Source organism: Thunnus maccoyii, chromosome 20, assembly GCF_910596095.1.
Source record: "Thunnus maccoyii chromosome 20, fThuMac1.1, whole genome shotgun sequence".
Classification (NCBI taxonomy): domain Eukaryota; kingdom Metazoa; phylum Chordata; class Actinopteri; order Scombriformes; family Scombridae; genus Thunnus; species Thunnus maccoyii.
The window spans coordinates 3,507,596-3,631,698 of record NC_056552.1 but is presented as its reverse complement, the minus strand read 5'-3'; the positions used below and the strand labels follow the sequence as shown (position 1 = coordinate 3,631,698).

Below are 124,103 nucleotides of genomic sequence, written 5' to 3'. Positions count from 1 at the left end.
ATGACTTCTTAATTCAGTTTTAGCTTTACAGACAGTAAGTAACTTCCATATCTAGCATGCAGGCATACTTACACACATGCACAAACATAAATAACATTTAAATCGATTGTTTTATTTGACACACTTTCTCTCACTTATATTTTTTTCGTTCTTCTTCTTTGGGTCTCTTTTATGTTCACACGTTACTCTTTAAATAGCTTTATGGAACACTACATTGTAAATACTTAAGTTATTTACAACGTATAATGTAGTGTAAAGTCAAGAGGTTGATATGTAGCACAACAAGCAAGTAAGTAACCAAGTAAACAGACGTGCATTCTTGCACATGCTCAGTAGCGTTGGCCTTGCACAGAACTACTCACCGGAGACTGTAAATATGATCGCTGTTATTAGTCTTTGGAGCCATTTCTAAACAAACTAACATGACCAAAACTTTCCCATCTTGCTCCTCACAAGGGGCCTCATGTATAAATCGCCTATACGGACAGTTTTGTGCTTTAACTGCGTGTACACTCATTTCTATACACTGAATCTGATTGATCAATTTTGGTACACTAATTGTAGGTGAACCAATTCCTAAATTACAGACACACAAACCCACTCTACTGTCAATCATGTGATCATGAACAGCTTTTAAACTATTGTTCTTGAAGATGTACATTTGTGTTATTAAGAAAACAAGGTAATCCTGTCATTCAGAGTGAAATTATACCATTAATTCCTCTATTCATCTTGTTTCTTTGCATCACTAATCACTTGAGGCTTCATAGAAGAGATCCAGACGATCTGTTATTGTCATTCAGTTGTATTCAATCTGCATTAATAATAGACTGTTAAGTTTTGCCAATAATTTTAATTGATTTAAGTAACCATGTGTATATTCTGAAACTGTAAAAAGTGCAACAATTAAAAAGCAAGCTGCATTGAAGTGGTTCTCTGCCCAATATGTATTTTGTTTATTACAATACTTTATTGAGCATCACGTAAAGTCAATCAATAAGCTTTATTTATACTTTCTACCAATGTTACAAAGTGTTTTACAAAAGAAAATCAGACCAAACAAGGCAGATAAAATAAGGCAAATAAGAATATCATTTAATAGGTGTCAGGGCTCTAACAGCAACACCCTTTGTCACAAGCTGTGGCCTCGGAGTGACCAACAGGGCTCTATCTGCGGGTCTTAAGGGTCGAGGTGGCACCTACCAGGTCAATAAAGCAGATATGTAACCAGGAGCAGGGCTGTTTAATGCCTTAAAGGTAAGTAATAAGATTTTACATCAATGTGTAAGCTGACTGGGAGCCAGTGTAGGGAGGTGAGCAGAGGTTTAATGTGCTCATACCTTTTTATCTCAGTAATGAGACGAGCAGCAGCATTTTGGACCAACTGGAATAAAGTGCATTGCAGTAGTCAAGCTGAGAATATATAAAAACGTGTATAATTTTTTGAAGATCAACAACAGATGAAAATGACCTGATTTTATGGATGATCTTCAAGTGGAGGAAAAACAACTTGACAACATTTTTGACCTGGTTATCAGAACAGAGGAGGTCAATGAACTCAGTGAATGAACTCAGACCACGACATTCTGTGTTTTACACCCTAAAAGTTCAGGCTTTGAGGTCACTTATTGGGAAATGGATAAAAGTGCAACATGTTTGACAGTTTAAGCTCACAAGGAGCGATTTAGCAGTGATTCTGTGCATTGTGATTCATCGTTAAACCACTGAAGAAAAAATAAATAATGAAGGAAACTGCAAAAATCCTCCTATTAACTTAGTACAAGCTGCAAAAACTAAACACAATGTAGAAACTGAACACAATCTGGTGTGCAACAGCTCAGATAAATGTCTTAATCACACCCGGCCTGGACAATGTTCATCTTGCACAACTCCTCGAGGTGTGGGATGTGACTGCTGCGGGACTTCCCATCCGCAGCCGTCGTCCAGAAATCACGATGACCTACAACCGCCTCAGAAGAGTTTATTTGGAGAGCCTCCACCCGATGAGACAATGGCCTGAAGAATGGGGGGCTTCCAACAACTGTAAATCAGGATAAAACTGCCTGAAATGAGGGAAATATGTGAAGGGTGGAACATTTGGAAACAGGAACACCTAGTGGACATTCACAGACCTCCTCCTCACTGAAGGAACTGAATCCACTAGATGGCAGCATTCTCACCTATTTATTAAGTAGTGATTAGGAACATAGAAATTAATAGTGATCCTTGTTTTTTGAACAACAAATAGTGATGGAATTGGTGTCTTTTTCTTTTCTTCAGCAGGTTTGATCAAGTTTGCATTTCCTCTGCTGCCAAAAGGAGCGGTAGAGGCTGGACATTTCTATGGCAGAGGGAAAGTGCCAAAATTAAGACTACAGTTTATCTATCGCATATTTATTCATCAATTGCAGCTGTTTGTAAGGTGTTACAACTGTCTCAGATGTCAGGTGTGTCATGTGCAGTCCTGTATTTGTATTTATATGCTTTTTTACAGTACTGTGCAAAGGTTTTAGGCACTAAAGTAATAAATAATGCCGTGAATAGTTTTTATTTATCCGTTAACTTGATACAAAGTTGATTCAACAGAAGAAACATAAATGAAATTTACAGCTTCGCCTTTAAAACAGCAGCAGTTCTCTTCAGTACACCTGCACAGCTGCTTCTGTCTCTTCATGTTATCTCTCTTCCCTCTTGTGTTTCTCTCTCCTCTCCTTCCTCCTTCTTTCTTTCTCTCAACCCAACCAGTCGAGGCAGATGGCCACCCACCTAGCAGACGGTTCCGCTCGAGGTTTCTTCCCGTTAAAGGGGAGTTTTTCCTCGCTGCTGTCGCCAAGTGCTTGCTCATGAGGGGAAATGTTGGGTCTCTGTAAAATAAAGGTCTTGACCTGCTTTATGTGAAAAGTGCCCTGAGATAACTTGTTATCATATAAATAAAATTGAATTGAACTGAATGTAATCCCAGACTGACTCCATGATGGTGAGATCAGGGTTCTGTGTGGGGCCAAACCATCTGTTGCAGGACTCCTTGTTCTTCTTGTTGTTGAAGATAGTTCTTTATGACTCTGGCTGGATGTTTTGGGCTCGTTATCATGCTGCGGAATAAAGTTTGGGACTGATCAAACGCTTCCCTGATGGTATTGCATAATGGATAAGTATCTAAACATCTAGAGTGCCTAAAACTTTTGCACAATACTACATTTTTTCCTACCAAATCATCGCTACGATAGAGCACCAAATGTGCAATAATCTGCTGCAAATGTTCAATTTACTCCTGTTTGTGAAATATTTTCTAAAAACTACGATAGTCAGCTCTTGTAGAAAATTACTGAGCCTTTTTTGAAAATAATAAATTAGATCTTCAATACATCTCCAGTAGGATCCAGTGGGCTTGAGACTTTAGTAACAGTATTAACACATCGTTGGTTTTGGTCTTTTTAAGAGATTTGTTGACAATAACAACATTATTTCTGCAGAGAAAGACACAGAATCCAGTTACAATTATGTTCAAATTTCTTTTAATAAATAGAGCACATGGTCTTAGATCAAGTACACACTAAAAAGGGTCAAAACAGCTCATCATTTTTTTTTTATCAACTCTTTAGAAAGAACAATGCAGGCACTTTACCCAGCTTATGTTCAACAGGGAACAATACAGGGGTTTGGGGGGAGGGAGGGGGTGGGGGAAGGGGGGTTGTGTGCATGCAGCCATGTACACGTGTTTATAAAAGTCAGTAAACAACATATATATGTAGACTTTTTTTTTTCTCTCTCAAAAGCATCTCATCACTGTGAGTAATAAAATCAAACTAAAAAGCACATCAGAACAGAAAAAATAAAAAAACACCCTCAACCAACCGGTCTCTCCAACACAAAAACCGGGAAAAAAAGTGGCTGCTAAACTCTGCTCGCAGCTCCCAAAAGTCCAAAAAGCAACATTTACAGATCAACAAATCCAACAACATGAGTTTGGTTTCATGTCTCCCCATTCATATCTTTTCATTAAAAACATTAAAAACAATTACATCAACATCCGACGGGGTTTGAAAGGAACAGTAACGTGAAAGTTCAGTGCGAGAGAGCCATCGGCTCCTCGACACTTCAGTCCGCAGCAGCGACTCCTTTTTTATTTCTGCTGCTTTAACTCGTTTTTTTTTGTTTGTACTACAACCAGAAACATGTAAAAACCTTAAAATGTTTGACTTTAAGCACTTCAAGCACAGATTCTCTGAAGGTTTGCGCAGTGAAGAGAGCACATCATGTCACATCATTTATCAAAGTCAAGTTTGTTCTTCTAAAAACATTTTCATTTTCATGTTTTTGTACTTGGTCTCTGATAAATAAATGTAATAAAACAACTCACAGATTGCTGCTGGAGATATTTTTTGTACAAAGATATTAAGATTTTGTGTAAGTCTGTCCAATCAGAGTGGCTGCTGTCGTCATTGTATCAACAACTAGTAAATAAACACAGCGGGAGGTTTTCAGTCCTGAATTCATATCAAAAAATCATCCAACTGTTTAAAAAGCTTTAAGGTAAAAGTTTTAGCCTTTATGAGTTAAGTTTCAATGCAAGGTCGCTCCCAACTGGTCACGTTGGCAGCAGAATAATCAATTCTTCTAGTTTCTAATAGCAGAAACTATCGATTGAGGAAGGTTAAAGGTTTGTTTTGCGACAAAACGGCTAGATTTGCACGATGCTGCTGTTGGATGAAACCCTCCAAACTTAAATGCTTATGTTTAGTTTACAGACAATATGCTAGAAAGAGCACTTGTTCTCGCAAAATAAATGGTGCTGGAAGCTTGGTGATGTAGACATTACTTTAGCAGCCAAAATTGTTCTCTAAGCTGCCAGCTAGCAGGCTTGTTACCAGCAAGCTAACTTCTACTTAGCCGGCTAGCTAGCACAATCACTGTAGTTTACCTCTAGTAGATTATCCAGAACTGAGATTTATATTCTCTCGCTTTTTTAAACTGATGTTTTTCTGTTCTGTCCTTTTTGTTGATATTATTTCTGTATTGTAAAAATTTTATTTTCCACTCTGTAAACATAAATCTTTTACTTTGCTTGATGCTTTTAATGTGAAGCACTTTGTAACTTTTGTAAGAGTCACTCTGACCACGCTGCGTCACTTTTGCAGAGCAGTTTATACTCATCACGTTATATAAAAATGAATGATGTGACAGAGCAAACATGATTTCTCTATTTTGAACTCTCCAGCTTTCCGTTCCCTCAAAGGTCAGCGACGTCTCCACCAGTGAATCCACTGATCTCAGCAATTACAGTGAAATTAACCTATTTAGGTATGAAAATATGTTTGCACAAAAGCTGCTGTGAGCTGGTGATCTTGAGCAACAAGTTTGTTTCTCATTACTGTTTGAATATTTGAAATTTTATAGATTCAAAGACCTTATCTGAGAACAGCTGTGAATTTCTTGGTCAATAAGCTGAAAACTGGAGGATGTGCAGACTTTACTATCAAATTCAACCTCAGTGAATCTGGACCTGAGTGCTCTAAAGCAATAAAAACAGCATCTGTTTGACAGGATGACGTTTTCTACAAGAGATGACAGACAAGAGGAAATATAACGGTTCTCCAGAGGAAATTCGGGAATCAAAAGTTCATAATATCAAGTGAGATTTCCTAAAAAAATAAACAGTCTTTCAGCTTTTCTTTGACAGCCTTTAACGTCTGAGCTGCTGCTTTAGAAAAACCACACGACCGCAAACTTTGGTTTGTCTGTTTCTTACTTGAACCATGAAACCCGCTCATGGCGGCGACGGGAGGGTTTCGTGGTTCTTGCAATGGTTTCAACAAGCTCGAGATAGTTTTTTTCTCTTTGCATGACAACAGGGTTTTTGTTTGCCAGCAGCCCTTTCTTGTAAATAATAACCGGGAAGACAAAAGTGGAGGAAAAAAAAAACACAGCAGAGGAAGAAGTCTTATCCAACATGTACACACATACAAAAAACTGGTCCCAGGAAGTTTTGTGGAGGGATAATTTGGGCAGTCAGGATGTTTTCTGTCACAGCACATAAAGAACTTTGTGTAGAAGTGTGTATTAAGAGATTGTCAGTCACCATCATCATCACCATCATCGCCACGTCTGTCAAATCAGGGACATCTGCAGGTCTGAATTCTCAGTGGTGCGACTGCTCATCTCGCCTCCGCTGCTGTCGGATCCCAACCGGGCGATTTCGCTGCGGCGTTTCCACGGCGACTCCTCCTCCCTCGTTACTTTGACGACCGCACCGTCTCCTGCAGCGACAGGCGGGAGCGAGCCGTGGGGAGGGGCATCATCACTGACTGGACACCGCTCAGCCTCCACGGAAGCAGACCCAGGAAGTTGTCCTGGTGGTGCGAGTCCAGTGTGAGGCTGAGCGCCCGCGGTGGCGGCACTGGGGGAGGATTGTGGGTAGTGTAGTTCCTGGTCGAGGGAGTAGTAGAAGGTGGAGGAGGATGTTGGGGAGGGAGAGGAGTGGTCACTGCGCTCCTGGAAAGAGAGAAGGAAGGAGGAGAGGAAGTGAGAGGCAGAAAGATAAGCGATGGAGGGATGGATGGATGCACGGACAGAACACAGTGGTGACTCGATGGATGGATGACGGATGGATAAGTGAATGGTCATGGAGGACAGGAGAAAATAAAAGATAAAAAGGAAAAACTGTGAAAGATTCCTCCTCTTTGTTCAAACAAGAGCATCAAACTGCAGGTTAAAATCTTGAAGTTTTCACCTTGTTCACCAGTAAATTCAATAAGACTTTTTGTCATGAGAAGCTTGATGCCAAAAATCACCTGTTTCTACGGAAGAAAAAACATGCCAGAATTTTAAAAGTAAAGGTCAGTTGATTTTTGATTGTTTTTATTGATTTAAAATGTATGTCTGAGAGGTTGCCTACTGGTACATGATGGTCTTTTCTCTATTCCACTGAAATCTGCTGGGAATATTTGCTAAACTGTTGTATTTATTAATTTACGTATTTCTTCATTTTTTTTTTGACCTTAACTTTTAAACCTGCAGTACGGAAGTTCTGTCTCTACCTTCTGGCAGTGAGAGTAAATACAAGTTACCTGAATGTGACACCAGTTCTATGAATACATGTGTGAGCTGGTCCCAGTCACTACTGGATAAAAATCAGAATTTGATTGATTTGGTTCTAAACATTTGGAAAGTTTAGAAGAGCCACACGATTTAATTATTTTATCCCTCAAGTTAGCGGATGGCTAAACAGGAAGTTAGCCAGAAGTCTTGAAAGGTGGAAGTCTCTGGTGGGCATGCTCTATGGATGCCCTTCAGCTCTGGCAAACCAGTCATTGCTGGTAAAATGCATTACTACCAGTGCGTCAGTGTGGGAGTGTCACCACAGACACCAGATTAAAAACTCTGATATGCTGTGAAATACAGAGAGCAGCGATGGGCTTTATCAGTATTGTGTGAACTCGTTTGGCAAGAGCTTGAATGTAATGGATGTTAATTTATATGTAAACTTTAAAACTTTTACTAGCTCCATGACACCTCTGTCATGTATTGTCATTTGAAGAAAGAAAAAACAATTAGCAGTACAAGAATCTGTGGCATTTCTAGTTAAAGAGAGGATCCCGATGGCTAACACATAAATGAAAGTTTAGCTGAGATTTAAGTGCTTAAATCCACTTTTTAAGCACCTAAGCTAAATTGCCGATGTCCTGAACTGAGAAGGCTCTTTATTGTAAAGAGGAAAGTTGTGTGACACCTTATCCTTTGTTGCCTCAGTTCAACGGTATAAACATAAAGACATTTTTGTGTAAAGGAAGGCCTGTAGGGTTGCAAGGTGTGAGGAGCTGCAGGTTCTGGAGGTATTCGTCTTTCCACTTCAGTGTTTTCTTTTAATAACATTCTAAATGTTCCTCAACATACAGTAGAAATACAAGAGTCTCCTGAACAATTTACCAATACGTTTATGTTATAATTTGTATTATATCAGCTTTGTTTCTGATTAATCATATTTTTATCTGGTCAGTTTGGTTAGCCAATCAGAAGAATAAAAAGAAACCAGTTAGAGGTGTGTTTGTTATTGCAATAATAAACAAAACACCACATCATGGCTATTGAATTCATCTAAAACTGAGCCAGAATCTGAACTGCTGAATGTTTCATTGAGTTTCTACAAAGTCAAATTTTAACTTCGGATCAACATTGTCCAACAGAATTTGAAGTTCTGTGATTGGCTGATTTTCTTACGTTGAAATTTCAAAAAAGTTCCTGCTGTGACAGGTGCGTAGGATGAAAAACAAAGAATCCTGCACACTGTTCTTCATCTGAACTCACTTTAATAATAATACAAGAATGTTTTGGTCCTCAGACCTTCATCAGGCAAGACTGAAACGTCTTGTTATTACAGCGAGTTCAAGTGATGGACAGGTTTCTTTTGGATGTTCTGTTGGATGTTTTTCTCCTTAAATTTGCCCACAGGGTTTGACTTTTTATCAAAGAATCAGATATTTTCTAACAGCTGTTAACCTTTTCTACTAATGTTTCAACCAGGAGCTCCAATTGTCAGTCACGTAACACTGTTTATACAGAAAATGAACTGAACTTCTTCCAGAACCCCGGAAACCCAAATCACTGCTCCCACTTTGCAACTTTATTGCACAGTAACAGTAAAGATCATAATACATTTTGTAATAAAAGGCAATAACTGTGTAACGCAGCCTTTGGTTAAGATTAAAGGATAGGTTCACAATTATTCAAGTCTGTCTTAAAATAACAACAAGGCACATGTGGACCAGATCAATATGGACTTTTCCACCTGGGTCTTATTTTCATAGTTTTGGCCATTATTTTGGTTAAGATAACTTCCTGCTAGCTTAATGCTGAGATACGGGGTCACACAGTGTCTGTTCAAAAGGAAAAGTGAATGGTGACGGTAACACATGGGTCCATGCAGTTACAAGCAACACATACGAACGAAGTGATGCTGCAGTTGCCGAGGAGCAGGACAGGATCGAGCGGCAGTTGCTAAGGAAGCGGAGAGGCAGCGGGGCTTGGTGATTGGACGATGAGCAGCGGTGGGAGGGACAGGAAGTACAGGGCAGCAGGGCTCATTTGGGGAGGGTTAGTACTTCACTGTCACACCTCACTCTCTGAAAAGCAGACACACACACATGTGCACGCACACGCATACATAAACACGCAGAGGGGAAACAGAGAGACAACATGACAGAGGGTTAGCGGGGAGGAAAAAAGAAGAAGCTCGTGATGAATTTGGTTTTGCGAAGTCCTGCCGGGAGTCAGGAACGCTGTAAATGTTATTAAGACGTCAACATGGAAAACAACACAGCTGACAAAAGGGAAGAAAAGAGTGGCGACAGATAGAAAATGTTCAGAGGTGATTGGTCAACATGTGAGAATGATTTGGTGTTCGAGACAGAAAAAGAGATTTGATCTAACAGAAAAGATGTAGAAGGATTTATGAGCTTTCATTTTGCTGCACGCATGTCAACATATCATGTACAAAAAATACCAAAAATGAAAATTGAATGATGAGAAGCTGGGATGTCAATGAACCGATATGTTTTGATGGCAGATTGATAAGAAGACGATGAAGCCTGGGTGGGAGGAGTTATGGTGGAGGACGAACAGCATTCAGGCATGAAATGGTCATCAGTGTTGAGGCAGCACATCACAAGTCTACAAGCTTGGGTCAAACACCTGGACTCAAAGGGTCAAAGGTCAGCTACCGGGTCTGTTTCATGCAACACTCCTACACACACGTTTAGATGCGTGTTTGGATGTTCTTGAACCACTTTCCACCTACACGAACCTGCGTCATGTGTGATCAGATTGTGATCGGATAACATCACGATGCATCAAATCCAGCTGCACACGCACGTTATGAACACGTAACAAACACTGAATTATCAGAAGTTTTCTGCGGTTGGTCTGATACTTGAGTTACAGGAATAAAATGGGACTTTAATGGGAGGCCAATCATAATCACAGTTATCAGAAATCTTAAAAAACTTTACTGGAAAATGGGCAACATTACTGGAAAGAAAGAAAATAATAACACGCAAGCCTGCTTAAATATATCTTATTTTAACAAGAAACAGATTCAGTGAAATGTCGACTTCTGAATTAAATCAAACTGAATTGTGTTTTAACTTAGAAACGAAACGTAAATTAAACAAAATATGAGGATTTAATAGTTGATTTGTTCTTTAAGTCGACTGACAACAACCTGTAGAGCTGCATTAATCTCATCCATGTTTGTCTCGATGTTCAGAGACATTTTTCTGTCATCATTTTTCTGGCTCCTAATGTCAACTACAAAACTCTGATTAGCTCAGTTTAATCCAACCAGGGAAACAGTCAAACAGTCATTAAGAGCTGCAACTAACTCATCATCGATTAATCTGCAGATTATTTTTTCGATTAATCATCTATATTATGTTGATTTCTTCCATTGGCTTGTATTGTTCGACTAAAAGTTGAAAACCAAAATATTTTTAATTTACTGTCTAGTAAAACAGAAAGTCATCATCACATTGGAGGAGCTGAAACCAGAAAATATTTGGCCTTTTTATTTGAAAAATGACAGATAAATAATTTTATGTCGACTGACTAATCGATTAATCAACTGATCTTTGCAGCGCTACACCTATTTGAATGATGTGGGCGACAACTCAAAGGTCTTAAAATTAGGTTAATCATATATACAGTATATATAACTGAAGAAATGTACTGTCATATTTATGTACTAAGACGATCCTCTTTTGCAATGCAATTTTCTAAATTAACTGTAAAGATTCATGTTAACTATTAATAAATCCAAACAGGAAGTGCAACAGCTTTCAGAGGATTATAATTATTTTCATAAGTGACTGATGGAGACGCAAACGTTACTGTCAGTTTTAAAGGAAGGAGCCAATGTGATGTTTGTGAGAATTAACATTTTCTTGAGGTGAAGAGAAAAGCGTTTTCAGAATGTATTCTGGGAAATAAATGCAGAAATTTGCACATGAGACGCTTGTTAATGCAGGTGGGAAGCAAACTAAAGACTCCTAAACATTCAGGTTTTGCCTGTTTGGTATTTGAGGAAGCAAACTCTGAACTGTATTTGAAAAGAATCGCAAATACAATTCAGAGAAAAATCTCAGATAAAGTTCACTCACGTCTACAAACTGTCTACCTGCTGTTATCTCTCAGACTCCAGCTGTGATTTTCAAGGTTTATTCCGCTGTTTTATCAGCAGGTGGAGAGACTATTCAAACTATGCAGCTATTAGTAGCTTTAGGATGGAAGCACACTACAGGGTTCACTTTGTGCTGCTAGATTAAAAAAAAAAACACAAAGAGCTCAGCTGGATACTCTGTAGTGTGCAGAGTAAATGGCGGGTGAGGGGAGGCTGGTGGCTGGTGGGTGAATAAGGGGGGAGGGGGGGGTTTGGGGAAAGGGCACAGGATCACATACGTGCTGCATTCACCACTGCAGAATGGCGTATACCTCTGTATACAAGGGCTGGACAGCCTTCTGGCCTGACGGATCTGAAAACAACAGTTTACAGCACAGCTCAGTTACAGTAATGTGAAGAGCTTCTTTCCAAAATACCACATGTTCAATGGTCATCCACCTCAGAGAGACCTTACTGCCATGGCGACAACACAAAGGTCAAACGTTTTACCAAATAACATTCATGTGCAACTATTCTAGCTACATCATAGTCTGTTTAAAGGTGTTGGGGAGTGGTAGTATGAAGAATTTGTGCTTCCAGAGTCTAATAAATTGCCTCAAGTGATGACAGCATCTGTTGGGGTCTGTGGGTGTGGAGTTAGACAGAAGTGAGGTTACCAGGCTACATTAGCTGCTATCAACATAACACACTTGAATCACTGACTTCACTGTTGGCGGTCAAGTTGCTTTGTGGGTAATGTAGTCAACAGGTTTTGAAAACAAAGATTTTGATGCTTTCTTTTAAAAAATAGTAAAAAACTAGTCCAAAATGTTACATAAGTGTAATTCTAAGTAGGTGGAGCTAGGTTAGCTTGTGTTTTCTGGGGGAAATGTAATGCCAATAAGATCATTATTTTTTTAATATAACAGAGAGAACATTTATATTATACATGTCGGCAAAAAGTTGCCTGGAAATACTATTGTACCATATCACTATCCCAAATTAATACTGAAAGATAGAACCAGCACACAGTTTCCTTATTAAGTTATAGTAATTGCTAAAAAATGTAGAAAATTTGTAATCCACAGTCAAACCTGAAACCAGTTTCATTTAAAACTGCCCATAAGAGAGAGATGGAATGATTTCCCCCCAAAATTCAAGTCTCACTGCTGTTAAAATAAAATAAAAAAAAGCCTCAAATGTTTACAACTAAAACTAAGATTAAAGCATATTCACTGAAATCTGTGAACGCCTTCTTAAGAGATCCTGCAAACTAACAGACAAGCAAACAAGAAACCAAACTGCCTTATAAACTTCACTAAAACTGTCAAAGCAGGCTTGTTGTCTATGAATGTCATTCGTTTTGATTCATATTATATTATAGCTTATTTAAGTTAATTTTATTTTTCTTACAATTTCCATCTGGTGGATAATTACGTGGTTTTGGAAACAAACTCTTCAAACAGTCAGAAGAAATCGAGAGGGAGTGAGAACAGAGCAGGACAGGAAGTATTGGGAGCTGTGTGTGTTTGTTTGTGTGTGTGTGAGTGGTGCAGTTGAGAGTTTGTGCAAAAGAAATTTAACACTTTTCAAGGCGTGAAAACAGACTTCAACCATCATAACTGTCATCATCATCATCATCATCAGGTTATGAAACTCCTGAAAATGTAAAAGAATGTATAAAACAAGCGCTGAACCTGTACGATATGAACACTGTACTAAAACAATTAAGAGACACATTACCTGCTCATCATCTGTCTCCTAATGACTGATTTACAATGATCTTATTCCTGCACATCAGCTACAAATGAGGTGAAATTTGTAGCAGTTTTACTGTTTTATTTTCTCTCAATAAATGACGGAAATGTAATTTAAATTTTCCATGTTTTAATCTTGTGTGAGCTGAATGTTTGTCTCCTGTGGTGAAATCTTTCTGCCACAAGATGGAGCCAATTCATCTCATTAGATATAAACATGATCAAAAACAACAGAGTTCAGTGAGACATCTATCTATCTATCTATCTATCTATCTATCTATCTATCTATCTATCTATCTATCTATCTATCTATCTCATATATGTTTACATATGCTGTTCTTGTGAATGTGTTTTGTTGTTAAATTAAAGAGAATAAAACAAAAGTGCAGCCACTCATATTTTAACCAAGACAAATAAACATGGTCAGTTTCAGAATTGAGTGCAAGGTTTCACTCCTGGTTTATAAAAAGATCAAGGTCAAATGTTTTTCAGCATCAATGACACTTTGATACTCTGCACAAATACCAAAATCAAATTTATTTCATGCCTTATTTTGCTAAGAATAAATTTGTTTTTCCACCAAAATTTTACCAAATATACTTTAAATCCTTGACAAACTTTGGGTATTTTGGGGTGGATTTCTTCTTTAGCAGCATTAGCGCAACACGACAGGATACCTACAGTGTTAGCTGAACGTCCGGGGCCGCGCTGAGCCACGATCGCCCCTGAGATGGCCTTTATCCAGCTGTGCATGTCCTCTGGACTGTCAGCCTGACACAGAGAGAAAGACAATTTGTTTTATAGTTTTTAAATGCTGCATCTCAACAAGACAAGTACATTCATTGAAAATATACAAAGATCTTTATATAGTAGAAGTTAGATAATATAGTGACATTGTTAATATGGATAAAACATATTAGATAAAACATATATGAGATATAAGATATAAAAGACAATTTTCTTGATGTTGTCTTTTTGTCTCAATGCAAAGGCTTCTCTTAAATTTTTAGCCATTTTAGCAAAAATTAGGACATTTAAGAAAAGATATTGAGATTACTGATGCTACACCCTAGTTGGATAATAGTGTATTCTTATTTTTTTTCTTTTCTGGTTATAATACTGATGTTTTTACCGCACCGTCTGTTTTAAGTGTTTTAATTCAACACAGCTGACTGTTGTCTTTTATTTCAGCAACTTGTGCATCACTGGTGGCCTCTGCCATGGGACAACAGATGGAAATGAGCTTTTATCTATATCTGATACAACAAATGTATTGTGCATTGTCTCTGTTAAATGAACAGTAAATAAATAAATATGTTTTTGACGATCTGTAGGAGTCATGCGTGAAGCTGCTGCGGGAAGCTTTGAGTTACAGTGACTGACAGCAGCTCATCATAGTTTAGTTTGAATCCACCACAACTAAATACAACTAACGAAGTTGGTCTAAATCTATATTTGAGCATTTATTTTTGTTGGTGAATCATTCTTTCCACAAGGGAACTAATCAGGCAAAGAGCTAAAGGCTTTAAGGTTCTAGTGAACCTCAAACGACACAACCTTAACCCGCATGTTGACCTGCGAAAACCCTCTGGATTGTGAATTAGCTTGCCTGAATTTGTTGCTATTCCCATCCTGTTCATGTGTGTTACCTGCATGTAGAAGGTTCTGGAGCTGGTGACCATCTCAAACAGGTTGTCTCTCATCATCAGCTCACTACAGAGACAGAGAAACAGCAGCAGCGTTTTTTTTTTTTTTTAAATGATCTGTCATGTGGGATCCTGAATTGACTTTTACCTGCTGAAAAGGAAGCTAACTGACCTCTGTTTGCACTCCTGAACTTTGTGAATCTCCTTCAGTGGAATGACTCTCAGTGCTTCCCTCTCCTGTAAGGAGGAAGAGAGTAAAACAATTACACTTCTGCAACAGCTAAAACATGTATAACTACAGGTACAGTATGTTTCTACTATGTTATTCTGCTTCATCTCGACTTTGTTCTTTTCTGGCTCAACAGGAAACCTTCAGTTAATTTATTTTTGCCTGCATCAGACTTCATTTTGTTGAGAATAACAGGAAACAAAAATCTGCACGAGATGAGGCGAGGTTAGTTGTGTTCACATCGAATCTTATATTAAAGGTAAATACAGGAATTTATAAACATTCACAAGTAAATTTCACGTTTCAGAGACTCGAGCCGGTCTGGCAGAAACAGACCTAAAGATAGTTGAGTTGGGGGAAGAGCCAGATGGCAAAAGTCAGACAAAGGATCCGCACACTGCAACTGAGAGCTCCCAGCAAATCTAATTTAACAGAGCGGCTAGCTGAAATTGACTCTGCACACTGATCTGTGCTCTCGGTTTGTGCTTGTTCACGAGGTTTCATCTCTGGTTATGAGAGTTGAAGCGCCGGGAGTGACCTGAACAATTTCCCTGATCCTCCTTTGTTCAGTTTGTCTCTACCTGTCATGATATCTAATGATAGCTAGCAGCAGTCTGCAGACATCAGGCTGATGCCTTATGAAGAACAGCAGATCCATTAGTGAGGACTTTCTGTATCATTACATATAATATTATTACACTGCACCTGCTCTAGTTGAAGCATCTGGTAGCTGTGTGGGAAAACCTGTATTTTATGCATAAAGGTGACAGCCTGCAGGTGGTGCGGGTCTTTTATTATTCTTGCACAACTCTCCAAAAGAATTTTCCATCTTGCATTTTGCAGGCAAACAAAAATGGATTCAAATTGTGAAACAACCCGGAGCTTGAAAAATGAGATTTTATTTTTTGGTGGATCTGATGAACACATGCAGGCTACAATAGCAGTGGACATGAAACTCATCAAAACAAATCTTCAACAAATTCTTTGATAATATGTCAAAGCTATGAGCCTTGTGGACATAAAAATGAGTCCAGCCAATCAGAGAGCTTAAACTTGTGATACATGTGCCACTAACAGCAAGCAGAAGTTAAAGATAACACTTAAAAGAACACATGAAAACTGAAACTAAACAGCAGTTTAGATCAGTTCATTTTCAGATTCTGGATTCGTTTTTGGATGAATTCAGCAGAAATGGTTTGTTCTTTTGTTCCAACAAAACAAACAAGAAAACCCTCTGACAGCAACAACAGCCAATGAGGCTCCTGGGTATCGTAGTATTTAGATCCATCCATCATATCAGTCTGATCAATATTTATCAGGAATTAAGTTGAAATAATTAAAACTGAAACCTATAGTTCTTTTAAAAAGTGATACTAAACATATGGTTTTGTCTCTGGCGTTGACTTGTAATGTTTCAAGTGTTCCTTTTACTGCAGTTGCACTCATTACATCACTCTACAGTTGTGGTTAAAACCAACAATGGAAAATATAAAGGTATGCACACACACACACACACACACACACACACACACACACACACACGCACACACACACACACACACAGACATTGGGTGTGTCCATATATGAGCACAGAGACGATGTGGTATAGGACTCGCTAATCTGGCCACACGTGGATCATACGAGGAGGTATTTAGGGCGCATGCCGCTGCGTGCAGAAACACACAACCTCCCCCGAGGGCAGAACAAGCCTCACTGCACACACACACACACACACACACACACACACACACGTGCACACACAAGACACTTTTCCACAGCTTCCTGTCTTTCACTTTTACAACCTATGCTTGTTCTGCTTCATTGTTAAGGGAGGTTAAACATTTCTAACATTTTAACTATTGTATAAAGTTATAATAAGCTGTGTTTGTGTGTTCATGGTTGAGTCTAATGTAAACTAGCAGTCAGTCAGTCAGTGTGTGCACATGTACTTTAGTAACCCGGTCACACACATCTCTCTGCTGCAACATGAATTTTTAAAAAGGATTTGTTCGCTCATATCACTAAATGTTTTGCTCCACTCCGATGGAACAGACTGTAACGGGATTCAAAACTCATTTCTTTGGCTGATTTTGAAGATCTGAGTGAAGTGTCGCTCTTACAGCTCGTTTTTTTTAAATCTCTTATTATTGTATTCAACTGTATTTACTGCTTATTTACAGCTTTTACCACTGTATCCCTCAATCTAATCTCTTTTAATGGATGTCTTACTGTCTGTTTTTGCTTCATGACATTTTTGTTTCTATTGTCCAGTATGAACAGGGTGCCCAAGCAAAAGAGAGTGTTTCTGCTCTCATTGCAACACTCTATATAAAAATACATATCTATAAATATCTATACAAAAGGGCTGAATGAAAAAAAAACAAACATGTTTTCTCACCAAGTCAGATTTGAAGTAGCTGACAGCGTTTTCATCCAGCATGAAGTATCTTCTCTTCCAGTTCTTCATCTGAGGAAGAGGAGTGGAGCAGCATCAGTGTATTAGTTAGTTAACCCTCCAAGCTAAAAAAAAAAAAAAAGCAGCTGTTCATGGAGCGGAGGACCTTTAATATGGCGACCACTCAATTCCTTTTGTTTTATTTTCTTTACTGTGGGTCATAAAAACAGCATTTGACAATATTATTGACATTTTAAAGACTAAATGATGAATTAAGTGGATAAAAAAAGTCCTGGTTGTTTCCCCAAAGGCTGCAAATGTCAATTATATTGGACAAACAATCGACATACTGAATATTTCGCTATTTTATAGTCTTCCAGTGGCAGATATTAAAATGTAAAGTTTGTCTTGAGGGTTGGCTGCTAGAGAAAAGGTCAAAGTGTCATTAAAATCAAAAGGGTTCACCCTCTAAGCAGCAGGAATGTGCTCAGTACATTTTATACAACTCGTGTTATTACTGACAGAATGTGAAGCAATTTTTAGATGTGGCAAGATTACATATAAAGTCAGAGCAAAGATGTGAATTGACACATTGAAACGTGTCTGCACAAGTTGAAAATGTTTCAACTTGAGTGAAGAATTTTCATGTATCCCAGGGCTTTATGAACCTGCTTCATAAAGTTAAAGAGATGAGAAGGGAAAAAAGGAAGCTGGAGGGAAATAACAGAAAGAACCGGAGTTTCTGGTGAGTTCTGAGTTCAGTCAGAGGCCGAACACAAACACACAGTATGTTGCTAGCCAGCTTACTGCTAACATACAGTTGTTGGTACTTTGGGTGTTTGGGGTGAATAAACACAGACTTTCATATTACTTGTGTACAAGTTGATCATTTATCTCGATGATTTAGCTGGAGAAAAAAGGGTCAGGGGGTCACCGATAACATCAGGAGTTGAGAACATTAATATCCACAGCAAGAGTCGGGAGAATTTGGCTGGTAAATGTCATGAAACTATCTTTCTCTGGACCTCAGTGTTGGTGTGTGTGTGTTCTCTCACCACAGCTCCCTGTTTAACACAGTATCCGGCCTTGATGACGGCCTGGTCCTGCGCTCCCCTGGACAGGAAGTACGGCAGTTGGTTCTGACCCCGCCTCAAACCTCCACGCTCCGCCCCATTCTGCCCCTCCCCCTGCTCCTAAAACACAAATATATGGAAACATCGTCTCAAAATATTCATGAAACAAACGGAAAAAACGAAAAAAAAAACAGTTTATTTCCACATCCAGCAGTTACGGAGCAACATTATCGTTCATTTGGAGTCGTGTTTCTGTCCACCTGGTGAATGTGAGTCCAATATTTATCTCTGTTTATGCTCTCTACCAACTCCTTTAGCTGCTAAATGCTCCACTATGTTCACCAGCTAGTCTACAGCTAACTGTGTCTGTTTGCTGTTTGGTGCTGAGCAGGTAGTGTACAGTGGCTTTTTGAGCTTTTTCTCTAAAAACAGCTGCCTGCTGCGGCCAAAAACGACACTATGAGAGCTCTGAGAGTGAACCAAAACAGTAAAATTGCAAAAAAATGAGCTGAAAGATGCTTAAACGCTCTGTAGTCTGATCCAGTCATGTGATTGTTCATCTAAATAATATTGATTATTGCATTTTTATTAAACATTCCATCATTTCACTTCTTTGTACTTTATTTCACTGGACATTTTGAAAAGTGGAGGTCTCTCAGTCACTCGTCTGTGTTGATGCATGTTGAGTCACGTGCTTGTAGTTGCATACCAACACAGACAGGACCGGACCTGCTGAGCCGCTGCCCCCAACCGCTGCTAATACAACACACATGACACTGTGTGTGTGTGTGTGTGTGTGTTACCTGTGTAGTGGTGATGATAGGGACTCCTCCTACGATCTCAGTCTTGTAGGAGACCTGTTTCATGGCTCCCAGTATGTCCTGGGGAGTCTCTGCGTTAGCAGCATGGCCTTCACCTGGCTTTGGCACCTAAAAACATAACGAGAGATTAACAACAATCCTGTCTGTCAAGCACACGGTTAACACCCAAATATTTAGGTCAGGTCTGTATTTATATTCTGGGGCTCTACTGGAATTTCTTTGATTGGTTTACAGTTGAAAACTCCTTTATTTATCTTATACTGCCTCTTTATGCAGCCCCTCAGTTCAGCCTCTGTCTGAAACAGGCTGTTTTAGCTCCTGTCTCTTTAAGGTCCCCCTCTGTTCTGATTGGTCAGCTTCAGGAAGCTTCCTCCAGCTCAAGAGGCTACATAAACAAACTAAAGTAGCAGGATTTCACTTCTTTTTCTCCTTCTTTACATGTCGGAGCCTGAATCTGATCAGAAATGTGTGAGCGGAGGCCATGCACAACCTCGGCAGCAGAGATTACAGAACGGACGGTTGTTTATGGATGCAAACCACACACTGACGTCATCTTGCCAGGCAGGTATAAAAAAACATTGTAAACCAGGCGTTGAGAGCAGGTTGAAACTTGGGCTCTGACGTTCAGGGAGCATTTTTATATAAATTCACCTCAAGTTTTGGAACTCTGACCATGTTTAACATCCGACATTATAACAGTATATAAATGACAAAAATAGAATAGGTCCCCTTTAAGGTTTTTTATTTTTCTGCAGTGATAGCACTCCCTAATTTCTGTTTTTGGTAGTTTTTTTGGTTATATTTTCTTATTCTTATTCTATTCATTTGTGTCCTGGCTTTGTGTCTTGAACAGTGCAAATCACCTCTTAAACTAAATGGTTCATTTAAGCTGTTATATCTATAAGGTCCCTGAAGGGCTGGGGGATGTGTGTGTGTGCTTATTGAAAAAAGGAAAAAATATGTCCTCAAATGTCAGTTAACAGTTGCCATGGGAAACAGGGGTTTTAATCTTAGAAGCTGTTTACAAAAATATGTCCAAAAAAATGTTTTTTATTACAGCTACAGTATTACAATGGCGTGTATTTCCTAACACAAAAAGTGAGGATTCAAAATTTCGTTTTAGACTTTAAAAGAAATAAAAAACACTTCCAGGACCAGAGCTTCCTGACACGACCACTGAACATAAAGCGCTGCAGCTGCAGGTGGATATAAACGCCCGGCTTTCCTGTCCTCCTCCCCTTTTACACTCTGTTTAAACTGAATCTCTCTGGCCTGATGGGTAATTTTCCATCTGCTGTAGCCTGAGGCAGAAGACAGAGCGGCCTACAACAACAGGAGAAACAAGGTCACCTATCGATCCATCTGTGTGTGTGTGTGCATGTGCATGTGCATGTGCATGTGTGTGTGTGTGAGGCTCACAGTTATCTTGGTGGCGTTGTTGAGAACAGTGATCCATTCCACCAAATCCTGCTGATCGTTAGCCTGCAGATAAAACTTCCTCATTCCTGCATTTATAACTACAGGGAGAAAGAGAGAGAGAGATGTAACATAAATGTGTCTCCATACTTTGGATCATTAGATGAGAAAACATAAGAGGAAGAAGAGAAATTCACTGAGCTTCATGCAAATCACAATCTAAAAATATCAGTTTGTTTCTGGTTTCTCAGAGGATGTGTGTGTGTGTGTGTGTGTGCGTATGTTAACATCCCATCCAGATGCAAATACACACACACACACACACACACACACAGAGAGAGGTCAGGTCGGAGTCATTGTACAGTTTCCTCCTATTGAGCGACAAAGAGCTACTGTTGGCCGCCAGAGGAACAACAACAAGCTGCAAGGGACAAAAGAGAGGAAATAAACCTAACGAGAGAGGAAAAGAGGGAGGGGGGGGGGGTGAGAAATAAAAGGACGAAAAGGGAAGAAGGGGAGAGACGAGGAAGGAAGGAAACAAGGAAGGAGTGGGGATGGAGGAGATGCGGAAGGAAGAGGGGAGAGAGGGTAAAAGTTGGTGGGAAAGAAAAGCTGCAAGTACACTGCATGGCCAAAAGTATGTGGACACCTAAATGGTGTTGGAGGATGAGGTCTTCCACACCAAACTGGGAAAACCATCTCTTGATGGATTTGGCTTTGTATAAACAGGGGCATCGTAAAGGTTCCCTTTACTGGAGTTATACTGGGGCCTGGACCAGACCATTAAAAACAGCCCCAGACCAAAACAGGGTTTCTGCAGGTTTCACCGAGTAAAAATTTAAGACTTTTAAAGACATTTTTAATACCACCTTGAATGCAATTTGATGCTTGTTTCACAATAACACCAGTTTAAAGATGCATTCAGACTGAAATCAGCCCTGCGTTAAAACAACGCGAGGGGCTGCGTTGGTGGTTGTTTAAGTTACCAATGAAATACAATCCAGGAAGTCCAGTTGCAGCTACAGATTAATGCATTTAAAGGCTTATTAGACACCAAAAGACTCTGCAGCGGTTTGTAACACTCACAGATTTTACAACTCTGGAGATTTATCACAGCGGTTATGTTTTGTCGTGACAATCGAGAGATAAACAGTTGAATATGGTGTTCATGGTTCACGTTACAAAGGAATCCACCAGGAATGTGCGCATGCATGTATGTCATCGGCCAACGCAGCGCCTTGCTGGATGATGTCGGGTTGCAGCAAAAGTTGAACCAGGTTCAACTTTTTTGCTGCATCAACTCAAATGAACGAGACGGCTGCGTTTTCTCACGCAGAGATGATGTCGGTCTGAAGTATGATGGAAAACCAGCAGAGATGATATAGCCTTGATTTACTGATTATTATGACATTTTTGTACTCTTATATATTTTAACTCATTCATTGAACGTGACCTGGACCAGGATCAACGGCAGGAAATGGATTAACTGATTAATCAGTTAGTGGATCGACAGAAAATTAATTGGTAACTATTTTAATTGGTAACTATTGTTGTTCCAGCTTCTTAAATATGAATATTTTCTGGTTTCTGAATATTTTTGGGTTGTGGACTGTTGGTCGAGACAAAACAAGACATCTGAGGTTACATCTACGACTTTAGGAAACAATGATCAATGGATCTAACAACTAATCGATTAATCGTGAAAATAATCAACAGACATATAATTTATAATGTCTCCCAACAGCCAACAGACATTTTATTATCTAACATTAGTGACTAAAGTAGGAACGAGGAAACATTAAGCACTCAATTCGATGCTTTTTAAGACTTTTCAAGACCTGCAGATACCCTGAAAAACTACACGTGGACTAGTGTAGGCTGCTGTAGGTAAAGAGGGAGGGAGTAGAGAGACAAGGGATAAAAGGGATTAAGGGAAGAAGAGAAGAAACATTAGAGGGAGGAGAGGTGAGGAAGGAAAGAAAGATAGAAGAAGAAAATGAGGGTGAACTTACCAAAGCAGAACTCTGCCTTTGGTCTGAGTTTGGTGGCATCACTGACCTGCAAGAGAAAGATGCAGTGAAGCACCTGAACTCACACAGACGTGTGTGTGTGTGTGTGTGAGTGTGTGTGTGTGTGTGTGTGTGTGTAACTAACCTTGGAGATGTAGGTCAGATTGAGAGATCCCACCTGCTCTGCTCCTTCAGGCAGATTCTGAGCAAAAGAAAACACAAAAAATATGAATAATCATCATCATGTCATTAATATTATTGGTAGTAATAGTAGTAATAATAGTACAATCAATCATGAAGATATGATATGTAAAATCACATTGTAACTGTGTTCCACTGTTATTAAATAAAACTGAGGATTAATTTCATTGTCAATTAATCTGTCAATTATTTTCTCAATTAATTTATTATTTGTTTGGTTTATAAAACATCAGAAAACAGTGAAAAATGTTCATCACAACATCCTAGAACACAAGGTGGCTTCATTAAATGTTTTGTTTTGTCCAATAAACAGTTCAAAACTCAAAAATATTCCATTTACTACCAAGAAAAGCAGCAGATTTCCCACATTTAAGAACCTGGAATCAAATTTTTGGCATTTTTGCTTAAAAAAAAAAGACCTAAACCATCAATCTATTATCAAAATAGTTGCAGATTAATTTTCTTTCAGTCAACTAATCAATTAATTGACTAATCTTTGCAGCTCTGATAGAAATTAAGAACTTATATAACTCATTTGGTTCATGATTGCTCAGATTTTGTTCAGAAATATATATATATATATATATTTATAGAAAAATGACAACACAAAATGTTCATTTCATCTTCACTATATGACTTCATTAAAATTTTTCTGACAATTTAAACCCCCGAATCCAAATCATGTCTTAAACCAGATCAGCTGATCAACCGACAGCGACTGTAGGAGGCAAATACTGGAAACTCTGACTGAAAGAATAATCCTACAATAAAACAATCAATCGACTGAACAACCGATTGATTTTATGAATAGAATAACATAAAAGCAGTCAAAACATAACTTCTTTTTGTTATTGTTGTGTTTTTAAATTGTTTTACGGGGTCTGAAGCAGCAGTGGATTCTCACATCATATTGATCTGATCAACAGGAGACAAAAGCAGAAAAAAAACATATTTCTGCTACATTTTTTCCACTAGATTTGCCTCTTGTGCATTAAAGGAATCAATCTTATGTCTTCATGCCTCTAAAAATGATTCAAACAAAACAAGAAAAATGAAAACTGACACCTTAAAACAAAGTAGTTCACAAGCTAAGAAGGTTGGGGAAACTTTTCCACTGTCACGAGAAGACAAAGCTAGAAAAAGAAACGATTATTTAAAGAAGCTTTTAGGCATGAAAATGATCTATCTGAAGAGAAAATATTAATACCAGCAGCAGATATCAGTTATCAGCAGCCTCAGACAGGTTTCTGGCAGCAGCTGCTGCTGTGTGAGGCTGAAGCTGCGACGTTTGAGGAAATCCCCTCTGTGGGAAATATAAATAATACAACTACTAACCTTTTCGATTTCTGTTCCTGTTTGTCAACTTGGTTTGACGAGAAAGGATCAATCACGTGTGTTTGATAAGGGATGATCCAGCTTTTATTCAGAGTAGTTCTGTCTTCTAAACCCACAAAACTCCTCTTAACATCTTATTTCTCCAAACTGTTTGAGGCTCTTCAACCTGTCATTTTGTTAACGAATCACTTTCCTCTGATGGGATAACCTTCTGCCTTGTATTTGAGTTTATTCTTTTTACTGTGACAGTCGATGATACAAAAAGACATAAAAGTAAAATCTAACAGACTCATATCTTGGATTTAAGACAATAAATTAGCTTTGATCAACACATCACTGTTATCCATAAGTGATTACAGTAGAATCTCCACGTCATCCGCAACCTCAGAGCACTTTCTGTCACCCCTCCGCCCCCGCCTCCTCCTCCCTCCGCTTCCTGTTGCTTTACAAAAGCATCAATCCAACCCATCCTGTTGTACTGTTCCCCCTGTTTCTTAACCATGTCGGCCATCTCCAACAAAAACAAACTTATCAGTATTACACACACCGCTTCCAAAATCATCTGCCTCCCATCTGACCCCTCCATCATGAACAGACACGGAGCGAGAGCCGTCGCTCACAATAGCCAATGACACGCCGATCACCCCGTCGATCCACACGTCACATTGGCGGCGTCAGGACGTTGGTGTATCGTGTGTTGGGATGCAGGCGGAGGAACGAATGTTATGTGTTTTATGTTTATCAGCATGTTTGTGGTTCAGTTATCTTTAGTTTTTTGTTAAGGCTGTTGTGTTGACGTGTTCCTTCATCTCCATCGACACATACTGTTGTTTATTTTGGCTCGATCCCACACGCACCGTCCTGCTGCCAGAAAGACACGCCAGAGCGCCAAACGTGGATTCATCCGCGAATGAAAATAGTCCCCAACAGACGCAGTTTTTCCTCTTGTTTGAGTGACGTTCGCTGAGAGCTACAGCGCCCAGCTGTCTGTGCAAATTACTGAGTTGTTCTTCAAAATAAAACTATATATTTGTGAGATGTTTTTAAAGATTTACGCTTTCAGTACGAACCAATCGTCTTGAGGCTGAGCGCAACAGCCAGTAAGGAAATCAGAAAGTTGTTTGGTGTTTTCATTGGATTTGTTGAAAGATAAAAATAAAGAATATTATGACACTTCGGACACTTCACAGCTGTTATTGTGTGTAGTTGCAAGTAGGGGCTTTTTAACAGCTGGTGCCTTCAGGGACACTCCCAGCATCAGAGATTTGATAGTCGCCAGCTAGAGCAAATTTAGAAAAAAGCTATAAAATCAATAACAGTCTGCTTATTTGGTAATTATTTGACTGATATTATAGCTCATAAATTAAACCCCTTGTCAGCAGCCAACTGTCAGATATCGGGAGTGTCTTCGAAAGCAGCAACAACACCATAACTTTACCAAAAAAGGTGAGTAAAACGTGGTGGATTATCTCCCTGACGCACATTTCAAGTCTCTGCAAGTTGATTTTTCGATGGAACTGAGATGAACTGGAAATAAGAGTTACATGGAAGGAAGGAAATCAATCTGTTAACTGATGTGCAGTAAGCGTATCTTCTAAACTTTAAAAATACAGGCTTAAAATTCATTTTCCTCATTAAAAAAAAAAAAAAAAATGGCAGCAGATCTGCTACTAAAACTCTACATCAACACAAAGATATTAGAGCAGCAGATGTTTTAAGCGCTGACTAATCAGAGAGGAATTTATACAAATGTCATCAATATGAGAGAAGCGCTCAATCATGCACACAAATGTACCTATTTATCTGCATGCATTCACACACGCAGCCTCACCTGAGGGTTATCCATGTACCACAGCAGCTTGCCCAGCTGAGTGTTCAGGATGAAGTATCGGCGCAGGAACCTGCCGCTGCTCTCGTTCTCCTCGATGTCCAGGAAGCCGCAGATGCGATTATGTCGGTCCACGTAAGGCATCGCGACCCCGGCCAGCTCAGCCCGCCCTGGGGCATCACAGGAACGCTGCCAGGAGGCCGAGACAGGTTGACATTTAGTCGATGAGCTCACTCAGAGCAATTTACAGTAAGTGCTAACTCAGGTTAAAAGCGCTATAGGAGAGGATTTTAAAGCTGCATTGAAGGTTTATCTTTGTAATAAAATGGTTTTAATATACAGCACTGTGAGAAAAATATGACTATGGAAACATATTTTGTTGTGTAGTCATTGGATCTGAAACAAAACAATGACTATATGGTTAAAGGTCTGAGTTTACATCCACATCTGATGAACAGTGTTGACAGGCAGTGGTGGAAAAAAGTTCTCAGATCCTTCAGTAAAAGTACCAATACAGCGATGTAAAAATACTCCATTACAAGTAAAAGTCCTGCATGAAACTACTACAGTAAAAGTTCATAAGTATTATGAGCTGGATGTAGTTAAAGTATTGCAGTAAAAGTACATAAGTATTATGAGCTTGATGTAGTTAAAGTATTGCAGTAAAAGTAGTGGTTTGGTCCCTCTGACTGATATATTATTATATATGACATCATTAGATTATTAATAGTGAAGCATCAGTGTTAGAGCAGCATGTTACTGTTGTAGCTGCTGGAGGTGGAGCTAGTTTACACTACTTTATATACAGTTAGCTAGTTTAGTCCAGTGGTTCCCAACCTAGGGGTCAGGCCCCTCCAAAGGGTCAGCAGATAAATCTGAGGGGTGGTGAGATGATTAATGGGAGAGGAAAGAAGAAAAAACAAAGTTCTGATACACAAATCTGTTTTCAGTTTCAAAAGGTTGGAAACCACTGGTTTCATCTTTAACAATGTGTTGTATTTTAAAAGCTTGTTATATTATCCATTGTGTCAAATCTTCATCTGAAAAGTAACTAAAGCTGCAAAATGAATGTAGTGGAGTAGAAAGTCTCCAGAGACTTAGATTGATGTCTTTCTCAATGCAACAACTGTACGTGAAGTACAGAGCTGCAAGATGTGATTAGCTAAGCTTAGAATAAAGACCGAGGCAGGGAGGGAAAACACTAGCCTGGCTCTGTCCAAAGGTTAAAAATACACAACACCTCTTACGCTCGCCAGTTTACAAGTTGTATCCTGTTAGCTTAATACTCAAACAAACAGAAATGTAAAAAACAAAAGTGTGGTTTAAGGCGTAGTTAACTGTTAGAACTCTTTCTTGGCAAACATGCAACTTCCTGGAGTTTTGTCATCACAGTGAGGCTGCCAGGTGTGGTACCTTTATGCATGTACAGAGATCAAAACCAAAACCTGCGCTCACCGATTTTATCTGGCAATCTTTTGGCAAATCCTTCGCCCGAAAAGGCTGTCGACCCTCGATACTCTTCACTCAGGTATCGACGTTAGTATAAAAAAAAAAACAATACCCAACAAATATTTCTGTATCAGGTTTGTGTATATCTGGTTGATCAGTCACAGTTTCTATCAAAGCAGCCAGTGTTGCAGCCAGCGATACTATGAGCCAATCAGTAGCTGATGAGTAATGATATTTGTTAACAGTCCAGTCAGACACGGAGGCATTCAGTAGTACTCACCGGCCTTGACACGCGTACACTCGTTACACATGGAAATAAAAAGACAACAATGGAGAAAGAGGAGATCTGGATAGAGCGGCCATGTTTGAAAATTCCATTGTTGTGACTTCTGCATCTGTTTCCCTCGTTGGCTCGGCTCTGATTGGCCGTTTACTCCCACACACTACAGGACACTCTGTGGTTTTATCAAACACGGAGGACCGCTGATCGATCGTATCTCCCTACATGAATGTTGTTTCTTTACACCGCGAGCTGTGTCATTCTGATGGAGGATTCTGTTTTGTTATGAAGATGGAGATATATATATATATATATATGTATATCCATCAAAACTTCAGCCTGTGTATCATACTCATCATTGTTCTCTGTATCACAAGGTTGGATGGATTTCCTTACAGTCAAGAAAAAATACACATCTTGAGTCTTACTTCCCTCTTGGAGATTTTAAAGCTTTATTATCTAACGTTTTCATGATTCTTGTAACTGTTTTTAATAAAATTTCATATTTATTGTGTAGTTGTGTTGTTCTTGTCTTGTTCTAAGGTTTCTCTTGACTGCCTGATTAAATAACAATTAAATAAAAAAGAATATTCAGTCTTTTTATCTGTAAATTATATGTTTGTTTATTTCTTTCTCTTTTTTTTTTTTATTATCACAAAACAGACTTAAAGTGATGTGAAACTGTCCCGGACCTGTTACTGAGGACGTCTAGAGCCGCAATGATTAGTCGATTTATTGATTAGCTGATTGACAGAAAACTAATCATCAACTGTTTTAGTAATTGCATCATCATTTTAGTCCTTTTTTTTAACATAATGTCAAACATTTGCTAGTTCCAGCTTCTCAAATGAAAGGATTTGATGCTTTGCACTGCCATACATGATGGTGAACTGAACATCTATTGGTTTTGGACTCTGGGTCAGACAAAACAAGACATTTTAAGATGTAACCTTGGACTGGGAGAGATTATAATGGGCATTTTCACTATTTTCACTATTTTCTAACATTAAATAGACAAAACAATTACTAGAATAATCGATAAAATAAACAGCAGATGAATCCATAATGAAAATAATCCTTAGTAGCAACCTTAGACATGTCCTCAGTGTCCTTACTCGCAGTTATGGCGCTGTGACCTCACACTGCATGTCAATGAGAACAGATGAACTTTTTTTGAAATTGGGGAAATTGGGCCTCTGAGTGTCAGCAGAAAGGAACAGTTCCCCTCCACTGTGTGGTCACTTTCACAGGCAGGCGAGGAAGATTGTATGTATGATTTAAGAGAGATATTATAGCTACTGAAACATACAGTCAGATCAGTATAAACTTACTGAGTGATACTTTTAAAACCTATAATACAATATAATATAAACAGCATATTCAGGTTAAAAAAGCTGCTATAGAGAATAAACATTAGAATTACCAATCACAGTCGCACTATAAATCCCTATGTAGGGCTGCAACTAACCATTATTTTCATTATCAATTATTTTCTGAACTAATCGATAAGTTGTTTGGGCTGAATTGTCCATCACAATAACCAAGAGCACAAGGTGGACTCATTAAATGACTTGTTGTGTCCAATAAACAGTCCAAAACTCAAAACTATTCCATTTACTACCAAGAAAAGCAGCAAATGTTCACATTCAAGAACCTGGAACCATCAAATCTTTGACATTTGAGAAGCTGGAATCAGAGAATTTGGACATTTTTTCTTAAAAAATTACTCAAAATGATTAATCGATCATCAAAATAGTTGGTGATTCATTTATTGATGATCGACTAAACACACAATATGTAATTTTCTGCTGCTAGGGGTCTCTCAATCAAAATAGCAACAAAAGAGGGAGTTTGATTACATCGTGAAGTAGCGTGGGATCATGGGAGCTCATTGTTAAACAACCAACATTGCCGTCATTGCAGTCAACTTCTCCCGGTTAGGATTCCTTCAGGGTTCATCAAGGTCTTTTACCAGAGATGAATTATCCACAGAGGTGTCCTCCTCTCCACAACAAACTGACCCAGTGATTAAAACCAGTAAAAACACTGAATAAAGCAGTTTCACGTTAAAAATCAGTGTTTCTCCAACACTGTTTGGCGAACACAGAGCGTCCGGAGGGGCTACGAGCTGAGCATCAACTGTATATAAATATGGACGTCATGACAGTTCCCCAAAAGTGAAGCCTAAATATCTCGCTCGCCCCCTGGTGGCTGGCTGCAGTATAGGTCATAAGTCCCACCCCCTTCATGTTAAGGAATGGTACATGAGCCAAACTAAAAAAATCAAAGTACACGACAAATACATTTTTCCCAAAGATGGTTTCTGTCATTTCAGGTCGTTCTTATCACGCTGATGTTTATCCAAGTGCTTATTTTTCTGATAAGTTTGTTTTTAATTAGTTATTTGACGATATAAAAAGAGGTCATGATTGACAGCTGTGACAGCTGCTCTCAAACCTGTCAGGCAGCAGGATGGCTGAGGGGGTGTGTCCCACAGGCCGCCTGACTTAGTAGGAAGTAGAGACGCATGTCCATATTTATGTACAGTCATGGAGTCGAGCTGCCTGCTAACGTTTGCTCAGCTTGTTTCTCTGATAACTTAAGATCCAGATGTCCGATGATTAAAATCCTTCATCCGGTTAAAAGATATCCACAAACGATCGAAATCTAAAAAGTGTATCAAACAAATGTGGCTAAAAACTGGATAAAAAGTCAATTCATGACAGCTTCTAGCGAACAACCACAACGCTGACGCATGCGCAAAGGGGATATAACGTCACTGACAGGCGGCCAAATGAAAACGGACCGTTACCTTGATTAAAGATTTCTCTGTGTTTGAACATTGTTGGAAACATTTGGTATAATGTAAGTACACGACTCTACAAAATATGTAACATAGGTCTAGTCGTTTTTAGACATTTTAATGCAGAAAAAGTTGCCTTTAATTGACTAATATTGCAGCTTTATCCCTATATTATATTTGTGACATTTAAAATATCATCAAGCATGTAAATCACTGACTCACTGAAGATCACAGACACACAATAAATATGATACTAAATGAATATTATGGTGTTTCTTTAACTTACACGAGGAAAGCAAATGAAAGCCCATGACATTATACGTTGCTCCATCATACACTGTTTTATCTTATTGAATTACAGTAATTTTGCATGTAATTACACTGTTGTAACTCCACTGCTAACGCATTTAGCTTATACTTAGATACCATCAGTCCATACAGGTAAACGTATGTATACACGTATAATATCCACTGTAGTAAATATACATTTAAACAGCCAGCAGGGCGGAGATCAAACTGTTGTCACAGGCCTAAAAACATCGACTGATTTCCTCTCCCGCCTCCATTATCCGTCTCTTCGACACTTCTTACTAATGAATTATTATTCTGTGGGGAGTATATTTGGTTGTGTACGAACACAGTCAGTCCGTGTGGCGGCACACAGGCTGTAAAAGCGGCGTATCGAGGGTTTACTTACACAGTTCGACTCAGTCCGGGTCCAGTGTGGCAGCTGTCCGGCACCAGCGTCACGCAGCGTCAAGCGGCGTCAAGCCACGTCAAGCACCGTCACGCAGCACGAAACAAAACATACAGCTTCCGGTTTCTGCTTTCAAGGTAAAAGCAAGAATGGAGGTACTTCCGTATGGACTTCAGTGTAAAATACCTTATGAGCAGTGGTGGAAATAAGTACATTTACTGAAGTACTGTAACTAAGTACAATTTTGAGGTAATTGTATTTTACTTGAGTATTTCCATTTGATGCTACTTTATACTTCCACTCCACTACATTTCAGAGGGAAATATTGTACTTTCTATGAAACCAGTGGTTTCCAACCTTTTGGGCTTTTGACGTCTTACAAAAAGCAGTGTGTAGTCGGGGTCACATTTCACATGTCTATGAGTTGTTGACAGCTTAGTTTAGTTTAGTGCTTGTACTTGAGTGTTTCCATGTGATGCTACTTTCTGCTCCACTACATTTATTTGACAGCTTTAGTTACTTTTCAGATGAAGATTTGACACAATGGATAATAGAACAAGCTTTTAAAATACAACACATTGTTAAAGATGAAACTTCTCACATGCTTTCATTTCAATAAATGTTCAAATGATCCAATATTTCAGCAAAAAATCAAAGATTAGAGAAAAAGTCCAAAAACTGAAAACAGATTTGTGTATCAGAACTTTGTTTTGTCTTCTTTCCTCTCCCATTAATCATCTCACGACCCCTCAGATTTATCTGCTGACCCTTTGGAGGGGCCCGACCCTAGGTTGGGAACCACTGGACTAAACTAGCTAACTGTATATAAAGTAGTGTAAACTAGCTCCACCTCCAGCAGCTACAACAGTAACATGCTGCTCTAACACTGATGCTTCACTATTAATAATCTAATGATGTCATATATAATAATATATCAGTCAGAGGGACCAAACCACTACTTTTACTGCAATACTTTAACTGCATCAAGTTGAAAATACTTGTGTACTTTTAGTTAAGTGTAATTTTTCATGCAAGACTTTTACTGAGTTGTAAATTAAAGATTTGAAGGGGTTCTTGTTCGTTTCAGTCTCTTTAAATAATAATCAATAAAGGGAAATTATTTAGGAAATATATAAACAGAATCTGTCAATCACTGGTTACCAACCTGTTTGAATTTTGACACCTTAAAACAAAGTAATGTCCACTTCTGACCCATCACCAGTTGTATATGTACATGATTTATGGTCAAGTGAATTAAAGGTGATTTTCTCTTGGTTTCAATCATATTTAGAGACCTGAAGTGGTTAAATTATCCAGTAATCTACTGCTTTCTCATCTCGTTAATTGTCTCATGGCTCTTCAGATTTATTGTGACTCCCTAGGAAGTCCTTACCTCCAGTTTGGGAACCAATTAGACCCGATAATTTAAAGTATATCCTACATGTGGGAGAAGGTTAATTCATTTTAAAATGATCAATAGATTATATTGGGTCTCTTCTAGACTGTGCTAAAATCCAGGATGTTGAATGCATTCAGGACAGTGGTCAGGAGGTCCCTGATTACATGGCTTTATTTCTGGAATTGGTCCAATCTGCCATCCTGTTACTATATCATTTTATGTGCCACGATACCCAGCCGACAGGTACCTCTTAAAATGGAAACTCTTTCTCTAGCTTAGCCTACTTTAATGAAACTCTATAATTTTCTAGTGATACATTTTTGCTTTTATACTTTTAATACATGCCCTTAAAGTCTTACTGTTTACAACTTAATGCTGCAGATTTCCAACCAATCCAATCTTTTCACTCTCTTTGCAAAGGCTGATGGTAAATGCATACGAGGAACACCTGGAGAGTGCTGAACACACAGCAAACTGGGATTTTGTGCCACTGCAATAGGATATTTATATTCACTTAGAGCCACCTGAACAGGAAGCCATGCAGTCACTTCAGCCTGCACGAAACCTTTCAAGGCGTACAGTGCTATTTTTATATTTTTGTGGCACTGAAAATCTGCAGATATGATGACACCAGTTTTTTTATTTAAGGAAACAATTTATCACAAAATCTGCAAAGCAAATACACACCTGACTGATTTTAAAGTGAAACACCCTCAGAGAAGGAAACAACATCTGGTATTTCATACAAAACCAGGGGACTTCCCGCAGGCAATAACTGGCCATACGTGTGTGTGTGTCAAAGACTACTTTCAGGGACAAATTTCAGACTCAAGACCAGCAAATTGGGGACAGCTTGTCCAATGGTGAACAAAAGCCGTGTCTCCCATTGGTAAAATGCTGATTTTTGGGTCAGTGGTTAAGGTTAGGGTCTCCAGGAAATGAATGTAAGTCTATGCAATGTCCCCAAAGGTGACATAGGTCAACATGTGTTCGTATGTGTGTGTGTGTGTGTGTGTGTGTATGGCTGTGTGTTGTTTCTGAGAGTGAACCTGAATTAATTTCAATGAAAAGACATTTCCTTGTGTGGACTGTGGCTCTTTGTGAAGGATTATTATGGGGGAAAGAAAATAAAGAGAAACAGATAAACAGGTGGACTGACTGACTGACTGACAGGTAGGAATTTCAGACAGACATACAGGTTGTGTTCACAAGTTAGCACCTTCTGTTCGGTTTCTGTGAATGCTGCAATGTTTCCACCTTCAGTTTCCACTGAGGAGGCACGAATGGAGGTGAAAATGAGTTTAAATGGTTTCAGCTTTAGAAAAATGTTAGTTTTTCTGGATAAACGATTATAAGAAACTTGAGCTGTGATTCAGGAAGGGAAACTTTTGTGTAGCTGACTTTATTTGCAGAGCTTGGTACGGAAGACAAAGTTATTTGTTTGCACTGTAATGTAAGAAGTTTTATTCTTCTCTTCTATGTTTGACAAATATTTCACCACTACAGTTGTATTTTGGTATCTTGTGAGCTGGGCACTTGTATGTGCATGACACAATAAATAAGTAACAAATGGAGTAAGATGACATTATCACAGCCTGAGTTGTTCACACCCACCTGATACTGATTTTTTCACTGATATATTCTTTTTTTCCTTTCATAGTCCTGGATGGACAATCTGGACGGTCTGGGTCAGGTGAAAGTAAGCTGATGGCAAAAACAGATATCATTAAGAAGAGCTGCAGAAATGTTGGAAGAGAGACCAGGAAAGACTGAAGATTTGAGATGATTGAAGCAGAAATGGATTATGTGTAAATTCTGACATCTAGTGGTGAGAGACAAAAATGACACCAGAGGAAATCCTAAAATTGTTTTTCTCTTTTGCTCAGATGCACTTCTGCCAGTTGTGTTCTGAAAGTGAGTGTTATCTGCTCACAATATTCACAAATGTATTTGTTTGTATGAAGAAAGAAAAAGTTGTCTGACTTTGTTATGTCAAATGTGAAGTCTCATCATGCTGCAGTGCAGCGGTTAAGGAAAACTTCCAAGGATATCAAAGGTCTTTCAGCTGAAGTGAGAAACTGTGCAAACATAAATCTCATATTCAGGTTCATCCAAGGGTGGATTTGTCTCACAAAGCATTTTTGTCCAAGGTGTCTGATCAGGGAGAATATTACAGTGTGTGAAGTACATCAGGGTCCTTACTCAGCGGTTTTAAAAAAGTGTCATCTTCATGACAAAAGTGGCTGTCCACTTAAAGCCCCCATCCACAGTTTTTCTTCTTGTTCCTATAGTTGAAAGTTTGAGCTTCACTGTGCAGAATGATGTACGTAGGATTTTAACAAGATAACTGAACTTTTTTTGTGGAAAAACCATATCCGACACAAATTATTATTCAAATTAGACTATTTTCCTACATCTTAAAACATGTCTGGAGGGGATTATATATATATGTTATATGAAGTGCTGCCCACATCTAAAGCAGCCCAGTTTTCCTATGAATTGTGTACATATTGGATGATATCGCTCCTCATCATTTTGTCTAATGCCAACGTTCAATGCCAATTTAGAAAGTAGTTATCCCAATATGCACTGTAAAAAAAGAAGTTATTTCACAGAAATTTACTGTATTATTTTTTTTGTTTGTTTGTTTTTTCTACATTAAGTGTATTCACCATATTCACCATAAAATCTGTAATCTGTAAATTAATATAATGGAATATTATGGTTTTCTTTAACAGGATTTTTCAATTACTTAATGGTCTTGAATGTTACGTTACATTGAATTCTATGTAAAAATACAAATAATACACATCCTATTACTGAATGTAAAATTAAGGCAACTTTCAGTTTTTTTACTTTAAATTTAACGTAAAAAAAAAAAAAAGTTAAAAGTTAAAAAAGTAAAAAAACACTTACCGTCAAATACTGGTAAAAAAAAAAACCCTTTAGTTATTCTACAAAGAATTTTTTTTTAAATACAGATATTTACTGTAGATATTACCTACATTTTTACAGTCCAACTGTTGTAAAATAAAAACAAAAAAAAATAAAATATTGCTAGAATGCTAAATAAATGTATAAATGTGCACAAAACATTGCAGAAATACCTTAAAATTACCTAATTTAAATAATGGCTTGTTTTATACAATTCATAGAATTATCCAATTTATCCTTAAGACTGCCCCATCAAAGCACAAATTTCTGGATGTAAAAAAAATTATGTAAAATTATATTCAAATTATCCTCCTTTAACACCCATTAGTGGTATCTTGAGAGCTTTAGGCTTTAATTGTATGTGATTATCTCATCTATTTACAGTAAATTCCTGGTAAAAATATTGGTTTGATACTGTACAAAAAAATAGGATCATGCGAAAATGGCTTACACAAACATAATTTTAATAATCATTACCTTATATAAACATTATCTGAAAGTAATTACAAGCAACTATCCAATAGATCTACAGACTTTTCCAATTAATGTATGAGATTTACTGTATATAAATAGTATTTGACAGTAATTACAAGCAACTATCCAATATATCCATCTGACACTCTTCTTCAGAGGGATATTTTTTGTAGCTGTAACATTTAAACCTGCTGTATACTGAATGAGTGATCCAACTGTGGTGGATGATGAATGAGCAGAATACGCTGAATGAAACTTAATGACTCTTTTGTCCACTCTACTGCTGTGTTTTTTAGATATATATTGTATAGTCTGAATATACGTTTATATTTCTATCTCCAGTGGATTGGAAATGTGTTTTACTTCTTTAGGGGAGATGTCAATCAAAGACAGTCTATACAGGCCCACACACTGCTAAGTAGAGGTCTAATCAAGCAAAATAGGCAAAAACATCTATGTGGGTCTATCAATAGGGGCCTTTAAACTGGGAGAAGCAGAAGAATTAAAAAATATATTGTTATGACCCGGCCTAAGAGAAACCCTGGCGCAACATGAAAATGACACTCCCTCTCCCCAGCTGCCAAAAAAAAAGCAGCAACAAGGGATTTTGCAGCCTTTAAATGTTTATTTCATAGTTGTGGTTTCAGGGTGAGTTAACAGCAAAACAACAAACAAAAGGGAACTAAAGCTAATCAACCTAAAATTACCTATTTAAACATAAAGAAACAAAAATACAAATCACTGACATAACTCCTAACTTAACAGAAACAGGAGGAAAGATATAAAAAAAAAAATGCCATCCACCCCTACAGAAACTGGGTTGTTAAATATATTTACAAAGTTATTTACAATACTGTGCACAGTGGGTCAGAGAAGCAGAACAACAACAGCAACAACAATAACAATAGATACATGACTAGCAACAGCAGGAACAGCAGGAGAAGGACATCCCCATGTCAGTGCGGTCCATAGGGTTTCCTGCGGATGGGAAAGCACAAAGAACTCCAGGGAAGAAGTCAAGTTAGTAACATGCATTAAGGGTAAATGAATACATACAGATGGAGAGGAGGAGAGAGGAGCTCAGTGCATCAATGGAAGTCCCCCGGCAGTCTAGGCCTATAGCAGCATAACTAAGGGTTGGTCCAAGGCGAGCTTGGTCAGCCCTAACTGTAAGCTTTATCAAAAAGGAAAGTTTTAAGCCTACTCTTAGAGAGGGTAGAGAGGGTGTCTGTCCCCTCAGACGGAATCTGGAAGATGGTTCCACAAGAGAGGAGCCTGATAGTTGAAGGTTCTGCCTCCCATTCCACTTTTGGAGACTGTAGGAACCACCAGTAAGCCTGCATTCTGGGAGCGCAGTTTCCTAGTGGGGTAATAGGGTACTATGAGCTCTCAATAATTACAGGGATCAATGGCATAGAACCAACAGCAAGCATGCCAAAAGTAGTTACAAAAAATGACCAGCAGGTGTCGCACTGAGTGAACCTCCTCATCAATAGGTTTGTACACTCAATGTCTCAAAAAATAAATAAAATATGGATATGTTGACAGCTAGACAAAAAACAGGCATCTATAGATAGGCATTTATGCAGTGACTAATCTACACAGACAGTGAACATCATATGAAGCATCAACTATTGTGCAGTAAATCAGTTTGGGACATCTCATCCAGGTAGCATCAGTTAGAATCAAGCTCTCACTGGACAGTGGCCTCCATCAGCTGTGATCATGTGGAGCCACTTGATAACACAGCCTGGAAGGATCCAATCTCTTAGACTTCCAAAATACCTAAGAAACCTTTAACTTACCTTTAGACCTACCTACTCTCGCTCTAAGGCCTCAGGCCAAAATTTCCCTATTAGCCTCAGAATTGCTTGATTAACTATATACCCAAACCCAACTTAACATTCACCTCCCTCCTACCTTAATATTTAACCCTAATATTTACCTTAATAATTTAAGTTAGTCTGGGACCTACCTTAACCTACAGTAATACCTACCTTACTTACCTTATTGTAAGACTTACTGCTGTGCAAATACTTACCTCCAATACTGACCTTAATAGCTACCCTATTTACCATTATCCTACTGCTTACCTCAATACTTACCACGATAGAAATACCTACCTAAAAGATACCTACTTACCTTAAATACTTACTGTAAGAACAATTAGCACCTCGACAACTAATACCTATCTTCATAATACCTACCGATCTTAGCAACTCCTTATACCTACCTACACAAGATTGATCCGAAACCGGAATCCAAATAGTACTTAAACACCTGATATAAAACTAGATCAACTAATTATGAAGTGACCAGAACCTACCCGGATCTTAAACCATTCATAACTAAGATTTTTACCAGGGAGATTCTAAGTCAGACCGTTTAGAAAATCCCGATAGGAAGAAAATAGTAAAGACACCAATTAAATGTTAGTGGATAGGAGTCGTGGGCTGCTGATGATCGTGCGTCGGCCAGTGCATTACCTTTGACTCTCCATTTCAACTGCTGAGTTGTCGGATGAAGTAGGAGTTGTCATTGAGATATTTTCAACGTCCTTCCCCCCAGTACTACTTAGCAAATGCAGGGTTGCCATTAATTTATTGCAAAATCAACAGTGTCATACTGAAATTCAGTTTGTTGGTGCTTTTATAAATACAGCATAAAACTGCTCTCCTTTTACAGAAAAATACTGCTGAAAGCAGTTAGCAGCCAAGCTCCTCACTAACACAGTTACCACACAAACATTACACAAACATTTGTTTCTGCCAATAGACTGTAGACTTACATGCAAGTGATTTGACTTTAGAGAGTATTCAGTAGTTGTTGTTAATTGAAACTCACTGTAGTCTTCACTGTTAGTAGTCGGTTACACAATTGTGTGTTGAGTTGTACATTTTGCTCTTTATGGTACAAATCTGTAAGTATGCCACTTGTAAAAAGTGCAAATTAACAGTAACGTGCGTTACCCCCCCCCCCCCCAAAAAACAACAACAACAACAACAACAAAAAACAAGGTATGAACTGAACCATAAATAGTTGTATTTATGAATCCTAACCATAGCCATCCCTAGTTGTACAGACTAACTAACATGTGCAGTTCTCTCATGACATGGTTTGCCATTGTAACCTTTTCTCTCGTATTTTAAGTGCTTCTTTCATGGTGACTGACTTGTGACTTAATTGACTTTTCTTGCTTGACGTTTAGCATTGACTTGACTTGGCTTACTTGAGTCTAAGTCAAAGTGACTTAGGATTTGCTTGAGCCTTTAAGGTTAAGACTTGAGACTTACTTGTGACTTGCACATGTGTAACTTACTCCCACTTCTGATATTTGTGAACATGAACTACTTTCACCCAAAGCCACAAACCAGAGACATAAGACTCAAATTTTTGATGCCATCCAGAATAAAGTCTGGAGCTGCTTCATATACAATGAATGTGAAACTAATTTTGTAGTAATTTTTTAATACCCAAATTTCTTTATTCTATAGTAAACTTTCATATCTGAAACATAAAATGTACCTGTATACTAGGCTTGGGCAATGTGTACAGAATTACTTTGTAAAGCAAGCAGTAAAAGGTAATTTTATGATATATTCTGGTTATTAAACATCTTGAAATCTCATACATCTCAAATGGGGATCTGTATTGAATGGATTGCACAATATTGTAAAATGTCAGTAGAAAAATGTATACATTTATTCAGTGTCAAAGTTGATATAAAGGTACTTTTACATAGACCTTCTGGTTTTTGTACATTCAGAACTCCATATATTAATGTGAAATATCTGTAGATATATTGGGGAGTTGCTTGCAATTACTGTCACATAATATTTATATAAAGTAAACCCTATACATTAATGGGAAAAGCCTGTAAATATATTGGAGAGTTGATTTTAATTTCTGTCAAAAAATTTTATATAATGTATACTCCATACATTTATGGGAAAAGCCTGAAAATATATTGGAGAACTGCTTGTAATTACTGTTAAATAATGTTTATATAAAGTTAACTTCATACATTAATGGGGAAATGTATGTAGATATATTTGATACTTGCTTTTAAATACTATCAAATAATGTTAGTAAAATAAAACCAACATTTACCAGGGATCTACTGTAAATAGATTGGATAATCACATAAAATAAAAGCTTAAAGCTCTCAAGATACCATTAATGGGTGTTAAAGGAGGGTAATTTGAATGTAATTTTACATAATTTTTCTGTGTTTTACATCCAGAAATCTGTACTTTGAATTGTACTGTTTGTACTGTTTGTACTATGAATTTACCAAAGATTACTGTGTGAAAACAAGAGTCTTCATTTAAACTAGGTAATTTCAAGGTAGTTCTGCCATCTTTTTCATTTTTTGTGCAGATTTATACATTTGTTTAACATTCTAGCAATGTTTTATAATGAGATTTTCTTTTTATTTTACAATGATTGGACTGTAAAAATGTAGACAATGTCCAAAGTAAATATCCGTATTTTTAAAATAAATCTCTGTAGAATAACTAAAGGTTTTTTACTGTTATTTGATGGTAAGTGTTTGGCAACTTTTGCTGCCAGACTTTTTACCATTTTTTTTAACCATTTTTTTTTACAGTGTGTAATGAGGCTTAAAGTAAAGGTGTGGAGGTCGGGGTAGTGGTGGATGGACGTGCACTGAGTCTGGCTTTCATTCAGTAGACTGAAGTTTGTGTCCTGCCACAGACCTGCATTTAATGTTCACATATTTATTAACAGTATCTACTATCTTTCCCTTAACCAAGTGTTTTAATTTCCTAACATTAACAATGTCTTAGCCTGATGGTTTTGTTGCCCTAACCATGATTTATTTGCTGTAACTACAATCCTTCCCCGACCATAACCAGTAGAATTTTAAAGATCCCCTCCAGACATGTTTTAAGACATACAGTATAAAACTCCTCTGCTTGGAATAATAAAGTGTATGACATGTTATTTCCATTAAAAAAAAGTTCAATTACCTTTTTAAAAATACTTAAAATGACATGTACTGCTTCTCCCTCATTGAAAAATCCAGATTCTCTCACTATGTAAATAATGTTCATTTCAAAAGTTTAACTGCTGGACACAAGATGTCTCCTAATTCACTGTAAAGTCCATTCTCAGTGTTTGTGCACTCGACGCTTTAAGTTTCCACATCACACTCGTGTAAGTTGCATACTGGACCACGACTGGCTTCCAACAAGTTGTGTTTACACAAATCATTCTTGTGGGTTCGCACCTTAAACTCAGATTTAAGGAGAGCACAGAGAAACTTTCCTTCTTTGGCAGATGGATGTGAAAACAAACTCTGCACAAACATCATTCTGCACAGAGAAGTTCAAACATCGGCCTGAAGGAACAAAAAGAAAAACATATTTGAGTGGAGGGGGACTTTAAAAATATTGGCATTGAATGTAATTCAGGGTTTTTGCAGAATTGTTCTGGTTTGGCAGTGGGGCCGGTCTAAAGTTACAGTGACATTAGTCTTTCATACAACAAAATTGGCCCACACTCAACCCAAACAAACTGTCTGCCTCGATACATAAAGGGCAGAAATGTCCAATATGGATATAATTACTGGGGATAGTGGGCTGTTTTTGTATTAGCCTAGCCCTTGTAGACTTTAGCAAGGTGGAACCAACTGATTGATGGATTCAGACTCAACATTTTATGTGTCCCAGGGTCCCAAACTCAATAATGCATAAGCACTATAATATCTACATCAGCCTTCCACCAAAAAAGGCAGAAACATTTACTACAACTAAAACTAATAATCTGATGCTGAACTCCAGCCTCCAGTTTTTAGCTCCATGGGGGCACCAGACAGTGGTGCCCTCTTCCCCCTCTTCTGGCACTCAAACACCTTGCAATATACACAGTGTCACAATTGTCAATGATGTTCATAAGACTGTTTTTGTATACAGATTATGTTTTTTTTTTGTTCTTCACAAAGCCACAACAGTCAATCAAGAGAGTCTTTAGAACGATAGAGAACTTCTGTTCCTTCTTAGAATAAAATCAAAGGGCCCTCTTCTCTCTGAACCATCATCGCCAAAAAAGTGAGTTGATAGTGGTGGTAAGTCACTTGGCCTCCATCCTCTCTGTCTCTGATCCTATGGCTGCTATCTGCTGAATGTCAAAGGCCTAATTGTTTTTAAAGATGGCTCTGCCAGCACCGATGCCAGCCCCTGTGCTGGTCTATTCTTTAAAACTGTGTGATGCCTGAACACTCCAGGTGCCACCGCCAAGCTCTGCCAGGTTCTCAACAACCAACGCCTGCTCGGGCAGCTTTTGGCACCCTTTGGAAAAACTCAGATCTGTTCTTTATTGTCAGGATATTGAACCCCTCCTGGTACAGTAACGTCAGTCTGTTGGCTGGCAGGAAGGCTGATGCTGGCACAGGGGCTGCAGCATGCCACGCAGGGATTTCGGCCAGGCTTAATGCTCCGCGGTAACTTCTGGAGAGGTTCTCGAGGTTTGAAGAAGCGAGGCTCGATGCCAAGACGACCTGGCTGCCCTGAAGAAATAGACAGCCATTGCAGGGTGCATGTCAACAAGCACTAGGATCATTTCAGGTCCTGTGGCAAAATGGCAAAGGCCAGTCATCCAGCTCTGGTGTAGTCTTGCCGTTTCTCCTCAAAAACAAACAGACGGACACACAGTTTTCCACAGAAACAGTGTTTGTGTTACAAGTTCAGTTTTATTCAGACCTTCTCCTTTTTGAAGTGGAGTTGTCTCGGGTTGACTGCAAGTTTTTTGTCCAAGTTAAAACATTTTCAAGTCATACAGATGCATCTTACCTTCAGTTTGTGCCACTTAGAGCAACATTTTTAGCAACCATTATGTTTTTAAGTATACCTTTAAATGGCAGTCAGAACATCTTTAGGTTCCCAATTTTAACTTACTTACGAGTAAAATGGAACCCTAACCCTACAGATGGTATCATTTTGAGAAGTATTTCATGAAATCATTCAGCGATTTGGTTTGATCACTAAAAGAAATTCTACATGTTTTACAAGATAGGACAAGACAATATTGAGATTTTGGTGGTCTGCTGATCTAAATCTTATATAAATGGAGATAATATACATGTATAATACAAAATACAAAAGAAAGTCAACTGACTGACATCAGCATTTCACCATAGGTGCTTTGACAAAAACATAATATAGGTCTTGTAGTTTACACACACATATGCAGCCAACAGGTATGAGGATATGAGAGATTTATTTATTACTATATTCACAGTATACAGTATATTTAAAAGGACATTACACCAATTTTACAAACAAAGGTTAGTTTACTAGTCATATGGAGCACTACTCAGGCTGTTAAAATAATCTCTGATGATGCCATCAGGGTTATCTCATCATTGGCAAAGGGATTTTTAATGAAAAACCTGCATTAAAAAGTGCTGGTGTGGAGTTTGAAAAAAACGTGACCATCTACAAATTGCATTATGGGAAATGTAGGATCCAGCATTTTTTTGGAGTTTGCCCACTTGAAGTCTGGATATTTCTGCCTCTGTTGCATCGATTTTCACGATTCTTTTTTTTAACCTTGTGAGTCCCTCAACTTTATCAAAGTGTTACACTAAATCACTGGAGTGCCCCTTTAAACCACTGATTATTCAGTATGAAATAAGTTCTGTATATTAAAAAAAAAAGTATCAAGAAACAACAACCCAGGTACAGCACCTGTTTTATTGGCCTGTTTGTGAACTGTATGCAGATGGGGTGTGAACAGTTAATGAGTTTGCTTTTGGGAGAAATAGTTAACCAGGGCTCCACCCATTGTATGACTCACCTGAGACAAACAAGGAAACACAGAAACACGTAGACAGTAAAGATTTACCATCAGACTCCCACTGAAAAAGGAGAGCTACAGCAGGAAATGTTTGGAGCTCTGGGATATACTGCCACTTACACCAGCAGCTGACTCCACCAATGAAACAAGTTTTAGAAAAAAAAAAAAAGCTTGAAGTGAAAGTAACTTTCAGGGAGCTTACTGGAGAAAGGAGTGGCACCATCTCCTGTCTGCAAGCTGTGTTTTCGGCTTCTATCGTAGAGGAAAATGGCTTCACGATCAGAGAAGGATTTCTGCTGTCCTGCCTGCTATGACATCTTCAAAGATCCTGTCCTCCTGTCATGCAGCCACAGCTTCTGTAAAGTCTGCCTGGAGAACTGGTGGAGAGGTAAACAAACCCATGAATGTCCAGTATGTAGAGCAAAATCTGAATGGAGCGATCCACGTTGCAACCTGGCGTTAAAAAACCTGTGTGAGGCCTTTTTACAAGAGAGATGTCAGAGAGCTTCTTTAGAGTCTGAGGCGCTCTGCAGTCTGCACGCCGAGAAACTCAAACTCTTTTGTCTTAACCATCAGCAGCCAGCGTGTCTCGTCTGCCGAGATGCGAAAATACACACCGACCACAGATTCAGACCCATCGATGAAGCTGCACAAGATCACAGAGAGGAGGTCCAGAAATCCCTGAAGCCCTTACAGGAGAAGTTAATGGTATTTAATCAGGTTAAAGGAAACTGTGATCAAACGGCAGAGCACATTAAGGCGCAGGCTCGACAGACAGAGTGGCAGATTAAGGAGCGGTTTAGGAAGCTTCACCAGTTTCTACAAGAGGAAGAGGAGGCCAGGCTGGCCGTTTTGAGGGAGGAAGAGAAGCAGAAGAGTCAGATGATGAAGGAGAAGTCTGAAGCTCTGAGCAAAGAGATAGCAGCTCTTTCACACACAGTCAGAGCCACAGAGGAGGAGCTGAGAGCTGAAGACTTATCATTCCTGAAGAACTACAAGACCGCAGTAGAAAGAATCCAGCGGTGCCCCCTGCTGGATGATCCAAAGCCGGGGTCAGGAGCTCTGATCGATGTGGCCAAACACTTGGGCAACCTGACCTTCAACATCTGGAACAAGATGAAGGACATGATCTCCTACACTCCTGTGATTCTGGATCCAAATACTGCTCATCCAGAACTCATCCTGTCTGAAGATTTGACCAGCATGAGACATGGAAAGAGGAAGCAGCTCCCTGAAAACCCGGAGAGGTTTGAGTACTGGGATTCTGTCCTGGGCTCAGGCTTCAACTCGGGGACTCACAGCTGGGATGTTGAGATCGGAGACAACACGGACTGGGAACTGGGAGTGTTAGCAGAGTCTGTTTGCAGGCAGGTATTCACGGGATCTACAGTATGGAGCGTAGAACACAGTGATGCTGGTTACAGAGCTTTCTCCTCAACACATAAATACACCGCTCTCCCAATCAGAGAGAAGCTCCAAAGCATCAGAGTTCATCTGGACTGGGACAAAGGAGAGCTTTCATTCAGTGATCCTCATACTAACACACACATACACACCTTCACACACACTTTCACTGAGCGACTGTGCCCGTACCTTTGCACCACGAATACACTCCCTCTGAAAATATTGCCGGTAAAGATAACAGTGGAAAGGCACAACTGAATCTATCTATCTATCTATACATACTCCTAAATTGAGTTCTAATGACTTATTCCTTAACATATGCATAGTTGTGAAGGTCTGTGTGATGTAACTATTGTTATTTTTGCTCATGTTTGTGGGTATAAGAACTCTTAACACATTCACGGAGTCTGCGCAGATGTTTTCTGTATGTGAAACATACCTGCTTATGTAGACACCAAATATACACTGTAAAAAAAAAATCGTGAAAAAAATCGTAAAAAGTCTGGCAGCAAAAGTTGCCAAACACTTACCGTCAAATAACAGTAAAAAAATGTTTGATATTTTACAGAGATTTATTTTGAAAATATGGATGTTTACTTTGGACATTGTCTACATTTTTACAGTCCAACCATTGTAAAATAAAAATAAAATCTCATGATAAAACATCGCTAGAATGTTAAACAAATGTATAAATTTGTGACACATTGATATACTAACATTACATTAAAACATACATATTTGGAGTTGCTCTATTATTTTCCAAGTGTATTACAACTGTATTTCTAACCCCAACTACCGATTGTTTCAGTTTCTGCCGTCTGGTAAACGGTACCGCAGCCTCAAAACCCTGACCAGCAGGCTCCCAGACAGTTTTTTCCACCAGACAACCAGGCTTATGAAAAATGAACACTAACTGCCTGTCTGCACATTACACAAACACACACACACACACACTCATGCAGCACTTTACACACACTACACTATGTTTATATGAAGTAATGATTATTAAAATTATGTTTTTGTAAGCCATTTTCACATCACTATTTTTTTGTACAGTATAAAACCAATATTTACCAGGAATTTACCGTAAATAGGTGAGATAATCACATACAATTAAAGTCTCAGGATACCTTTAATGGGTGTTAAAGGAGGGTAATTTGCATGTAATTTTACGCAATTTTTTATGGGGCGGTCTTAAGGATAAATTGGATAATTCTATGAATTTTTTAGTCGCTTTTCCAGTGTGAACACAGCATATACTCAAAACCTTCTAATAGTTAGTATGTAGTTTGGGGGAAACAGCGATTTGAATCAGCAAAGTGATTTGTAATTTTCACCTCCAGCAGACATGAGTAGATGATTTATTTAATTACATCAAGTGGATCCTCTCTGACATGCAGATGTAGAATATATAATTTGGGTTTAAGATTAAAAAACAGGAAATGATGCAGATGCTTTTTTCTTGTGAATTTCTAAATTTTTCCCACAATATGATAATTGTAGTATGAGCCAGTAGTACACAAAGCTGGCATGTGAAAGCTCTAATTGTTCACAGAACACAGATTGAGATATAAAGTATAACAGGGGACATTTTCTACAGAGTACATTATAGATGAAGCAGAAGTAGCAGCGGTGACCATTGGTCATCTGAAATTCATGCCTATTTTTTAGGTACCCCGAGCTAAAATGAGTTTTAGCCTGCCCTCACTGATGGGAAAATGGGATGGACAAAATATTAGGAACACAGAACCACAAACTACAGCCTCCAAAATGACTATAATGTTAAATCGTCTTTTAATCAACAAAAACTGTTCATTATAACCTTCATGAAGGTAAGTTGTATTACAAATCTAGTGTTTAAGACTGCATTAACTTTAGCTCTAGTGAATTCAATAAACTGGTGACACAGTGTATGTTTTTAAGTGGACATCTTTCAAGCAATTTCTCATCTTTCCTGCTACTGCCAGTCAACAGGGAACACTGTTCAGGAAAATAAGAAGGAACTTGGTGGTAAAAAGAGTGTAACTTTGGAAAATATCTACTTGATTTGATGTCTGAAGCCTCATATTAGCTTCAGATAAATGTTTAAGTACATTTTTGCATAAAAAGTGGACTGAGGATTTTTTCCCCCCATCACTAACAGTAGGTTGAAAGTGCATGAAGGACAATAGTCAGTATGAACAGGAGGAATTATTACAGCAGAAAAAACCTCTTTCAGTCTTCATAAAGGAGCCTGACTACTATTTTGAAAGGCTTGAAAAATTGTGAATCTATCTTGATATTGATTTCAACCATGTTATATGTATTTGAAAACAAATTGTCAATGGCTGAAGAAGTAATACAAAAAACAAGCTTATTACATGGATCTGTTTATGAAGAGTAAGAATGGACATAAAAGAGATTAAGAAATAAAGTGATATATTTTTTTACTGACTGGTTTCTGTGTGGTTAACTATTGTGCTGTTTTGCCATGGAAATAAAATAATTTAGTTTTATCATGCTACTACAGAGATCAGATCGTGACTATCTTGAATTATGAATTTGTTATTTAATGTGATGTGATGCTCTTCCCTTTTCAGATATTCTCTACATGAATATTGTTTTCTTTTTAATTGAATTTTTGCTTGTTTGATACCTTGATATGTTGTTTAATATTGGGCTATATGCTCAGTATTCCCTTAATCAAAATCATCACTGAAAGTGGAATTGTTGTCAAAGGCCTGGTGAAGGACGATGCCTCAAACATTGCTTTTTCGTTATTATTTTCAGTTTTATTATGTAGGCTAAAAAAGTAAGTCGGACTCTGCAAATGAGATAAGTGGCTATCAGATTATTCGTTCAGTGAAGCAACAAGGAAATAATAAAAACCCTCTTTCTGCACTCATTAAATGAAATATTTCCTGTTTTTAATTTATTTTCCATCCATTTTTTAAGCAGCAGCAAAATCACTTGTGCCGCATTTATTGGCTGTCACATGAAATTTCCCCTTTTACGAGTTTAATGGGAGCATCCTGAACGCAGCATTCGTAACGATAAGATTGATTAAACCACAAATGTGAAGGTAGAAATATTACATATTAAAAAGTCCGGTTTTGAGCTTCAAAATAAAACTTGACGAAAAACCACACTGCCAAAATTCATAAAACCCAGCAAGAAAATGTATCGAAACATGTTTAGATTAAGTGGTTTGTATTAAATCCACATTTTACTGCGGATATTATCATATTGAAATGCACCATCTTGGCTCAGCTAAAATGTATTTTTTTTTATATGTTCTAGTTAACCTTTTATTCTTATAGGATAGATGAAGTAGGTTCCGGTTACGTCCTGCTGTCGGTGGTGAGCTTGACGCAGCGGGGGAGTCCAATTATGGAAGCCTTCGTCGTAACCCGGAGGAGACAATCGAGTGCGATTTAGCTTGAAAATAGGAGCAGATTTCGCTGAATGGGGTTATAAACCACATCTATTATTGACAATCCCGGTCCGCGGTTTTCTCCGTTGTGTTTCTAAACGGCCAATTTACCGCTGTCGGTGTGTTTTCGGCCTTGTTTATACTGTGCAGGGCAGCTTGGATCAGGGAAGCAGGCCCGGGCTCCTGCGCGAGTTTAACGGCTGTTTCGGCTCCGGAGTGTGTTTTGTGCAGCTCAGCCCTTTAGCTCACCAAGTAAGTCGAAATCCTGACACCATTTAATGTTAATTTACTAGCAGAAATTGGTCTCTGTGTGTGTTTTTTTTTCGTGGTGCACGACAAAGATGTCAGTTTGCTGTTATTGTTAGCCGTTAGCGTGACGGCTCCTGTCTTCTATGTTGAGCTCTTTGCTAATGCTAACGGCTAACACTCGAGCTAACGATGACAATAACTTACATAAATGTGTTATATTTGTACGTAACTTAAATTTTACGTTTTACGCAATTACATGGATAAACTGCTTGATTTGTGTCACCTCCACCAGCGTGTTTTAATTGTGTTTCCATCAATTTTTCGGCTAGCATCCTGTCAGCACTGATAGCAGCATCTTAGCTCCATCAGATTAGCTCATGTTAGCCTTGTTTTGTCAGAGTAACTGGCTGAGGAACTGTTTCGAAAGCTGTTAAAACTACTCACACCCATCTACGCTGCTTCTTTAGTAACAATATAATAAAATGTAGATTTAAATAGTGAAAACATTTTATGGGTTTCTGTCGAGCAGAAATTTCTAGAGGCCGATCTTATGTGGACTAATATTTATTAAATTCATTAGTAACAGTTAAAGGGTATATTCACAATTTTTCAAGAGTGTCTTAAAACAACAGTCAGGTGTCCATATGAACATATGAAAGAGGTTTTCCTTGCTGTAATCATTCCTCCTGTTCATACTGACTATTAAAAGATCCCCTTCAAATGTTCTTTCAATGTAAGTGATGGAGGCCAAAATCCACAGTGTGTCCACACAGTTATGTTGTGCAAAAATGCATGTAAAAGTTGATGTGAAGCTTATATGAGACGTCAGCAGTCTGAGTTAGTCATATCAAGTGGATATCTGACACATTTACAGTCTTCTTAGCATCAAATTCCCTCTTTGTGTTTCCTCGGACAGTGTTTCCCTGTTGAGCTGCAGTGGAAGCATAGTAACAAAAAGAGGGACTTTGGCACTAAAAAGACTGTAATGTTGAAAGATATCTACTTGATTTGACTCATTTGGATGCTGAAGCTTCATATTAGCTTCAAATGAACTTTTAAATACAGTTTTGCACAGAAGGAGCACTGTGGATTTTGTCCCTCATCACTTACATTGTAAGTGTTTTATGAAGGGATCTTCTAATGGTCAGTATGAACAGGAGGAATGATTACAGCAAGAACAAAACATGTTTCAATGTTCATTTGGGCTCCTGACTGTTGTTTTAAGACGGACTTAAAAATTGTAAACCTGTCCTTTTTAATCATCTGATTTGTTGAGATGACACTGGCTACTGCTGTTCAGATTATAAATCTAAAAGATAAACATATAGTTTTTGTGCAAAATTCAATATAAAGGTTAATGTGGGGAATCACATTCACATCACATTCAATCATTTAAATATTTCTTATCAACTCTGAAGTTATATAATATTTCTTGTTCTCCCTCGTCTCCTTGTCTTAGAGAATATGACCCAGATGCAACAATGACATCCAGATTTGGTAAAACCTACAGCCGCAAGGGAGGAGAGGGCACGTCCAAGTTTGACGAAGTTCTGTCCACCAAGAGGGGCACCCTCAGCACCAAATGGGGTGACACCACCTACAAGGCCAAGGTGGGATCCAAGCGCGCTGGCGCTCCCAAGAACGACTCTGTCCTGGAGGTTTACAAGAGGCCCCGTCCGTGCGGCGACGGCTTGGAGGATCCGTTTGGGTTCGACAGCGACGAGGAATCCAAGCCGGTGTCTTCTCGCAGTGGCAGCAAGTCGTCTCCCGCCAAACCGTCCTCAGCAGAGCCTCCTCAAGCGGAAAGGCCAGGTGTCTCTCTTGACACGGGGAGCAGGTCCAGTCTCCACGCCATGGCGTCTGCTCAAGGAGTGCCGTGGCTGGGCAGTGACAGGAACCAGTCCAGGATCGTGGAGGACACAGCCCAGTTCTTCAACAGCAGCAGTGCTAGCATAGGTAACACAGAGTTTGAGACCTTTAAGTTTGGATTGATCAGCAAATAGAAACTGCATCTATCTTGATGGTTTGGTATAAAATGTCAAAATAATGCTGTTCACTGTAGATTTATATAAAAAAGAGCAATGAGGTTGAAGTCATTACGACAGCTGTTGTAGTTTTGTAAAGCAACTTGCTTCCTGTTTTTAAATAGGAACTTTATATTAATTTATAACATTAGAAGGAAACATTAAATATTCTTACGGTACGGTGACTCTGCCTGTCACTGAACAAGCTGAAATATGATGTTGTCTTCCTCTGTTTGTTTTTGAATATCTTTTGATAAGATGGCAACAAAAACGTCTCCTTGAATCTGTCGGCTGAACAGACGCCAACTCTGAAAGGCTCCTTTAAGTTATCCATCAAAATATAACCACATCTGGGCAGGACGATCGCGTCATGAGTCCTGCTTTTCATTCAAAAGGAACTAAAAACAAATGTAGATGGACTGATACAAAAGCTCAGTCCTGCTGCATCCGGAGGCTTGTGTTCACCACACACATTTTTCTTTTTTTTTATTCAAAACCAAACTGCTACGGAGAAATAAAGCATTGTAAATCTTCTGAGGGATTTTAATGGATCACCAGTGCTTACTCTCCTCTGGGTTTCCATGCGTCTGCATTGAGGGTCACCAGAGCAGGCGTCCTAACATACTGCTCAACTCTGAACACGACAGTTGCAGTGCTGCGTTTCTGTGCTGCTTTGTATGAGATCAGTAATCATTTAAAGCTTCAAGAACAGTTATTACCTGCTTATTGTTTCCATAAGTGCTTTAGTTTTAGATTTCCTTTTCGACCGAGCAGCATCGGGAGAAACTTGGTTTCCCCGTTTCTCTGCTCACAGCCGGTCGCTGTCAGTGTCGTCGCTTTCAGCTTGACTTGTCCTCAGCTTTCCGTGACCGCTGCTGGCCACCTGCCAGAGACGCGAGCCACTCCAACTGACTCCCAACAACAAGCTGTGCCTCAGTGAGCACTCCGGCTTAGAGTGACGTTTTCACAGTGTTGGGACACTGAGCCAAGTTGAAGGGAAGCCAGCGCGACACCAACGTTCAACTGAAACACTGTGTTATTTGCTTACTAAGGCCAGGCAATATTGACTCAGTAAATATGACAATCCTCGACCAAATAACTCTTCGATAAAATGTGCCATTGCCGCAGAGCCGACTGTTGCTACTTTCAGATTGATATTCAAGAAGATTTTTAGAAACGCATCCTTTTACTCAGCTAGAACAGAAAATAAAATGAGAAATCTATGCCTTATAACTGATTAAACCTGAGAAAATTTTAAATTAAAGTGAGCCTATTATGCTTTTTGTGGTTCCAAAACTTGAGTTAAACGTATGTAGAAATGCTTCCTGCAAGGCAAAAGCGAGGGCTTCAACCTGCTCTGAATGCTTCGTTTGTAGCATTTTTTCTTTACCTTGCTGACACGCTGACGTCAGATTGTCGGGCGTGCCTGTAAACGGCCGTCCGTTCTGTAGCCTTGGTTGCTAAGGTTGTTGCTAAGGTTTTTCCATGCATTATTTGTGTTGTTCACTCGCATATTTCGGATTGGATTCCGGCTCAAACATGTACGGATGTGTCATGTGACATTTTGAGTAAAGAACGAGAAAAAGAAGTGAAATCCTACTAGTTTGTTTCATGGTTGTTTACGTAGCCTCCTAAACAGCCGGGAGTCGGCTGTGACGCAGCTTCGTGAAGCTGACCAATCAGAACAGAGTGGGCTCATCAGGAGGCGGGCCTTAAAGAGACAGGAGCTAAAACAGCCTGTTTCAGACAGAGGCTGAACTGAGGAGCTGCATAAAGAGCCAGTAGAAGATAAATAAGGAGCGTTTTGAACTGTGAATCATGCAAAGCTACTCTAGTGGAGACCCAGAATAAAAATATAGATCATAATTACCCCTTTAAGGTATCGCGCTCTATATTATTATATTACCCAGCTGCTCTACATACAACTACATTCTTGAGTTGTGTGATGCAGCAGTGGCTGAGATACATAAAGCTGCTATCTCAGCCTTTTCTCTCTGATCCTTGTCTTTGTATTTATTTCTTTATTTTCTATCTGATCTCTAATCAAGTCCACAAAATGTACAAATCTAATTAAGAGCAGTGATTTTATTGAGCAATGAGTTCATATTGCGCTTCATTTCTAATTAATTTTACATCGTATGCTTGCTTTGTTCTGATAAATGAGAATTTGTATTTCAGAATCCAACATCTTACGTGATGTTTTGAAGTTAAATTAGAACAAACCGATTTTTCACACCATAAGCTGCATCAAGGAAAATCCTGAGAAAATCAGAGATTGAGGCCAATCCAGTCCGGCCATTTTTTGATCGGCTAAAGCCAGATCTATTTCTGATCCTCAGTCTGTTTACTCCGGATACTCTAGCTGTCAGAATCACCTCATTGTCCTACTTTAAAACACTGTAACCATTTCCTCATGCAGTGCTGAGAGCGAGAGAGAGAACACACAGAGCAACACAAAGCAAACCAGCCAGTTTAGTTAATGATATGATGGCAGAGCCACGCTGGTTTAAAACAGCCACAGTCACTTTGCTTTGATTTCAGTGACATTTCTCAGGTGGAGCACGACTCTTAAAGCACTGCTGCTGATTCTAAAGTGCTTCAGTATTTAATTCCTGATGGGTATGAAGAGAGGCTGTCCAAATCCTGCACACAACTTCTTGATCACAGTTACAGACTGGCACTCTGATCTAAATGCAGGAGGAAACCATTAAATCTGTAAAACTGTATTAAAATGGTTTCCTACTGTGGTTGTTGTGGGGGGGGGGCTGACAGAGTGGGTGGTGGATGTTTTACAATGGTCTGTCCTGCAGTCCGTGGCCGTTTTTGGGAATATATTTTAGGATTAGACTAATTCTCAAAGGGGCCTTCCAGTGTGGAAGCTCATCAGTCCAGGACTAAACCATCATACCCCCCCCTCCCCTCCAACTGCAGCCAAAGTGTGTCGCCATCCTCTCTGGATGTGAGTCAGCTGAAAGCCTGACATTCAGCGCGGTGGTCGATAAGGATCGATCAGCTTAGACGTTGCAAGTTTCTAACAGAGCTAATTTTCTAAAAAGCTCAGTTGGACCCAAAACCAGAGACAAGATGATAATATTCTGATTAGAGAAAGATCAACGTGCAAGATATGCAGTTAATGTACAGTAGCCGTGATATGTCGATCCAGGGAGTGAATATGATAAATATGAATATATCTGAAGATTAAGGCTCCACCTAACGATTATTTTCATCATCTATTAATCTGTCAATTGATTTCTTGATTAATCGCTGAGTTGTTTGGTCCATAAAATGTCAGAAAATGGTAAAAAATATCAAAACTATATCTACTATATTAATACTGTTTCCCAAAGCTTAAGATGCAACCTAAAATGTTTTGTTTTGTCCCGACCAATCAGAGAAAATTTAACATTTTTCCCTTTTTAAAATGGCTCAAAACAATTAATCGATTTATCAAAATAGTTGTCGATTAATTTAATAGATGAATGGACTAATCCTTGCAGCCTGGTAGAAAAAAACTACAGTCAAAAACAGTTTTTCTTATCAGCAGCCCATGGAAGAGGGTGAAGTAGTGAAAACGTCCTACTTTGCAGATTTGTTGCACTTCTACCCCACAACAAAGCCTTCAGAGAAAAAAAACCACATCTCTTGTGTAGAAAAGATACAGATATACCTTGATGTTACATTGTGATGCAACTTCCTGTCATCGCTCAGGGTAACGAGTCCAGTATTGTCCCTCGTTTTTTTTTTTTCTGTGAAGGCAGAAATGGCCACAGGGGTTGCTAAGAACCAGAGTGCTGCTGTGTGTTGTCCTGGCCAGTGACCCGCTTTTTGATTTTCTTAAAGAATTACATCAACTGGAAAAAAATAAGCGTTTGATGTGAAGCTTGGTAGCAGTTCCAGCTGTGTGTGTGACCTGTATTCAGTGAGTAAAGGTGATTTCTGAAATGGTGCAAACATTATGTTCATCATCTTCCTGTGTTAACCATAAGCCACATCGGGGACACACTGGGTATTTTGCAGGTTGCTACTCTACTGTTCAGTAGTTATCTATTTGGCTTTTTTTTTTTTTTTTTTTTTTAAGAGAACAATTTGGAAAACGTTGGGCAGATATGTTTCAGTGTTCAGTTCAGGTTTGTCTCAGCAAACACATACAATAATATTAATAAAATACAGTGTGTTGTATGACGGTTCTGCATGTTAACCTGATGTCTTTTTCCCTCTTTATTGCTAAATTGTCCACCTTTTCTTCAGATCAGTTCCCAACACAGTAAGTCAGCTGCAGAGAAAACAGTATCAGAGGATCATTTATTGTTTACATGCTGAAATGATTAATGTAGACGATCAACAAAACATTCTCTGGTTCCAGCTTCTCAAATGCCACAATTTACTGCCCCCCCCCCCCCCCCCCCCAAATTTTATATCATTTTATTATCTTTGAGCTTTGGAAACTTGTTGATGTGTGTTTTTGTTTAGGCCGAACAGTCAATCAAAAAAAAAAATGTCAACAAAGGACTCAATAATGAAAATTATTACTCGCTGCAGTGCCAGTGAACATTGAAATAACTGTAATTGTCATAACTGGATATAGTCTATATTGTCTTTGTGATCCTGTGGGTTTGTGTTGAAAGCCCTCCTGAAGTCGTAAATTCCATTTTAATGTCTTATTTTTATTATTGTTGTTTCAGAGGTCAGTAATTGCAGTTGTGATGTTTTTTTTTTTTTTCTGAGACAAATCCGACTAGTTGAACACACATTCATGTTTTCACACTAATTAAGTAGAACTGACGTCTTAAAAAGTATAAACTTAATAAAAACATCCACTTTTGCTACCAGTTTATTATTTTAAAGTATTTGTCAGTTTTGATTCTGAGTCTGTTTTCCTTTTTTTTTTTTTTTACCAGGGAAGCCTCAGCAGAGTTCCTCTTTGTCAGAGAACCAGCACAGCTACTCGTGGTACCAAAACGCCTCTGAGAGTGACAGGATGCCCCTGGCCCAGACCACCACCCTGAAGACGGGTTCCAAGGCTGAGTCCACCTATGACAACTGGGATGCTATCATGGGTCTCCGTCCACCCTCGCCCAGCCAGGAACCTCGTAACCCGGCCCCCACGCTCTCGTGGGCTACAGCGGGCGTCGCTGCAGGCAGCTGTGACCTGGTGCAGAACCGGCATCAGAAGCCCCCCTCTCCTCCACGGCTCCAGAGCCCCAGCGAGAGCGAGGACCTAGGGGGTGACTCGGACTTCCTTGTTGAGACGTCAGACTACTCCCAGACCTCCTCCTCCTCCTCCTCGTCGCTTGTAAGAAACACTAACTGTCGGACGTACAGGAGGCCAAACAAAGGCAAGGCCTCGGACTCCAGCGCCTTTGCCAGCACCGTTTTTGGTGCAGATCTTCCCAAATCCACGTCTGACGGCAGTAATAAGACGACAGGCGGTGGAGGAGGACGGGGCAGGACGAGAGACTACACAGTGCTTCACCCCTCTTCCGTGTCGATGTGTAACGTCACCATCCAGGACCGAGGGGTGGAGGAGTTTAGCAGCGATGCAGCGCCCTCTAGTGGTAGCAGTAGTGCCGGTTCAGGCAGTACGACAGAGCTAGGAGAGGCGGGATGGCAGCGGAAGAAGACGGAACAACAAAACACAAGGTAGATCAACACAGCTGGCAGGGTTGACCCTTTCTGAAACGTTTCAGGTTAGGGTTGGGTGGATGTACAAACAAAATGTCAAACCGGTTTAATGTTAAGCCAAATACCGGACTGGTAATACTGAATTTCACCACTAGGTGTCACACGTGACTCAGCTGCTCCCAAGTGGAACATAATGAGAGTCCATGAACGGGAGTGTGACCACAGTCAGGACAACTGAGTGACACATCGTATTTCTATTTCTCACAACAACCATTCAAATTGACTTTTCTTCTTGCGTAATGGTGCTTTGTGTAGCCGCCATGTTTGCTATCTAGCTGCTAGCCACCATTCAGGTCGGTAAAATGATCCAACTGCTCTCAGACTGCTGGAAGCTGTAAGCAGCCCAGCCGGGTTTATTCGGGTTATCGGTGAGATCTGCGCTGTTAGCCCCGGTCAGCTTACCTCCTCCAGCTCGTCTTTGGCGTCCAGCTGGGTGGACAGCAGCAGCCCTGTCAGTGTCAGAGCCTCTGTGTGAGGCACTTAGAAGTTTCATGATGACAAATGCTGGTTTAGTCAGTTTGCATAAAATCAAACAGGTTTCAGCTCGTACACCGGACCACACTGGCAAAAGCGGAAACTGGCCCAGGAAGTGAGACAGTGTGCAGCAGTTTTTCACTTTTATTTTGTTGAATGAAAGCAATTTGAACATTGATCATGACCTGAAACATGTGCGTATGCCAACATTAAGGCTTTAATTTGTCCATTATTTTTAATAATTCAAATTTGATTTATTTATTTTTTTTTTAACTGAGCTTGATTTTAGCTAGTAATTGTTTAGTTTCTGGTTATCTAATGTGCTTTCCAGTGTGGTTTTAGGGACGTCTGTATGTTGGTCTGTAGTCAGTTGGTCTGTCAGTCCATCAGTTTGGTCTAGACTGAAATATCTCAACAAATATTGCTTGGATTGCTGTGAACGTTTGTACTGACATTCACAGTCCTCAGATAATGAAACCTAATGACTTTGGTGATATCTTGACTTTTCAGCCATCAGCACCAGCAGGCCAAAGCTTTAACTTCCACTGAAATATTTCAACTTTTACAAGATGGATTGGCACAGACATTTTTTACATAATTTCATATTATGAAACACACTCATTTCATTTTAGCACCGTCATCGTGAGCATGTTAGCATTTAAAACTCAAAACACTGCAAGTACAACCTCACAAGGCAGCTAGCACCTTTTTAGTATTGTTGTAACCCCTTAAAAAGCTTGATTCAAACCCACAGGACCAAATATGTCTGGCTGAAATTTGGGGAAATGTGTCTGAAATGATGCACAGAACATGTAGAATATTCACATTTGATGCAACCATAAAAAAACAGGAGTTTTGAGATATTTCACTCAGTGTAAACATCATGTAGCTTCAGTGAAGAAAGATGAGTACATTGACATCAAACAGTGTGGAATCAGATTTTAACAACTTCAAAGCTACATGATTGGAAACAAAATGGAAAGCTGTATATCAAGTAGTTAAATTTTATTGTAGATGTTTGATAAAAACCAGATCAGTGAAGCTATGTGAAGATATGAGTTTTCTCACAGATACAGATTATCATTTTGTGAAAATCCATTTTTGGAGCTTTTCATTTCACACATTCCTTTTGACATATTTTCATCTCTCAGCATGACGTTCAGGTTAAAACATTGTTTCATTTCAGCGTTCAAACCTCCATACACGTTCATATATTTGGCCTTTTTTTTTGAATTTTGTGTTTTTTCATCAGTTGGGATGAAATTTTATAGATTAGTCTCTTCAACAGGGAAGAATCTCGTGTAAACATTAATTCAAATTTGGCAGGTTCGTTAATGCTGAACACATTTTAACTCGAGTGCATAAATTGATTCCTACATTTCTAAAAGTTGTAAAAGATGTCTGACTTAAATTTTTGACTTTTTTTGTTTGTCTCTGTCGTCTCTGCAGGTTCAGGCAGACCCAGCCCAAATCAAAGAAGGACAGTAAGCTGGACCTGTTCGGTTTCGAAGACGCAGATACCCATCAGGAGGAGAACAGCTCCGACAACGTGGACGGCGGCTCCAGTTACAAGATCAAATACTTCGGCTTCGACGACATGAGCGACAGCGACGGCGCCGACGATGACGGCGACGGCTCTAAAGACAGGAGGAAGACCAAGAAGGCTGCTGTCGCCAAGGCGATCCCGGCGATGACCGTGGAAGAAACACCGACCAACGACTCACCGGATCCCATGGAGAGGTTTGAGAGTTTCGAGAGGCTGGAGAGGCTGGAGAGGCTCGAGAGTCGAGAAAGACCGCCAGCCAAGGAGAACAAGAAGAACTCTGAGAGGCAGGATAACAGGATAAGAACAGGTTAACACACACACACACACACTCTTTCTGATGAACATCTTTCTGCATTGCTGAATAATACAACCTAAAGAACACAGAAGGCTTTAGGGACACTCTGATTACGTATGTCTGCTATAGGGGGAGAGACTAAATGCCCTAGTCAGGCTGCCTTGCGTTCCGACGAAGTTACCCGAGGGCTGGTTGGTTAGGTTTAGGTGCAAGAGTGACATGGTTAGGATAAAAAGATCAGGGTCAGAGCCAATCAGAGGCAGAGTAGTAGCGGGGCTTTACAGAAGGCATACTGGATAAACATGCATGACAAGAGCATTTAGTCTCTCCCCTGCTATAGCACACATCTTGTCTTAATGACAGCAGTATAATAGAAACTATAATCACATTTAAGTATCTCTTAGAATGAAAATCAAAAAGGCTCATGTCTCTCCCACAACATGCCGTTTGCTCATTTTAAAGATATTTCCCCCCGTCAGTCAGCTCAGGTGAGTTTGGAAACCGAAGGAATTTTGAGTTTGTGTTAAACTGCTCATGGTGTAGTCAATTAAATGATAAAGACTGTCATTAACTGAAATCATGTTAGCTCCTGAGGGGGCTCATGTTACTATATGACAGGCACTGTCAGGCTTTCCGGTCAGCGGTGGAAGTTTCTGTCAGCGAACCGTAAAAAAGCACAACACACGCTAAGCCGAGAGGAACACGACTAGAACATACAGGTCCAGTGTTAGGGTTTGGTTCTGATAGCTGGCTCCACAAAATACCTGGATATGTTAACAAATGTTGTGTCAAACTCTTTATCTCTGCTTCCTTTTTTTTTTTATTAGCAAAGAACAATGTAGAAAACATTCAACTAGCTTCCCATATTAGCTGGACCAGTAGTGTTGCTTTTACTGGTTAAAATGACAAACATCACTGGCAGCAGATTGTATCAGCTGCCTGAAGCTAATTAACATTAAGTCTGTAATGGTTGGTGTTGGTTAATGTGTATTTTGAAACGTCTCTCTGTAACACCGTTCTATAAACCTGAGTTGTTCTTGTAGTTCAACATGAGCAGCAGAGTGATGACTCTTCTCTGGAGGAGAATCTAGCTGAGTCACATCAGATTTCAGGAGAATCTTCAAATAAAACTTTTATGCGTATCATTTTAATATTTTGATAGTATTGCAGAGGGATCTTCTATATTTGCAGAAAGTAGGTCATAAAAGATAAGAAGTAAAAGTCAGACTAAGCTGTTCTTTCAGTGTTAGATACAGATTAAACATTTCATTTTCAGGTTGTAGCTACTCAGAGCTGTAATGTTTTTACACGGCCAAGTTTTAGTTATTTATACATGCAGCTTCTTATGAATATAGAAACCTAATTAGACATGATGGGGGATTCAAAAGGATTCAGATTCTCTGAGATAATCTCAAACCACGACCAGAGGTTCAATCCTGATCTTGAGATGGTTCGTTTAGGATGCTGGACACCAGAGTCTGACAGGGTTTTGTGTAAAAGGTTACTAGTATGAGGCCTCATATCAGAGGAAGCTGGAGGTCATCTTCTGTTTGTGCTGTTTATGTGTACGCAAGCACCCAACACCCACACCAACAGGAATATACACTGCTCTGTTTTTACCCCCATACCAGGGTACGCTATGTACCCGTCGTCCCACACACGCTCATACTCTCACACTCACAAACACACACGGAGCACGGTGTCCTGACAACACTAACAAACACTATCTCCTTCCTTATCTCCTCTCAGCTTGTCCTCAACAGCCAATCAGTGAGTGAAGGGACAGCGAGTGGTGTTTATCTGGTCTAAACGAGACCACCGAATATAAACTGAAAACGCTGACAAATACAGATGACCTTTATTTAACTAGGAAAAAGCCTCACTGGAAGATAGACAACAACCACAAGTACAAAAAAAACCCAAAACAAATGACAAATTAATTACATCACAATTACAAAGTGAAACACTGCAGTCATATATACTATATATATATATAATATTTCATCCTAAAGAAAACTTAAGACTCCTTAAAACAACTAAATAACTGTCAAGATCTCAAAATAAAGACACAAACAATTCAATTTCATACCATTTCCATTTAAAAATCACAAAGTGTCTGCATTCAGGATCTAATCGATACTTAATGTTTTGTTTTTATTATTTACAATCACATCCCTTCCTTAATATTAGATACAGCACAGTTGAAACAGAACAGTCGAGCAGGTAATAATGATAATAACTTTATTTGTGCCTTTTGATGCAATGATGTGGCCCAAAGTGCTTTACAAACAGGGTTAAAACCAATGTTAGGCTGAAAATGTTGACAAAGTTCAATTACCCAAATAATTGGCCAGATTAAAAAGATAGATCTTTCATTTCTTTTTAAGAATAGCAAGTAGGGCTGCAACTAACAATCATTTTCATTATAGTTTAACCTGGCTGTTCTTTTCTTGATTAATCAGTTAATCATTTTGTCCTTAAAAAATCAGAAAATGGTAAGAAAATTTAACAAAAAATGCCTGTTATAATTTCTTAGACCAAATGTCTTCAAATGTCTTTTTTACTGATCAACAGTCCAGAATCCAAAAATATCTCTGTATGATCCTGAAAAGCTTCATAATGTCACATTTGAGAAGCTGCAACCAGCAACAACTTGGCATCTTTCTTGGAAAAAAAGACTAAAATTATTATTTGATTATCAAAATAGTTGTTGATAAATTTTTGTCGGTCAGTTAATCAACTAGTTGTTGCAGCTCTAACAGCGAAGGAGTTTACTGTTGTAAGATCCAGGGGGAAGGTGCTCCACAGTGTGCATAAACTAATACTGCAATGGAGCAGAAATGTGTAGGATATCAGTTTAGGAGAGAAAGACAACCGCTCTATAAAATATAATAGATAGATGTCAGTAATGCCCACACAGCAGTTCTTCTACTGTTATTCCAAAGTAAATGGGACCAATAATCCCAGCGTAGTAAAGATTTTCATTCAGCTTGATTGACTGTCTGACTGGTTTGTCCACAGACGTCCTGGACTTCTCGGAGGAAGGTCTCAGGGTGGTAGCCGGGGCTCCCAGGAGGCCGCCTCAGGGCAAACCGGCCGAGAAGAACCCCGATTCCTTCCGGAGGATCTTCAGCGCACACAAGAAGGTTAGTCCACATTCACACACACACACATCGCACATCGCCGGGTCACATGACGGCTGGTGTTCGCTGCATGGATGACTGTTAAGTGTTGGCTAAGAGCTCATGTCACATCCTCTCACTCTGGGGGTGTGAAAGAGCTTTGAAATGTCTCTTTTTAAAAATCCTTGGATATGCTGTGAATGTCTCAGTAGGAAGTGAAAGAAAAAGTAGTGCTGCGAAACACTGACAGACTATCAGATTGTCTTTATTGCCATATTTGACCAGATTAATCTAAGACTGGTGGTACTGGTGTTATTATTTCTAAAAGACCAAAACCAAGAAATGAACTGCTACTAACAAATATTGTGTATGTAGCTTGATATATCTTATTCCTCTGTGCTGTAGACCTCTGTTGTCAATGAGCCATACTGCTGCACTGTGGATTAATCCGCAACTGAAAATAGTCCCCAACAAGTGCACTATTTGCTCCTGTTTGAGTAACATTTTCTAAAAACTACAGTGACCAGCTATTTTGGAAAAATCAGCGTCTTCTTTAAACATGCAGTTATATGTTTGTGAGCCATTTTTCAAAGCTTTATGTCTTCAGTAGGAACACAGACAGAGTAGAGAAGTCAGAAGTTGTGCAACACTGATGAAAATATAGAATAACACCAGACTGATCCTTTAAAACACGGTATACAGTTTTTAAGTATTTTTTTTAAGACTTTTTTTGCACAGTAAAAACCTGAGATGATAATTTCTTAACATTTGTTAAATCTTCACAGTCAGACAGAAAAATAAACCAGTTAGACAGAAACGAGTCGATTTGCAGTTACAACACAATCGTCAACCTTTCATTTTATTTTACAGATGTAAGTAGTAAAGAGTAAATAACACTCGATGATCCCGTTTAACAGATCTCCTCAGCAGTTCCTACACGTTTAGATTTTATTTGTGTTGGTCAACTCTGCCTGGAGTGTCCTTCACAAACAAACAAAAGTAACTACTAACAACTAACAACTTAAATTTTACTGCCCTTTCAAAAGCACTTTGTAAAACCCTTGTGGTCTAGTTAGTAGATGAAAATGCTCCAAATACAACGGCTAAACCGGATAAACATGTAAAACTTGAGCTGAGCCTTCTGACTGAAACATAATAAATCATAGTGAGATCAAATAAACAGAAAAACAGGGAACAATCTCTCAGTATGGAGGCACATCTAGATCATTTTATGCATGTGCACTTGTCAATCGCCAACTGTAAAACATTCCTTCGTTACATTACAGAAGACTTCTACATGTACCTGTGTGTGTGTATGGGACTGTCCACCTACGCCCAGTATGACTCAGTGCTGAGTGTGTGTGTGCGTGTGTGTGTGTGTGTGTGGGGGCAGAGCAGAGGAGTTCAGCTCTGGTTTATTCATGGCTGGATGGGGGGGGGGTATATCGAGTCGACTTTGAACATCTCCGAACTGCTTCTCTTTTATTTATCAGCGTGCTAATGGCCTGTCGCTCCCCGGCTCTCAGACTGGGCTCACTGTATATCAGACTATTGATTTCATAAGCGCCGTGGTGGCTTTTTATAGCAGAGAGATCAATGTCTGAAATCCAGACCAACGGATGTGCGAGTCTTAAGTTAACTTTTTTAATAGTTATCAGCGTTTCCTACTCGAGGCTATATTTATCTCTCACATGTGAAACCTCACTGCAATTAAAACCTTACATCAGGTGGAAAAACTTGGATCGAGCTGCTGATTTGATTTAGCTCTTCTGCTGTAGAGGTGTTTGTTAATTAGACCTCGGTGCCGATCGTGGAGTCGGTCGTAACGAGCTCCGCGATGCCTCTCTCTTCATCACAGCTGCTTGTTAAACACGTTCTTGTTAGTTTACAGCGTTTTAACTTTGTTGGGAGCAGTGATGTATCTTTGCATTTGTAATTAGAATAATTTCTGAATTGAAATTAGTTTTGTAGATGCGGTTCAGAATTTTCTGCGAGTAGTAATTCACACATAAGTCGCTCCCTCCGGTGTGTATATTAGTCTTCATATTACTTTTTTTTCTTTTCAAATAGATTTTGCTGCAGGATGAGATGATTATATTTTGCAAATAAATGCACTTTGGTTTTTGGAGGGTTTATAGAATCAAATTGGGAACATCTAGAAGGATAATTATAAAGTTTAGGCCAGGCAGTTAACACAACCAAAATATCTCAACTTAAAACATTTGAATTTGTATCTTACCCCTTTTTTAAAGCACCTGAATGTTCAACTAACTCATATATGACCCAATCTATCAGCCAATCACTGTCAGTCAGCATCTGCTGGCATTCTTTGTGTGGGTTCGTTCCAAACTGAGGAAGTTGAGTCATTGTTGTTGCTTAAATATTGAGCAGATTGCATCTGGGTCATGTGGGTGCACTTCACAATACAGAACAAAATAAAACAAAATGTGAATGCTGAGTGTTTTTTACAGAATGACAGAAACACTCTTGTGGAGTCAGTGATGTTACAGAGTGGAGGTTCAAGTACAGACATGAAATGCGACAGTTTTGTTTTGACCTGTCATCACGTTACTTACGAAATTAACGCCCAATGAGAAACGGCTGATATGATCTGCCGCTGGTGAAACAGGAGATGCTGCTACATGAATGTTTTGCACACTTCCAGATCACAGATCCGATAACATCAGAGCAAAGTTGCGTGTTTTTTGCTGTATTTTTGCTCCGGTTGTCAGCACGCAGTCGCTCTGCGCGGTGAAATGCCCGCACTGTTGAGAGAAGTTCAACAACACTCGCAGGCTGAGGTGAACAAAACACATCAGTACAGAAAAGAAAGGACTTGCATTTGATTGAGTTTATTTTAGCTGATACTGATCCATTAAAATATGCCCATAAAGATCCTCTAGTTAAAGGTCTAATGTGTGAATGATAGACGGCGTCATTTCTGCCACAAGATCCACATTTGATGACGTATAAGGTTCTTTTTATTCAATGACAGGGATACACCGATCCAACCTCACGCTCTGCTGATTCACATTGTTATACCACTTCAGTTCCTGCCAATACTGTGTGCAGATCAATATCATTTTCCCCAGATCTGTCACCGCGTTGGAATTGTTTTTATGTAAGGTAACATGAGGCCACTGAGTCAGCGGCTTCCAGTCAAAGTAACTGATGATGTAAAAACTGAATTTTTATAATGTCATTGACAAAGAAACTGTGTTCAGTATCTGCACTGATTCTCATTCAGCGTATCAGGTCTGTACATCCCTTAATGGATTCAGATACTAAATATCAGGAGAGTTTGTTGAGTGCTCTCACCTCACTGCTCATCTTACCTTGTGCATACTCCTTTCATCAGCGCAAAGTCAGTTACTTCAGTACAACCGTGATTTTTTTAAAAAAATTTTCAGCCGAGGCAGAGATAACTTTGTTCTGAAGTTCTCTCTCTCAGCTCCTGCAGGGAACTTTTGAAGTGCTAAAGTATAAAGTTAATTTCCTCTGCGTCTGCCCCCGTTGCGGCCCAGCAGTAAGAGAATTAGCAGACACGTCGCCCATAGGAACATAATGTACTTAATGTACTCTGGTTCTCTGGTTTCATTCCCTGACTCTCGCAATAACTTCCCTCCCTCTCGGTTGAATAATGTGCTCTCCTCTTCGTCTCCATCGCTTCCTCTCAATCACTTCGTATTTACTTTTGACTTCTCTGAATAACATTAATATGCTTTCTACTGTAGCTCTCTCACTCCATCCACCTTCAGTTAACATATTTGAGAGTTGAGTTCATTATAAAAACAAAAACCCCCCTCGGAAGTGACCGGCCTACGGAGGAGTCGTCAAAACTCTGCCTTGATTACAGCGCGGAGTGCTGTTAGGTTATTCTGCCCGAAGATGCTGCCAGATATTAGATGTTACCATAATGACAGCGCACAGACAGACTCATCCATATTTAAGAGATGGTGTTGGGTGTGTTTGGGACGAGCAGTTATTACATCCATAACAATGACCCTCTCCAGACTTCCAGTGTCACTGTTTTCCCTGTTGTACCGTTGATTTTCGGATTATTTTGTCAGCTCTCGAGGAAAGAGAGGAAGAAAACTTTTTTATTATTCATCTGTCCATCATGCGAGTATCTCTTGACTTACGCCAGGTTCAGACTACACAATACCAACCTGACAGACGTGAGGCGTCAGGACCAATTAATGTGGGACAATTAATTGTTAAACCCTGTGTAGTAGACGACAACCAACCCTGCATCTGGGACGCTCATGACGTCCTGAAAATAAACTAGAATGTCAGAATTATTTTTTTTTAACCTTCTCTCACTTCATATGACAACTTCCAGCAACAACAACAACTTCTGTGACGTTGACCAGTAGGTGCAGAGAGCGCTCTTCTGTGCAGAACGACACGAAAGACGGATGATGTTGTCGTAGCGACTCTGTGAGGTGGAACTGTGAAACAGAGGAAAGGTTCATGGCGCTATGGCAACCAGACAGCCAGTATCATACACACTGCTTTGGACGCCATCGTTCGTTTACATTCTTGTTGTTCCTGGAAGTCGGCCCCTGGCCTCTTCTTCTCTACGACATCACGCGGGTCGTGAAAGACGGGAAGCTACGATTGGTCGGGTGCCAGCGTAGAGTCTGTCATGTCTCCCGGCCAAGTCGCAAGAAGAATCTACAGTAAGAAACATCTTATTGGATGAAAATATCATGTAGTCTGAACCTGGGATAAGGCTATTTCCTGGATATTATGCTACCTGACCTTCAGTACTGATACAAAAACAGTATTTTTGGGATGTAAAAAGAGGCTGAACTTCTCAAATGGTGAATGATTTCTGAACACAAGCAGCTGTACCAAAACTAAATAAACTGATGCACCTCACCCTGAAGTTAATTTGTGAACAAGCTCACATGTGAGTAATTGGACTAAAACAGCCCTTTATGGCTTGTAGGAGCTGATATTGTTTTTTACTCCTAATTGTTTTTTTCCTCTTTGGTTGCTCCTCTGCCACAGAGAGTAAACACTAAAAGATTTTAAAAAATGAGCAAAGAAAATCTTGAACGCTACTGTTACATTTTAAGGAATTACATCTTATTTCTTTTATATTTCTCTAATAATTGGATCGATAAGGAGAACCAAACACAATCATCAAGCCTGTTCAGTAAAATCAAAATACCAAATAATTAATAGAAATACTTGTGCTGTGTTGATTAGAATCACCTCGGCAGTGAAATGTCACTTTGCTGTTAACGGATGCCCCGCAATGCCAAAACAGTACTCTTTTTTTTTTTTTTTTTGGTCCAGGGCATACAGCAGGAACACAGCCGCTCTCGCCCACATTCCCTCTCTCTCTCTCGCTCTCTTCTCTCCCATGCTGCTTAGCGGCAGGTGGGCGGGGCGGGTGGGGTAGGTGTCCGTCTGTGTCATTCAGATTACTGTAGGAGGCTTTAATTCGGTGTGTTGATGTTCCAACACAGCAAAGCTCATCCCCAAACTCCCCTTTTGTCTCTGCTTATTAACCCACCCCCCCCTCTTCCTCCACACCTCCCTCACTACTTCACTCTACAGCCAACTCTTTTCTTTCTCTCTCTCTCTCTTCTCGTCCTTCCCTCGTTCCCTCTTGTTTTTTCATCATGAATGCCCCGGCAACCACCAACCACAGGTTTGGCAAAAATACACAAAGAGGACAAGAGACGAGCCAAGGATGAAAGCATGAAGGGAGGACGGTGGTGTGGGAGGGTGTATTTATTTGTTTTTAAGTGTGTATCCTGCTGTTTGATCAGTGCTGGCGGAGGACTCTCACCAGCTTAATGTGCATCTAGTTATCCTGTTTTCCCTTCTTTTTACCTCCTTTATTCTTCTATTTCTCCTCTTTTTTTCCACATCTGTTTTTATCAACGTCCTGATTTGTCTTTTTTATCTTTTAACTCTTCTCATTGTTGTCAAGTTTATAAGAAAATACTGAACTGTGAGATTATGAATTGTTGGATGTATTTTAATGTTGACATTATTCACAGGAGCCCTGCAGCATGTACAATCAAAAACATAAATTTTAAACATTAAACATTAATCAATTGACAAAAAACGTAATCTGTGACTATTTTGAACAACAATTAAGTGCTTAAGTCATTTTTTTTTAAGCAGAAATTCACTGCGTCAACTTCCAGTAGGAATATTTTCTTCTATGATATTCAGGTTTGATCAAACTCTTAAACATTTTTAATTAATCCAAATGCTGAATCTCATTCGACGTGTCCTGGGGAACAAGTTTTTTGACTTCACATTATAGAGTAAAAATAAGATGAAGACTAAGAAGCTGCTGGGAAATAAGAGACATGTTATCAGCATTAAAATTGAGTCAAGGATGCTTCACAAAACTACATACATAATTAAAAAGAAGTGAAGAGCTGTTTACATAAATTTAACCCAGTAGAGGTCCTTAACATAACGACCTTGGTAGCAGACAAACAGAAAGCAAAAATCAACAAGGCGATTAAACTTTTAATGACCTACCAGTGTTTTGTTTTTGTTGGGTTTTTTTGTCGGTTTTAACATGTTTTAACGGTTCTGTCTGTCTTAAGACATTTGAACATTCATGCTTCCAGTTTCAGAGATGTTAATCTGGTTTGTGTGTGTGTGTGTTCATGTTGCAGTCTCCCACCAAAGCCGTGTACAACGCCAGACACTGGACGTTGGACAGCGAGGAGGAGCCTCCTCCGTCTTTCCTCTCACGATCGCAGACAGCTCCTGTAAGTACAAAATGACATGTCCTTTTCTTTCCATCAAACAATCTCAATATAAAACACAGCTTCAAATGCTTCATGAGCAACATTATATATCTGACACATCCCATTCATATCATTTCCCATCAACCCTCCTCTCTCCCTCCAGGCGGCGGTCTCAGCAGGAGGGTCGAGTAAGGAGCCTTCAGATGCTCAGAAGGACAACGGCGTTTTCAAGGCTCCTCCACCTCCTCCCAAGGTCACCAAGTGTGTCACCGTCCCTACAGACCCCTACCAGGACACCGTCACCACACTCAAATGCCGCAAAGAGCACAAAGAGGTACACAAATATTTGACACTCACTCCAAAGCGGTATGCCACTACATACTAATGACACCTTGTCATAACTTAAGGAAAAACATATTAAGGCGTCCTGGTGGTTTATTACATGTATCACGTTATTGCAACGTCCCAGGTTCAAATCCAACCAGACCTTTGTTGCAGTTTGTCCCAAATTTCCGTTCACTCTCAACTAACTATTATTAAAAGCATGATAATCATAATGCTAATGAATCTATTGTTTTAGTCATTTTTCAAGCATAAATGCATAATATTCACTTGTTTCCAGCTTCTCAACGTTTAGGATTTAATGCTTTTTTCTGTCATACACTACCAGTCAAAGGTTTGGGCACAGTTTCTAATTCAAGTGAATGGGAAGGTGACTGGTACTGTATATGATGTATTTTAGGGTTTTGAAGTGTTGGTTAAATGAAACAGGTAATATAAATATGTCACCTTGGCCTGTGGGAAATAGTGATGGGCATTTTCTCACTATTTTCTGACAATCGAGACAATAATTAGCAGATTATTCAGTAATAAAAATAATCGTTAGTTGCAGTCCTAATCCCCGCCCTTGTTGTTTTTCAGTTGTATACAGTCGTCCAGCACGTGAAGCACTTCAACGATGTGGTGGAGTTCGGAGAGAACCAGGAGTTCACTGATGACTTTGAGTATCTGGCTACCGGTCTGAAGAGCGGACAACCTCTCAACACACGCTGCCTTAGGTAAGAACCTGCTGGAAGGAACGAAGCACCGCTTGTTTGACGCCGACTGTCTCAAACCGCTGTTTTTATTGAACATGTTTGTATGTTTCGTCTCCCAGTGTGATCAGCTTGGCTACGCGCTGTGCCATGCCCAGCTTCAGGATGCACCTCAGGGCCAGAGGGAAGGTGGCTCAGGTCTTCAAAACACTCAACGACGCCCCACAACACCCGGTGAGGATCTGACAGTCAGATGGGAGGGGGCCGTATTCTTAAAAACAATATCTATATAAAAACACATTCACTGAAATTATAAGCTCATTTAGGAATGACACAACTCTGAGAGCTTGTACGCTAAATAAAATAAGCTATTTTAATCAATTTATTGACTTTTAATAAATGTATTCTCTCTTCTCTGCAGAACCTGGCTCTGTGTACGGCGTCTCTGATGTACATCCTCAGCAGAGACCGGCTGAACATGGATCTGGACCGTTCCTGTCTGGACCTGATGATCCGGCTGCTGGAGCTGGACCAGGACCAGTCGGGTGGGGCCGTGATAGACTCCACCAGTCAGCTGAGCGCCAGGGAGATCGCCAAGATGAAGGAGAAGATCAGGAAGCTGTGTGACACCGTGCACAACAAGCACCTGGACCTGCAGAACATAACGGTAACAGAAAGTTCATCCTATTTTCAAACCGACGCTGCTGTTTTGTTTTTTTTTTTTTTTCTTGACATAATTTGCTGACAGTCGATGTTTTGTGTGAATATTCAAGACGTCAGATCATTTTAATTTCATGTACTCTGTTTTTTTTCTGCTGAACTGCTTTATTATTGGGGTGGAAAAGCTTTGAAACAGCATTTAGACTTTTACTCCTCTCCACTGAAACCTCTGACTAATGATATTCTTTCAGCAGCTCTTCAGTCAGGGTGACTCACTGCCACCCACAGTGAATCCAGATATTTCTAGCAGCTCCACTGGAGCTTTTAGCGATCTTTAACCCCAACAGTGAATATCAGGTTTTGTCCTCGGTCTCAGAATCAAAGTGCTTCTTGCTAGAGCTGCCATTTTACACCAACGTTCAGCAGTCACACAGGCAGAAATTCATCACAGAAAACAACTTCTGCACAATCACAATACATCATAAAATAACTGGAATGTGTATAACAGCACAGACTGAGATGTAACCTGTTTACCCCCCCTCCTCCTCTCTTTCTCTAGACGGGTCATTTAGCCATGGAGACGTTACTGTCTCTGACTTCGAAGCGAGCAGGAGACTGGTTCAAAGAGGAACTCCGGCTACTGGGAGGACTGGACCACATAGTAGATAAAGGTTATACATTAAAGATGTTATAAAGATTTGATTGATTTGTTCCTTTCTGGTACTCAGCCCGTATGGGCTTATAAGACACTAATCAATAATAACCGGGATGGTCACATGACAATTCATGATGTACAGCTCCACAGATTCAAAAAGAGAATATTCAGCATTCAGTTTACATGGAAGAAATGTCCTATTATGATGGATACAGTGGTCTGTCTTAGCAGCCTATAAATCTCGCCAAAACAAAAATGTCCATATTAAAAATCCAACTCAACATATCAGCCTCGGACAACCAAAATGAATCAGGATTTTTCAATTGGAGTCACTGTATACTGTACTCGACGACACCAAGATCACAAAAAATTACAGAAACGTTGCTCTTCGGGAATACCTTTATATCTGCCTACCTCAGTTTCCAGCGGTGAAGAACTACTTCTTAACTGAGCACACAGGAACCTTTGCCTTCTCTGTAAATTTAATTTTATATATGGTTCTGTACAGTAATCCTCTTTGATTTGAATGTAGTTTCTTAAAACTTTGGTTTCTTACAAATATCTGTCTTCCATTGTTCCTTATAGATCTTTAGTAGTTTTTGTTTGACCGAGGATAACGGCGTGCTCGATCCCAGTTAAATATCTTTTTGGTCAGTCGTTAATCTGGCAACTGAATAAGGTGTTTCCACGACCTCACCGTTTCAACTCTCCGCTTTACAAGACATGACTCCCCATCCCATATCACCTTCAACAGCTCACTTAGCAGTAAATTTATGCACCCCCAAGAAAACACCTCATGGCTGGATTCTGGACAGCATTACTCTCCGGGGCATCTTTAAAACCCCTCACTCCTGCAGCATAAAATTAAACTGAGCTGACCGTTGAATCATAAAGTTTAGTGAAGGCTGAAAAACTAAGGTCAGGACATAATTTCATTTTATTCATTACGGACCCTGGCACTCTTCCTGCTGATTCTGCCAGTACTTAAATTCCATCTGCAAAGCACATATTTTAATTAAAAACCAAGCCAAAGATATGTATAAGAACTAGTGTACTTCAAAGACACTGCTCCAAATTTAAATATGCTGTTCACGTTGCTTTCTAAAATGTATAATCTGTGTTTTATCACTATAAATGGTCAGTCTCCATTTACTATACTCTTTTGTAAACTAATCTTTGTCTCTGCGAACAACACAGTATCATCAGCATATAACAAAACTCTTAAATTCATATTATCAGTCACTACGCCTAGATTGCTTCATTTCTTCAGCTAAATCATTTACATAAAGGGCAAATAATGCAGGATAAAGAAGTTGTATTGATTCAAAATAACTCAACAAATGCTCAGTTTATATCAGGGATGATGCATCTGTTTACTGATTGTCTCCCGTGTGTGTCTCTCCGTCTTCACAGTGAAGGAGTGTGTCGATAACCTGAACCAGGAGGATGACAAGGAGAAGCTGGTGTCGTCTCTGTGGGGAGCTGAGAGGTGTTTACGGGTGTTAGAGAGTGTAAGTTTGACATTGACTCGAGGGCTTTGAGTTAACTTGAAATCTTCAGTCTGGCTCAACTTTATCTTTTCCAGTCTGTATAACCGAAAGAGTGAGATTTGATTGGAAACGACAGGATCTAAGAACATCTGTCACTTTTAATCAACACAAAACCAATGATTTGGTTCCCAAAAATCAGACATAAAATGACAAAATTTAATTAAATTTCTTCTAAAACCAGTTCAAACCATTGAGGTTTAGTTGAACCGTAATGGTTCAGACATCTGCTTGCTTATGATCCTGTTAATGTACCATTCAACTCTGAATATCTTAATCGGATTAACTCCTCAGTTTAACGCACACTGCATGTCTGTGACCTTGAACCTAAACACCAAACTTTCTGCAGGATGGATATTTCCTTTTTTTTTTTTACATAAAGAAGAAAATAAAGTTTAGTTAGTGAGATGAACCACAAGGAAAGTTAGTATAAGTCAGAATTCTGTGTCCATTTGTATACAGGTTGGTCTTTTATCTTTTTCTTGTTCAATGGAGACGTCAATCTCAAGTTCAGTTCTGGACCTGTGAGGATATCCTCTGCCTCTAACAACACAAACCCCCTTCAGTTTTAGATCCAGACTTTCTGCAACAACAAACATGATTAAAAAAAAAAACACAACATACTGGAGACACAAAGTCAGGAGAGAAGTTAGAATTTAACATGGCTGCTTATTTCTTACACTGACATGTGAAGTTCTATTTCTTCTTTAAGAACATTAACATTTTTGGACAAGTATAATTTCAAAAATGAGTAAAATACTCCTCAAAAGCATCAACGGAACAAAAAACAGCCGATGTCTTTAATAGTTTGTGTGTGTTTCTACATACAGGTGACCGTCCACAACCCTGAGAACCAGAGCTACTTGATCGCCTACAAAGACTCATCGCTCATCGCCTCCAGTGCAAAGTGAGCACACACACACACACACACACACACACACACACATTTGTTCATTTACTCAATAAACAATTCAGATATACTGAACACTTGACAGAAGCAGATTTAAACCTTCAGAAACCCAGATGGACTCAGCGTGTGTGTGTGTGTGGCTGAGTCAGTGTGTCTGCTGGTTATTATGTGTATGAAAATGTCCCTTTTCATAGGGTTTTGTTCAATTTCCTGGTCATGACATCATGTCAGTCACAGCGCTGACCTTTTGACCCTTGACCTTGGCCTCTCTACTATTGTAGAGATGGAGAGAAAGCTCAGTCCGGTGTGGAAATGACCCGACCTCACACTCTCTCTCTCTCTGTCTCTGTGGGTCTTTGCTCCGGAGTATTTCACACAGTTATCGGTGTTTTTTATTTGAATCTGATCCTGATACAGTCAGTTTGCTTCAAATCTAATTTATTTTATTCCTTTTGGATATTATCATTAATTAATAACCCCAATTTATCACTGATCATTCACATTACTGTACTTCAGTCAATCACTGGGCTACGTACAATTATTCCTCTTGTTTTGTGATTTAAAAAAAAAACTGCTTTGACAGCTTGATTTGTCAAACTCAGGTAAGATGATGTTTAAAAAAAACACCAACACATTTATCTCCAAAGAACTAACTTTGAATTATATCATCCAAAGAACTGAATTATTCTTCTTTATTACATAACAAAAAAAATAAAAGATACAATGCCTCGAGACAAAACTCTTCTAATTATTCAACACAATCGTTTGGTTTGAGGAACTGGAGATTTTAAATGTCTCATGATGGTCTAAATTCTTCTTCTGGGCCTGAACCATCCTGATAAAAAGAAAAAAGAAAACGCAGAAAGAAACTTCAAATATTGAATGTAAATTTTGACAAAATGTGACATGTATGCTTATGTCTTACTGTCCTCTGACTGTTTGTGTGGCTGATGGTGTCAAACAGTTTTTATATCATAAATATATCATTTAATTCAACGGTAAAATGTCCCATTCAGTACATACCTTGGTCACAATTCTGCACGAACAAAAGTTAAGGGGTTTTTATCAAAAAATAGTTTGTGTATGTTGTTTTAACACAATCGATATCGGCCTCAGAAACCAAATATGAGTCGAAGTACGTAGCGCTGAATTAATTTACCTTCTCCGCCTCCTTCACCCTCTGCGTGACCGGACCTTCGCCCTCTACAGAAGGTCTGCAGTGAGGGGGGGTTGGAGGGAGGGGTGGGGGGGGGGGGTGAGGATGATGAGGATGAAGGCTGAATATGTCAACAAAGAGCTGCTGTGTCAGTGGGCGACACAGGCCTCAGTCTGAGCCTTCAGCTGTCCTCTCTGTTAACTCAATTAACCCCCCGAAACCTCAGGGTGAGCGAGCGAGCACCGCCACCTCCAACACAACTGAATCTGTGTGTTCATGTCGAACGGACTCTTACGCTCCACATCTTCATCTTCTTCCTTTTACCGTTTACTGTCTTCTTGTGTTTTTCTTCTCTTCCTCTCTTTTCCTCTTTTACCTGACTTCACTTTTTTTTCTCCTCTCTGTTGCCGTACATTCTGCCCTTATTGTTTCAACCCAAACTCACCCCTCTGCCTCTGAGGGATTCAGCTGTCTGCAGGACTAATTCAGTGAACCCCCAAACCGCCTTGTTAGCCAGCACACACACACACACACACACACACACACACACACACACACACACTCACACACACACACAAAACTCCCTTTGTCTCATTGACTCTCCTCAAGAAACCAAAGTTTTTCTTTACAGACACAATAGTAACTTAAATCCTGTTTTAAAGTTTGTTGCATGCGGTCTGTGCTGAAGCCAGCCCTGGTTAGCGGTCCGTGGTGAAAGCTCAGAGTTAGCTGGTTAACCCACTTATGTCACGTAGACAGTTTTTTTGTGGGGATAGTTGTGGGGATTCTTGCTCCAAGCTGAGTCATATGCAACCAGTGGAGTTTTATACAAGTCCACACACTGGATTGTAGCTCCCAAAGTCTTATTATTGACTGAAAAAGGCAACGTTTTCACCTCACAGCGTCTAAATCAGACAAAAAAAGACTAAAGGGAGCTAAAATCCAGTGTTTTTCCTTCATTTCATTTGTTGTCTGACACCTGACGTAAAAATATAGTATGAGATGCACACATTCTATCTTTTTTCCAAAAATAAGTTTGTTTTCTGGTGATGTAGGTGGTCGGAGATGTGAAGAAAACATAATTAAGAACCTTGAAGTCTAGTCGTCGTCACAACAGAGCTTGAAAATACAACATCTCTCAGCTGCAGAATGAGTTTTTAGCCCAACCAGAAGAAGAACATGAACGAACTGCTTCATGGACTTTCTTGCAAACTGCTGTTGATAACATGTATATTATTCCTCTTTTCAACCACAGCACAAATTTACTCATTTACTGTGGTTTTCCTCTCCGTCCTCCCTAAACTCTCACTGTGTCACATCCTGTCTTACTGTCACTCTCCATAGCTGGTGTCTGATTATTTTTTTGCACTGAACCTCCTGTTTCCCTTTTCTGTTCTTCCTTCATTTCCTTCCTCTCTCTCTCTCTCTCTCTCTCTCTCTCTCTCTGTTTTCTGCTCTGTGTTCAGTCACCGCTGTCATTAGATTTAATCTAGTTATTTACAGCAGGCTGTTGACCTGCTTCACCCCCTTCTGCTGCTGCTGCTGCTGCTGCAGCCGGCCTCTTTGCGTGTGCTTGTGTGTGTGTCTTTATTTGTGCTCTCAGACACATCTTGAATGCTGCTCTGTTTTTTGTTTTTTGGTTTTTTTAATGTGTAGAAAAAGGGGTAAGAGGAGAGTCCCATTCAGACATCTGGAGGTGAATCCAGTTTGTTTGTGTTGGTGATGAACGAGTGACTGTAAATTGATCAAAGCAGCAGGTGAAGACAGTGAATTAAAACACTCGATCACCGGTCTGATGGAAAGGAAACAGGAAGGCTTTCATCCATCATGAAAGATTTTTATTCTTTAATTTTTGACCTAAGCAGCCATTTCAGGGAGTTTTTTTCAGATTGTGTTTACATGGATCCTTAAATCACCAGCTGTTTCTTCCATTTACATTATCTTAATAACAGCATTTTAGGGTCAGACTTAAAGCTATAATATGTAATTATTCCACATTATAATGTCTAAAAACAACTAGACCTATGTTATATATGTTGTTGAGTTGTGTACTTACATTATTAAATGTTTCCAACAGTTTTCAAACCCAGAGAAATCTGTAATTTAATCAAAGTAACGGTTTCATTTGGTCGCCTGTCGATGGCGTCATACCTCCTCTACCAAAGAGTAAACACACACAAGATGCATACGGCGGCGCTGTGTTTGTCCGCTACAATGGCGTCTACCAAAGAGTAACTTACACACATACAAGATAATACATCGGCGTTGTGGTTGTTCCACACAAACTGTTATAAATGGACTTTTATTCAGTTTTAAGACACATTTTCATGATAAATTTAGGTGTTTTTTAACTATATCTTTTAGCTGGAAGAAGGATTTTAGTCATTGGACGTCTGGATCTTAAGTTATCAGAGAAATAAACTGGACAAACTTTAGCAGCAGCTCGGCTAACAGCCCCTCCAGGAAGTCCGGTGATGAACACTGGAGTAATCCAATCCCGGAGAAGCCGGTTGTTTAACAACGAAGACAACAACTCCCATGATCCCTTGCTACTTCACACCGTCATCACACTCCGTCTTTTGTTATTGTTTTGATTGGGACCCTAGCAGCTGAAATAACATAGCACCTTGGTTCCAGCACATGTGATAATAAAGGAACACACACATGCTAAAACTCTTGTTTCTGCAGGTGTTTTTCTCAGGAAAAGGAAGTAAATATTGGTGAGAATTCCTGTTTCTCTCATCATGTTGTCGGTGTGGAGCTCTTTACTTGAAACACATCAGTAAGACGACGGGTTTTAGTCCTACTAGTAGTAGTTGGTAGTATTTTTTTAACAGTTTTGTGTATTGAAATCTGTCCTCTACTCTCCTTTCAGGGCGTTGAGTAGGTGCGAGGAGATGATCCAGCGTTACAGCAGGCAGGTGAACTCAGGTGACAGAGCCGTGGTGGGGAAAGCTGTAGAGAACTGTATGAGGGCCATTATAGGAGTCCTGCTCAACCTGACGCATGACAACGGTTAGTAAACACACAGGAGGTCGATTTCATCGGAGCAGATTGTTGAATTGTTCCACAAAGACGACCTGTGCTTGATGTGTTTGATGTGTTTTTGTGTGCAGAGTGGGGCAGCACGAAGACGGGAGAGCAGGAGGATTTAATAGTCACGGCTCTGAACTGTGTTCTCAAAGTCCCTCAGTATCTCCCACAAGAGCAGAGGTTCGATATCCGAGTACTGGTGAGTATAACACACACACACACACACACACACACACACACACACACACTCACTGCTGGGGCCAGAAATCCAAAAATATTGACTCCAGTGTTGCGGAGTGAACAACAGGGCTGCAACTAACCATTATTTTCATTATTGATTCACCTGCCTATTATTGATTAGTCCTAAAATGTCAGAAAATGGTAAAAAATGTCAATAACTTGTCTTGTTTTGTCCCGACCAGCAGTCAAACAGCCAAAGATATTCAGTTTACAATCATAGAAGACTAAAGAAATCAGAAAATATTCACATTTAAGAAGCTGGAACGAGATCGTTTTGTTTTGTTTCTGCAAACAGAACGACAAACAATCACAGTTCCAAGTGTCGCTGCGTCTTTTTCAAAATGTATTTTCATTTTTGTCATTTGATTGTAGTCAGTGTGGAAATAACAATGACATGTGTGGACATGAAGTTCCTGCTGGGATATGTTAATGGAAACCATTAGTCTGTAATGGTTGCTGGGAAGCTGTGAAATGCTGTTACACTTATCACACAGTAACAGGCAAGATAACTCTGTTAACTCTGTGTTTCTGTTTCTGTGTGTGTGTGTGTGTGTGTGTGTGTGTCGTCCAGGGTCTCGGCCTGTTGATCAACCTGGTGGAGTACAGTGCCAGGAACAGGTACTGTCTGATGGAGATGGAGATGGAGGGAGGTCAGGGTCCCTGCGACTCCACCGTCCTGCTCAACCCTCAGCACCAGGACATAGCCAGCACCGGCCCGCTGAGCGCCATCGCTGCACTCGTACAGGTTTGTTTGTACCAACGCTGTATGTGTGCGTGTGTGTGTGTGTGTGTGTGTGCGTCTTGTGTTTTCAGACTACAGGAAGAAGCGGTCCAGATGTTCATAACTCACAGAGGAGGAACCGACCAGTAAACCAGCTGTTGTATCGTTCATCTTAAATTAAAAACCTGCAGACTGTTGCCGCGAGTAATTTAGTTCGTTTGACAATAAAAGGGTCGGATTAACATCTGAGACTGACAGGTATCTCATTGATTGGACGGTTTTGATGATGTCATCCTGCATTATCAGTGCTACATGGATCAATGTGGAGAAATTTGCTGGTTGCAGCTTCTCAAATGTAAGAATCATACATAGAGAAGTCAAAATCACTTCTCTGTCCCTGTTTTATTATTTTATTAATAGTTAAGGTTCAGAGTTGCAGATAGTTTAGTTTAGTTTGTGGAGTTCAGGGTTTTTCCTGCCGTTTCGCTCTGTTTAGTGAAGCACAATCAGCATCAGATTCATTTATGCAGCAGGTGCTGTATGAGAAATATTTCCAGCTGATCACTTTTACATCCTAGACCGTAAATTAATAGTGGTCGTTATCCTCGGCGCTCGTGCTTCGTCTCATCTGTGTTTAGTTCCGCGCTGCCGTGGCGGCTCAGTTTCCCATGAGCGCCATTAAAGCTTCATTTAAATCGAATCATCCGTCTAATTAAATTTGTCTGGTGTTCTTATCCAGACTGACTTCCAGCGAGGTCAAATGTGGAATCAGTTCAACTAGAGAGAAACTAGAACTGTAGAAAAGAGGAGAGACCCAAATGATTTCTAGTAAAAAACAAATCGTCGCCATGGCAGCAATCGCAATCTTGTCTCGACTTCAAGAAGAGACTTTCAGCCACATTTGAACACATGAGACCAAAATATCCACCAAGAAGTCAGAAGACAGAACAGTATTTGTTCAGTGACTGTCAGATTTAATCTGAGGGTTTGGATCCCCGCAAGGGGTCACTGGATTAATGTAAGAGGTCACGAGGTCATCCAAGCTTTCCTCACATTTTCTTTATTTCTTGTGAATTATTGTATTTCATCTCCTCAAGCGGATATCAGTTATTCAAATCAACCAAAATAAATCATCTTTCGTTTAACTTTGCTTTATTTTAAAGGGTCACAAGCCAAAAAAGGTTGGAACCAACATCTAAAAACAACCAACGGGAACATAAAACCAATTAAAGTAGAATAAAATCAAATACAATTAGACAAAACTATAATAGACCAGAAATATACTGTCACTGCAGTAAGAAGACGCTCCAAATGTAACAAGAGAAGATTAATGAATCAAAGGCAGAGGAGGATAAGAGATATATATATATTTTTTAATTTAGATTTGAAAGTAGCAAAGTTGGATCCATTTAAGATCATTAGATGATTGTTCTGAGTGAAGGGACTGTTTCAGATACTGTTCATCAGTCATTTTTCCACTCGTTACCACAGAACTTTACTTCTATCATGTGAAGAATTTGACAATTTTTGACTTTGTGTTTTTGTGTATCAAGGTAAAAGCTAACCGCTACACAGCCTCTGCTAAACATAAACGAACTGTCTTCCTGTCGTCCTCCTCAGCTGTTCCTCCAGCGGGAGCGGGCCGCCGTCCTCGCCGAGGCGCAGACCGATGACCTCATCAAGGAGGCGCCCAAGCCCGCTCTGGACCAGAGTGGAGAGTGGCAGGAGACGGGCGGGGAGATCCAGTGGGTCGCCAAAGACAACGTCTCAGACAAACAGGAAGACGCCAAGAAGAAGGAGAAGGACGAGGAGGACGAGGAGCTGGACCTCAACAAAGGTACGACTACAGCTACTGGTTCTTCGAGATGAGGTCTGTAGATTTTATATTTACTGTAGATAATAATACCTGACAATGTGTCCTCTTCCTCCTCTTCCTCCTCTCAGCTCTGCAGCATGCAGGGAAGCACATGGAGGACAGCATCGTGGCCTCCTACACAGCACTGCTGCTGGGCTGCCTCTGTCAGGGGAGCTCGGTGAGTCTCGCACACACACACACACACACACACACACACACACACACACACACGTGCACACACACACACACTCACTCTACCAGATTGAGGTTAGATAAAGTAATTAGCATCACTGTATCGGCTACAGCGTGTATTGATTGCAGTCCAGTATTTTCTGCTGGACTTTAAGTTCATTAGCTTCAGGTTTGTTCTTTCCCAGCTGTCAGTGAACACACCATCGTGTCATTTCACATCCGCAGCTTCTCTGTTCAACAGCTGCTGGTGCTGATCGGCTTCAACCAGCAGCTGTTATTTTATCCCATCATGTCTTTAGTTTTTATTAATGGTTGTTGGATCAGTTTTCCATCATTACTACTTCAGATCTCAGACACCCAAAATCCAAATTTATACTCCCAGTTGCCACCTTTTGAGGAAATTCACTACTTAAATACAAGAAAGTCAAGAACAGAATCTAAACAATGTGGTCTTTTGTTTAATGACACTTCAGTATTTTCAGCAGTTGTTCATCTGCATTTTTATCATAAATTCTTACATTTTGTGCTGAAATAGACACATAAATCTCATCAAAGCATCCAATCACACTGACACACACATACTGTATATCCAATGTGTTTATATATATATATATATATATATATATATATATACATTATGTACATATTGATACATTCATATAAAACCATAGATGTGAAGTATTACTGTATTCACACATTAGCTATAAATGATAAACCAACACACCAAGAAGACGTCATTTTGATTTGATGTCAGTTTTCAGATTTGGTGTATGTTTTGACTCTCTCTCTCTCTCTCTCTCTCTCTCTCTCTCTCTCTCTCTCTCTCTCTCTCTCTCTCTCTCTCTCTCTCTCTCTCTCTCTGTGTCTATGTCTCTCCACCAGATGAATGTGACTACTGTGAGAGAGAACCTGCCTAAAGGAGATTTCTCCATCATGACAGAAATGCTGAAAAAGTTCCTCAACTTCATGAACCTCACTGTGAGTCACACGTCTTTTATAAACCCTCCTCTGTGTAGCGCGATGTCATAAAAACTCTAAAACTGCCCGAATACTCAAACAAAATCAAACACTGTGAAATAACTCGAAACAAGGAACCAGATAAGTAGACACATGACTTAAAAACAATTTTTTTTTTTTACATTTGCAGCTAAAACACTCAAGGTTTTCCAATAACCTTGTTATGGAAAGTCCTGGAAGAGAGAGAAAACGCTGTAATGAATTTTGAAAAATGACACCAAACGTTCACCTTCGGAGCTTAAACACTTTTTTTTCCAGCGACGGTCATAATTTATTTCATGACGCGTTCGTCTTGCAGTCATGTTACACCTTTTATTAAAACCTTAACGAGTGAAATGTGAGTTAATCAACAGTGAAATCTGAACAAAATGACTTTATTAATGACATCATCTGAGAATTAATTATCATGATGTATGATGTCATGTGATAATGAGTGAATGAACTTGATGAGATGATGAGTTAACAGTTATTAAACTATGAGATGATCTGTGTGTGTATGAACAGGATTGTTGCATGCAGATGGTGTTTCCCTGTGTGTGTGTGTGAGACTGACCTCTGCTCTCTCTCCCTCCCTCCCTCCCTCTCTCTCTCTCTCTCTCTCTCTCTCTCTCTCTCTCTCTCTCTCTCTCTCTCTCTCTCTCTCTCCCTCTCTCCGCAGTGTGACGTCGGCACCGCGGGACAGAAGTCCATCTCCCGGATCATTGATTATCTGGAGCACTGCTAGACACACTCATACTCTCACACACACTCACAAACATCATCACCTCAGCCTCAGTGTATCGCTGGAAACACACACACACATCCTGATCATCATCATCATCTTCCTCTCCATGTCGTGACCAGGATGTCCTCCAGTTAAAGGAACTTTCCACTGGTTTTTTTTTTTTTTTTTTTTTTTTTTTTTTTTATGTCGGAAACTGAATGAAAATCGACTCCTAATTTGACTTAAAATGAACTTTAAATTTCTCCTGACTTAGCGAGACACGATGGCGTCCAAACATCAGAACCCCCACCGGCTCTGATCATATTTTATTTCACCTTTTTATGAAACTTACAGACCGAGTCAGTATTTTATTTTCACCCTTCCTCTATTTATAAAAGTTGCTCAGTTCTCGATCGGGTGCGTTTTTTGCTTTTGATAAATTTCCTTTCAGTTCGACTCCTCTCTCACCTGCCCCCCCCTCCTCCTCCCTCCCTCACCTCTGTGTAAACACGCCGCCTTCCTATCGATCGGTGACAGATTGGAGCGGAGCGGCTGTCTTCACCGGCTCCGTCATCAAAGAGCCGCGATCACTAAAACAACTACCGACCGAGATAATTGGTTTTACGTCTTCGCTTTGAAACCGCCGACCTCCGCTCTCTCACGCTGCGTCCGTCGCCGTCATCTTCTCCTTGTTTTTTTGCAGCTTTGACCTCTTGTGTCTTGTCTGTCGAAATGAGACTGTTCACGGCGGAGAAATCAAAAGTATTGATCCTTTTTTTTTTTTTTTTTTTCCACTCTCAAGACCACAGACGTGGCAGGAGTTGAGACCCTGAATGGTTGTAAGTGTTTGCATGAGGTCTGTTTTTCATCTATGTATATATATATATATATATATATACACACTTTATAAATAAGAGCTCCTCTGCAGCACACCGGCTGATTTTAAATCGGTCGTTCCTCTCGCGCCGCCGCTCGTCAACAACACGTCTGAGGGCTAAAATGAAAACGACCCTCGAGTTTGTTAAAGCTCTCTGGAACTTTGAGAAGGAAAAAGTAGAAACTTTCTCCCCTTTGAGAGAATCGATTGTCCTGTCGCTCGACATCAAAGCTCTTTGTGTCTCGGTGGGACCAGAACCTGTCCTCCTTCAGCTTCTTTCAATTACGGCGGCGTGTGTGTGTGTGCTCCCCGCTCGGGAAAAAAGAACCTTCAATTACAGCACAAAAGCAGCTGAGACGCCCCGGTCTGAGAGGTGAAGACGAGCTGCTTTCATTCAGTTTGAACTAAACCACCGGCGGAAACACGTTTAAAAGTTTCACTCCATAGTTTTTTCTCCCTTTTTCGGTTGTTTTTGTCGAACTCGTCTCAACTTTATGAAAAAAAATCCTCCTCGAATCCTTTTGCAACATCTGTTGTTTCAAATATCACAGGAAAGAGTTTTTCTGCTGTATTTTTACGTCTCCATTGGCCTGCGTTGTTGTTCCCAGAATGCATTTCAGCAGCACCGAGAGAAGAGAGTAGGTGCTGGAAATTTGTAAATTGTAGAAATTGGTGCGTTTCCTCCTTTCTGCTGGATTTCTTGTGATGATTGTGACGACTAAAAGAGGAAATTTAAAAGCTTCTCTTTTCTTTTGCGGATGTTTACATCTCTAAATTATTTTCGGATATCAAATATCTGGAAGAGAGGAAACATTACATGAATCAGCAACAGTTTGTCAAAAAGATCTGAGGAGATTTCTCCTTTTTTTTCCGTTTTTTGTTCCTTTTGCGATACCTCCCTTTATAAAGGACTTAGAAGTTGTAACTAATGGCTTTATTAATATTAGTCAATCATTTATTAACACTTTGTAGGTCAGTTGTAAACATGAGTAAGAAAATATGTGCTGCCACGTTGTGTAAAATCTATCTGCCTCCAGCATGACACTTATACTCTCTGACATGCTTATAAATGTTATTATAAAGGTTATTAAAAAGGGTTTTTTATATAATAACCCGAGTCTGTAGTTGTAAATGTTCATAAGATAAAAATGTCTTGTAAAGAAACCTCCTGTAGGCAGTCCAGACTTTTCCCCAAAGCTTAAGTGGTTTTAGCTTAAAAGTCAAAGTTAAAGTTAAAGTGTTGCTCCAGCAGTAGTTTGAGAGTCTCATAAGTCTGGTTAAAGTTAGATTTAACTAAAATCTGTGCAGCGGAGACCGAGATGTTCTGACTTTTTTAGTTTTTATAATATGGATCAAACTCCAGAAACACTGGATCCTACATTTCCCATAATGCAGCTGGACGGTTTTTCCTAAATGCTCCTTTATTTCAAACCTCCAGTTTGTAACTCAGACTTTCTTTCCGTTTAACGTTTTTTTTACGCTTCAAGCTCAAACTGAGATAACCTTCATGACATCACTATGACATCATCACTATGACATCATCAGGGCGACTTTTTATTCCACAGACATAAATATCACTCCTGTAAACTGAACTTCATATGTTCATGGAGGGATTTAATGGCTCGTAACTAATTAATAAAGCATTAGTGAGCTAATAACATTATTAAAGCCATTAGTTAGAACTTATAAGACATTTGTAAAGGCTGCTTTTTTTTCTGCGTTTACCTTTTAATTCGGCACGTTGGAGACGAGCTGTCGGGGTGAAACACGGAGGAAGGATGTTTAAAATGAGATGTTACTTTTAAAATAATCCTCGACGCTTAAGTTTAAAATAGGATAATGTAGGATAAGGTTTTGATGCTTTTCCCAAAGAGAGTGTTACTCTTTTTTTTTTTTTTTTTTTTAATGATCATTTGACACCTTCGTCTGAGCCAAAATCACCTTTTTTTTTTCAAAATGTTTCCGTTCTTTAACTTCTCCAAAGTGTTTTGTCATCAAGGCGGAAAAGAAAACAAATGTTTGTGTGTCTTTGTTCCTGCAGAATGTCTGTAGATGTTTAGTTTGTGTTTTCTGAGATAATCCACGGTGGGACGAATTCGCTGTTTAGACTCGGGGGGGAAAATTAAGATTTAATTCAGTTTCTTTCTTTTTTTTTTTAAAAATTTCATTTCTTTCGGACAGTTTCATCTGCAGTTAAAAGTTGGAAGCACGTTTCATCAAGCATGTTCATTCCGTTGTTTTGTGCTTGTCTGTTCCTCTGTGATCATTAACACACACACACAGTCTCTCATTCACACACAGTTTTACCCTCACACTCCTTAAAAAAAAAACAAAAAAACGTTTACAAGAGCTTTATTCACAGACGTCTGGAAGAATAAATGGAAGAGCTTTTTTTTGTACATAGTTCTTGTACATACATTGATTTCCTCATGTAGGAGGAGAGGCTGATGGGTAATTTAGGGTTGGGAGGGATTGTGGGTGGGGTGAGAGGGATGGGGGGTGGAGGTGGGGGGGTTAAATTTAAATTTAGACCTGTAGACTCTACTTTTCTGAATCTGACTCTATTTTTCATTTTCTAAAGCCTTTTCTCCCGGTCGTGTTGTTGTTTTGGACAGACGGACAGAGAGCTTCTTAACAAGCCAACTGCAGGAAAACTTGATCTTTGTACCAATTTGCAGACTGATGTCTTTGGTTACCTGTACATAATTTTAAAATAATAAAAATTGCTACTTTCAGTACCTTCTGTCTTTCTCTTTGTGCTTCTGTTTTGTTTAATTTCATAAAGAATCCATATTATTGGAAGAGATGATGTGTGTGTGTGTGTTGCTTTTTAAAAGAAAAACCTTCTTGGTCTTGATGAAAACATCAGAAAAACAGGCTTTTGGCAAAAAATATATATTTTTACTGGATGTATGTACAAATACAGTTTTAGACACAAAGGCTACATTATATTTTAGCAGTAAATTAAACACAAACACATTTTCATTAAAAACAAACATGACCTGATGAATCTTGGAGCTTAATGTTTTTTTCTGACAGCAGGACAAAATGAGTCTAATTAATACAAACAGTGATGTAGGAAAGTAGAAAAAGTCTAATTTTTAAAATGCATTCAATGTTTAAAAGTCACTTGGTCCCGTTCGTTCTCTCCCACATGTCCTCATCATATCTCCTCTGCTCCTCCTCTGTGCGCACCGGGCCTCCGCCGCTTTTCCCGGTGTGAAAGTCCCTATCTGGTCCCGGTGGCTCCCCTGCCAGCAGTGCGGGCCCCTGTGAGGGCGGAGCGGCCCCCGGGGGCCGCGGTGCGCGGGCCGGCACCGAGGCGCCCTCTTGGAGCAGCTCGCTGAGGGTGGCGATGTAAATCTGCGCCATTTGGAGAGTCTCGGATTTGGAGAGCTTCTTGTCGCTCTCCAGGTTTGGGATGACGCTCCGGAGTCGGTCGAAGGCGACGTTGAGCCCCAGCATCCTCCTCCTCTCCCGGGCGTTGGCTGCGAGTCTCCTCCGTCTCTGCGCCCGCTCCAGAGCGCACTTGTCCGGCTGGAGGTAGTGCAGCGCGCCGCCTGCGGGGCCCAGCCGGAGCTCCACTATGGCGCACGGAGGGTCTCGGTGGTCGCAGACGCCTCTGGTGCGCTCTGTCTTCGGTCGCTCCTGCGCGCGGCTCCGCTGCAGCAGAGCGTGGATGTCGGTGTGGAAAGGCGCCGGGGCCACTCCTCCCTCCGGGTCCACTGAGATGAAAGGCGCAAAGAGGCTTTTACGCGGCGGCATCGCTCCTCTTCTTCACTCTGAACAAACTTGTGCCAAAGACCAGAAGCGACCACTTCACTGAGAACTTCAACAAAGTAACACACGTTAAACTTTCTCCACTTTGATGGGTGAATTTATGGACAGGGCAGCCGCGGGCACGCGCAGTGCGTGCTCCGGGGGCGTGGAGAGGGTCGTGTGCTGCCTAATGAACAGAGCCAGAGTCCACTGCAGGAGGTCTATTAACCAAGTTCATCAAAAGAGGATTAGAAGCGTCTCAGTGAGCTGCTGTGGGCCTGACGCACGGAGGCGGCCAAGCAGAAGAGCAGCGCGGCCGAGCAGGGAAGGAAGGATGAGATCAGTGGTGTGGTGCATGCATACATTCAGAGGAGAGATCAGTATAACCTCTGCAAAGTTTTAACAGAGTCACCAAACACACTATGATCAAAAGTCTTTACTCGATAAGTTCATTTGCATGATGAACCTCGTTTCATTTTTGACAAAACTACAGAAGTGCTGCAAAAAGATTTGTAAAGAAACAACTAATTACACTTTATATTGGTGCTGTGGACTTGTATCTGAGACTTCCTTAAGAAAAAAACTGATCATTGTAATATTCAGCAAAAGTAAACAAAAATATGTTAAAATTGACTTCAGCTCCCCAAAAAAGCTAAGAAATAGAAAAGTTAGAAGACTTAAGTGTGTTTGTGTGTGTGTGTGTGTGTGTTATACAGCACTTATTTAATTGTTCTTACTCTTTATGGAGATGTCCATCGGTGCTAAATATTAAGTTAAATTCACCTTATTATGATTTAGATTACTTCTGTGGTTCTTCTATAGACTTGTCTGTAGTATAACTTAATTAGTAGTAGTATAACTTTAATTTAAAATTCATTTTGAATCTGCATCTTTTAAATTACTTTTTTAAAGGGCATTTTTTATTTTTAACCTTCGTTTCCTTAGTTACCTTTCCTTCAGGGCCGCAGCGTCCTCAGCGTTGTTTTTATATATTTTTAAGATAAGATATAATCTTTACTGACCTGAGGGAGATTTGTTTTGACAGCTTGTACATATATTTTGATTTATTTTTTATGTAGTTCAAGGCTTCAGCATTTCTCTCCTTCATACACTTGTGTTCCCGGCAATGTGGAGAAAGTTTGGAGTCAACATTGAGACCTTCGTGTTTTGAAACATTTACAGAAAGTACAATTTTAACAATTAATGTAATAAATAAATTATGAACAAAGAGCCTTGTGACTTATAGGGGTTAAGACTATTGTTGCATCTCTCTCTCTCTCCTTCATTTCCTGTCCGTCTCTCTACTGTTGCTATTTAATAAAGGCATAAAAAGTACACACACACACAAAAAAAATCCAACTAATATGAATAATTCTGCATGAGGAGGAACTTCTAGTGTGACTTTAATATTTCTAAAATCTTGGCAGGAGCTCTGCTTTCTTTAAACCTTCACTTATAATCCCGCTCTGTTGGATCTCATATCTTTTTTTTTTGTCATCTAAAGCACTTTTTAATGTAGTTTGGAAAAGTGCCACTTAAATAAATCAAAGTTTCATCCGGTAATAGATGTCTTTCAACAACATTTTGCAGATGTAACACTTTCTCTGTGTCCTCTACAGATTTTTGTTGTGACATTTGTCTCATACATTAAAGCTCATCATCTCATCAGTGGGATTCTTGTTTTTAAGGTTAATTAAAAGCGTTGCGGCTCCCTGAGGTTAAAGCCCGATGATGACTGACAGTAACTGGCAGTCTCGTATCCTTTGGACGGACTCTAATGGGATTTAGCAGCGTGTCCTGGTCGCCGTGTGCCAGCACTCTGCCAGGCACGGCCTTTACAAACGCCACAGCGTGGCACCAAACTGGCATAAAGATGGCTGCGTGACACACAGAAACATAATAGACTCCTTATGGCCAGGAGGACCCTCGCTGTCCGAGGCTGCGGGTTCGTTTCTTTTTATTCTCCAATCTGGAGCACGTGGGGAGGTTTGGCTTCACGGCTCAGATGACAGTTGTTGGCACGCTCCGCTTTATTAAACCCAATGAAACGGCTCATTGCAGCCAGCGGACGGACACGGGCCGCAGATCAAACCCCTCACGCCGCCATGACAGGCCCATACAGATGACACCTACACAACTGTTTAGTCTTCTGGCCACATGGGACCTTCTGTTCCTCAGAGTTTTAAAAGTCACAAGTTTGTTGGAGTTCTTATGCAAACTTCATCAAGTTGCAGATCAGTTTTTAGAGGCCTGAGATGAGTGTTGTTGTAATTTCAGCTCATTTTACGTTACTGCTGACCATCTTTCAGAGCAGATCATAGTTTTGTCGGTTTTTGATCTTGTGTTTGTTCTATATCAGGAGCCACCGATCACAGATTTAAGTGGCTTGGTTCTACAGTTGGTGTGTGGTTAGTCAGTCCTACACTTTGGTCCAGTCTGAAATATCTCAACAACTATTAGATGAAATGCAGTGAAATTTTGAACAGAACATTCATGTTTCCCAGAGGATGAATCTGACGTTAATGATCTCCTGACTGGTGAGATTGGTCTGTGGTTGTGAGTGAATCAACAACTTGGTTCAGACATTCAAGCCTCCCTCAGGATGAGTTATAATCACTTTGGGGATCCTTTAAATTTTCATTGAGCACCATCATCAGGTCAAAATGTTATTTTGTCCAATACTTTGATTTATTTCCAAATACCTGCGAACTAAAGACATTCCGATCAGCCTCAGCTGTACCTTGTGTTTTGTGCTAATTAGCAACATGCTAACACTCTAAACTAAGCTGGTGAACATTGTACTTGCTTAACATCAACATGCTCTCATAGTTTTGTTGCATCACGTCTGCTTTTTTGTTAGATGTTGAATGCGGCACTTGTAACTGCTTTACCACATGATTACATACATTTGTCAACTTTATACTTATATATTCAGAGTTATTAAAGGTACACTGTGATCTGGTGTAGCCCCGCCCACCACCTGCTACCCATCTCAAGATGATTGACAGGTTTGTTTATGAGGAATGTTCAAACGTAACTGCTCCATTAGAGGTTTGATTTGTTCATCTTGGATGAAGTTAACTGAGTGGAAACATGATTAGCACTCGTGTGATTGGCTCAGTGCCAGTTATTTGATTTTACTCATGATTTGGTTGGCACCATTGCTGCGTTCACGTCATACGAGATGGATGGTAGAGACGGGAAGGAAGGATTCCCATGTTATCACTACTCAACTCAAGATGGTTGTATGTTTTCAGTGAGGGTTTAAAACACTGTGAACTGACTAATCAACACTACATCCAATAAATTTAAGTTTCATTACCTTGAATGTCGGACTTTGGGTTACGTGATTTTCTGCCACTTCGGCTGAATTTAACAGAGCTTTCAGAAAAAAACTTGGATGACATGAACGGTATTTACAAGTCATGGACTGCAAATTATGGATAGTCTGATATAACACGGTTACACAAAGCTGGGCAGTAGTTCATTTAAAGCTGATGAAATGTATGAAAATGATGAACTGTTAAGTAATCAATCTTACATAATTTACCTACAAATGGACTCAAATATAACTAAAATTAATTGTTTCAATCCAACTATACAATGTGAACATATTTTCATACATTTCAGTGTTTAAATGATAACCTTTAGTTGAATATATTTAGTTTTTCCTCACAGTCTCCCAAACAACAAATCCTGGGTTGTCTCAAATCATCATCAATTAAATCAAACAAACAGTTACCGAACATAGAAAGAACAGGGCCCAGGCCTCTATATTCATATATGAGTGGCTGAGAAACAATGACAACGCAGATTTTAAGCAGTCTTCTGCTGAGGAAATAAAAAGTAACCGGACTAGTTAGTGGTTAGGAAAGGTCAGGCTTCAGTTGTTAACACGCTCCGCTTTATTAAACCCAATGAAACGGCTTGTTGCAGCCAGCGGACGGACACAGGCCGCAGATCAAACTCTCACTTTATCACCTCTTTCATCCAATGAGTCAGCGAGGCAACAAAGAGACGAGTTTGCAGCCGTCATCCATTTCCATGCTGGTGGTTTAGCATGTTTTAGCCTTTTTAATGTAAATCATGTAAAATTTACGGTCCAGGACTGTGTTGCACCAGCTGTTCATAAATCCAATAAGTTTGTGTGTTAAGTCATTTTCTAAAGTTTTTAGTAACTACTAATTTCAAACTAGTGATTTACTAAATCAGGTTGCACCATTAAAACTAAAGAAATGTCTCAGCTTGTCCAGTGGATTGGAAATGTGTTTTACTTCTTTGGGGGAGATGTCAATCAAAGACAGTCTATACAGGCCCACACACTCCTGAGTAGAGGTCTAATCAAGCAAAATAGGCAAAAACATCTCTGTGGGTCTATCATTAGGGGCCTTTAAACTGGGAGAAGTAGAAGAATTTAAAAATATATTGTTATGACCCGGCCTAGGAGAAACCTTGGTGCAACATGAAAATGACACTCCCTCTTCTCAGCTCCAAGAAGAAGAAGAAGAAGAACAACAAGAACATCCCAGACAGCAAAAGCCAAGTGTTTTACCTTGTTGGTGTTGGTGCTCGTCTGGCTCCTGCTGGGCTCTCTCCTCCAGTAGATGTGATCATGGAGGTGAGTTGGCACATCACTCTACTTAACTACAACACAATTTGACTGAACTGAACACTGAATAAATTAGTTCATCTCTTGAAACTGCTGAACATACCGATGCTTCCCTTAAAGGATAGAGGTTTTACAATTTTTCTCTCCTCGCTGTAATCATTCCTCCTGTTCATACTGGCTGCTAAAAGATCCTTCAAATGTGCTTTCAATTCAAGTGATGGAGGCCAAAATCCACAGTGTATCCACACAGTCATTTAAAAGTTGATGTGAAGCTTATATGATGCTTCAGCAGTCTGAGTTAGTCATATCAAGTGGATATCTGACACATTTACAGTCTTTTTAGCATCAAATTCCCTCTTTGTGTTTCCTCAGACAGTGTTTCCCTGTTTCCCCAAAGAGTGGGACCGAACATAGAAAGAACAGGGCCCAGGCCTTTATATTCATACATGAGTGGCTGAGAGACAATGACAACGCAGAGGTGTCACCAACAAGACTGTAATGTTGAAAGATATCTACTTGATTTGACATTTGGACGGCTGAAGCATCACATTAGCTTAGATAAACTTTTAAATACATTTTTGCACAGAAGCAGTGCATTATGAAGAGATCTTTTAATGGCCAGTATCAACAGGAGGAATGATTATAACCAGAAAAATCTGTTTCAGTGTTCATTTGGGCTCCTGATTGTTGTTTTAAGACAGTTTTGAACATTTGTGAACCTGTCCTTTTAAATAAACAACTTAGTTTCTACTCTGCATGCTCATATGCATAACAGCTTTTCTGTTTTTACTGCACAATAGCACAGTAAAGTTGACATTACTACAAAAAATCCCTTATGAATTGTTTAATGAAGTAATGAATGAGGGTTATATCTTGATAAAATATCAGGTTGAAAGTAGAAACTTTGGCATCTTTAAAATCAACAATTTGCAAAATGTTGTTACACTGAGTTGTTTAGTGTTTCAGTAGTTTACTGAAGGTGTTTAAATGCATCACTGTGTAATAAGCAACATTTTATTTTTCTGAAGGAGTTTGAACAGTTACTGCAAACTGTATCGGTTTGCTTGTAAATCAATCATTTCAGGCCTGAATAACATCCTGAACACCACCTTGTGGAGCAGCTGTGGCTCACGAGGTCGAGTGGGTCGTCCACTAATCTGAAGATCGGTGGTTCAATTCCTGGCTCCTCTACGGTCCACATGTCAAAGTGTTCTTGGGCAAGATACTTAACCCCAAAATTGTGCCTGATGGCTGTGCCATCAGTGTGTGAATGGTTAGTTTCCTCTGATGGGCAGGTTGGGACCTTGCATGGTAGCCCCTGTACCCATTCAGTGTGTGAATGAGTGAATGTGATTTGTAGTGTAAAAATGCTTTGAGTGGTCAGAGGACTAGAAAGGTGCTATACAAGTACAGTCCATTTACCTCATTTTCTAATAAATTCTTTCTCATCTCTACTGCCCTACAGAGGATCAACAAGAGGGGGCTAGTATAATACAACTGGCCTAACACATTTACATAGAACTTTAAACCAGTTTGTCATATAAATCAATTCATAATCATCTTCCTTTTTTTTTTTTTTACAGACTCTGTTGTGTGATCAAACATAGTTTAAATTCATAGTGGAAGGTCACAGTTTCCAGTGATACTTTCTACTGTACTGTGCATGTTGGATTTTTATGTCATTAAGACTCAGTGAAGTGTTGAAACAATTCAATGTATATGTACACATCATACATATAGTAAGTGATACTATTATATAATTTGGATGTTTTTTCCCCACATTGAAACAAGGTTAAAAGTCCCCGTCAGTCCAAACCTCAGTGACCTGCACTGAGAGTAACTGTCTCTGTCTTTACTCAACATACCAGACTCTCTGGGTCACACTGGACAGGCTCTGTAACTAAACTAACACATTGTTCAAATTCAAATTCTTAGCATCTTATCACTTATTGTAATACATTTAAAACACTTTAAATCTTACTTCTGGTCATTTTCATTGAGTTGTATTTATATACGACCGGTTTGATAACACCATACAAGGAACGCTGAAAGCAGGTAAACGACCTCATTGTGACTGTACTGAAAACTGAAGACCTAGATATGGTTTCATATCGTGAGTGTCACCACAAACTGAAACCTTAGAATGAACATTGATAACCTACAGTTCCTTTACAAGAGTCTGAAAATGCCTTAATGTGATACTGAGCTAATTTAGTGAAAATTACAATAAATAATTTGTGTACTTACTGCAAATGTGTTGCATTTAATTACCACCCATGATTCATAACATTACACATCCTTTATTTGATTTAAAGGGGGAAAAAATAGCATTTAACACATTATATATTAATTTATTATTATTATTATTCACCAGTATGTTCCATGTTTTGCCTCCATATGGATGTATGCTGGCAGATGCTGACTGTTGCATGATTGCCACTGAGGGGAGGTGCCTTTGAATAAGGGGTCAGGGCCATCTTATAGGGAGTCTACAATCAATGGACAGACTCTTCTAGAGACAGAAGAACCAGAGAGTGAGCCTGAGCAGTGATAGCCCCCCCAAGGCTAAACAGACAAAGAAAAAACAAGCACTACCTTGAAACCGCAAGAGGAAAATCCAAGGGAGACATCATAGTACCCACACTGTTTTATTGATTGATATGAGAGATCTGGGAAGAACAATGCAGAACACATAAGAACAAACACTCTTTTATATTATACTTTTCCATCAGGGGGTTATTGGGAGAATTCAAGTTATAGCAGGAAAACTTTGAACACATTAACATACACTGCAGTAAACTAGTTGCTGTAAAAATCTATGTATACAGATCAGAATTCTCCTCTACAACTACATTTAGGATTTTCTTGAAATCTTTGCTGCTGCTGTTTCAGGTAACACCAAAACAATATAAGATGCTAAAATCTATTCTAGGTAAGCTGCGTATGATGTTGTAGCTCATTTACACAATTCAATATTCTTCTGCCTTAGAGAAAACATATCGTATCCTTCCTTTGTAGGTTTTCAATGATTTATCAGTAATTTTTGTCTGATGACAACAGAGGTGGACTAGAGACATTAGCACATGTAATCAATAATACAAGTCAAAGCTAATTACATGCAGAGGAGACAAAAAGCAGCCCTGACAGAATCCAAAATGTTTCCTTATCAAGAACTCTGGTTGTTGCTCCAGTATGAAAGATTTAAAATGCAGCAGACAGAAAGAGTCAGACTGATGAGCTTTGCTGTTGAAAAATCATGTCACAGAGGAGAGCGAATCATCGCGGACATAAAAATGGAAAGTAAACATTGTTGTTGAGTTTCAAATAAAACTCTTCAGTAAGAAGATAAAACCTTGAAATGAAAGATTTTCAGTGTTATTGATGTCTGGCAGGTCAGATGTCAATAATTATATCTCTGACTGCGTTGGTGTCTGTGTGTAATTTTTAATGTTTCATATTTATTTCAGCATCTTGCATCATGGACCACTGAGCTGATAAATGCTTAAAAAAAGCATTTTTTTTTCACCATTTTTTGAGGGAAAATGTCTGCTTGAAAATCCATCAACCAATATTTCATGTTTTTGAAATTTTTTTCTAAAATTTCCATTTATATGCAGAGTATTATCACTTTTACTGAGCAGTGAAAACTGAAACTTATATTTCTTAACTTTGCATTTGAAACCATACAAATCATTTATAGTAATTAATTCATATGAAAGGCCTTTTCCCTCCTCTGCATGGTGGCAGCATTACTGGAGAACAAGAAAATGATTAAATCAAAGAAGAGCATGTACACACATGTTGAAACTCGTTAAATAATGACAGTTTTCTACAGCTCTGATCATTGATTAGATATGATATGTACTGTAGATTTAGTGTTTTTTACACAGTCTGACTGTCTGGAATGCTACTGAAAGTTAAATGTTGAAATTCATTTATTTTTCATTTTACTGACATTCTGAAACTTTTCTTTCATTCGTTCATGCTAGTCCTAACCCAGATGTTGCTGCAGCTGTCTTCTACTATGATACACAACAGAATAAACCCAACATCAGTCATCCCTAACACTCGTTGTCAAGTCGGATCATTATTGGGTTGATATTACGTCGTCTGAATTTATCAGAGTCCAGACACAACAAGGTTAAATGCCTCATGTTAGCTGCTAAAAGTTGCTCTTGAACATACAGTTAAGACTCAACCTGGTGGTCACCTGAACACCGAAATGGTTCCTTCAAAAAATGTACACATCACTGTTCACTTAAACTTGTTTCCCAATCTGACGTGGTTATAGTTTAGGTACAAAAACAACCTGGTTAGAGAAACATCACAGTTTTGGTTAAAAGAAACCAATGTTGACTTACAGTAGGAAACAGGAAGTGAACAGTGGTCTCCTGAGGTAAAAGTCTGGCGTTTTGCTGAACCGTCCGTACGCCTCAATAATAATAAATGTCACCTGACTTCATCCTTTGCTCCCAACAGACAAGAGTCATAATTCCTTGTTACTTGAATATAAACATTTGCCAATTTTTTTTGACATTTGCTGCTATTGCGATGTATTAGCTTTTGGAAATACACACCTGTTCACTCTTCTTTTGCTTTCATCTGCTTTGATTTTCAAAGCCTCACTGGTCAGTCAGTTTTTGCCTGACAGTCACCAAACTTCATTTGCTAACTCAGGTCAGGCCATCAAACACATTATATGGTGCTTTGACCCCCACTTGCCTTTTTGTCTGGAGGACTGGAAGGACTTTATCTGGACTTGAGGTATCATTGTTACACTTTATTTTAATGTGAGTTCATATTTGAAGCTCCAGGACCAGACATTGTACCATTATCATTATTTTGGGGCTCCAATCTAAAATCTTGCCAAGAGCACCCATATTGTCTCAGTCAGGAGTCTGTGTTCCTTATTAAAAAAAAACAAAACTACCCAACCATCTGGGACTGTGATGTTCTGCTTTCTTTGCACTTGTCAGTAAGTGGCATTTCGGAAATAAAGAAAAAATGCACTGATTGACGAAGCTGAACAGCCAATCAGACAGTCTCACCAGGAAATTGCAATTTTCCGATTGCAACAAGTAACGTTTTGTACTCCTTGTAACATCGTGGTAGACCACAAACAACAGTCACTTTTCTACCACAAAGAAAGAAAGAAGAAACTGTCTGCAATGAATAAACAATGTAAGCAATTCACTGTGACTGAAGCGGCTGCATTAATGCTCGTGTTTGACTATATTTTTATGTTAGTGGGATTATTTTAATGGCATTATTGACTGATTTTATTCGGTGCTGATGTTGAGGTGAACGTTAATGGAACTAAAGTACAGCATTTTCTTTTTTATATAAGTTTGAGCCCATGGTGTGAAATATAGTTGTTTCTGTGATATGCAGTATGCTTTTTATTGAAAGAAGTGATTACATATGACTCTTTATTGGTAGTACTTTAAAAAAAAAAATTGTACTATTTTCCTTTGTTTGAAATCTTTCCCAAAGTCCACTAATTTTACTGCAAAAAGAGCACATAAAACGTTGCAAGTGCAATTTTTGAGAAAAAATGCTGCAAAATCAAGCATGTTTGGCCACAATAATCACAAAAAAAAACAAAAAACAAAGTCCTGGAGGGACTGATCAGAGCGCTTCCTCTTACTGATTCGACATGCTGAATCTGCCACCTGGACAAAGTAGACAAACTACAGGTGACAGTCGTCGACACTCGGAGCAACGACGGCCGACTGTCTGCTGATGGACTCTAAAGTGACAAAAACTCTTTGATGTTTGGATGCAGCAGGAACAACACACACACACACACACACACACAACATATATATAGAACAATGACTACACTCAAATACATGGAAGACCGGTTGCACACATGACTGAACACACACACACACACACACACACATGCACAAAGCTCACCGATATGCTCATTTGTCTCATTTCACACCAGTGATCCATTCTTCCTCCCTCATTGTGTCCTTTATACACACACACACACAAACTCACACTTGTTTCACTATACATCACAGGACCCTCCTGCTCACTCTCCCTGCAGGTCCAATTACTAATCATTGATTAGGCCAGCTGTGTGTGTGTGTGTGTGGCCATGAGAAGTGTAATCAGGCGTGTTGCCCCACTAATGAAAGATCAGCCTTCTCTATCGGCCCCTGCAGGACTTTCACTGTGTGTGTGAGTTTGTGAGGAACCTCGGTGACATAATCTTAATCTAAACCCAATTCTGTCCTTAAAGGAACAGTTCAACATTTTGAGTCTTTCCACTCTCATGTTTTTACGCTAATATGAAGCTTCCACCAGGGCCAGCTAGCATGAAGACTGGAAACTAGGAGAAATAGTTTGTGTATGAAATACACTGCAGGTCAAAGTTAAACTTATTTCATGCTCAGATCAGATACATCAGTCAAAAAGCTTCAGGAAGGGAGAAAGACTTAATTAGGCTACTGCTGTCTCTAATACTTGCAAAGAAAACAAAAATACATTTTCCTGAAAAAAAAAAAAAAATTGTCGTGTATCTTGTAAATGTGTTTCACAGAGCTGTGTGATCAGGATCGGCAGTAAAGTCTGAGGGGAAATTCAGATTTAACGCAGATATGATGAGAGAGACTCTTTAGTAAAAGTACCAATACAAGTAATGTAAAAATACTCCAATTCAAGTAAAAGTCCAGCATGAAAAATCCTACTTAAGTAAAAGTACATAAGTATTAGCAGCAAAATGTAGTTAATTATTAAAGTGAAAGTAGTGGTTTGGTCCTTCTGACCGATATATTATCATATATGACGTCATTAGATTAGAGCAGGTTGAAGCCCTGACTTTTGACTTTCAGGCAGCATTTCTACATTTGTTCACCTCAAGTTTTGGAACTTGGACTTTGTTTAACATCAGGATATAAATAACAGAAAATCAAAAAAAAAAAAAAGAAAGAAAAAAGCAGGATGTCTCCTTTAAAAAATGACATCAGTAAAGAGTGCTGTTGAATTTTGTGTATATGGACAAATATGACATAAGTACACATGCTGGTTAATTTAAGTGCTAAAATGTTCACAAATTAATTGTTGTTCCACTTTATTAATGTCACAAAGGTTTCAACTTATGACAGTGGAGCTAATTTATCTGAGAATATGGATGTAAACTCCAGGAACACACTTCATTTTTTCATAAAGACTGATGAAGGATGATGAAGAGTTACAGAGAAGCTGGTGGAACAGAGGCTGGACAGGAAGTGATGTCACGACTTCGGCTCTCTACCTTTGTGACGAGCCACCAAAGTTTTCACTGTTCTTTAAAGTGTTTTAAAGTCAAAGTGTGGCTATTATATACAGTATCTGTTATTGTACACAACAGTAAATGTGATTCATTAGTTTCTGCCCACTGAGCTGCTCCACTGGATCGTAACAGCAGCACAAGACTCCTCGATCACGGCCGTCGGGAAATTAATCATCTTTCTCCAGTGTTTTTGTTGGAGCTGCTGTGTGTGTGTGTGTGTGTGTGTGTGTGTGTGTGTGTGTGTGTGTGTGTGTGTGTGGTGAAGTGAGAGTCAGTGTGTGTATTATTGATGGTGCAGTAGAACACAGTGTTGACTGACTGAATCAATGCAGTTTCTCAATAAACTGTTTTCAGAACAATCACATCACTCGATGCTTTTATTCTCATTTGCTTGTTTGTTTTTTTCATTCTTTCTCTTTTTTTTTCTCTTTTTCTTTCTGTTTGTCATTCTTTCTCTTTCTTTTGCTTTTATTCTTTCTTTTTCTTTCTCTGTCTGTCTGTCGTTTATTCTTTCTTTCTGTCTGTCTTTTGCTCTTTCTGTCTTTCTTTCTTTTTTCTGTTCTTTCTATCTGTTCTTTCATTCTGTTTGTCTGCCTGTCTTTCTCTCTTTCTTTCTTTCATTCTCTCATTCTGTCATTCATCTTTGGTTTTTGTCTTGTCTCTGTTCTTCTCTTATCTATCTATCTATCTATCTATCTATCTATCTATCTATCTATCTGTCTGTCTGTCTGTCTGTCTGTCTGTCCCTCCCTCCGTCTGTCTGTCTGTCTGTCTGTCTGTCTGTCTGTCCGTCCGTCTGTCCCTCCCTCCCTCCCTCTCTCTCTCTCTATATATATATATATCTCTCTCTCTATCTATCTATCTATCTATCTATCTATCTATCTATCTATCTATCTATCTATCCATCCATCCATCTATCTATCTATCCATCTATCTATCTATCTATCTATCTATCTATCTATCTATCTATCTATCTATCTATCTATCTATCTATCTATCTATCTATCCATCCATCCATCTATCCATCCATCTATTTATCTATCTATCTATCTATCTATCTATCTATCTATCTATCTATCTATCTATCTATCTATCGCTCGGTGTGTGTGTGTGTTTGTGTCCTTTAGCAGGCTGATCACATGTTGGTGCACAAACACACAGCGATCAATAACAAGATTAAACAATGTCTGCCTGCAGGTTAAGAAACTGCAGGCTGTGTGTGTGTGTGTGTTTCTGTCTCCATGACAACTGAACAAACTCCATCCTCCATCCTTCAGCCGTTAAAAGCTCTGGAAAAAAGCTTGAAAGTGAACCTTGAGTTAAGTTTATTTTACCAAACTTGCCTTCTGCCTGATTCAGACACCTGTCAGCCAATCAGAGACGAGAATCGACCGTCCTAACATGTTACAGCTCACGTCACACTTTTTTTTCATGTATCATATCATCACGTTGCATCATATCACACTCTGCTTCACGTCTCGGCTGCCGTATTTGATTTAGTTTCATGCAGTTTTCTTTCATGTCAGACCTCCTCCCTGCTGCTCTGAACTCGTGTCTCTCCCAGTTTTCTCAGCTGTCTGCGACTCTGACAGACGATCCAGTCGGGCGTGTTTTTCTCACCGTGATAACTCGACCCCGTGACCTCTACCTGTTTCCGCCTGGCTGACGCTGCTCCCGTAACCCTCACCAAGCGACTATTAATTATAGATGCATGAGGCGGGAGGGACAGGAGATGTCAGAAATGTCAGGTTGGATTATGAAAACTGCCTGCGAGGAGAGAGAAGGAGGCGAGCAAAGCAGGATGAGGAGCTAAATTATAACTTACTAGACTCACCGTTTTATTTATTTATATGTTTTTTTTATGTATTTATTCAAACGTTTCACACCTTTAGCCTTCCACGTTTATTCAGAGTGGCAGACGTGGATCTCTTTTCTGCTCTGCTGCTGTTTGTTCATTTATTTGGTCTCATTTCATATCATATTCTTTATTCTTTCAATGTTATATATACATTTTTTCCCCTCATATTTGTATTTTTAGCCATGCTAAGATAGGGATGGCGATGTTGGTCCACCACTTTGGTCCAGACTGAAATATTTCAACAAGTTTTGAATGAACTTGCACCATAATTTGCACTAAAGGCTTCTAATATTCTATATTTATGTATTGTGTGTGTATCCAAAGCCTGATCTATCTTATTTCGCTGTGCCGTAGACTGTTGTTGTCCAAAAACTATTAAAAACATGTCAGTGAGCCACACCGCTGCACTGTTGATGTTCCTTCATCATTATGAACACACACTCTGCAGTTTATTTTGACTCAGTCCCACACACACCGTCCTGCTGCCAGAAATACTCACCAGAGCACCAAATGTGGATTCATCCGCCACTGAAAATAGTCCCCAACAAATGCACTATTTCCTGTTTGAGCAACGTTTTCTAAAAACTGCAGTGCCCAGCTGTTTTAAGACATTATTTAGCCTTTTTCTAAGGAATATATGCATTCATGGCCGGTTTTTAAAGATGTTTGTCTTCAGTAACCAAGACTTTAGCAACACTTATAGTATGAAGAGCAACTTTATGATGAGACCAACGTGTTTCAGCTTGTGGCCGATGCTTCATAATACAAATGTTGCTCGAGTTTTGACCCCTTCAGACTTCTTTCCTTTCTTTCCCTCTCTGTGAAGATGCAGCAGAACAACCATGTCTCCTAGAATTACATTCATATATAGACTTAAAGACCGGATAGCTCCAAAACTCTGGATCCTACATTTCCCATAATGCAACTCAATAGCATCTTTCATTAGGTACTCCCTGCATCCTAAATGCCCACGTCTTTCACCCTCAGTTCATAACACAGCCTTTCTATTAAAAATGTTAATCTGGAGCCTGTTATAACCCTGATGACATCACTTTCGGATTGTGTAACCTTGCACAGCTCTGTCCAGAGCCGCAGCAGACACTGTAAAATCAGTGGTAGTGCCCCATTAAGTGAAAAAGACTTGTTTATATGTTGGTTTTAGCATTAAAATTAGAGTTAAGTGTTGTGGTTATGAATGTATGTCAATGAAAATCTTCACAAGTATATATATATACATTGTGTTTGTCTTATTCTGGGTCTTTGCTCAGTGTTGGTTGCATCAGTGATCCGATGGAGGGAGCTGTGGCTCTGAGAAACTGACGACTAGAGAGTCTGGAGGAAGAGGGGGAGGGGAGAGTCATCAGGATTTTATGTAAGAGCCACAAAAACATGTTGAGAGAATTTAGAAAAGAAAAAGGGAGGAGTAGAAGACAAGCCGAGGATTCTACTTTTGCTGTTTCATAATGCTGTAATCAACATCTTCCACCTTCTGCATTCATACATTTTTAACAATAACTTCTCCTGTTCCACTTTTCAACTTTTCAGCTCCTCTGATCCTGCAGCACAAAGAGCTTTATTTGTTTAGATTCAAAGCTTTCTTTCTGTTGAACCATGACATCTCGGCTGCAATATTTTACACTTTAAAGGACTATTTTGCAGGTTTATCCTCTACATTTCATACCCAAGACTACATATTGCATTTCAGTGTTGTCCAGCAGTGAGCAGCACAGTGCTCCTCATACTAAATACAAAGCCGTCATTAAATTTAATGAGGAGGTGCGGGGAGCTTTTTTGCCATTCAGTTATTAAAGACGAAAAGCTACTAAAACACTTCACATTGTAAATTCAGTATAATACCCATTTCCACAGCACTAATTCCATCAATAAAACAAAATTCATATTATATTCACCACTTTGCTGCTCTCAGTTTCTCTTCTTTTAACAGAAATGATGTTTTCATTCTACAGTTCCACTCATCTCTTCTTTGTACGACTGCAAGACGTTTAATGTTAAAATGAAGGCTGGCCTCTTACAAAACACTCTCCCAAATAAAGACCCTGGCCACTATTTGAGAAATTATAGTAGACTGCAGAGGTTCTAGCCGCCCTGTCATCCATTAATTCCTGATAATGGACACCTCGTCGTGCATTATCTCTTACATATATACTGACTTACATCCCATTGCTTAAAAAACCGGAGTCATCCTCATGCTGATATGCAGGGAGAGCAAAGAGGAGAACAACACGTCTGACATGGACGTCAGCTTCTTCCTTGGGTGCAAGAACATACAGTATATATACATATATATATATATATGTATATACATATATATATATATATATATATATAAATAGGCACCAGAGGCTTGTATGGTTCACTACTTAGTCTGTGTGTCATAAAAAAATGACACAACAAACACCACGTCTGTTAAGGGATTTCTGGATTCAGCCGGGAGGTTGTACAATTGTGTTTCCTCTATCTCTCTTGTTCTGTACGACTCAAATGGTCGAGCAAGGCACTATCACTGTCAGGGTTGTGGGTTCGATTCCCACTGGAGTCATCCATGCAGGGTATATTTGAGCACTATGGTTTTAAAACATTTTAAAGTACTGTTGCATCATTTCAATTAGTACATATTCTCTGTCATAACTCAAGTTAGCATGTAAATATTAGCGATATCTTGGTATCAAAATGGCAGCTGCAGTGTGACAGACTTGACCCAAGAGGTGCTTCCATGTCCTGTCCACAGCCTACAATAGCCAATGAGAGTCTGCGTTGAAAGGAGGTGCCTGCCCCTCTTCTTTGGTGTAAAGACCAAGCCAGTAGGAACAGATTGTGCTGATGAGAGGAGCTTCGTAAAGCTAATGAAATTCCAAAAATGACCATATGCAGCTTTAATGTGTTCTATAAAGCCACAACAATAATATTATGTAAATTTAAATAGTTTTCTGTGTGTTGCTTTTTATATAAACTGCTTTTCCACCACAGCACTTGTTTTGACTCTTTTATATGCACAAAGTTTAGTTTCAACAGGAGAACAAAGCACTATAATGTGTTTATGCTTTGGCTGCTCTGAGGCAGGAGTCCCCTGGAGCCTCTAAATGGCCTTTGTTTTGGAAAATGCCTGGAAAATGTGTAAAATATTCATTTTCTATGGCATTGTTATCAAATTTGAACTTGGACTAGGTGAGACAAAATGCTGTGGTCCCATTGTGTTTTCCAGCTAACAAGTCCCAGCTATAGGTCATCTGCAGGTATCTGAAGTTTTTTTCCCCAACAGTCAGAATCACTGTAAGTACTACTGGCATTGAGTAATAAAGTTGAATAAAACACACTCGATTTTATTTCCACCAGAATATTTTTTTGCACACAGAGTGTTTCCTTTCAAAAGGACCAAAACCATGAACAGCTACTTTGGGTAAGCCTGGGATAGGCCTTTTAGGCTAATTTTACAGGAATTTACAGGAATGGTGTGAGGTTAAAGCTGATGTTCTGCCTGTTTTCCACTCTTGCTCGTGTGTGTGTGTGCACAGCATGTGCTCGATTTCCACTATTCTGCATTCCTACTGAAGGTTAGTTAAAGCCAACAGGGGAGCTGAAAGCAGTGCTGGTGATGAACCTGAAGCTTTGAGTGTTACCTGCTGCCAGACTCCAGCTGTGAATGAAATGCTGATTACCAGGCAAAACCAGCTCTGTGTGTGTGTGTGTGTATGTGTGTATGTGTGTGTATTTCCTGAGGAGAAGTGATGAAGGCAATATTGAGCTGGAGTACTGAGGCCATGGTTTGTGCGTTTGTTTGTTTTTTCATGTAGGAAATAAAGTTTTGACTGCAGCAGTGTTATTTTGTGTGATGAAAGCAGAAGATTCAGTGGAGTGTGTCTCAGGACTGTGACTGTAGATGTCTTAGAACATGATGTTTCCATTCAACGAAATTTCAGTGATGTCACATTTCTGATGTGGATAATAAATAAATCTGGATCATAGCGATCACAAACTGTAAACTGTGTATAAAAGTGACACATTTTGTAGTCTAGTAGTGTGATAATGTACTAAAAAAGGAGATGAAGCAAACTAGAAAAAGAAGTCCTCCATTTCCAAACACAATACAACAGTGTTTCCATTAGCCAACCGACCACATTTGCCTGGTTAAAGTTGAACAAAAGTGAACTCTGACCTGTGAAACCACCCACTGCGGCTGGAAAATCGCACTGAAACAGGGTTAAATAGAAGAGCAAGGGAACGGAACAAATATTCATACCATGGGAATATAATGTGACCGCACCTTTAAAGCACAGGTGTTACTAATAACATTAATGATGGCTCTGTTCTCTGAGGCTGTCTCCAAAATCACTCTGTTTACTATTTAGTGCATCGTATTTATGCCACTTTCATGTTATGTTGGAGTAGAGCTGAGCGATACGGACAAAATCAAATATCACAGTATTTTTGACCAAATACTTCAATATTGATAATGTGACAATATTGTAGAGATGACTATTGGTGCTTTCAAAAAATATTTACACAATGAGATTTTTGATAAATTATCATCTGTAATGTGGATATAATGACTAAGTGAGTAAAGACAAATGATAGAACAGCTACAACAGTATGGCAAGTTCAGAAAATGACATCAGTAACGTAGCCTTTAAAACCAGGAAAAGACGACACTTATGCCATATCACCATATTATGATATCCAAAATCTGAGACGATATCTAGTCTCATATCACGATATCAATAATATAATAATAATAATAATAATATCGATATATACCCCCAGTACTAATGAGGAGTTATTGTAATTATGAGATTCTGACTTGTAAATAGTATTCATGCCTACTTCCAAGTCATAATTATGACCACAATAGATAAAAAAAAGTCGAGTCCATGTGTCACAGCATTGAACATAAAATTGACATATCATCACCTTTTAAGTTGATATGTTGAAGTTACGGAGCAACATTATTATTCATCTGGAGTCGTGTTTCTGTCCACCTGGTGAATGTAAATCCAATATTCACTCTCTTTTAGCTCTGTTTTTACTCTCTACCAACTCCTGAGGGAAATATCTGGCTCTTTAGCTGCTAAATGCTCCACTATGTTCACCAGCTAGTCTACAGCTAACTGTGTCTGTTTGTGGTTGGTGCTGAGCAGGTAGTCTACAGTGGTTTTTACAGCTTTAACTCAGAAAACGACACTATGAGAGTGCTGAGAGTGAACGAGAACAATAAAGTTGCAGCCAGACAGATAAACAATGAGCTGAAACTCACTATAAAGCTCCGTAAAGCCGAGAGGAGCTGCATAATAAGTAGCTGATAATTCTCTAGTTCATCACTACAAGCCACGACCAACACATTACACACTGACAAATCATGAGATCAGACATTATTATTATGAAAAATATTGATTATAACTGCTTTAAAGTCGATACAAGATATGTATATTACAGCAAATCCAGTGATTAAAACAGACGTCCTCCTGCTCATCAGTGGTAATAAGTGAGGAAGAAGACCTGCGCCACCTTTGATTTTGCTGACATCTGTCACTCAGCTCAGTAAGACTTGATGGTGAAATAAACACCATTATAGTTTAAACAGCTGTTTCAAAAATACTGCTCAATATTGCATCTTTCATTTTAAGTTTGAGGTTAGAAAAGGTAGCACCAGCAGTGTAGTTAGTATGAGTGTGTGGTTTGTGTGTGAACCTGCAGGGATTTATACACAGACAGTGATTTCTGCTAAATTATACAACACCTGCTCGTTTTTGTGTGTGTTTGTGTGTGTGTGTGTGTGTGTGTGTGTTTATGTGTTGGGCTGAATAGCCTTGAGGCTCATTCTGTCCATCTCTGTATATGAGCACCTGTGGATTGGAGTGGTTTTTTTCTTTAAAAAGGCTTTCTGTCGACCTGAGTGTGTGTATGTGTGTGTGTGTGTGTGTTTGTGTGTGTGTGTGTGTAATCTTGGCCAGCAGGTGGACAAGCACGTGAGGCTTAATGAGATGTGATTGGCTCTTGCAAGCACAGAACAACAGAAGGTCAATGGCTGCTTAGTGACCAATCAGGCTTTGGCTTGTAGCGGCTACACGCTGACTGACTTCAGCACTCTGAACTCATGTCAGAGATCGTTGTGAAACTTTATTTTGCACTGAAAACATGTATTTAGATACAATAGAGCTGCAGCGATTAGTTGATTAATCAACAGAAAATGAATCTGCAACTATTTTGACAATAGATTCTTTGTTTTGAGTCAATTCTTAAGAAAAAAATATTGGTTCCAGTTCCTCCTATGTGAGCAATTGCTGCTTTTTTCTGTTTTTTATAATTGTAAACTGAATATCTTTTGGTTTTCGACTGTTGGTTCGACCAAACAACACATCTGAATACTTCATCTCGGGCGCTGGGAAACTGGGATGAACATTTTTCACTATTCCAAAGACCAAACAATCACAAAGATGAACAAAAGATTAACTGATAATGAAAATAATCACTCGTTGCAGCCCTACAATACAGTAATCAATGTACACTGTGTTTACACATACAACAGCTGTGGAATATGCACTACAACCTGAGTTTATCTAGTACATCTCAAAACTACTGCAGCGAATGTGAACCTACATTTATTTATTTATTTATTTGTTTACTTTAAAACCTCAAGCTCTTGAGTCCAGAGTCAGGACCGCTGTCCATGGTGCTGACATGGTTTGTCTCTCTGAGAACAGAGGTGCTGTCCATGGTGCTGAAAGTACCTGGAGGTCTCAGAGTGCCGTCACACTGAAGAGTAGCTTTAATCTTCTCCTCTAACTCTCAGAGAGAAAGCAAATAAGTGTGTTCCCCAAAATGTCGAACTACTCCTTTAAATATTCACTTTTGACTCAGAGAGAAAGTGGAATTTGTTGTTTTTGGTGGTGAACATGTAACAGTAGCAAACATTTACTCACTTACACATCCAGCAGACAGGAAGCTACTTCAGCATTCATTCAGTCATGTTTGTGTTCATCTGACATGAAGAAAAAGAAAAGTCCAACACTGATATATGATCTGATTTATTGATGGATTACAGAGACAAAACAACAACCAAATGATAACATTTTAAAGTGAAAACACTTATTTCCAACATGGTCCCAAGATGTTACAAGATAAAAAAAAAAACATTAAACATAAAACTCAGAACGCACATCAATACAATTAAAGTAAAAAATAATAACACACACATTAAATACAATTTGAATGGCTAAAGTAAAAATGTAATTGTAGGTTTCATTATTAATATGTTCCCTTTGAAATAAAACATCCGTTCTCCCTTATTCAGCTCTGTTTTGTTTTCCATAAATGCCTGAGGGAAATATCTGAAATATCTTTTTCTCTGAAAACAGCTGCAGCTGGAAACAACACTGATGTGAGAATGAAAGACACTAAAATACTGTGTAGAACAGAACTGCTTATTTGAATTTAATAGTTTGTTTGATATACTTGCTAATTGTTTTCAAAGACTTGTTTTAAAAGATATGGATCACTATCTATCAGAATAAGAGAAGCAGTTTATTTTTTCTCTATATCTGATTGTTTGTTTTTTATTATTAGTCTTATTTTTTATATTGGTGCAGCCATTTTGTGTTTCTCTCTAAAGGCAAAACTTGTTTACTTGTTGGAAAAAAGGGAACTCAAGTCTCTGTGGGTTTGTTACTGTAAATGACATTTTATATCAAACAGACATTTGATCAGTTATAATTATAAAAATATTCATTTATCAATCCTCCTCAACCTAATAATGTTAGTGCTTTTATCTTCTGGCTTCCCCTCATAAAGATTTGAAATTAATTTCATCTTCATTGGCAACGTCCAGAAAAAAACCCAAAACATTGTGGAAGGAAACACGTTGCTGGTTTTAACCGTTCGAACTAAAACATCCTTCATCATGAAATTTGCAATGTTGGGAGTTAACAGCTGCTGCTGTGATCACTGTACAGTAAGTCAGTCTGGATACAGATGTCAGCAAAATCCATAAAATTTTACACCTGTGTGAGTGTGTGTGTGTGTGTATGTGTGTGAGTGTGTGTGTGTGTATGTATGTGTGTGTGAGTGAGTGAACCTGCAGGGATTTATACACAGATGGTGATTTCTGCAAAATTATACAACACCGACTCATTAAAGCGTGCTGTAGCTTTGGTCTTGCGGCATGTTTGTGTGTGTGTGTGTGTGTGTTTGTGTGTGTGTGTGTGTGTGTGTGTGTGTGTGTGTGTGTGTGTGTTCATGTGTTGGGTTGAATAGCCTAGGGGCTCATTCTGTCCATCTCTGTATATGAGCACCTGTGGATGTCTGCATCTATACACCTGTGATTCTTTAAAAAGGCTTTCTGTCGACCTGCGTGTCTGTGTATGTGTGTGTTTGTGTGTGTTTGTGTGTGTTTGTTTAATCTCGGCCAGCAGGTGGACAAGCAGGCGAGGATTAATGAGATGTGATTGGCTCTTGCCAGGCAACAGAAGGTCAATGGCTGCTTAGTGACCAATCAGGCTTTGGCTTGTAGCGGCTACACGCTGACAGATGAGAGTTAAAGCATCGATGTTCTCTCTGAAGGAGACAGAGTTGAAATGTTAATGTTGAAGACTTGTGACAGAAGATGGATGTGTTTTGACCATATTCTCTATATAAGATGGACGTAGCAAGGTGTGATGTCGGAGCCGGTTTGAAGCCCAGAGTTGCTGCTAATGGTGGTGCCATCTTTACCATTTGGAGCGTCCAAATAAGGAGCGCGGGGTGTTGCCTTTCACCGTCAATCACAGCTGTCAATCAACGCCCCACACAGCAGACATTAAAGCTACTTTAAGTCTTCAAATCTTATTGACGGAGCAATATTTTCCAAAATGACCGCTAGTACACTCATTAGAAGGCCTGACTTTAGAGATTGAGACCAGAATGACTCATTGAAAACAATGATTGACTCAGTATTTCTAGAGAGAAGTTGAGGTTTTTTGAATGGGAGTCAGCTGGAGCATCTTTAAGGTACTTCAGCCTCAAGCTGCGATAGTTTTCACCTGGTTTTGTCATTAAAATTGTTATTAAAGCAAACAAATTGTTACCTTCCTGGAAATAAAATGTTTTCCTTTCTCCAAAATATGTTCAATAAACAAACAAACTTAAGGAAAACACATATATAGAGACTTATAGTGTCTCAACTAAAGACTTTTTATTTTTCTCATTAATGAACTTAATGAAACTATGCAGATAAAACTGTTTAGGGTGTATGTGTTTACTGTATTCCTGTCTGATTTAAGGAATGTATTTGAGATGTCTCAACAATGCTTTAGTTAGAAAAGATTTCCATGTCGATGTAAATCATAATTTTTGTTCTATTTTATTTGCTGTAGATAAATAAGCGTCTCATATTAAAGCTCTTCAGATCATGTTTGCTGATGATTTAGATGTTTCAGACTGCAGCGTTTGGTTTATCTCAGCTTCAGTTTGGACTCCTGTGCTGACTGACTTCATACTGTACAGATGTTTTGACTGACAGCTGTTCTTCAGCCTCGGCTGGTTACACGTCTGTCAGGGTGGCGATGAAGGAAACAGAGCTCGTGTCTCTTCAGCAGTCGAAGACAAACTTTTGGTGAATTCAAAATGACATGTTTTGACATGCTGTCGAATCGTTCTTCACAGTCTATATTATTCATAGAATAAAGAATTCCTACAGTGTCTCTTGCTGCTCAACCTCATGTCATTAACATCTTAGGTTTTAATGTTTTCTCTTTTACACAGAAGTGATGCAGCTGCCTGAAGTTCACTGTCCTGGTTGAGGACATTATTGTGTCTTTGACTGCAAACACGACCCTCCAACTGAAAACTGGCCTCTCTAAATATACTTTACAGCTCAGAGGAGTCGAAACATCCAACGACACTGATAAATGATATTATAGTTTATGTCTTCTAATCTATGCTCTCACTTAAGTCGCAAGCATTGGTAGTACTACGTATCACACTGAGAATCAACAACAAGATTTTCTGACGTGGTCTGACAACACGTTCTAAATGCAGCAAAACAGCAGTCTGGACCTCAACATCATTATGTATTGGCTTTACTGTTTTTTTTTCACAGTATAGCAAACACATTCATCCATACTGAGTTCACTTTTTCAAAACGGTTTGCATACTTCTCTTTACTGACATACGGCTCGGCACAACAGTTAATCTCACATCCAAAACGCAATAACGCAACCAAAACACTTCATCTATATCTCAGGATCATCTCTTGTACTAGAACATTTGGCTCCCAAAGAAAACTTTATCACTTATTACACAATTACCTAAAATATCCCACAAACTACAGGTAGTATTACAACAAGTATCACTATTGTCTTCGAAGGATCTTATTTATTTCACATAAACAGAAAGAATGACTTCTTTATTGCTTGGATGCTACCTTACAGTCACAGAGATGGATCAATAGGTTTTTTTTGTTTGTTTTTCTTCTCCCATTTTTGCATCGAGTAATTCCATGCAGTACATGCAACTGCAATACAAAACTATACATATTTCCTATACATACATGTGTATACTATACTATACTATACTATATATGTTTAGGTCAACTATAGATATAGAAATACAACAGTTCTAGTCAACCCTGTCTTCCATTTTCTCAAGTTCTCATCAACATCACACCTGCCAATACACCTGGGAAAGAGTCTTTTTGCAGATATGTCCGGACATCCAACATTCATTGTGTCCAAGAGGGAAATCTTATCATGTGTCTGGAGACTTTCTACATGAGGGGAGGAATTCTGAATGGAGAGTGAGGTGGAAGAAAAAGTGACAGCCTGTTAGGACGGGCTGTAAACACTCTGTGACTGGAAGAGAGGGTCAAACGCCACAGTCCCACACAGTTAAAACGTTCTAGATTCGCCTCACATGCCTGCCGTCCTCACCTGGAACGAGTCTTTCATAAAGGTCATCAAAGAATGAGATGAGGCAACAAGGCCTCCATATCAAACGAGCAGATATGTGGTTTGATTATGTGACCCCAGAACGACACATAGGAGCGTTTTCTAATCTGACGCCTCTATCAGCAGTACTGTTAAAAAATAATTATGTTTTATGATGTGACAATGCTGTGGTGAAAGTCTGATTAGATTTAGGGAAAGATCGTGGTTTGGGTTAAAATGATCACTTTGTTAAGGTTAAAGAAACATGTGTTGTGGGTTAAAGTTACTACTTGCTTAAAGTTAGGCCACCTTCGTCGTCATGGCAACAGTAAACACTATGGGGTTAAGGTTAGGGGATGGTAGTAGTTACACTTTTTTAAAAAACAGGAAATCAACAGCGTTCAACCTGTGCCAAAGTTCACTTTTTGCAAGTTTGGGTGACGCCATCCACCCAACCCACCACCTATGATGGGGGAAATTTGTCCACATATATATACTTTACATAATCTGAACTGCACTACTGCTGGTTTATGGCTGACTTGACATTACAAGCTATTCTTTTTTCTTGGGAGGACAGGCTCGTATGTAAGCATGTGCAAAATACACAGAGGTTTGGTGGTGGCTGAGTTTGAGCGTGAAAACAGAATGCACCTTATATCAAAATAATGAAAAGTGATCCACAGTTTAGTCGTCCACAATGACTTCTGTTGTGCTGACTGTGTGAAGAGTTTTGAAAAAGTAAACTCAGTATTGAGAAATGTGTGTTAGCAACTGTAAAAAAACTGTAAATCTGCCCGTATCTCTCTACGTCGTCTTTACATCATGAGCAATAATTTATCCAGCTTTTCAATGAATGCAGTTTGCAGTTTGAACCCCTCACTTCTCTTCATGCAAAACTGAAGAATTGATCATTTTTAGGGCTTTTCATGTTCAAGTAGAGTCACCAATATGAGGCTGGGGATTCCAGTTGTTTCCTTCAGGGGGTCCTTGAGGCATATCAGCTGAGCACACGGGGTCCAGTACTTGAAAACGGTTGAGACCACAGAGTGAAGACATGCCTGCTTACAGTATGCCTTGATTCTCTTAACTACACCTGAAATCACTGAAAAGTCAAATTCAAGAAAACAGAGGATTCAGACACAAGTTCACAAACAGACACGGTGATGAATGGAAAACTGTTGCAAAGTAAATCTTTAACACTGATTAATTAATGATTCTCTAGCAATTAAAGCAGCAGACAGGATGGGTTTGTAACATGAAAAAAATATGTTACGGATTCAACTTGTTTTTGTCTTATGTCCACTTTTTTATCTATAAACTGTATGTAAAACGTCTTTTTTTGTCACCGTGGGTCTGTTTTTAATTTACTGTGTTTTTAAAAGGGTGTGAAGCAAAATGTGTATAGTGAGAAAGAGTTTATTTTTGCTTGTTCCTGTGCTTATAAGAGCAGAGGAGGGAGTTGATGCAGGTCCCTGTGTGTGTGTGTGTGTGTGTGTGTGTGTGTGTGAGAGAGAGTCCTTTGTATTCTCATGTGGCAGTAAACAGCACAGCAGAGTGTTATTCAGGCAGCGTTGTCTAATAACTGGGCTGTCAGACTGAGACAGCAGCCCAAACCAGCTGCTGTTCCACTTTTAATACTTAACAAGCAGGGACACACAAACACAGATACACACACACACACACACACACACACACACACACACACACAGGTGTAAAATTTTATGGATTTTGCTGACATCTGTATCCAGACTGACTTACTGTACAGTGATCACAGCAGCAGCTGTTTACCTCCCAACATTGCAAATTTCATGATGAAGGATGTTTTAGTTCGAACGGTTAAAACCAGCAACGTGTTTCCTTCCACAATGTTTTTTTTTTTTTTTCTGGACGCTGCCAATGAAGATGAAATTAACTTCAAATCTTTATGAAGGAAAGCCAGAAAATAAAAGCACTAAAATTATTTGGGTGAGGAGGATTGAAAAAACTTTTAATATTCACTTTTTAAGAATTCAACAAAAAACTTACCAACAGAAATAGCAACTTTTAAAACTGATAATATGAATATTTTTATAATTACAATTGATCGAGTGTCTGTTTAATATAAAATGTCATTTACAGTGACAAACCCACAGAGACTTTAGTTCCCTTTTTTCCAACAAGCTTATTCTGATAGATAGTGATCCATATCTTTTAAAACAAGTCTTTGAAAACAAGCAAGTATATCAAACAAACTATTCAATTCAAATAAGCAGTTCTGTTCTACACAGTATTTTAGTGTCTTTCACTCTCACATCAGTGTTGTTTCCAGCTGCAGCTGTTTTCAGAGAAAAAGATATTTCAGATATTTCCCTCAGGCATTTATGGAAAACAAAACAAAGCTGAATAAGGGAGAACGGATGTTTTATTTCAAAGGGAACATATTAATAATGAAACCTACAATTACATTTTTACTTTAGCCATTCAAATTGTATTTAATGTGTGTGTTACTATTTTTTACTTTAATTGTATTGATGTGCGTTCTGAGTTTTATGTTTAATGTTTTTTTTTTATCTTGTAACATCTTGGGACCATGTTGGAAATAAATGTTTTCACTTTAAAATGTTATCATTTGGTTGTTGTTTTGTCTCTGTAATCCATCAATAAATCAGATCATATATCAGTGTTGGACTTTTCTTTTTCTTCATGTCAGATGAACACAAACATGACTGAATGAATGCTGAAGTAGCTTCCTGTCTGCTGGATGTGTAAGCGAGCAAATGTTTGCTGCTGTTACATGTTCACCACCAAAACAACAAATTCCACTTTCTCTCTGAGTCAAAAGTGAATATTTAAAGGAGTAGTTCAACATTTTGGGTAATACACTTATTTGCTTTCTCTCTGAGAGTTAGAGGAGAAGATTAAAGCTACTCTTCAGTGTGACGGCACTCTGAGACCTCCAGGTACTTTCAGCACCATGGACAGCACCTCTGCTCTCAGAGAGACAAACCATGTCAGCACCATGGACAGCGGTCCTGACTCTGGACTCAAGAGCCTCAGGTTTTAAAGTAAATAAATAATTAAATAAATTTTGAGATGTACTAGATAAACTCAGGTTGTAGTGCATATTCCACAGCTGTTGTATGTGTAAACACAGTGTACATTGATTACTGTATTGTAGGGCTGCAACGAGTGATTATTTTCATTATCAATTAATCTTTCGTTCGTCTTTGTAATTGTTTGGTCTTTGGAATAGTGAAAAATGTTTTTCAGCACCCGAGATGAAGTATTCAGATGTCTTGTTTAGTCGAACCAACAGTCGAAAACCAAAAGATATTCAGGTTACAATGATAAAAAACAGAAAAAAGCAGCAATTGCTCACATAGCAGGAACTGGAACCAGTGATTTTATTTCTTAAGAATTGACTCAATATGATGAATTGATTGTCAAAATAGTTTTTGTTGATTAATCAACTAAAGTTGATGAAGTTTTGACGTTTTCATCTCTGACAGACATTAGTTCACTCATGCTTCACCATTTCATTCATCAGCTGCTTGACTTCCAGCTGATTCATAACAAACTTGCTCTTGTTATTCACATGAAATAAAATATGAAACCAAACATGAGTTAATGTGACTGTATTTTTATTTGCCTGATGCAGTATTTCTTATATATTCTACATATTCTCTCTATTTTTTTTCACAATAGCCACTAATGTACATATAAGCAAGTACCAAATTTATGGCGAATAAGGAACAAACAACAGATGGAGAATATTCCAGCAGCCACATTGGACTTTATAAGTATGCCATCCACAGTAACAGGGTCAGCCTCTTCGATCTGTTCTTCAATAAAATATTCTCGAACAGCTTGTGAAAAGATCTTAATAGGAAGCTTGAGGCCTCTGATACACTGTTTACATCATTAAAATCTTAAATGTTCAGCTACATGCTGCTCGTCCTTCCTATATGGCCAAATAATTACACTAAACTGCCAGCTTGAAACTGATAAAATCACCCCGTGATACACAGGAGAAGATGATAATTTTCAAAGCTTAAATTTGCATTTACTGCTTTTCTCGCAGCAACGATGACATATTATCACCATATAAGGGTTATAAGACAATATATATTATATATTTGCTTAATTACACATTCAGCAGACACACAGAAACATTAATTAGAATTGTGTTTCTGGTCACCAGCTAGTTTTTAACTTTGCTCTTTATCAGAGCTCATTTGCTGAAAACTGTTGCACGCTGCTGCTAGAAATGAGGTTGATGACAGCAGTGAAATTGAAAAATATATACAGTAAATGTGTTGTTAAAACAAAACAAAACTAGGAGCTAAAAGAGACTAATAATCTGTGTAGACAGTTGTGAGTTTTTCACTTGATTCAGTGTTCTTTAAGACAACTTTTGTGTAAAGATTTCCACCACAGTGACACCTTTCACAAACAATTAGTCATTTCATCTATTGTTATAGAAATACTGATGATGCACCTTCAAAACTAAAAACATCTAACTAAAGGCCAATTCATGCTTTCTCGGTCCGTGTTTCTGAGCTCTACTGTCATTGCTGGTTTGACCCTGTAACAGCTGAATAATGGTGGAAGAAGTGCTGAAAAGTTGAAATATCACAACAGTAGAAATACTCCTTTATAGGTAAAAGTCCTGAATTTAAAACATCACTTCTTCTGCCTCACTGAAACCTGGTAGAAACCTCTGGACTATTTCTCACTAAACCAGACCCACAGGATTCACATAGACTGATGAACCTCGTCTTGAGGGGCAACCAACAACCAACGTTTCCATTCTTGCTGCTCATTCTTTCGAACACTTTGTCTTCAAACCCTCTGGTCCCACTCCTTTGGTCACTGCTGTTATTTACTGCCCCCTCCAAAGCCAAACCCCTCCGTTCTCACTGATTTCCTGACCCAGCTATGTGCCGTCTCATCTTCTGTTTTCCTCCTGGGTGATTTTAATATCCGTGTTGATGACACTGACTGTAAATCTGCCATAGAATTCCTGGAACTGCTACAATGCTTCAACTTCACACAATATATCAACTTCCTCCTCTCACTGCCGCCGTCATATCCCGGATCTGGTCCGCTCCACTGGTCTTACAATACATCAACTCTCCAGCCTCAACCTCCATATCTCTGACCAGCTGGCAGTCACCATGGACACTGACATCCCTATCCCCGTCCCAAAAGACAAACGCAAAACATCCTTCAGAAATCTCAAATCCATCTCCCCCTCAGCTCCTCACGTCCCCCTGCTGTCAACTCTCATAATGACACACTCTCCTCCTGCTTTGATCAGCTGGCAAGAAAAAGTATCACCAGCAAAATTTAAGTATCAAAAGTAAAAGTACTCAGTATGTGTTTTGTTAATATACACATAGTGATACTGCTTTATTATTATTGATGAATCAACATGTAAGCAGCATTTTAATATAGTAGCTGGTTGAAGTAGAGCTACTTTTAACTACTTTATTTACTCTTTATGTACTGTTTGATACTTTGATTTATGATAATTTGTTATATTTTAGAAGATGTTTGTGTTTTGTGTGACAGATAAATCTAGTGCCCTAAAAAAAAACAGTATCTTCTGAAATGTAGTGGAGTATGAAGTAACATGAAATGGAAAAAACATCACTTACCTCAAAACTGTATTTAAGTACTTGAGTAAATGCACTTAGTTACTTTCACCACTGAGCCTAATAAACAGTTAAGTAAACAAATATTGATTTTATGAAGAAAACATAAAACTATTTGAGACATTTGAGGTGATATTCACTCTCTCATGATCATAAAATGTACCACTGACACAAGTAATAACACAAGAAATCTGACCTTCTTTCAAATGTATTTCAATCAGAAGTTAGTCAATTAGGAAAACATTATATTCTAATTTAATTTATCTTTTTTTTAACCCTTATAGAAGAATAAAAAACCCCAAATATATCAATGTCAGCAGATAAATGACTAATGGCTACAGGCCTCATTTTAAAAATACATAAATTATACAGTGTTATGTTACGTTATAGGATAAAAGTACATTCTGTATGTTTTTTTTTTGGAAAACCTGCTTTATTCCTGCTTAGAGTGAAATGTGCACATGAGTGACAAATACACACAACAATAAAAAATATATATAATATTCTATTTTCGTTCTATTAATTTCTTCATTGACAAGTTACTTCCAGTAAAGAAATACCTGCATGTATGAAGCAAAAATACACCACCAGCCAGGTTCAGGATGTAAGAAAAGTAAAAAATGAACTTGTGTTATTCTGTTCTTTTACAAAATATAAAACATAGCATCAGCAGTAGCTGACACATTATTCAACCTTTTGGTCAACTGATTCTGTCACTTTCATCTGGCTGATTTATTCTCACTTTTAACAAACAAAACAAAACAAAAACCATCTCTAAGTCTAAACAAGCTGCTGAACAAGCCTTGACCCCTCCTCCCCCCCAATACAATTTGCAACCAACACAAAATATGGCTCTAACAGATGCACATATTTCTACAATCTAACAGGAAAAAAGACTCAACATTAATAAAAGAGGAAAGCAGGGAAAAAATAAACCAAATGTGCAGAAATTGCAAGATTTACAAGCAGAGCGAGAAGCACAGAAAGAAATCACACTTTCAGCACACAACAAAAGTAGTAAAACTGTGTGTGATCAGACGTTCACAAGACATGATTTACAAAGACAAGAGACCGATTGCAATTATTCCACAACTTCTTTCATGTGTACACAAGCTTCACATCGACATACTTACAACAGCATCCGTACAGCCGTCGAAGCTAAAACAATATTTTATTAGGATTCATGTAATGTGATTAGAGCAGACGACAAATCATTTAAATAGTTTTTTTCTTTGTTCTCCATAATCGCTTTAGATTACACCTGTTTTTTTCAACTTGAGTGAACTGTTCTGATCAATATGGTAATTAAAATATTCCGTACCTCCTCTCTCTCCAGAAGTTCCTACCAGGTCAACGTGGAAGTCTAATTATCATACGTATATTCTTAAATGTTCACTGACCCTCTAAAGAACAATCAAAGAAAACAACAGACAATAGCTGGTTTAATGGGCTTTTCAGGTATCCATGAATGGAGGAGATGCACTTGAATTAGCACATACAGAACAGAAACCTGCAATTAACCTGCAATTATCACATGTTTGAGTCGGAGTGCTGCACCTGAACAACAATAACAGCCAATACCTGCATATTATCAGCTCATGTACTTTCTCCAACTAGCTGACTTTGGGTTCTGTTCTTTACAAAGAAACAAACTGCAAACATGTTTTTCAAGTTGATAAGAGTGTCTGAGATGAAAGAGGTTTTGTATGGATGCAACCTGTGTGCCAGCAGAGTGGAATGAAGTCTTAAAGGATAAGTTCACAATTTTTCAAGCCAGTCTTAAACCAACAGTCAGGAGCCCAAATGAACATTGAAACATGTTTTTCTTGCTGTAATCATTCCTCCTGTTCATACTGACCATTAGAAGATCCCTTCATAATGACCTTACAATGGAAGTGATGGGGGATCAAATCCACAGTCCTCCTGCTGTGCAAAAAATATTGAGTTTATTTGAAGCTAAAATGAAGCTTCATATTTTGCTAAAAAATACCATAAATGTGTCAGATATCTACTTTATTTGTTCCTATGGACACCTCAATGTTGTTTTAAGACACTTGGAAAATTGTGAAACCGTCCTTTAACTATTTACATGCTCACCATTGATAAACAGGGAGACTTAAAGCAAAGTGTTACCAGCATGTTTGATTACTTTAGTGTGGTTTAGTAATACACTAAATGAAGACTGTGTGACAGAAATCGAGCGTCAACATAGAAAAGAAGTCCTATAAAGTGCTTTGGATGAAATCATAACAACTACTGAGCTCGCATGAAGACAAATAAAGACTCCATAACGACTCAGCAAGCTCTTTCTACTGATGAAGAAGGTGGGATATGGTTGAAAGCTCCGGAGTCAGTGGGGCTTGAGTTAGGATTACTGTGTAAAAACATCTTGTTTGTTCTTTCAACTCATCTTATTATGAGATGTAGTGAACGTTTCATCCTCTAGGAGGCACTGTTGAGACTTTAGACTGCAGCTGTCCAATTATTAAATCACTTTACTTGTGTGTGTGTGTGTGTGTGTGTGTGTGTGTGTGTGTGTGTGTGTGAGTTTTGTATTTTTCTGTCACTCAGTGCTTACAAAGAGATTTGAAATGATTCCTCAGATTATTAAACCATGTAAAGTTTATTTTCTATTATACAGAACATACACTCAAACCTACAGTGGAGGCGTGTGTGTGTGTGTGTGTGTGTGTGTAGATGAGTGTATTTGTGAGTGTATGTTGTCGTATTAGAGCCAGATAAGCCTCGGTCGGCTGTGTGTCTGCAGTCAGTCTGCGGTGTGTTGAGATGCAGAGGGAGTCCTCGCAGACTTCGATTTTCTCTCAGCATCCCTCAGCTCGAAGCCTCGGGGGAGCGAGGAGAAGAAGCAGGGGATGCTTCATCAATAATGTAACGTGCAACACTGAAATCTGTCCCCCATGGAGTGTTGTGTGGGGAAAAGTAGGTTCCCGCCTGTCCATGGATTTACATACAGAGGGAGAGCCCAACCAGACAGAGTGACTGACTGACAGAGAGACAGACAAAGAGGATAGAAGAGGAAGACGAGCGGAGTCGAGGGAGTTCTTCAATTTTCTGCACAAGACTGGATTGTTGCAGCACTGTAGACACAGCGAGAGGAAAGTTTGAAAGTGTTGGAAGGGGAAAAATAGGTAAAAATCCTCTGGCTCAGTGTAAATCACAAACTGAGGCTTCAATGGAAATACAGAGAATCACAATACACGGCCAAAAGTATGTGAACAGCACCCCTACGATTCATGTGATTGTTGTTGTTGTTGAACGTGTTTTTCCAAAATCATGGGCATTAATCTCCCGCTGTAACAGCCTCCACTCCTCTGGTTTCAGGCTTTCCATCAGATTTTGGAACCAGGCTGCAGGGATTTGCTCCTATTCAGCCGCAAGAGCATCAGTGAGGTGCAGGTTGCATTAATTGATTAGTTGTTTGGTCGATAAAATGTCAGGAAATGCTGAAAAATGTCAAAAATATCATCTTAGAATGTTCTGTTTTCTCTGACCAACAGTCAGAAGAAAAAATGTACTCTCTACTTTTTTCTTAAAGCATCTATAATCGATATATTTTTTTTTATAATAACAATTTATCAAAAGATGTAGTGATGAACCTACAGAGAATTATCAGTGACTGTGCAGCTCCTCTCGGCTTTATGGAGCTTTATAGTTTCAGCTCATTGTTCATCTGTCCGGCTGCAACTTTACTGTTTTGGTTCACTCTCAGCGCTCTCATAGAGTCGTTTTCTGCCGCACGAAAAGCTCTAAAAAAAGCTCTAACAAGCCACTGTACACTACCTGCTCACCAAACAGCAAACAGACACAGTTAGCTGTAGACTGGCTGGTGAACATAGTGGAGCATTTAGCAGCTAGAGAGCCAGATATTTGCAAAAACAGAAGCTAAAAGAGAGTGAATATTGGATTTACATTCACCAGGTGGACAGAAACATGACTCCAGATGAATGATAATGTTGGAAATAAGCAACTGTTTGCTAACAAAGTTCAACATATCGACTTAAAAGGTGATGATATGTCAGCGTTGTGTTCACTACTTGTTTGCACCCCCCCCCCCCCCCCCCCCGAAAAATCTGTTAATGCAGGCTTAAAGAAATGACTTTTAATCGATAATCAAGATAGTTCCGGATTAGTTTGCTGTCCATCAGCTAACTGTTGCAGCTCTTGTGAGGATGGGGTGAGGTCAGGGCTTTGTGCAAGTTTTTCCACACCAAATTGGCAAAACCATGTCTTAAAATCATCTCACTTTGTAAAAGGCCATTCTAGTGATTTTGCATGTTTCCACCAAGCGGCAACCTCCAGGGCTGTAAAATGAAGCCAATGCGGAAGTGCCAAAAACAGTTCCTTGAATGGCCACTTGAGGCTCCAAAAGCGAGTCAATACCCAACTTTACAGCAGAAATACCGAAAAACCGTAAAGTTATGTATAATGAAGGACATGGCTGCTTTGAGTGACAGGTCCGCCAGCCGCTAGGTGGCTTGTTTCAGCCATTCGGCCCGCCTCTTTGCCCATTTTTGATTGGCTGGGAGTTAGGCAGCGTCACACACTGCCAAGATGGCGACGGCTGGAGCGGCTCGCTTTGAGCTTCAAAACCGCTCTTCAGAAACCAACGGGTGACATGACGGTAACCACGTCCATATTTTTATACAGTCTATGGTTTTCACCCATTAAATAAAAATCACATGTACTTAATATTATTGTCAGCCATTTTCCAAAGCGAAAGATTCCGATTGATTTCTTAAATTTCAGGCAGCTAATGTCAATATAATATGAAAATCAGCTTTTTCTTCAATCGTTTATCCCCATTCGGATATTTTATAAAAAATACTGAATACTTTCCAATAAAATCAGGTGGAAAGATGATTAACTTTTTAATGTTTTGGCTCATAACTCATAGCAAACAAGATTTTTTGTTATTTTTTTTAATTTTATAAAACAGTTTTAATCCATTCTTTACCAAAGTTTTTATATATTTTTAATATTCGTGATCCATCTCACATACACTGAACATAAGAATAAGTGTGTAGGGGAGCCTGTATCCAGGCTGCCATCGGCTCTAATGATCCTGAGGGGGGAGACGTGATGGAGGCAAGACTACGCACACACACAGACACACACACACTGCAGTCCTCCTGTGGGATTGGTGTAAAGATAAATTAATCATTGAAAGCCAAACTTGCTTTAGGCATAGCCTGCTGCTTTAAAATGAATTTCTTATCAGCGAGTCTCTCTTTCTTTCACCGTCCTTTCTTTTCTGTCTTTTAGATAAATACATTTATTTTTCAGCTCCTCTGCCTCTCCCTCGCTCAGGTATTCACAGGCTGCAAAATTCACAACACGCTCACCCTCATCTGCCAGCTGCACATTGTAAAAATGTGCTGTACTCTTTCTTTGTAAGCTCGACACATACATACTCACACATAAAAACACACCTGCTGTATGAAGACGACGAGCTGAAGCATCTTGTTGAATTCTTTCCTCGGCATGTGGTGTCGCTGTGATACCATCTGACTCATCTGCACCATCTCTGTGTGGAAATATGGGTTTTGGGGGTTTAAGGTGAAGTCAGTGAGGGTCTTCACAAGTATAGAAGTACTAAATGTGTGTAATGGAGTAATGGAGAGGATGTGTTTAATATTCTGGTTCTGTCTCATTCATTCTGAACTATTGATGAGCTGGAGATGTTCTGCCTGGATGATCGGAGATGTTCACTGACTCCTGAACAACACAGCCCGAAGTTCAGATTTTACACTTTGTTCCTCTTCGTCACGTCTGATTTTACCAAATAAAACATGAAGTAAAAGCAACATCGCTCCAAGCACAGACTCTCCTATATCATGAGTTCAGAAAACCCTTCATGTAAAGCTGCTCTGATCGATATTTTTATATTAACAACGGGTGTTTTTTCGTCTTTAAGCTCATTGTTTTGATTTTACTGCAGCTGCAACTTCTGCTTCAGTCTCACTGCTTTAATCAGCCTCGTTTCCAGTAGAAACAGGCAGCTGTTTTCAGTAAACAAAAACCTCTAAAAACTCACCGTACATGACCTGCTCAGCACAAAACAGACAGACAGACACAGTTAGCTTCTAGCCGGTGAAGAAAGTGGAGCATTTAGCAACTAAATAGCCAGATATTTCCCTCAGGAGTTGGTAGAGAGCAAAAAAAGTAAAAGTGCTTTACAGAGTAGAAAACAAGTTAAAGCATAGATAAAAATAGACAGCATGATAAAACACGCACACACACACACACACACACACACACACACACACATACATGCACAAAACCAATTAAAAGCTAAACTAAATAAAAATGTCTACACACTTCATTTTTAACTGAAGATAGTGTCGGCGCAAACCTCAATGAGAAGGTAGGATGTTTCAAGCTTCAGGTGCATAAACGCTGGAAGCTCTGCTGCCAGTTTTTGATTGGACTCCTGGGATTTGGAGGAAACATCTGTCCTTTATTTATTTATTTTTTTAAAGAAATGTAGAGAGTAGTTGTCAATAGATCTTGTTTAGGAGCAGTTCAGTTAAAAAACAAACAGAAAACTTGTATTGATTGATTTTTCTTGGCCACTTTGGGGGCAGAAATGATTTGGGACTTTTCATTTGTTAGTTGACCAGAAACTCCAAATAAATGATAATGTTGCTCCATAACTGCTAGATGTGGAAATAAGGAAATGTTTGCTAATACATTCGCCTTATCTACCTATCACCTTAAAGGTGATAATACATCACTATTGTGTTTACAACTTGTTGTACTACCACCAAGTGTTT

General features: G+C 39.1%; 4 protein-coding genes across 6 annotated transcripts; 2 read left to right on the top strand and 2 right to left on the bottom strand.

Moving 5' to 3' along the window:
* Positions 1-3,498: 3,498 nt before the first annotated feature.
* Positions 3,499-31,177, bottom strand: plekha1b (pleckstrin homology domain containing, family A (phosphoinositide binding specific) member 1b). 3 transcript variants are annotated; one of them, XM_042397342.1, is made up of 13 exons: positions 31,089-31,177; positions 25,863-26,048; positions 22,641-22,697; positions 22,499-22,544; positions 20,490-20,587; positions 19,053-19,178; positions 18,232-18,369; positions 17,180-17,248; positions 14,725-14,789; positions 14,556-14,619; positions 13,588-13,677; positions 11,449-11,522; positions 6,141-6,492 (listed from the first exon to the last, which is right to left on the bottom strand). In XM_042397342.1, the coding sequence occupies exons 2-13, from the start codon at positions 26,001-26,003 to the stop codon at positions 6,234-6,236; spliced, it is 1,227 nt and encodes a 408-aa protein (XP_042253276.1). In that variant the 5' UTR covers positions 26,004-26,048; positions 31,089-31,177; the 3' UTR covers positions 6,141-6,233. The 3 variants fall into 3 exon arrangements, 2 of the variants coding, with proteins under 2 accessions (XP_042253275.1, XP_042253276.1); XR_006092879.1 differs by lacking the exon at positions 11,449-11,522 and adding an exon at positions 8,941-9,119 and having other exon boundaries at positions 6,407-6,492; XM_042397341.1 differs by lacking the exon at positions 11,449-11,522 and having other exon boundaries at positions 3,499-6,492.
* Positions 31,178-43,921: 12,744 nt separating this feature from the next.
* LOC121887490 (E3 ubiquitin-protein ligase TRIM39-like) lies at positions 43,922-45,599 on the top strand. Its single transcript, XM_042398285.1, has one exon. It carries the CDS (start codon positions 43,981-43,983, stop codon positions 45,373-45,375), a length of 1,395 nt encoding a protein of 464 aa, XP_042254219.1. The 5' UTR covers positions 43,922-43,980; the 3' UTR covers positions 45,376-45,599.
* Positions 45,600-48,467: 2,868 nt separating this feature from the next.
* Positions 48,468-85,746, top strand: waplb (WAPL cohesin release factor b). Its single transcript, XM_042397522.1, has 20 exons — positions 48,468-48,781; positions 50,238-50,734; positions 55,701-56,442; positions 58,408-58,811; positions 61,821-61,945; positions 68,578-68,673; positions 68,816-68,986; positions 69,574-69,710; positions 69,809-69,920; positions 70,108-70,353; positions 70,906-71,017; positions 72,415-72,512; positions 73,379-73,455; positions 77,490-77,629; positions 77,731-77,846; positions 78,459-78,632; positions 80,229-80,445; positions 80,553-80,641; positions 81,538-81,633; positions 82,331-85,746. Exons 2-20 carry the CDS (start codon positions 50,260-50,262, stop codon positions 82,394-82,396), a joined length of 3,693 nt encoding a protein of 1,230 aa, XP_042253456.1. The 5' UTR covers positions 48,468-48,781; positions 50,238-50,259; the 3' UTR covers positions 82,397-85,746.
* Positions 85,747-86,251: 505 nt separating this feature from the next.
* Positions 86,252-87,017, bottom strand: atoh1c (atonal bHLH transcription factor 1c). The gene has a single exon (XM_042398075.1). The coding sequence runs from the start codon at positions 87,015-87,017 to the stop codon at positions 86,379-86,381; it is 639 nt and encodes a 212-aa protein (XP_042254009.1). The 3' UTR covers positions 86,252-86,378.
* Between the last annotated feature and the right edge of the window lie 37,086 nt (positions 87,018-124,103).

Coding starts and splice junctions, on each gene's coding strand:
- plekha1b (XM_042397341.1), bottom strand. CDS start 26,003: ATGCCTTACGTGGACCGACATAATCGCATCTGCGGCTTCCTGGACATC. Junction 19,179..20,489: donor ACAACGCCACCAAGATAACT/GTGAGCCTCACA, acceptor TTATGTTTTTAG/GTGCCAAAGCCAGGTGAAGG. Junction 17,249..18,231: donor GTGTTAAACAGGGAGCTGTG/GTGAGAGAACAC, acceptor CCTCTTCCTCAG/ATGAAGAACTGGAAGAGAAG.
- LOC121887490 (XM_042398285.1), top strand. CDS start 43,981: ATGGCTTCACGATCAGAGAAGGATTTCTGCTGTCCTGCCTGCTATGAC.
- waplb (XM_042397522.1), top strand. CDS start 50,260: ATGACATCCAGATTTGGTAAAACCTACAGCCGCAAGGGAGGAGAGGGC. Junction 69,921..70,107: donor ACGACGCCCCACAACACCCG/GTGAGGATCTGA, acceptor TCTTCTCTGCAG/AACCTGGCTCTGTGTACGGC. Junction 72,513..73,378: donor GTTTACGGGTGTTAGAGAGT/GTAAGTTTGACA, acceptor TTCTACATACAG/GTGACCGTCCACAACCCTGA.
- atoh1c (XM_042398075.1), bottom strand. CDS start 87,017: ATGCCGCCGCGTAAAAGCCTCTTTGCGCCTTTCATCTCAGTGGACCCG.